Raw genomic sequence first — 137,155 nt, 5'->3', positions numbered from 1 at the left:
TTCGCCTTTAGTATAATGTAATTGATTTGTTTAAAGAAAAGTCTAAGGGAAAATATAAGTTTTTCACATGAGTGTCATTTGATTATATTCTCTTTAGTTAATTTGTAGGTAACCTAAAATCACAACACATATTGTTAGAGTTTTCTTGCAAAATAGAGAGAAAGACAAACGTGAGCAAGTACCACAAAATTTTCCTTGCTTTTTCTTGCTTGCTTCACCATTAATGGAGAAATCTCACAAGCTAAGGAAATTCTACTTTAATGGAGAAATCAATGGAGGAGGGAAAACTTTCTAACTATTAAGGTTAACCATGCCATTTATTTATCCCTTTTTTCTTAGGTTTTTCGTTTAATTTCAAGGTGTGTATGCGGTGCTAGTGTCAATGGTTAATGGAAATGTTGAGGTCGGTGGCATGGGCGAAGCCAGGGGGGCTGGTGGAGGCCCGGCCCCCCCGTGGCCCAAGTGGTGATATATGTCGCAAATTTTAAGATGCGGTGCATTTAGTAATAGGTGCACCACGCCGATACTTTTGAACATTAGTAAAAAAAATCTGAACAACTGCATATTTTGAACATGGAGTAAAAATATCTGAACAACGCAAATTTTGAACATTTAGTTAAAAAAATATGACAATCGCAATGCATCACACCTATACTTTTGAACATGTAGTAAAAAAAAAATCCGAACAATCGCGAATTTGAACATTTAGTAAAAAAATCTGAACTATTTTGTAAAAAAAAAATCTGAACAATCGCAATGCACCAAGCCTATACTTCTGAACATTTAGTAAAAAAATATAAACAAAAACAAATTTTAAACATTTAGTAAAAAAAAATTAACAATCACAAATTTTGAATAATTGCAAGTCAGACAAATTTTGAAAGAAGTTTGTCTGATTCGTAATAATTCAATAGTTTTGTAACATAAACTGAACATTTGTTGTATACAAAATGAACATTTTTTTATAAAATATGAACATAAAAATTGCATGTTTATGTTCAGTTTTTGTGACGTGTTCATATTTTTTTTACTAAATGTTCATTTTTTTGTAAAATGTCCAAATTTTTTTTATTAAATGTTCAAAAGTATATACGTGGTGCACCTATTTCTAAGTGCACCTATTTCTAGGTGCACCATGGTGCACATAATACTAATTGGATATATGTAATGTTTAGTGTGCCCCCCCTAGAATAACTAATAAATAACTAATATTTGTGTTGCATATTATGATGTTAGTGATAGCCCAGTTGGTTTGTTGGAGTTTTTCATGGTAATTGTTGATAAAGAGGTCTTGGGTTCAATTCCCCACTTTGAGCGTTTTTTTAGTGAAGTCGAAGTTGGGGGGATGAAGGTGAGTGGGAGGACAAAAGATGTTGAAGAAGATGAAGGGTGGATAGGAGGAAGAAGATAAATAGCCTGGTCTTCTAACGTTGTTAACTGGACGTGACATACACACAATTGCACAAAAAGTAGAAATATCATTTTAAATTTAGCAATACAGTTTACAATGCAAAATATTTATAAAAGTGCCTATTGAGAAACGAAATTTGTTTCTCACAATGAAAAAATGGGCACGCTTCAAAATCTAATATACACGGTGTATATAAATAAAACAAACATTTAGAATAAAAAAAAAAATCAATCGGCACATCAACAAAAATAATTGTAACACCATATGCATGTGGCCACTTGTAAAAGAACAGACTAACCCTAACATTGGCCAAGTAACCCTTACCAATTGAGTAACCCATATAACACGAGCGAGATAACCCACTAACCTTGTGACATTGACCGTCCTCTATTACACTAACGAAGTAGCCCCACAATGGCCAAGCCACACTAAAATTGTTGGCAAAATTAATAAATGAGATTTGAGAATTTTACATGATACATAGGCTTAAAAAAAGCAATGAATAGTAAATTAGCATTTAAATTATGTGTAATTATATATGTAGCCCTTATGGCTATATATATAAACGTTAAATACTTCTAGAAATGGAATTAAGTTGTGAATTCATAACAAAATCATACGCAGATCGGTGTAATTAATGTTATTTTATCTTCAATATTTCCTCTATTAGCTTCTTATAAGGGCCTTGTTTATTATTTTCCTTAAATTATTTTTAAAATAAAAAAAAAAATCGTTTATTTCACATTAAGTTCATTTAAATTACACAATCTTTCATATGTTGCTGGCCACGCCGTGTGACCAACCACATTGTTTTTTTTAAAGAATGGTTGGAGTGACTTGGTCAGGTGTTACTCTCTCGGTAAGGTTCACTCACTCGGTCAGGGGTTTAATCACTCGATCAGTCGAGGGTTATTTTGTAATCCCCCGTATTTTTAAATATTTTATAAATGAAAATTTATTTTATTTATAATATTTATTTGTTATTTTTCATAATTTAATTTCAAAAGTTTCAAATTATTAATCTGGGTCGAAAATTATTTGAACAAATTATTCTATGCATCTTTATTCTACAATTTATGTCCAATCACACAAGCCTAACCCATTTGTTTACTTAATCGACCCATTATTTTTTATGAGGCCCAATCTTTCTTTTTACCCTACAATAATTCCTTCCTATAAATACCCCATGAATCTCCAAAAATTTCCCACACAAAAAGGTTAGTCTTATTTTCATCCTCCTTTGTTTCATTATTTTACTTAATGTTAATTTAATTGTTTTGGGTTTTGATTTTAGTATAAAGATTATATTTTTAGTATCAAATTATATTTTAATGGTATAAAGATTATAAATTTAAGATTATATTTATGTTATAAATTTCATATTTTATGAATTATAAACCTAGGGTTTCAATTTATTGAAAATCATGATTTTAGGGTTTTTATGAACAGTTGATTAGGGATTTTATAGTAATGATGTTTTGAAATTTTGGTGATTATAACTACTGATTAGTTTAACTTAATTCCATATTATTTTGAACACATAGATTCGTGTTTTAATTTTTAGATTGTCGTTCGTTAATATTAATCCCGATCAGATTCTGAACTCATCCGATTTTGATGAAAAAGTAGTGTTTTCCATGTGGAAACAACGTTTTAAGAAAGACTCACTACCTTTGGTAGTGAACACCACCCTCTCGTGGCCAAATTCAGCCTTTAACTATGATTTTCGGGCAGTTTTTTATTTTAACGAAGTTTTTTTTATACTTAAAATATTATCCTTGAGTTTGATTAATAAAATTAATTATGTTTAAAGTTAATTAAGCATAAATATATGTTTTTATTGAAGTTTTAAGTGTTGGAAATAGTTTCTAAGTACTACTTTTGATGTTTTATAAAGAGGGTTCAATCACCCATTAAAAAGGGAGATTTTTAGGGGTTTTTATATAATTTTCAGATTTTTATTAGACTTTGAACTTGCTGTAATTTCATGTATAAGAGTTTATTTTAAGGTTTTTGTGAATAAAATTTAAAGAACTATATATAAGCCTTTAATTTTAACTAAAGGGAAGGTTTTAAAGTGTTGTTTGATTTGGATTTTGAAGGTTTTAAAGTAAGTTAGTATTGCTGTTAATTTGATTGATTGGGAATTGATTGAGATGTTATTATTTGGCTTAGGAGAGGAGTTTATTGAAGGTGATTTCTAGTTAGTAAAGTGGCATACCAATTCGTTTGCTCAAGGAACGTACGAGTTACGAAACCTTTCTTTTAGGTGCATGTTTAAGGACGGATCGAGAACTTAGTATCATGTATAGGATTGACTGGGTTAAATTGTTTGGTTATACATTGTGAATTTCAAATTATGTGCACTATTTTATAATGCAAGTATTATTTGTGCTCTAATTATGCAAGGTGCGTTTAGAGGCAAAGGTATGTGATTGGTAAAAAGATTAATTTATTACTCATTCATGATTATGCAAACAGGATGAGTAAAGGAAGGATTTAAGTCTTATAAGACGAGGTTAAGGTTTTGGGGTGCCTTATGCACTCAAGGTGTTTATACACCGAGGTAGTAAAGGATTAAATAATAAGTGTTGTTTGTCACTAATAAATCAAGAATTGAAATTGGAAACTTGTCTTGTTTGATTAAATTGTGTTTAGAATGTTTGTATTGTTATGTATATGAGTCATCACCAAGTCTAAACCTGTAAATCACGTAAAGTGCAAGATGGATGAGCAATAAAACTCTGGATTGGTGCACTTCTGGAGTAATGACAATCAGGGGTTGGGGTACATGGGGTATTAGCCGTGTACTTTTCTCGAGGCCGTCTGATCTACGAGTCTCTTATTTCAAATATTTTTCAAAACTAGGAGTTAGGTGAGATCTCATACTAACTACGGTCACGGAGTCGCGCCCGTGGTCGTTGGATGTTTATTGATGTTTCCGAAAGGAGGCATGGGGTTTTTCTTTTATTGATGTTCCAAATGGAGCATGGGTTGGACAACCTTGTCTATTGCGTAATCCAATGAATAAAAATAATGATTTACCTATTATTAATTAATGGAGTCTTAGTAATATAAATAGTTGAGTCGTGTGTTGAGTCTATAATTTAATGATGCATGATGATTGATTATTAGTAGCATGTTATGGATTTCTTAATTTATTTTGCAGCTTGTATGTACTCAGCTTTGCTGATTGCGTGCTTTGTGTGTCTTTCTTTGGTCATGGCCTTGATGTGTCCGTTTTATATAGTATTTTACCCCCGTCCCTTGGTCATAATTAGTAGTGTTTTTGGCTCTTTAGAGCCACTTTTATTACTAATTGGTGTTTTCTAGTGTTTTCGTAGATTTGGTTGACTTTTGTAGGGATTTATGCTTTTGGAGTATTTTCCCGAGATATTTAGGAGCAATCACGAGCACTGGAGAAGCATGACCAGATTTTATAGCCCAGGGCCGGTTAGAGACATCGAACCGGTGATTAAGGGCTCGGTAGAGGTGATACCGGGGCGTTTGGACCGAGTATTCAAGACCCAAAGAGGAAACCCAAATTGGCCCGAAGAATTGGAGCCCAATCGAAGTCCAAATATTGGCCCAAATGATCCGCCCGACCAAAAAGGCTGGCGCCCGGAGGCGCGCCCGGCCGGGCGGGAGGAGCGCCCGGTGACGCGCCCGGCCGGGCGCGAGATTGTTATTAGAGGTGAAAAAAGGCGCGCCCGATCGGGCGGTGCCTCGCCCGATCGGGCGCGTGTTTATTTAGGAAACAATTAGAGTCGTTTTAATTTGTTTTAGTTTAGGATTTTTGTACGGAGTATAAATACTCCTCCGTAATACGATTTTAGGACGACTTCTTCTTCTCTTAATCCTTTCTCCTAGACTTTCTCTCTCTACTTAGTTTTCTCTCTCTAAACCTTTGTTCTTATTTCTTTGATTAATTCCAGATTTATTTTGGTGACGATTTCTCTTCCCTTAATCTTAGTTTTTTATTTTATTCCTTTGATCATGATTTATTTTATTGCTTTGCTTAGTCTATATCTAATTATGTGTGAGTAGTTTAATTTCTAGGGTTTATGGGGATCTAATAAATAATATGAAGGGGTAAATTTATTGTTGTTATTTATCAATGCTAGATTAATTTCCTATTGATTGATTTAATGCTCTGTGACTAGATTAGGCCTGTCTTTTATGCATGAGTTTGACAATATTGATTCAAGAATCGAGAGATGAGAATTAATGTTTAGGTCTAGTTTCAATAGGCAAGTTAATTTATAAATGGTTAAGTCAAGATTCGAGAGATGAGATTTAATACCGGTAATTTAATTGTGTGATTGTAATAAGTAGCGAGAGCCCTTTACAATCTGGTTAATTGATGCATTGATGATTGACTATTATTGATTGTTGGTATCGCATGATGATTTCTTATTGGATTGTTTTAATGTTTTACAATTGCGGCTTGTAAAAGTATAGCAATATTAAATTGATGAATCGAGCAGATGTTAATTTGATATTAAAGGCTATTTTCAATAGGAACTTAGATCTAGTAAATTGCGAGAGCCTGTTAGATCTATGTTGGTTAATAAATTGCGAGAGCCTGTTAATCATGTTATTTATGCAATGTCAATGATTGATTACCCTATTTTACCCCGGAGTATTATTTATTGGTGAACCTATGCCCTAGATCCTTTTATATATTATTTTCTCCCTTTTCTTACTCTTTTTAGTTTAGTTTCATATTCAACTTTTAATATTGGTTACTTAAATAATTTAGATTATAATATTTAATTAGGAATAAAAAGACTTGTTTCCCTGTGGAGATCGACCCTACTTCCCTATCTACTTTAGTTAGTGAATTAGGTAATTATTTTTGATTAGGGGATACGACTTTACCCTGTCAAAATTTGGCGCCGTTGCCGGGGAAACGGTTTTATTTTTATTTCTAATTATTATTAGAGTCTAGATTATTTTTAATTATTTTTTTTTATATTTTTTTTAATTTTTAATTTTTTTTTTATGAGTTGAAAATATCCATGCTTATGTCACTACAAGAATTATATGATTTTTATGCAGCACCTAATTACTGTAGTTGTCAACGTCTTTGTCATGAAAATCCTGAATGCCCTTATAGTGAGTTTTTTGTGCGTGCTCCGGATGATTTTAGAGTCTTTCCATATACATATGATCATATTCTGAAACGATTAGTTGCTAATGAAAGTTATTGGAAGGCTCTTGATGAAAAAGTCTATGGACGCTATAATAATATGAATGTTATTGAGGATGAAGAACCATCGGTTATAGAATTTGTGGTTGAAAAATCATTGGTTGACGAATCGGTGATTGAAAAATCATTAGTTGTAGAAACGGTGGTTGATAATTCCTTTGTTGATGATGAGGTTATTTGTGAGGGTAAAATTTTAAAGTCATTATTGGATGATAAAGACAATGACTACCTCCATGTTCGTTCTATTAATTCTAAATTTTTAGCGGAGGAAGTAGAAGGTTGTGGTATATTTTCATCTCCCTCTTTTCATTTTTCTTTCTACCTTGAGTTCTCTTTATGTACTCCTAACTTTTTCTTTATAGGGATAAATGTGCTTGCTATTAAGCCCTATATAGTGCTTAATGAAATGTTTGCAGGAGCGTTTGATAAGTTACTCAAGGCATTGAATTCTTCCGATTGAGAGAAGGAGTATGGTCGAGCGGGACCTTGATAAACTAGCGCTTTGCGGGAGGCAACCCGTATTTTGTTGTTTTTTATTTAGTTTTTTTTTATTTATTTATTTGTTTGTGTGTTTTCTTTTTGTTTTGTTTTAGAGAGGTAGAGGAGAGTATATCTTATATTTGTGGGAGTGTGATTTTGTGCACAGATACTAGAAAAGTTGAGAAAAGATCGAAGGGCTAAAGGAATCCCAGGGCAATTAGCAGCAGCAAGCTACCCCGTCAAATCAATAGCACGGGCCCGATCGGGCAGAGCTCGCCCGATCGGGCGCGCGTACGCGTCAGCAAACTACGTCAACTTCGACAGGCCATAACTTTTGCGTTTCTTATCCGATTTTTGCGTGTGACCTGTCGTTGGAAAGCTCTTCAAGTCTAGTTTCCAATGCAATTGGAATCACTGTATTATCATTTATACATCAAAAGTTATGATCAGAATAGTGCACCTGACTCAAATTTGAACTTTTTCCCACTAACACTTTGTTTCTTTCTTGCCCAATTTTGTTCCAAAGAGATGCATTGCAATCCTCGAGGCTTTGGTGACATTGATGTGGTGATGATGAAGAGTAGTCACCTTGACTACTAGCTTTCCTTTAAGACAATGAGGACATTGTCTGATTTAGCTTGGGGGGAGGTTCTCGTGTTCGTATGGTACATCTTTCACTCTCTCTTTTCTCTTTTTATTTTTATTTTTCTTAGTATAGATTTTATTACTTTCTTAGGTTAGTTTTGTTCCAATGAATTGTAAATCATGCTTCCCTGTGCCCCTTACTTGAGAAAATTGTTTTGATTCTTGGTATTTGATGATGAGCATTGTGGATTAGTTGATCATGATTTGATGTTTGATTGTCTTGAAACCTTTACATGCGTCAATTTTGTCCAACTATTTGTGAATATAGTGCTTGACTAGTTGATTTGGTTAGGAAATGTGTGATAGTTCCATAGTTCCTGGTATGTCAATGAATTTGAGTATTGGTTTGCAACTATTAGTAATATTTATATGATTCATTATTATGCACATTGTGGAGGACGAAGGCATTTGTTCTTTTAGGTAACCTTCAGATATTGTAGATACATTTGTTCCCTTCTTGCTACCCATGTTGTTGCCTTGACTTTTTATTGTTTATTAGCCACATTACAAGCCTATTTTGCCCCATTGGTTACTAGTCCCAAGCTTGGCTTGGGGGAGCTATTAGTGAGTGAGGTGAGGGAGTTTTTAGTGTACTTATTATTTGCACAATTTGGGTGGGATTTTGAGAAGTAGTTTTGTTGATTGTTCATGTTTATTTTTTATGAGTTTGAGAGTTATATTTTCTTGGAAAAAATAAAGCATGAGATTATGAAAAAAAACAGAGAAGTTCAAAGAAAAAAATGTAAAAAAATAAGTGAACTTCAATAGAAAAAAAAAGAAAAAAATGTTCAAATGTTCTAGTTGGAGGTTGATTCAAAAGAAAAAAAAAATTTGAGCTTCAATGAAAAACTCAAGTTTGGAAATAAAGTTTGATTATTCACCCCACTTCTTCATTATTATATTTTTATGAGTGAAATTGTAAGAGTTGGGTTTATTTATTATGATTGGAGTATATTTGGTTGATGTTAGAGTTGGTTATGTAGGAGATGTTGATCATTATCATGGGTTTTATTAGGATATGGCTCCTTTAAGCATAGCTTTTCTCTCACTTGTTCCCAAATGATTCCTACCCTTTACCCTAGCCTTACATTACAAGCTTTAAAGACCTTCCGACCTTTGTGCATATAATTGTATGAATGAGAAAGTGTTGTTTATCAATGCAAGTTATGATTTGGCATATTTCGAGTCGACTAGTAGGATTGAGCGTTCATTGTTTTTATACACACGAGAGTGTGAGTTGGGAGGGCATTGTTCACATTAAAGGGGTGGTTGGAGAGCGATCGAGTACATCTTTTACTCGCCACATAAATGAGAGTCGAGTGTGTGAGCACTAGTCTTGAATTCTATATGCTCTTGTGGTTTGCTCTGTTTGACAATTGTTAGGGAAGAAAGGTAATTGGATGGATTTGATTGGTTGACTCTGAAGCGTGTTTATTTGATTTACCTTGAATCGTTTGTGCTTAATTTTTACTTATTGGGGTGAAGCATATTTATTGATTCATTGATGAGATCTTTGCTTAGGGACAAGCAAAGGTTTGGCTTGGGGGAGTTTGATGTGTCCGTTTTATATAGTATTTTACCCCCGTCCCTTGGTCATAATTAGTAGTGTTTTTGGCTCTTTAGAGCCACTTTTATTACTAATTGGTGTTTTCTAGTGTTTTCGTAGATTTGGTTGACTTTTGTAGGGATTTATGCTTTTGGAGTATTTTCCCGAGATATTTAGGAGCAATCACGAGCACTGGAGAAGCATGACCAGATTTTATAGCCCAGGGCCGGTTAGAGACATCGAACCGGTGATTAAGGGCTCGGTAGAGGTGATACCGGGGCGTTTGGACCGAGTATTCAAGACCCAAAGAGGAAACCCAAATTGGCCCGAAGAATTGGAGCCCAATCGAAGTCCAAATATTGGCCCAAATGATCCGCCCGACCAAAAAGGCTGGCGCCCGGAGGCGCGCCCGGCCGGGCGCGAGATTGTTATTAGAGGTGAAAAAAGGCGCGCCCGATCGGGCGGTGCCTCGCCCGATCGGGCGCGTGTTTATTTAGGAAACAATTAGAGTCGTTTTAATTTGTTTTAGTTTAGGATTTTTGTACGGAGTATAAATACTCCTCCGTAATACGATTTTAGGACGACTTCTTCTTCTCTTAATCCTTTCTCCTAGACTTTCTCTCTCTACTTAGTTTTCTCTCTCTAAACCTTTGTTCTTATTTCTTTGATTAATTCCAGATTTATTTTGGTGACGATTTCTCTTCCCTTAATCTTAGTTTTTTATTTTATTCTTTTGATCATGATTTATTTTATTGCTTTGCTTAGTCTATATCTAATTATGTGTGAGTAGTTTAATTTCTAGGGTTTATGGGGATCTAATAAATAATATGAAGGGGTAAATTTATTGTTGTTATTTATCAATGCTAGATTAATTTCCTATTGATTGATTTAATGCTCTGTGACTAGATTAGGCCTGTCTTTTATGCATGAGTTTGACAATATTGATTCAAGAATCGAGAGATGAGAATTAATGTTTAGGTCTAGTTTCAATAGGCAAGTTAATTTATAAATGGTTAAGTCAAGATTCGAGAGATGAGATTTAATACCGGTAATTTAATTGTGTGATTGTAATAAGTAGCGAGAGCCCTTTACAATCTGGTTAATTGATGCATTGATGATTGACTATTATTGATTGTTGGTATCGCATGATGATTTCTTATTGGATTGTTTTAATGTTTTACAATTGCGGCTTGTAAAAGTATAGCAATATTAAATTGATGAATCGAGCAGATGTTAATTTGATATTAAAGGCTATTTTCAATAGGAACTTAGATCTAGTAAATTGCGAGAGCCTGTTAGATCTATGTTGGTTAATAAATTGCGAGAGCCTGTTAATCATGTTATTTATGCAATGTCAATGATTGATTACCCTATTTTACCCCGGAGTATTATTTATTGGTGAACCTATGCCCTAGATCCTTTTATATATTATTTTCTCCCTTTTCTTACTCTTTTTAGTTTAGTTTCATATTCAACTTTTAATATTGGTTACTTAAATAATTTAGATTATAATATTTAATTAGGAATAAAAAGACTTGTTTCCCTGTGGAGATCGACCCTACTTCCCTATCTACTTTAGTTAGTGAATTAGGTAATTATTTTTGATTAGGGGATACGACTTTACCCTGTCAGGCCTTCGCCTTTCAATGACCCTGTGACGATCCAATATTTACACTTGTAATATTGGGGAGCAGAATTAACACAGGTTCTTACACATGCAGCATTCATCAGGGTTGTGGGATCTTGAGTAGAGAGTTGGTTGTTTGCATTTTATTTCTTTTGCAAGTTTGAATTTATTTTAATTCGATTTTATTCGACACTATTTCTTTTGGGTTTGAATTTATTTGAACATTGAATTTAATCACTTACTACTTTTATTGGGTTTTGAATAAGGGCCTTAATGGTTCCAAGTTGTATGACTTAATTTGGTTTCATTCGTTGGTTTTGAAACTTATTTATAACTGATTTAGTTTTTCCGCTGCTATTTTCTAATAAAGTCTTAACGTTTGAACACGTGGCGGTAGCACGCAAGTAATTCTCTTGAATATTGTTCAGGGTCCTCACAGGTTTAAAGAGAGAATTATTGGGGTGTTACATATTTGGTGAGGGGTTACTCGGTCGGCCATAGGTTACTTGGTCAAGGGTTACTCAGTTGGTCAAAGCACCCGGTGGGGTTACTCGTGTGTTAGCTGGCCACACACAAAACACTTTGATTAAATTATTACTTCGTTTCTAAAAATTAATTTAATTTCAGCAAAAATGATTTTTCACTCTTTCTCTCTCTCTCTTTTTTTTTATTATTTTTTTTTATTTGCATCACTTGAGAATGAATAAAGTTTTAGGAGAATAATAATAATTATTTTTTGTATTCTACCCGGTTCACCCTTTGGGCTAATCCGGTTTCGGGCATTAGTTCTGGGTGGTTAGGTTCTAGTCCCCTCCCGATTGTTGTTGCGGGGGATTGAACACGAGTCATCTCTACCAAGTGTAGTTCTAATCACCACTACACCAACAATCAATTGGTGAATAATAAAATATTGTGAGTGAGTGAATAAATTATTATACTAAAAGTAAGATGGTGACCATGAAAAAATGTATGCAAGTGAAAATAGATACTGTATTTTTATTACTACCTCCGTTAACAGTTATCTGCACCATTTACCAAAAAAGGGTGCTACCTATTATTTGCAACAAAACTATTTCTTTCCTAATATAGTAACTTTTTTCTGGTAAAATGACCAAAATAACCTCATTTAAAATTTTTTAACCCATATTATCATACATAATTACAAATTATTATGACCCTAATCTAACTTAATCATCTAAGCTTTTTTCCCCCAAAAATCAGATTAATCCTAATTTCATCTCCCCACCATCTCTCTCTCCATCTTCATCTTCATTTCATCATCATCATCTCTAGTTCATCATCATCTCTCATCTTCTTCGACCTTCTGATCAGACCTTCATCTCTGATCTCTCATCTTCTTCCTTCTTTATCTCTCATCTTCTTCTCCATCGTCATCTCTCATCTCAATCCGTGTGTGGATGGTAGTGGTTTGTGGGTGGATGTTGGTGGTTTGTGGATGGGTACGGTAGATCTGGTGGTAGTTGTTGTTTGTGGGTGGTTTTTGTGGTTCGTGGGTGGGTTTCGGTGATTCTTGGGTAGAATCGGTGGTTTGTGGGTGGCGGTTTGGTGATTCTTGGGTGGATTTTGGTGGTTTGTGGGTCGATTTTGGTGGTTTGTGGGTGGGTTTCGGTGATTCTTGGGTGGATTTTGGTGGTTTGTGGGTGGATTTCGGTGGTTTGTGGGTGGGTTTCGGTGATTCGTGGGTGGATTTTGGTGGTTTAATTTGTGGGTGGCGTTTCGTCGGTTTTGGGTGGATTTGCTGGGTTTTGGCTAGGTTCGTTGGTGGTTTTCTTGGTTTTGGTTGGGTTCGTGGGCGGTTTATTGGGGTTTGTGGTCGGGTTTCGGTGGTTTTTGCTGGGCTTGTGGTCGGATGTCGGTGGTGGTTTTGGGTTCAAACTGTCGGTGGGTTTGGTTGTTCCGGTGGTTGTCGGTGGTTTTGGGTTTAGTGGTTCTAGGTGTCGGTGGTTATGGGTTTTTGTTTAATTTGTTTTTGTTTTGTTTTTTTTTTGTTTTTGTTTTGTTTTTTTTTTTTTAAGTAGGATTAATACTTAACCAAGTGCCCTTATTTTTCATTAATCATACTTTAAAAGTTTTGCCTAGGAGTCCGCGCAAAGGCCCTTTGTTGCAGATAACTGTTAACGGAGGTAGTATTTAAGTGGGGAACATGGAAGAGAGAGAAATGATAAAATAATTTAAATGGTGTTTAAAATATGAGATAAAAATGATACTCCTTCTGTTTCATTATGTTAGTCACTTAGGGCCTATTCACATTTACTAAACTGAGCTGAACTGAACTGATTGGAGCTGAATTGAACTGAACTGAGCTAAAATGAATATTTTATGAGAGAGGGAAATTGGGAACTAAATTAAACTGAAATAAACGGAAATTAAGTAAATGTGAACAGGTCCTTGGTACCATATACTATTTTAGGTGTTTCAAATTAATCTATCCATATTGAATAGATTCCATTTTAAACTTAGTTTTATATTGTAATACCCGGATATTTTACGATTTTATATAATATATTTTATAGAAAAAAATAAATAAAGTAATTTTTAAAACCTATTTTAAGTCTAGTAGGATTCTTTTATAACCCTAATTATATTAGGTATTATGTGCAACTTTTATTAAATCCTTGGAATTTCACTTCTTTTTCTTCAATTCGTTGCTTTTCTTTCCTGTGTGTTTTCTTCATCAAAACCAAATCACTTTGCTAGTCATGATAGCCCATTATGCGTATAATCCCTCATCATCATCATCATCATCTTGATCTTGATTTGTATTCTTTTGATAATCATATGTTAATCATCATATATACTCCTGTAACTCGCCTAAGACGCCAACCAACCATATTTTGTGATAGCTTTATGGCGTGAGCTCTGACTTATCTCTTGCTTGTTTCACGCATTATCAATATATAGTATCATTATTAGTAATAAGGTAATCACACTGACACACTCGGAGTCGTTTGATAGTATTTTGGCTGTGTTGCTTATTATGTGTAATCTCACGAAATTTTGGGATGCTTGTATTATATTTCGTATTATTATGTGTGATATGATTTATTATCTGTACTCTGTATTATTATTATGTGTAGATGTTATAATCGTAATTTGTGTGATCAAGTTTGTATATGTATATGATTGATTATTGGTATTATATGATTTGATTAGTGACAGGGTAAAGTCGTATCCCCTAATCAAAAGTAAATACCTAAATCCTCTAACTAAAGTAGATAGGGAAGTAGGGTCGATCTCCACAGGGAAACAAGTCTTTTTACTCCTAATTAATTATTATAATCTAAATTATCTAAGTAATCAATATTTATATTTGAGTATGAAACCAAACTACAAAGAATAGGAATAGGGAGAAAACAATATATAAAAGGATGTAGGGCATAGGTTCACCAATAAATAATACTCCAGGGTAAAACATAGTAATCAATCATTGACATTGCATAAATAACACGATTAACAGGCTCTCGCAATTTATTAATCAACATAGATCTAACAGGCTCTCGCAATTTACTAGATCTAAGTTCTTATTGAAAATAGCCTTTAATATCAAATTAACATCTGCTCGATTCATCAATTTAATATTGCTATACTTTTACAAGCCGCAATTGTAAAACGTTAAAACAATTCAATAAGAAATTATCATGCAATACCAATAATCAATAATAGTCAATCATCAATGCATCAATTAACCAGATTGTAAAGGGCTTTCGCTACGTATTACAATCACACAATTAATTTACCGGTATTAAATCTCATCTTTCGAATCTCGACCTAACCATTTATAAATTAACCTGCCTATTGAAACTAGACCTAAACATTAATTCTCATCTGTCGAATCTCGAATCAATATTGTCAAACTCATGCATAAAAGATCTGCGCAAATCTAGTCACAGAGCATTAAATCAATCAATAGGAAATTAATCTAGCATTGATAATCAACAACAATAAATTACCCCTTCATATTATTTATGGATCCCCATAAACCCTAGAAATAAAACTACTCACACATATTAAAAACTAAACAAATCAAAGCAATAGAATAAGTCATGATGAAAGGAAACAAGATTAAGAGAAGAGAAATCGTTACCAAACTAATCTGTATTAATGGAAATAATCAAGAACAAAAATTGAGAGAAGAGTTAAGATTGAGAGAAGAGTTTAGAGAGAGAAAAGATCCTAAGTAGAGAGAGAAAGTCTAAGAAAGAAGGTCCTCTAATAATTCCGTACAAAATCGTATTTAAAAGTTTCCTAAAACAAGAATTAAAACTAAACTAAATCAGGTCTTCCAGAAACGCGCGCCCGATCGGGCGAAGGGCCGCCCGATCGGGCGCGCCTTTTTCTTCGCGTTCTTCCCAAGCAGCATCGCCCGATCGTGCTAGATGCTTGCACGATCGGGCGCGCCTTAGCATGCAGCCCTATGGTTTGTCGCGCCCGATCGGGCTAGAGGTTGCCCGATCGGGTCTTTGCTCCTCTTGAGGCTTGGACTTCGATTGGGCTAGATTTCTCGGCCCAATCTAAGTTTCCTCTCGGGTCTCGAATACTTGGTCCAAACGCCTCGGGATCCCAATTACCGAGCCCTTAATCACCGGCTCTCACCGATCCTGGGCTCCAAAAGTGGTCGCGTCCTTCTAGCTTCCGTAGTTGCTCTAAAATATCCCGGGAAAATACTCCAAAAGCATAAATCCCTGCAAAAGTCAACCAAATCTACGAAAACACTAGAAAACACCAATTAGTAATAAAAGTGGCTCTAAAGAGCCAAAAACACTACTAATTATGACCAAGGGACGGGGGTAAAATACTATATAAAATAGACATATCAATTAGATATGAGAATCGTATTACTTTTATGATTGATTATTTCTAGGGTTTTAATGTTGTTGCTATAGGGAATATTGTTTTATCGAGGTTTAGGGTTATTAATGCAGAGTATTATTTTTGGGTTGAGAATTAATTAATTTTGGGTACTAGTATTAGTTCTATAAGAGTTGAGGTATTTGATGAGCCGAATATGTTGTCATATATGAATTGGGAACCTGTGCCAATATTGAGTTACTATTTATTATCATGTGAATGATTATTTGATCAATGTATGAGATCAAAAGGTTGAGAATTATTATTTTATTCTTGGTTTGAGTCTCGGCGTTATAGACCTTAGTCCTTGGCATGTTGGTAAGGAGATGGTAATCACGAGTTAAGAATGAGGTACAATCTTTATTATTTATTTTTCTATGGTTCCCTACAGTGGGAATTGGCCCGTATGTGGTCTGGTTCAAGGTGTTTTCTAGTTATTGGGAGTATTCAAGTTTTTATACTTGTTGGTTTGTTATTCGAATTACTCATGCCCAGGGCTAGGTATAGAACAAAGAGCATGGCACACTTATTGGTTACGAGTTAGTTGAGTAAAGGATTATTAATATTCGAGGTTGAGTTGATAAAGGTTGTTTTTCAGAGTACAATGTGTAATGTAGTTTCGAACTACATTGTTTAATTGATCTAGTAATGTTAATTATTATATTATACTCTATATTCTGATAAGTGGTGATTACTTAGCTTTTTACTGACGTGTGTGTGTGTTGTTTTGTTGTGCTATTTGTGTTTGTGGCCATGTCTTTTTCTTATGGTGGCCCTGCTACGATCTATTTTGGAATTTGTCCTTAATGGTGAGCAGACAAGATTATTTAAGCAGGTTGATCAAGTGATCGTAGCTAAAGGAGCTCAAGTGATCAATTAGTTTGTTATAACGAGTTTGTAAAGTTGTATAAATAGCTCACTTAGTTTATTGAGTTGTATAGCTGGGATTTTGTAAGCCTTAACACTTGATAAGTTGTTGAGTGTGGCGGTAATACCTCCGATTTAGTTGTATGCTTCCGCAAATATTATTTAAAGGTCGTTTATTTTCCTTAAATTCTTGTTTATTATTAATTAGTAAATCGGAGGTGTTACATATATCCTATTTTATACATATTAAATTCTAATTGGTTAAATTAAGGCTTGTTTGGCATCATTTTTAGTTTTTAGTTATCAGTTTTTTTAAAAAACAAAAAACCAAAAACAGGAAACAAGAAAAAGGTGTTTCTCCTTTCTGTTGTCAGTTTTCAAAACTAGCATGATTTTAATAAGTTTGACTATTTTTTTTATTCATTATAAGACGTATATCATATGGTTTTAAAAAACAAAAAACCAAAAAACAGAAAGCCAAAGTGATGCCAAACGAGCCCTTAATTAATTGTTGATTGATGTAATAGCTCTAAGTAAGGAAATCCCACCCTTGAATTTCAAAAAAAAAAAAAAAAATTTAAATAAAGCAAAATTAATTATGAATAATTTTTGTACTTTAATGTTAGATTTCAAGTATTATTTTTTTCTTATTTTATGTGATTGATTCTATATGGGACTATCATACTGAAACGAAAGGGAGTAAAATATAGTATTCCATAATAAAAAGTTATCAAATATAGAAGTGATGCATTTAAAACAAAGACACTGGGGGTCGTTTGGTTCAGACGGGGTAAACGGAATGAAATCAAGAAAGGGATTGAGGAGGAAAGGAAATGATACCCTTTGATGTAGTATGTTGTTTGGTTACATAAGTAATAAGTTGTCTTCCACCACTTCTGAAAAAACTTCCAGTCTTCTCCCTCATATTAATGGAGCACCATCCACACCTCCAGCCTTGATCCCTTCCCGGCCCTATTCTCACCGCCAATTGTTCACACCGCCACCTTCACGTCGCTGCCCCTCTAAGGCCCCATAACCGACATTTTCTCTCTCATCTTATTCTAGTACCTCCACCATGAAATATATATACTTGTAAAATTAAAGGTTTTGAAGGTCAAATATACCCTTAAAAACTCTAGATCTGGAGTTTTTATGGGTGTATTTGACCATCTAAAGCCATATTTGATGATATAACAAGGTAATTTTTTCACTTATAATTTTTTTTAATTTTAAAATTAGTAGTAATTGGGAGGTTGTATGTGGTTTTTCTGGTGGTGGTGGGGCTTCGGGGTGGTTGTGGTGGTTTTGATTAATGGTTATGGTTGTATCATGGTAATTTCAAAGTGGTTTCGTAGAGCGTTGGAATTGTAGGGGCGTTTGAAGGCGGGGTCGCCGGTGATGGTGACGACTACGGTGGGGTCGTCGGTGATGGTGACGGCTACGGTGGGGACAGTTGTGGCAGTGGGAGGTTTTCGGTAGACCAAGTCAGGTGATGGTGTATGTTTTAATGGTGGTCAAAGTTGGCTATGGTTGTTGGGTGTAGAGGATTTTGGGGTAATGGATGATTCCCTTGGGGGGGCTGGGGAATCATGATGGAAGGAAATTGGGTAATCAGAGGGGAAAGAGAATTATTAAATTAGACAAACAAACAACATTAAAGGGAATCATAGCTGTTGATTCCCATTCCGTTTCTTGAAACCCCCCAACCAAACACCCGAAAGTAATGCAAATAAAAAAAAGCGAAAGGAGTATTTAATGAGGTTGCCCAAGTTAATCTCCGTGATAAACAAATTTCATTTATAAATCGCGGGATACCTGAGTTAGCGGCTTTAAGGCAAAATCGCTAACTTGTAGCGATTTTACTCATTTTCAGCACTAAAATTACACTTTTGTCCCCGTGAGAAGCAAAATTTGTTTATCACCGAGATAAACTTATATTTCCTAGTACTAGTTGTGGCACCGCGCGCTTCGCGCGCGGTCCCCCAATGGTGGTGATAATTGTCCGTTAATTATGTATACAGTGGTATTATTACATGTTAATTATGTTTGTGAAATGTCTAAATTTTGTATGAATTTAGATTATTACAACCAATGTAATAGGGAAGCATTGAAACCTAGAAAAGAATAGGGGCTTCTCCAATTATTCTTTGAGAAGTGTTTAAACTATGTATGCATTTAAATTATTAAAAGTAATTTAAATTTACAATTTTTGCTAGATTTTCAATAATTTGTTGCATCGTTCAAATAACAATTCTTTAAAAAAATTTAGGTCTGATAACACTGAGTGATTTCATAAAAATCATCATATCAAAAACAAATAACTTATATCATCATATTAGAAAGAAGCTAAGTAACCTAAATAAAGCATGCTAAGTTTTGTTTTTTGCTAATACAAAATAAGATTTTCCTTAACACAATTCACTCTTTTATTAAATAAACTAATATTAATAATAAAGTCAATTCATGTTAGCTTCCTCCCTTATTCTTTGTCTTATAAATTTCTATCTCTTCTTCTCTCAGTGTTGTTGTATGTGTACCCTTTAGTTTAATTTTCTAAGTCAGTTACGCTATTTTTCTTAAGTTGTCTTTTTCTCCCTATTTCTAATTATCCGTCATCTCTCTCTCTCTCTCTCTCTCTCTCACACACACACACACACACACACACACACACATTTTACTAAGCTTTTTTCCTAAGCTAATTGTATTTTCCTAAACTAATTGCCCTAATTTTCTTAAGTGATGATCCTTCTCTTTCTATTTGTAGTTAATTGGCTTGAACATTTTTTTATGTGATATTTCTTAATTGTTATCTCATCCCTACACAGCTAATTGGTCCTATTTTCATAATTGATTTTTCATGAGTGACCACCCACTCCTTTTCTCTCTTAAGATAATTTCCATGATTTTCTTTAGTGATCTTTCTTGTGTTGTCTCATTTTCTCTCACACATTTTTGTAAGCCTTTTTCCTTAGCTAATTTCTCTAAATTTCTTAGGTGATATTTCTTAAGTGGTCTCTCTCACTCACTCTTTATTTACCTCCCTTTCCTAATCTAATTTCCCTAATTTCTCTCCTAAGCTAATTGCCTGATTTTCTTTGTTGGTATTTCTTGTTAAGTGACTTTTCTTAAGTGATCTTTGTTTTCTTTAGTGATCTTTCTTCTTGAGTGATTTTCTTTTTCTTGAGTGATTTTTATTATTATGTGATCTTTTTAAAGTGGTCTCTCTTTCTTTATATCATTTTAATAACTCTTTTTTCCGAAGTTAATTTTTCTTTTTTATCCTAAGTGATATTTTTTAAGTGGTCTCTCTCTTTTTGTTAAGTGATCTTTCTTAAGTTGTCTCTCTCAAATGATAGTGATCACTCTCCCTCTTAAGAGATCTTTTGTATGTGATCTCTCTCTCTCTCTCAAGTGATTTTCCTTCATAGATTAGCTTTAGAAAACGAAATTAGCCTAAATGCTCCAGCATTTTAGTAAGTCTTTTCCTAAGATAATTACTTTGAATTTCTTAAGTGATCTCTCTCTCTCTAGTAAGCATTTTCTTAAACTAATTGTGTTTTTGTAAGCTAATTGCCCCGATTTTTAAAATAATCTTTCTTAAGTGGTCTCTCTCTTTCTTTTCTAAGCTAATTGCCTTAATTTTTTTTAAAAATGTTATCTTTCTTAATCGATGTCTCTCTCTCTCTCTAAAGCCAATTGACCCGATTTTATAAAGTGGGCTCAGTCTTTTTTTTTCTTTTTTTTGGTCTCTTAAGCCATTTGTCATGTTTTTCTTAAGAGATATTTGGTGTGTGGTCTCTCTCTCTCTCTCTCTCTCTCTCTCTCTTAATAAGCCTTTTTCCTAGGTAAAAAGAGTTTTTCTTAAGCTATTGCCCTAACTTACTTCAATGATATCTCTTAAGTGGTCTGCTCTTCAAACCTAGCCACCATATTAAAACTTAGGGGCTGCCATCGATTTTATCGATGGTAAGCCCCAAATTCTTCTTTAATTTAATGTTTTTGGCCAATAAAGATCACCATCAGTATGGTGATTATAGTCAGTCCCTCCATGTAGGGTTTAGTATTTTTTGGTTATTTTGGTTTTAGTGTGTGCAGGGATACAAATTTAGAAGATTCGTCTTGTAAACTTGTGGAATTGCGCGTCTGTTGTTGGTATAGGGGTATAGATTTAGAAGATTCGTCTAGCAAATTTGCAGATCTTGATGATCAATCAAGTTATTTCTCTTTTGCGACTATAGATCAATGGAGCTTCGTCAAGAACGATGCAAAGACATCTAAAATTATCCAGGAGCAGTTCAGAAGCGATGCCATTAGTATAGGGGTATTTAATTCTTGTATTGAGAATTTAGATCTCTTAAGGGATGATTGTAAGTGCCGAATGACTATTATTATTTAATGAAATCACCTGTCCCTATTCCATTCAAAAAAAATATCTCTTAAGTGGTCTCTCTCTCTCTCCTACCTTGATTGCCCTAATTTTCTTAAGTGATCTGATCTTTATGGTCTCTTGATTTTCTTATGTGTTCTCTCTTTTTTTTTTTTTTTTTTTTTTTTTTTTTTTTTTTTTTTTTTTTAAGTGATCCTTCTTGTAAAGCGAAATTTCTTTACTTAAGTGATCTTTCTTCTTCAGTTATCGTTCTTAAATGATCTCTCTCTGGCATTTAGGGAGTATTAATAGTATTAATTTTTGTTTTGCAGATATTATAATTATATCCAAATTGCTTGTATGGTTTTGTTGATATTATAAAGTCAATTCATGTTAGCTTGCCCCTTATCATAAGGAAATTGTGTTTTCTTAAAAATTTTAGTTTAAACCTTTTCCTAAGCTATCTGTCATGATTTTCTTAAGTGTGTTTCTTCTCTTTATGGCTCTTTTGAGTTTCTTAAGTTAATTACCCTGATTTCTTAAGTAATCTTTATTAAGTAGTCTCTCTTTGTAGCATTTTTTTTTTTTTTTGTGGGTGTCTTTGTAGCATTTTAATAAGCTTTTTCCTAAGCTAATTTCATTTTCCTACTATGATTGCCTTAATTTTCTTAAATGGTGTCCCTCACACACACATTATTGACACATTTAATAATTCTTTATTTTAAACCGTTGCAATTTCCTAAGCTAATCACTCTGATTTTCTTAAGTGTTCTTTCTCTCCCTCTAAGCATTTTAATTATTATTTTCCTAAACTAATTGTTCTAATTTTCTTAAGTTATTTTTCTTAAGTCGTCTCTCTCTCCCCTAAGATAAATGTCTTCATTTTCTTATATGATCCCTCTCTCCCCACATCTCTAGTTCCTTAAAATATTGCAAATGTGTGACATATGTATCATCCAATATATCAGCACATTAACTACAACATAAGTACTAACCAACAAAAATATTCAATGTATTTTGTTGAGGTGACATTAATAGTATGGTGTAATAATTATAGTTGTTTAATAATAAGAAATCAGCTCCTGAAATTGAGCAAAACAATATGAAGAAAATAAAGATTTTTTATAGACTATTATACCAACCTTCAAAATCTAAACCCTCCAAATAAGTATGCAATAGAGTAGTATAGATTTTGATTCCCAAAATCTAGATTAGAATCCTAAAATAAATAATTTCACATCAAACAAATCCATCCATTTCAAATCTTGTCTTTACAAATCACTTCAATAGAGGCAATATATACAAATTATAATATTAGAGCCATAATAGTTTACTTAATACAAAAAGCTAAACTATATAAATAATACCTTAACATAGTTTATGTGTAAATATGCAAATTCATGAATCATTGATTCGTCAAACTAAAATTTGTTGAAAGCACACCCATCGAACTCTCACTTCATCAATCCATCACCATAACTTGAAAATTGGCAAATAAAAAGTAAACTGCAATAGAGCATTTTTCATATTAGTAACAATTAGAAATTGATGAATAAAATTTAATAGTCCTTAAACCAGTATAATGCATGTGCATACAAGATTACCTAGAATATTGCACAAGCACGAGCTGGGCTTGGAGGACCATCTTGTTGACTAACAAACATACTATTCATGTTTTTTTTAGTTAGAATAATACTCTCATCACTTCAAATTAAGGTGACAATTAGAGACAACTAATCACAGATGAGTGAAAATAATGATATGAAACAGTAGAAAACTACATCATAGAAAATAAGGTTCACACCTAGTCTTTCATTATAAGTTACAAACAAGTCTCGATGTCTTTTTTCAATCAGGTGTATGTCAAAGAAAAGTTATCCAAGAATCTAACTGATTTCCAGATAAAAATATAAGTTACGTAATAAATTAATCATTAGTTCATTTAGTTGCCTTTCTCATTTGGGAAATCCAGGCTTACAAAAACCCATTTGTTCTCACAAACTTGCAGCAAAGTAACCCCGTTGGGAAGATTAGCTATTTCTGGAATATAAGGGTAAACTTTGACGCGGTTGTAAAGCAAGAAACTGGTTGCTTCAGGATCATTATGCTTCTCTACATCCGAAGGTGTTTCAGCTCAAGCATTAGCCTTTTCACCAGACAAACAAAAATTTCCCTAGTTTTACCTAATAGCACAAATTATTTTTTTTAAGACTATGCAAATTACAGGGGTTAATTGGAGAAAATTACCATAATTTACAGAAAATACACACGACAAAACTATGTTCAGAATCCTAAGAATGGCCCCAATGCCAGTGCAAAGTGCTCTATTGATAGTTTGAGACATGCATTAATTAATTTCTTTTTTATTCTACATCTAATGCTATTGTTTCTGGACTAATTTCTTCACAAATATCTTGAAGTGAAAATATAAGGAGATAAAAACCTATATTTGAACCAGATACACTACATTGTATTTGTCTGATATAATAAAGATGTGTGTTTGCAAGCAACATATTATATACATTTAAATTGTACACATCTAATATTAACCGACCCTAGATTTTGGACTTGTTTCCTTGAGGAGCAACTTATAGGGAAATCATTATCAACTTTTTCAAAATACTTTCCATTTTTTCAGATGGAAAATGGTTTCTTCTCTTCTTACAAAAAGCATCATTATTTCAGCAAAAGCAGCAAATTTATACTACTTTAGTCTGTAGATAATTAACAAAATACCTCATAATCTCATGACTATTATTACGGTTTTACATAATCCCTAGCAAGTAGGCTTACATGACAAGGAAGTATCGGCAAATGTATTAAAACTCATAATAGTTATCATTGAAAACGATGACAAGGAAGGCAAAAGGTATCATTGAACACGATGTACGACGATATAGAGGAAAATGAACTCCACCACCTAAGAGAAGAGAAAAAGATGGCAATGAAGGGAAGAAATTTTTTGCAACTAACAGTTATCACACAGCACTAACAATCAAGAAAAATGTCTTTTCGTAGCGATTATTTCGTAACGATTGTACATTCGCTACAATATGCAAGTATGTTTGTGAAATAATTAAGAAAGTCGTATCATTTTACAATCGCCATGGTTTTTTCATATAAAATCGATACGGAAAACATAATAATACATATCCACACTATTTTTACACATTTATATGATTTTTAGAAATCGTATCATTTACAATCGTCACTAAATCCCAAAAATCGATACGAAAAGCCTTTTCAACACTATATATATAAATATTGTTTGACAAAGAATACATAAAATATGTCATAGCTTATTGGTGAAACATTTACTACAAGAGTTTGAGGTTGCATGTTCGAATCTTATAAAGATCATATGGATGCTTTTTTTTTTTTTTTTTTTTTTTTTTTTGAAGAAAATGAGTTCAACATTTATAGCGATTGTAATCGCTACAATAATCACTACGATTGGATGTAGTATTTCGTATCGATTATTGAGGCCAACCCCAGCGATATTGAAAACCACTACTAAAGGCTAAGGCAACGGGGGATATTGTATTGAATGACCATTTGTTGGGAAAGCTTTTTGTTGCAATTACAATCGATACTAAAGGTTAAAATAATCGCTACGAAAAGGTTATTTTCTTGTAGTGAATGTTCACGAAAAAAAAAAATCTTCTTTCAACTCAACAATATTGAATTTATTAAATTAGATGAGAGAAAAACTTAGGCAAAAAACTGAATCAGGAATTTTCCTGACAACAGAAAGGAAGCGGCTGCAAATATCATATCCAATTACCATACCCTTTAAATTCTTAGTAAAATGTGCAATTTTTAAATGAGAAAAATGACTGGCTAATAGTCGCACAAGCAATTTAGGGTGCTACAAGTTATTTTCTCCAAAGCAACCACAGTTTAGGGTGGAATAAGTTATCTTCTCTAAAACAATTAAAAGGGTCAGAACATAATTGTTCATGTAATAAGCTATCACCACTAAGATCGAACAAATCCAGAACAAAATACCAATTCAATTCCACCAATCAAAGGTAAAAAATACCAATAGTTTGTGAAAATAAGTACCTTCACAGTAGATACACCCAGCTTACTAACACCTTCACCAAAGACAGAGCCTTCAGCTGCAGAAAACAAAGAACACAATAATCAGAAGACATTTGGAAAAAAAGGGACAAACATGAGGTGGACAGCAATGAAAGTCAGCATACAATGGCAAGACCGTAAATAATTGAACAAAGCAAGGGTATATCGGACGTCACATTGTCATTCTGTTCACAACATAGACTTCTAAGTTTGAACAGAAGATGGCTATCAGCCTCCACAAGTCAACCGTCAACTAATACTTCAAGTTGAGTGTGAGCATTGAACTCCAATTTATCTCCAGGGAACAGGAAAGCTCTAATTCAGGTACTTGGGCAATATCAATTCTCCTCTAGCAAATTATATTACAGTCTGAAATCTAAGTAAGGAGCTCAAAGCCTCTAAGGTTACCTTTCCAACTGACATATCGAGACTGTAATCATCAGCTTAAGCCACTTTCACACGACTAAACCACAAAAAACTCCCCATTATGTTCTCTATAGAACTTAATTGTCTACTGCAAAGCCAAGTTCAGTTCAAAAGAATGTTCGGAACATTGCACACGCCACAGGGCTATACAAAATATGTAAGTGATCCTACATAAGCAATCAGATTGTACATCCAAAATTACAATTTATTAAGATCATTAAATTAACCTTCTACAAATTAAAGTTTCTCCAATGCTAGCACTCCTCATTTTCCTACCTAACAAAGACATGAGTAACTATACTAACTACAATATTCACTTTGTTTCAATAAACGCCACACTACAAACAAATGCACTCTTATTAAGCATAACATATTAGCTAAAACTCCTCAACTACGGACTGCATTCCTCAGCTTTTGCGGTTAAAGGTCACGAGTTCAAATAATCCCATTCCTCCTCAACTAATTAATAATTATAATTAAATTATAACTTTACAAACAAACAAGAAAATAATAATAATAATAAAAGGAAAAAATCAAATTAAAACAGATATCAAATGAAGTTCAAAATTAATATGCAAAGAGGGAAATACAATATACCAATTACAGCAAGGCAATTTCAAGAGCTTTCTCTTCTCAAAAAGTAACAAATGCGGTCTTTGAGTTAACTGATTCACTGCACCCAAAAATTAATGGAGTTAAACAAGAAATACCCATTATTTAATTAATTAATTGATAAATATCCAAATTTAGGAGAATAACAACAAACCGCTGGATCTCAATGTGTTGAATATCACCAGAAAATGAGAAGAAATTGTAAATTTCTCTCAGTTGCTAGATCTGACAAGTTTCCAACTTTAACTGTGGTAGTCTGACAAAAAAGAATAGCTTAATTTAATCAAAATAATTCAAATATAATACTAAATAAATGAAAGAATTAGCAAAATTAAAATGGGTTTTGTTTGAATTTTGTGATACCTGCATTATAAGCAAATAAAAGGGATTTGAGTCTGCAACACAGGTTTTTTATTGAATATTTTCTCTCCCTCCTGAATATTTGGGTTATTTGAGCATTCTTTGTGTTAGTCTTAAATTAGCCTCCTTATCTTGTTTTTGTGTGAGCTTGTTACTCTTCTTCTTCCTTTTTTTTTTATTTTTAAACTAAGGTTGTTACATCTATTAGCTCCCTTGTTTCTTTGTCCATAGTGGTGTAAATTTGCATTTTTGTTTTATTTTATTTATGCTGCCAAATTTGGGTTTAGTAGTTGTCGCAAGCCTTGTAGTATTATCAAGAATAAGTTTTAAAGGTGCCGATGCTAAATATGCGAACAAAAGCTGGACTACTGTTCTTTAGCAAGTTAACCTACGGCTCAGAATACTTTTATAATATCATATTGCATTCTTGAAGACAAAAAGAGGATTAACAATTTGCTTTCTCTATTTCATCCAAATTAAAATTTATTTCCACAAAATAGCACTTTCAATCTTTCATCATATATGTAAATAGCTTTACATTAACCTCGCAACTAACTACACAATGCTGAAAACAGAGGAACTAATTGTTTAAACTCCAAACTTAAGAAATTATGATCATACCTTTAAAGAGACAATCTTCTTCTCAAATTTGCTAATGACCTCACCAACCTACATATTATAAAAAGTGATTTTAGAATTGTCACAAACAATCTAACACTAAAATCTTCCTCAGTAAAAAGTCAATTCAGAATCACAACACAATTTGACAATAAAATCTTCCTCATACATAGTTATTTGTATTCAATTAGATCTTCCTCACACTTGATCATGTCAAACCAAAAATCAAACTCATACATGGTCTTCATTAATCATTACTCACTTAAATCCTCAAAAGACTTTTATGTGCATGAATCTTTAATGAGCCAATTACATAAACAATGATGAGAACAAAGGAGAATAAGTGGTTCCCCACAATTAATGGATTATTTCAGCTAATAGTTATTAATAATTCATCAATGTTCAAGCTAAAACAAATGAAAAGTCAAATTTTATATCCTCTGAAAGAATAAAGCATACATAAGAAAAGCTTTAGCTTTTTAAAAGTTTCCAATGTCATAATGAACCTATAAATAAACATGAGATGTCTACTATACTAACCCCATTTTATGCACATAACTGCAGAAAGTGACACAATTTGATCTTTTGTTAGGTAAAAAGCCAATAACCAAGAAGAATTGAAATTAGCCAAAGATAAGTGATTAAAAAATCAACCAAGATTTAGACAATAATCCTTAGCTTTAAAACATAAAGCAAAACCCCAATAAATAAACAAATGCATGTATTCCAGCATAATGAAATTAGTCTTCCATATAATCCTTAATATAGGGAAACAAAAGCTGCAAGAAGAAATTTATAAAAGTTGAAATTAAGGTAGAGTGAGAATTTTGTCCAACAACAGAAAGGAAGCTACTGCAAATATCAGATTCAATTATCATACCCTCCAATTTTTTAGTAAAATGTGCAATTTAAAAAATGAGAAAAATGACTGAATAACAATCGCATGAGCAGTTTAGGGTGCTACAAGTTATCTTCTCTAAAGCAGCCACAGTTTAAGGTGATATAATTTATAATATTATTAAGTTGTTACAGTACTTGTTAATATGTTTGATTAATAGAGTATATAGCTGGTTGATTCTTAATTGTTTGAATTAGTTTTAATTTTTTCAATTTGAATGGATCAATTAATTGTTACATAGGTATGTTCCTCATCAAAGCTACCATGTGAAAAGGTTGTCGTTACATCAAGACCAATCTTGTAATGCTAATTATGACACAAGAATCATCTACATCATTCGATTATGATAATCTAAGGGCTTAAATTGGTTCTTTGAACCCATTTTAGGCTCCCCCTACCCAACCTCTCTTTCTCTCTTTGAACGAGAGCTAACAAAATCTAATATTATATACTTCAACATAATGTTTTGTATGCACTTAATATTTTGAAGTTCAAATATACTGCTCACATAACAAACACACTTGAACATCCACCAAGAAAGAAAAGTAATAACATACGCAAAAAGTCTTCATGATAGCACCTATATTGGCACTTGGAAACAAGCAAAAGAAAGAGCATGATAGCAGAGCAGCAATAAGCTCCTGCACAAAAACGAAATAGAAACTTGTTGTTAAAAGAACTCTTCACATTACAAATTATGACATGCAAGAGTGAAAACAAAACAGTACTCTTACAAGTGCTAATGCAAACAATAATCTACAAACTATAAATCTATAATATTATACATATAGAAAATAGCAATCCAATTCCACCAATCAAAGGTAAATATTACCAATAGTTTTTCAAAAGTAAAAAATAAGTACCTTCACAATAAATACACCCATCTCACTAACACCATCAACAAAGACAAAACATTTAGCTGAACGCAACAAACAACACAATAATCAGAAGAAATTTGAAAATTAATTTTCAATAACACAAATGTAGACGCTTGTAGGACAACCAACACAATTTAGGATTAGGATTTCATGTCTCCAAACACATTCGAATAACGGAACAATAAAAATTTCAAAATAGCTCAAAGATCGAACTATCTGAACCAAACGTAAGAACCAACACCTAAAAAATCAAAGACCAGAAATAAAATTTTAATTCTAAGCTTAAACCAAAGAATCCAAGAGAATTCCAACCCTTCTCTACCTCTACATAGTACGAAACAAAGTACACATTAGCTCAAACCCAAAAATTAAACAAATCTACACGAATTATATATTAGCTCAACCCAAAAAAGTAAACAAATCTACTTATCTACAACCAGTACTCATCAAATGAAGCTCAGGAAACAAGAAAGAGATATTACCAATGCCAAGAATAATGTAGAAGAATACAAGTATCATAAATATAATTCCTACTTTGCTAGTGGGTAAAATCATCAAAGGAGACCCAAAAACCACAAAATAATCTAAGGAGACCTAAAAACCACACTTAATTCTTGTCACCTTAGAAAATATCAAAATTACAGCATCAAAATTGACCTTTAAAATTTCTATTCTAAAAACTTTACTAATTGTAGCCATAGTTCAATAATCTAGCATTAAACAACCAAAAGTTGACTTAACTCACAATTAACTTAACGATAAACCCAATAGAGAAAATGATATTCGATGGTATTAAAAAAAAAAGTAGCAGCATACCTCAAAAGCTGCTTCAATATAATGGTCGAAAGAAAGCTTCAAGCTAATGGAGAATTAATTCTCTGCCTTCTTCACCTCATTGACAAAAAATTAGGATTCTATCAACACCAAAATTAATTTCACAACAAAACAAAGAAAAATCCATCTTTATTATATCGAAAATTCCAGAAAAGAGGAAATTCACAACAAGATAAGCAAAAGATCAAACCTTTCTCCCAAAAAAAACAATAAACCCTAACATAATCGCAATCAAAATTAACTCTTCTTTCCAAAAATTCAAATAATTTATTTTAAAAAAAAAAAAAAAGAAAAATTAGGGCTAAGTACCTGCATATTATACAGATTATAATCGATCACCATCATTTTCCCTTACATCAACCCGTAACTTCATCAACTAACACGTGTGAACCACCATATCCAACCGAGACCGAGATCTTCGTCCACCTTCAACCTGCTTTAACTCTCAAAGAAGCATAAAACCCAATTTCTGAATTCTTTCATAAACCCAAAGTAAATGATAGGAGGAGAACTCAGAGATTGAAGAAGAAAAGAAAATAGAGGAGGAGAGAGAAAGAGAGAGAGCCAAATGGGTGATGGGAAGGAAAATGGGGAAAGCAAGAACAGCAAAAGACATCGGATGGCAGAGTTGTAAAACAAACCCCAGATGGAGGGTAAAATCGTCCGCGCACTGTCCTACTGTTCATAAGGAACAGTGCCGGTGCTCTTCTCTCTTTTTAAAGAGTGTAGATTTAATAGGTGTGTAACAAATTAAACTCTCCCAAATTGTTTGTTCAACTCCATTTGCATGTACCCGGTGTACAGTATTTTTACTGTACATCGGGTTTTTCTCACGTGCAACTTCTTTATTGTTTTTTTTTTTTTTTTTTTAAAATAGCTTAATTTAAAATCACGGAATTTTATCCCTAAATAAAAAAAACGCAGAACAATGGAGGAGAGAGAAAGTGAGAAAACGCAGAACAATGGAGGAGAGAGAAAGTGAGAAATCGCAAAAATTGCAAAAAACGATCATCAATCGAGGAGAAAAAAGGTTAGAAAACGCAAAAATTGCAGAAATCGATCATCAATAAAGGAGAAAAAAGGTGAGAAAACGCACAAATAGAAGAATTCGATCATCAATCGAGGAGAAAAAAGGTGAGAAAACTTACAAATTGCAGAAATCGATCATCAATGGAGAATTCGACTTTCGATACAACAAAATGCAGCAATCTGATTCACGAATTGCTACAAAAACAGAGGCAAGTTGAGACTGAATTTGAAATCGATTTAAATCGATCGATTATAGAAGAAGAAGAAACTTATTGTTTTGGAGATGAATTCGTACCAATATTCAACCATCCAGACAATGCAGAAGCAATTGATAATGCAGAAGACGCAATACACAATGCTGAAAATCAAGTGGTTCCTGATAAATCAATCACAAATTTTTAAAAAAAGCGGGTGTTCAATAATGATATTGAATGGCGGATTTAATGGACAAAAAAACTGTCCTGGCACGTGATTTCCAAAATTAAAGAAAAAGAACTTTCTCTCTCATTCACTCATTTATGCTTTCTCTCTCCTCGTTTTTCTCTCTCTAAAAACCAGTTAACTGCGATTTCTCTCTCCTCCATTGTTGCTTTTCGAGCTTTTTCGAGCTTTTTCTCACTTTTCTTTCACTTGTGAAGTTGTTTATCGCTTAATTGTGGTTAGTTTACTTATTTTTTTGAGATTTTTGTTAGTTTAAATTGTTTTGGTTCTTCGATTTTTAGGTTTTTTGATTTTGATTTTGTTTTCGTTTTTTGTACTGTTAGTTTCAGCAATGGTGAAGAAGAAGATTACAAAGAAGGCTGTAGATGCTGAAGAAGGTGTGTTTATTTAATTTTTCATCATTTTTTCGAATTTTCAATTGAATTTTCGCTTATATATGTCGAATTAGTAGTGCATGTTATTTTTTATTGTTTTCTGTTGATTTATTATGCATATTATGATAATTGAATTTCAATTTTGAAGTTATTATGTTTAATTTTGCTTTATTTTATTGTTCATTGTGATAATTGGTTCAAAATTTGATATATATGTGTTGTGGTGTTGTTACATGTTAAACAAATTTTGCATGTTTGTTTTCAGAAGTTTTATTCATTATTCTTCAAATTTTGATGTTAGGTTTTAGTTAGATTATGAAAAAAGTATGCATATCTGCATTGTGTTTGTGTATATGTGTTTGAGTACCAGTAATATGTGCATTGTGCATTGTGTGTGAGTAATATATACATATGTTATTTATATGCATGCCAAAGGTTATTTTATGCTTTGAAAAGGGTCACTTTATGCTGTGAAAAGGGTCACTTTATTCTGTCAAAAGGGTCACGTTTGTATTTAAAAGGGTTACTTGTTGTAGTTTAAAGGGTGACTTTATGCAGTGAAAAGGGTCACTTTATATAGTTAAAAGGGTCACTTTATGCTTGTTAAAGGGTTACTTTTTTATTTAAAAGGGTTACTTGTTGTATTTTAAGGGTGACTTTATGCAGTAAAAAGGGTCACTTTATTCTTTTAAAAGGGTCACTTTTTGCATTTAAAAGGATTTTTTTGCATATATTCTAAATTTTCCCCTGAGTAATTTGTGAATTTGTAATTTATGGTTATCCTCTGTATTAATTAGATATAGGTGGTTCAATAGGTGGATATCGTTATAAATCGCCTTCAAGGGGAAAAGGAATGGGTAAAGAGCCTGCTAAAAAGAACAAGACAGCTCCTGAGAAGGACAAAACAGAGTCTAAAACTGGGAAGTCTAACATTGTGAAGGCTAAAACTGTGAAGGCTAAAACTGTTCCTAAGAAGGCCAAAGCAGAGTCTCAGAAGGTTAAAGCATCTCCTAAGAAGTCTAAAATTGTATCTAAGAAGGCCAAAGCAGATGCTGAATTGCAAGTAGTTTCTGATTCTGATTCTGATACTGTTGTGTAAGTATAAATGTTTTTTGTTTTGTATTTTTTTAATCATATATATCATGATTCTGATTCTGATTCTGATATTGTTTTACTTATATTATTATTATTTAGGGAAAAAAGACCCTTGATTGCAAGGTGCAGACCACACACATTGGAATTAATGATGAGTACTTTTAGTCCTAATCAACAAAAAGCTGTTGAAGAAATAGGTTTTGGTGGTTTATTACATCTGAAATTGAAAACTTTGAATCGTCAAATGCTACATTGGCTGGTTGAACACTTTAATGGAGGTAGCTGCATGTTCACTATTGCTGCTGGTAAAGAGTTTGTAGTTACTAAAAATGATATATGTGATGTCTTTGGCTTGCCTATGAGTGAGATTGCTGTTCCTGAACTTCAGAAGAATCCTGAAGAAGGTAGTGTAGATAAACGTATCATTCAGTCATGGAGACATGATTATGGTCTTACTGAGAAGCAACCTCTACATTTGTCAAAAGTGGAGTCTAGGATGGTTGATTTGGATGATGGTGGTGAAGAATTCAAGAGATGTTTTGTGCTACATGCTATGTCTAGCTTCTTAGCTCCTACTACTAATAGGACTGTTTCATTGAAGTTGCTGAAGGCTGTGGAAAATGTTGATGAAATCAAAACATTTGATTGGTGTTCATATGTTTTGAAAAAATTAAAGAAGGCTGTTGTGAATTATAAGAATGATGAAAATGCTCAAAATGTAAGTGGTTGTTTGCTAGCTTTGCAAATTATGTATTTTCATCGATTAAATTTCCAAGGAGAAAAGGAAAGTAGTACCCTTCCTTTGATTCAACATTGGACTGATGCGAAGATTAAGAAGCGGATCAATTTGGAGATTAAAGCTGGTGATTTTGGGCAGGGACCATTAGATACCCTTACATATCCTGTTTCACAGCCTGAAGTTAGGGATCCTATAACTCCTGTTGTTAAGCAAACTTGTGGTCAAGGGGCTTCTACAAGTGGTAGAAGTGGCCGCATTCTTGCATTTGATCTTCCAGAAAGTGTGATGACTGATGATGAAATTAAAGAAATTTCAACTGATGTAAGTGCTCTTTTTTTTTTTTTTATTTAATTATTATCTCTTTATATGCACTAAAGTTACCCTTTTTGTGCACTAAAGTTACCCTTTTTGTGCACTAAAGTTACCCTAAATATTCAGTTATAAGGGTTACTTTATGCATTTTAAAGGGTAACTTTATGCATAATAAAGGGTAACTTTATGCATTTAAAAGGGTAACTTTATGCATATATCATGAATTTTCATTTGTTTTTTATTTTTATTTTTTACATTTGTATAGTTTCTTATTGGTTCATATGTTTGCAGGCTGTTCATGAAACATTTCTTTTGGTCAAAAGAAATATGGATGTATTATTGTTGGTTCAGTCACAGGGTTTTCAAACCTTGAGTGATATGATTGCTTCTCGTAGAACTGAATCATTATCCTCTGATGATCCTGTTGTATTTTCTCAAACACAACAGTTACTTTCTGATCCTCATTACCTGAAGCTTTTAGATGGTTTAATTGAGGAGTGTAACAAGATGAAGTCTATTCATGAAATGTTTCGTGATTTTTATGAACCTGAAGGTCATAACAATGATGATCCTAATAATGAATCTGCAGAAGATTTGAATTTGAATAGGTCTGAGGATGATGTCAATGGTAAAGGAAAAAGTGTTTTGATGAATAGGTCTGAGGATGATGCTGGGCCTTCTGTAGCAAATGCTTCTAGACGTATCGTCAGAGGCAATAAATCTTTTTGCTCACTCGACTGTGGGCCAGTAGGTGTGGATGTTCCTTTTCTTACTCTGTTTTTGAGGTCTAATGCTCGGATTTTCAAGAAATTGCCCAAGTTACATCAGGAAATTCTTGATTATTGTTTACTGAAGGATGATTCAATGATGAGGAAGTTAAATGTCATTTTTTATAATAATTATATTTTATATGTTTTTTTTCCTTTATTTTTTTGTTTAATGCTTATCTTATTTTTTATTGTTGCAGTGAGAATCTTGTTACTATTGGGATGAATTTTTTAATTCCAAGAGAAGACATGGTATCCCTGGTAGCTCCACTTAGAATTAGATGGTGCATCATTGATTGCTACTGTCTGTATTTGAACGAGAAGGCATGTTTTGATTCTGGTCCTCGAAAATTCTTCTTTGGTGTGAGGCAAAGTGTAAGTAATTTGATTTTTTTTTTTATATGCACTAAAGTTACCCTTTATGTGCACTAAAGTTACCCTTTATGTGCACTAAAGTTATTATCTTTTTATATAAACAAGTTCTCATACTTTTAATAGTTTGCATTCTTGCATGTTTGTGAAAACATTGGCAAAGGTGAAGTTTCACAAGCTGTTAATGATTTGCACGGTTTATGGGAAGGTTGGGTGAGCTATGAGAATCCTGAATGTGATATTATGGATGCTGAACTGGTATATTTCATGATAAATTACTGTCAAAACTTTAAAAAAGTTCTGTTTTGTGTTAATCTGTCTAAATCAGTGTTTTAATTTTTTCTGTTTCAGATATATTTTCCTGTTCTTATTGAGAATCACTACATTTTGTTTGTTATTGATCATACAAAAGAGGTGGTATATTATCTTGACAATATCATCTGGCGTGATGATGCTCTTGAATATACCAAAGAATTGTCTTCACACTTGGTATGTTTATGTTGATTTCATTGTTATGTTTCTGTTTACTTATTGTTTCCATTTAAATTTTTTTTTTCTTTTTTCTTGTTTTATTTTATTCTAAACTTTTATATTTTATGTCAGTGTGATCAAATGGGTGTTTTTCTCGGAAAAAGAAATCATCCAAAGAGTGTTCAGCTACCTTCTTATAGGTTTCAAATTGTTGAGTTGGAATGGAGAAAAGAAAAAGTTGACAATTTGGACTGTGGGGTGTTTGTTATGTATCACATGCTCCATTTTGTTGGCGAATCGTTCAAATTAAATGAACTCAAAACAGTAATTATTCATCTATTTTGTATGTAGTTTTTCCCTTTCTAATGCTTTTATTAATTACATATTGATAAGTATTTTTTTTTTCTGTTGTGAGATTATTGGGAGAAAATTTCTGCGAGGTGAGATTTGTACGACACTGGTGCTGTGTGATTTGAATGAATCTAGGAATGATGTGTTGTCAGAATTAGAGAAGTTCAATGAGAAGAAGAAAGATCCTGCTTATTGCCAAGAAATTGAAATGAGAAGAAAGGATGCAATTGCTGCAAAGAAGAAGAAAGATAATGAAGAAAGAATAATGGCAGCTGAAGTAGAAGCAAAGGCAGAGGCAGACGAAGAGAATCCCAAAGGAAAAAGGGCAAAAAAGAAGACAGACAAGTACACTCCTTCTAAAGGGTGAAATGACTGTTAGAAGCAAAGGTTGATTAGGTCTAGGAGCATTTTTTGAACAATGAAAAAACTTAATGTTTGTGCATATACATCAAGTTAAATGATGTAATTAAACTTAGTGGTTAGTTTTTTGTTCTTTTGGAATACTGATGTATGTGCATACATTAAGTAATTTGAAAGGTTCTTGTGTATGTTTTTTGGGGTCACTTTTGTGCATAAAAAGGGTTACTTTGTGGCATAAAAAGGGTTACTTTTTATATTTGATAAGGTATACTTTTTTGGGTAGATAGGGTAACTTTTATGCATGAAAAGGGTAACTTTTATTGACAAAAGGGGTAACTTTTATTACTTGAAAGGGTAACTATTAACAAAGATAAGGTTAATTTAGTGGATAGAAAGGATAAGGTATACTTTTTTTGGATAGATAGGGTAACTTTTATGCGTGAAAAGGGTAACTTTTATTGACAAAAGGGGTAACTTTTATTACCAGAAAGCGTAACTTTTAGTGGATATAAAGGATAACGTTTATGCATGAAAAGGGTTACTTTAATTCATGAAAAGGTTAACATAAGTTGATGTTTCCAAGAATTAAATATCTGCTAATAAAAGTGTCAATCACATTTTCATTAAACTTGTCATAGAGTAAAAAAACAAAAGAAAAATAGTTTAACAATACAAGGTATATTAATTTCAAAAAAAAAAATGTTCAAAAAAAGATCTTAAAAGAGTCGTAAGTTAGGTGTTTTTGATCCAAATTCTGAATTTGGAGGTGGCAGTGCTGGTTTTCTTTTTCTCTTTCTTTTTTCAAGTCCTCCTTTTGCTCTCTTGCTTCTTCCTTTTGTTACAGCCGTTTTAGGATCAAGTATTTGTGGTACACTTGTGCTTGTACTCGATGCTGAAGAAACGTCAGTATTGCTTTGAGTGCTGTCTGCCACATCAGGAATGTTAGAAGCAGCTTCTGTACTTTCTTTCTAAGAAGCAATAGCAAGTAAGTCTTCCACCATTTTAAGACTGTTTCTGAAGCTTAACAATACAAGGTATATTAATTTCGAAAAAAAAAATGTTCAAAAAAAGATCTTAAAAGAGTCGTAAGTTAGGTGTTTTTGATCCAAATTCTGAATTTGGAGGTGGCAATGCTGGTTTTCTTTTTCTCTTGCTTTTTTCAAGTCCTCCTTTTGCTCTCTTGCTTCTTCCTTTTGTTACAGCCGTTTTAGGATCAAGTATTTGTGGTACACTTGTGCTTGTACTCGATGCTGAAGAAACGTCAGTATTGCTTTGAGTGCTGTCTGCCACATCAGGAATGTTAGAAGCAACTTCTGCACTTTCTTTCTGAGCAGCAATAGCAAGTAAGTCTTCCACCATTTTAAGACTGTTTCTGAAGCTTTCTTCCATAAATGCTCTTGTGTCTTCATTTTCTTGACTTTTTAAGATTAGATTGTAGTATTTCCTCATCATTGTTTGCCTCCATGGAATATATCGCTGTTTAGGATCCTGATTCTTCAACCTATCCCATGTCTCTGTTTTTGCAAACTTAGTCCATCTTTTTGAAACATACTTATCTGGTATTCTTGTTACTGAATGCAAATGTAGAATTCTGATGCAATGATAACATAACCATCCAGATGCTTCAAAATTTTTGCAAGTGCACCATACAGTTTGGCTCTCATGTATATAGTTTACTTGATGTGCAGACCATGGCTTGTCTTCTAGTGTTACTTGATAAAGTAGGCATTCTTCATTACTGCCTAACATCTGAACAGTTGTTGCCATAGAGTATCCAAACTCCTCTTCAAAATCTCTAAAGAGTGATAAAGTGAAAACCTGTACATCAAAATCATGTAGGTTCATTTAAATTGCCATATATTAGGTGTAATTTATGTAGTTGTCAGTTAACTTTTTACCTGTGCAGCATGCTTTAGCATTCCAGAGAGAGGCAATGAAGTGAATGCTATTGACTTGCTACAGGTAAACTCATCATATTTCTCTGTGCTTCTCCAACGATTGGTTGTCTTCTTAAATATGGTATAAAATTCTGTCAAAGTAGTTGTTTTACTTGCTCTGAATCCTATAGCATGATTAGTGCTTTCACTCCTTTGTGACGATAAGATTCCTGCTGAAAAGAAATCTCTACTAAGGGCAGGACACCATTTGTCTTTCAACTCATACACTCTTTTGTACCAAGAGTGTTCTGTCAACTCATATTTCTGCAACATTGCCTGCCACTTTTCTTCGAATTCTTGTTCTGTCACACACATCTTTAAGCACTGGTTGAATGCAAATTTGAATTCTTTGTCTTTTTTAAGAGCTCCAAATCTGGTTATGGCATTTTGCTCCAAATGCCATATACAAAGTCTATGCCTTGTATTTGGAATCACCTGCATTGAAAATAAAGGGGTCACTTTATGCTGTTAAAAGGGTTACTTTATGCACTAAAAAGGATAACTTTATGCAGATAAAAGGGTAACTTTTATGTGAAAAGAAAAACTTTATTGTCAGATCTCAAATCTGTAAGATGTCAATATAAATCTTTTACCTCCAGAATTGCATTTGCCATTGCTTGGTCCTGGTCAGTGAATATTGAAGTTGGTTTTCTATCCTCCATAGCTTTGAAGAAGGTTTGTAATAACCACACAAATGAATCTGTTGTTTCATCCCCAATAAAAGCACATGCAAACATACAATTATGCCAGTGGTTATTTATGCCAACAAATGGAGCACATATAAGATTATATCTGTTGGTTCTGTATGTTGTATCAAAGACAAGAACATCTCCATATATCCTATAGTCTTCTAGCATCATTGAATCTCTCCAAAAGATATTGCAAATTCTTCCTTCTTTGTCAAACTTCACTCTAAAAAAGAAGTTTGGATCCTCTGATTGTTCTTGACTTAAAATGTTCACTAAAGTTTGAGCATCTCCAGCCTCAATTTGTTCCATTCTTAACCTTGAGCAGAAATTCAGGTGATCTACAACACTATGGCCTACATTCTGTTCTCCTCCAGCCTCTGTAGCCATGTAATAGTAAGTGTCCATTGTAGTTAAACCTGAAGATTTCATTGTTTTGATTGCTTCAGTTTTTTCCTTTGTCATTTTTCTTTCAGAACGATGCAAATAATGCCACTGTGGCTTTGTTAGCTCGTGGTTATGCTGAATAACATGAGACACCACCTCAAACTGTCCTTCTTTATTCACTTTTGCTCTTATGCATGCCTTGCAATTTGATCTTGTAATGGCTACTTGTCTTGGCTTTCTTGCTTTTACATTTACATCCTCTTCATCAACCATTTCAACTAACTTTGTTTTCTTCTGACCTGAATGTCTCTTTCCCTCAGCAGAACACACATAGTTTTTCTCAGTTACTATTTTTGTGTGTTGTTTGAATCTAGTTGTATGTTTTCTTATTGAAAATCCCAGTATAGCAGCATGTTTTTCATACAATTCCAAAATTTCTTCAAAAGTTTCTCTTACCACACCAACAAATGATCCTCTAAGATCTAAACCAGAAGCATCAATTGGATTTGTATCTGTTATTTAATACAAACAAATCAGATAATAACCACAGCCAGCATAAAAAAGGGTAACATTCGTGTGAAAATAGGGTAACTTTTAAGCATGAAAAGGGTAACATTTGGACATTCAAAGGGTTACTTTTTGCATACAATCTGAGTGTAACATTTGTGCATAAATAGGGTCACTTTTAAGCATGAAAAGGGTAACATTTAGGCAATCAAAGGGTTACTTTTTGCATGCAATCTCAAAAGTTCTGCATTCAATCTGAGGGTAACATTTAGGCATAAATAGGGTCACGTTTATGCATAAAAAGGGTAACAATTATGTATTCAAAGGGTTCTTTTTAGCATACAATCTCAAAAATTTATAGAAATTACCTTCAGTTGCATTTGTTTTGGTTGTTTGTTCTGAATTTGAATCAATTGATTTATCAGGAACCACTTGATTTTCAGCATTGTGTATTGCGTCTTCTGCATTATCAATTGCTTCTGCATTGTCTGGATGGTTGAATATTGGTACGAATTCATCTCCAAAACAATAAGTTTCTTCTTCTTCTATAATCGATCGATTTAAATCGATTTCAAATTCAGTCTCAACTTGCCTCTGTTTTTGTAGCAATTCGTGAATCAGATTGCTGCATTTTGTTGTATCGAAAGTCGAATTCTCCATTGATGATCGATTTCTGCAATTTGTAAGTTTTCTCACCTTTTTTCTCCTCGATTGATGATCGAATTCTTCTATTTGTGCGTTTTCTCACCTTTTTTCTCCTTTATTGATGATCGATTTCTGCAATTTTTGCGTTTTCTAACCTTTTTTCTCCTCGATTGATGATCGTTTTTTGCAATTTTTGCGATTTCTCACTTTCTCTCTCCTCCATTGTTCTGCGTTTTCTCACTTTCTCTCTCCTCCATTGTTCTGCGTTTTTTTTATTTAGGGATAAAATTCCGTGATTTTAAATTAAGCTATTTTAAAAAAAAAAAAAAAAAAACAATAAAGAAGTTGCACGTGAGAAAAACCCGATGTACAGTAAAAATACTGTACACCGGGTACATGCAAATGGAGTTGTAAATCAATTGATTCAAATTCAGAACAAACAACCAAAACAAATGCAACTGAAGGTAATTTCTATAAATTTTTGAGATTGTATGCTAAAAAGAACCCTTTGAATACATAATTGTTACCCTTTTTATGCATAAACGTGACCCTATTTATGCCTAAATGTTACCCTCAGATTGAATGCAGAACTTTTGAGATTGCATGCAAAAAGTAACCCTTTGATTGCCTAAATGTTACCCTTTTCATGCTTAAAAGTGACCCTATTTATGCACAAATGTTACACTCAGATTGTATGCAAAAAGTAACCCTTTGAATGTCCAAATGTTACCCTTTTCATGCTTAAAAGTTACCCTATTTTCACACGAATGTTACCCTTTTTTATGCTGGCTGTGGTTATTATCTGATTTGTTTGTATTAAATAACAGATACAAATCCAATTGATGCTTCTGGTTTAGATCTTAGAGGATCATTTGTTGGTGTGGTAAGAGAAACTTTTGAAGAAATTTTGGAATTGTATGAAAAACATGCTGCTATACTGGGATTTTCAATAAGAAAACATACAACTAGATTCAAACAACACACAAAAATAGTAACTGAGAAAAACTATGTGTGTTCTGCTGAGGGAAAGAGACATTCAGGTCAGAAGAAAACAAAGTTAGTTGAAATGGTTGATGAAGAGGATGTAAATGTAAAAGCAAGAAAGCCAAGACAAGTAGCCATTACAAGATCAAATTGCAAGGCATGCATAAGAGCAAAAGTGAATAAAGAAGGACAGTTTGAGGTGGTGTCTCATGTTATTCAGCATAACCACGAGCTAACAAAGCCACAGTGGCATTATTTGCATCGTTCTGAAAGAAAAATGACAAAGGAAAAAACTGAAGCAATCAAAACAATGAAATCTTCAGGTTTAACTACAATGGACACTTACTATTACATGGCTACAGAGGCTGGAGGAGAACAGAATGTAGGCCATAGTGTTGTAGATCACCTGAATTTCTGCTCAAGGTTAAGAATGGAACAAATTGAGGCTGGAGATGCTCAAACTTTAGTGAACATTTTAAGTCAAGAACAATCAGAGGATCCAAACTTCTTTTTTAGAGTGAAGTTTGACAAAGAAGGAAGAATTTGCAATATCTTTTGGAGAGATTCAATGATGCTAGAAGACTATAGGATATATGGAGATGTTCTTGTCTTTGATACAACATACAGAACCAACAGATATAATCTTATATGTGCTCCATTTGTTGGCATAAATAACCACTGGCATAATTGTATGTTTGCATGTGCTTTTATTGGGGATGAAACAACAGATTCATTTGTGTGGTTATTACAAACCTTCTTCAAAGCTATGGAGGATAGAAAACCAACTTCAATATTCACTGACCAGGACCAAGCAATGGCAAATGCAATTCTGGAGGTAAAAGATTTATATTGACATCTTACAGATTTGAGATCTGACAATAAAGTTTTTCTTTTCACATAAAAGTTACCCTTTTATCTGCATAAAGTTATCCTTTTTAGTGCATAAAGTAACCCTTTTAACAGCATAAAGTGACCCCTTTATTTTCAATGCAGGTGATTCCAAATACAAGGCATAGACTTTGTATATGGCATTTGGAGCAAAATGCCATAACCAGATTTGGAGCTCTTAAAAAAGACAAAGAATTCAAATTTGCATTCAACCAGTGCTTAAAGATGTGTGTGACAGAACAAGAATTCGAAGAAAAATGGCAGGCAATGTTGCAGAAATATGAGTTGACAGAACACTCTTGGTACAAAAGAGTGTATGAGTTGAAAGACAAATGGTGTCCTGCCCTTAGTAGAGATTTCTTTTCAGCAGGAATCTTATCGTCACAAAGGAGTGAAAGCACTAATCATGCTATAGGATTCAGAGCAAGTAAAACAACTACTTTGACAGAATTTTATACCATATTTAAGAAGACAACCAATCGTTGGAGAAGCACAGAGAAATATGATGAGTTTACCTGTAGCAAGTCAATAGCATTCACTTCATTGCCTCTCTCTGGAATGCTAAAGCATGCTGCACAGGTAAAAAGTTAACTGACAACTACATAAATTACACCTAATATATGGCAATTTAAATGAACCTACATGATTTTGATGTACAGGTTTTCACTTTATCACTCTTTAGAGATTTTGAAGAGGAGTTTGGATACTCTATGGCAACAACTGTTCAGATGTTAGGCAGTAATGAAGAATGCCTACTTTATCAAGTAACACTAGAAGACAAGCCATGGTCTGCACATCAAGTAAACTATATACATGAGAGCCAAACTGTATGGTGCACTTGCAAAAATTTTGAAGCATCTGGATGGTTATGTTATCATTGCATCAGAATTCTACATTTGCATTCAGTAACAAGAATACCAGATAAGTATGTTTCAAAAAGATGGACTAAGTTTGCAAAAACAGAGACATGGGATAGGTTGAAGAATCAGGATCCTAAACAGCGATATATTCCATGGAGGCAAACAATGATGAGGAAATACTACAATCTAATCTTAAAAAGTCAAGAAAATGAAGACACAAGAGCATTTATGGAAGAAAGCTTCAGAAACAGTCTTAAAATGGTGGAAGACTTACTTGCTATTGCTGCTCAGAAAGAAAGTGCAGAAGTTGCTTCTAACATTCCTGATGTGGCAGACAGCACTCAAAGCAATACTGACGTTTCTTCAGCATCGAGTACAAGCACAAGTGTACCACAAATACTTGATCCTAAAACGGCTGTAACAAAAGGAAGAAGCAAGAGAGCAAAAGGAGGACTTGAAAAAAGCAAGAGAAAAAGAAAACCAGCATTGCCACCTCCAAATTCAGAATTTGGATCAAAAACACCTAACTTACGACTCTTTTAAGATCTTTTTTTGAACATTTTTTTTTTCGAAATTAATATACCTTGTATTGTTAAGCTTCAGAAACAGTCTTAAAATGGTGGAAGACTTACTTGCTATTGCTGCTTAGAAAGAAAGTACAGAAGCTGCTTCTAACATTCCTGATGTGGCAGACAGCACTCAAAGCAATACTGACGTTTCTTCAGCATCGAGTACAAGCACAAGTGTACCACAAATACTTGATCCTAAAACGGCTGTAACAAAAGGAAGAAGCAAGAGAGCAAAAGGAGGACTTGAAAAAAGAAAGAGAAAAAGAAAACCAGCACTGCCACCTCCAAATTCAGAATTTGGATCAAAAACACCTAACTTACGACTCTTTTAAGATCTTTTTTTGAACATTTTTTTTTTTGAAATTAATATACCTTGTATTGTTAAACTATTTTTCTTTTGTTTTTTTACTCTATGACAAGTTTAATGAAAATGTGATTGACACTTTTATTAGCAGATATTTAATTCTTGGAAACATCAACTTATGTTAACCTTTTCATGAATTAAAGTAACCCTTTTCATGCATAAACGTTATCCTTTATATCCACTAAAAGTTACGCTTTCTGGTAATAAAAGTTACCCCTTTTGTCAATAAAAGTTACCCTTTTCACGCATAAAAGTTACCCTATCTATCCAAAAAAAGTATACCTTATCCTTTCTATCCACTAAATTAACCTTATCTTTGTTAATAGTTACCCTTTCAAGTAATAAAAGTTACCCCTTTTGTCAATAAAAGTTACCCTTTTCATGCATAAAAGTTACCCTATCTACCCAAAAAAGTATACCTTATCAAATATAAAAAGTAACCCTTTTTATGCCACAAAGTAACCCTTTTTATGCACAAAAGTGACCCCAAAAAACATACACAAGAACCTTTCAAATTACTTAATGTATGCACATACATCAGTATTCCAAAAGAACAAAAAACTAACCACTAAGTTTAATTACATCATTTAACTTGATGTATATGCACAAACATTAAGTTTTTTCATTGTTCAAAAAATGCTCCTAGACCTAATCAACCTTTGCTTCTAACAGTCATTTCACCCTTTAGAAGGAGTGTACTTGTCTGTCTTCTTTTTTGCCCTTTTTCCTTTGGGATTCTCTTCGTCTGCCTCTGCCTTTGCTTCTACTTCAGCTGCCATTATTCTTTCTTCATTATCTTTCTTCTTCTTTGCAGCAATTGCATCCTTTCTTCTCATTTCAATTTCTTGGCAATAAGCAGGATCTTTCTTCTTCTCATTGAACTTCTCTAATTCTGACAACACATCATTCCTAGATTCATTCAAATCACACAGCACCAGTGTCGTACAAATCTCACCTCGCAGAAATTTTCTCCCAATAATCTCACAACAGAAAAAAAAAAATACTTATCAATATGTAATTAATAAAAGCATTAGAAAGGGAAAAACTACATACAAAATAGATGAATAATTACTGTTTTGAGTTCATTTAATTTGAACGATTCGCCAACAAAATGGAGCATGTGATACATAACAAACACCCCACAGTCCAAATTGTCAACTTTTTCTTTTCTCCATTCCAACTCAACAATCTAAAAGCTTCAGGTAATGAGGATCAGAAAGTAACTGTTGTGTTTGAGAAAATACAACAGGATCATCAGAGGATAATGATTCAGTTCTACGAGAAGCAATCATATCACTCAAGGTTTGAAAACCCTGTGACTGAACCAACAATAATACATCCATATTTCTTTTGACCAAAAGAAATGTTTCATGAACAGCCTGCAAACATATGAACCAATAAGAAACTATACAAATGTAAAAAATAAAAATAAAAAACAAATGAAAATTCATGATATATGCATAAAGTTACCCTTTTAAATGCATAAAGTTACCCTTTATTATGCATAAAGTTACCCTTTAAAATGCATAAAGTAACCCTTATAACTGAATATTTAGGGTAACTTTAGTGCACAAAAAGGGTAACTTTAGTGCACAAAAAGGGTAACTTTAGTGCATATAAAGAGATAATAATTAAATAAAAAAAAAAAAAAAGAGCACTTACATCAGTTGAAATTTCTTTAATTTCATCATCAGTCATCACACTTTCTGGAAGATCAAATGCAAGAATGCGGCCACTTCTACCACTTGTAGAAGCCCCTTGACCACAAGTTTGCTTAACAACAGGAGTTATAGGATCCCTAACTTCAGGCTGTGAAACAGGATATGTAAGGGTATCTAATGGTCCCTGCCCAAAATCACCAGCTTTAATCTCCAAATTGATCCGCTTCTTAATCTTCGCATCAGTCCAATGTTGAATCAAAGGAAGGGTACTACTTTCCTTTTCTCCTTGGAAATTTAATCGATGAAAATACATAATTTGCAAAGCTAGCAAACAACCACTTACATTTTGAGCATTTTCATCATTCTTATAATTCACAACAGCCTTCTTTAATTTTTTCAAAACATATGAACACCAATCAAATGTTTTGATTTCATCAACATTTTCCACAGCCTTCAGCAACTTCAATGAAACAGTCCTATTAGTAGTAGGAGCTAAGAAGCTAGACATAGCATGTAGCACAAAACATCTCTTGAATTCTTCACCACCATCATCCAAATCAACCATCCTAGACTCCACTTTTGACAAATGTAGAGGTTGCTTCTCAGTAAGACCATAATCATGTCTCCATGACTGAATGATACGTTTATCTACACTACCTTCTTCAGGATTCTTCTGAAGTTCAGGAACAGCAATCTCACTCATAGGCAAGCCAAAGACATCACATATATCATTTTTAGTAACTACAAACTCTTTACCAGCAGCAATAGTGAACATGCAGCTACCTCCATTAAAGTGTTCAACCAGCCAATGTAGCATTTGACGATTCAAAGTTTTCAATTTCAGATGTAATAAACCACCAAAACCTATTTCTTCAACAGCTTTTTGTTGATTAGGACTAAAAGTACTCATCATTAATTCCAATGTGTGTGGTCTGCACCTTGCAATCAAGGGTCTTTTTTCCCTAAATAATAATAATATAAGTAAAACAATATCAGAATCAGAATCAGAATCATGATATATATGATTAAAAAAATACAAAACAAAAAACATTTATACTTACACAACAGTATCAGAATCAGAATCAGAAACTACTTGCAATTCAGCATCTGCTTTGGCCTTCTTAGATACAATTTTAGACTTCTTAGGAGATGCTTTAACCTTCTGAGACTCTGCTTTGGCCTTCTTAGGAACAGTTTTAGCCTTCACAGTTTTAGCCTTCACAATGTTAGACTTCCCAGTTTTAGACTCTGTTTTGTCCTTCTCAGGAGCTGTCTTGTTCTTTTTAGCAGGCTCTTTACCCATTCCTTTTCCCCTTGAAGGCGATTTATAACGATATCCACCTATTGAACCACCTATATCTAATTAATACAGAGGATAACCATAAATTACAAATTCACAAATTACTCAGGGGAAAATTTAGAATATATGCAAAAAAATCCTTTTAAATGCAAAAAGTGACCCTTTTAAAAGAATAAAGTGACCCTTTTTACTGCATAAAGTCACCCTTAAAATACAACAAGTAACCCTTTTAAATAAAAAAGTAACCCTTTAACAAGCATAAAGTGACCCTTTTAACTATATAAAGTGACCCTTTTCACTGCATAAAGTCACCCTTTAAACTACAACAAGTAACCCTTTTAAATACAAACGTGACCCTTTTGACAGAATAAAGTGACCCTTTTCACAGCATAAAGTGACCCTTTTCAAAGCATAAAATAACCTTTGGCATGCATATAAATAACATATGTATATATTACTCACACACAATGCACAATGCACATATTACTGGTACTCAAACACATATACACAAACACAATGCAGATATGCATACTTTTTTCATAATCTAACTAAAACCTAACATCAAAATTTGAAGAATAATGAATAAAACTTCTGAAAACAAACATGCAAAATTTGTTTAACATGTAACAACACCACAACACATATATATCAAATTTTGAACCAATTATCACAATGAACAATAAAATAAAGCAAAATTAAACATAATAACTTCAAAATTGAAATTCAATTATCATAATATGCATAATAAATCAACAGAAAACAATAAAAAATAACATGCACTACTAATTCGACATATATAAGCGAAAATTCAATTGAAAATTCGAAAAAATGATGAAAAATTAAATAAACACACCTTCTTCAGCATCTACAGCCTTCTTTGTAATCTTCTTCTTCACCATTGCTGAAACTAACAGTACAAAAAACGAAAACAAAATCAAAATCAAAAAACCTAAAAATCGAAGAACCAAAACAATTTAAACTAACAAAAATCTCAAAAAAATAAGTAAACTAACCACAATTAAGCGATAAACAACTTCACAAGTGAAAGAAAAGTGAGAAAAAGCTCGAAAAAGCTCGAAAAGCAACAATGGAGGAGAGAGAAATCGCAGTTAACTGGTTTTTAGAGAGAGAAAAACGAGGAGAGAGAAAGCATAAATGAGTGAATGAGAGAGAAAGTTCTTTTTCTTTAATTTTGGAAATCACGTGCCAGGACAGTTTTTTTGTCCATTAAATCCGCCATTCAATATCATTATTGAACACCCGCTTTTTTTAAAAATTTGTGTTGTTTGTTTCCCTCTTTCTAGTCTCTACTTCATAGTACTCCCACCATTCGGTTCTTGTGCAGCTCGCCACGACCGTCACCGTCCACCGCTACTACTTCCCGGTGAGCCACCTCAATTTCTTGTTTTTTTTTTTCTTACCACTTTAACACCTTTCCACCGCTATTACAAACTGAAATTGAGGGAGTTCTTCATCCTACACTAATTTACTTCGTATTTGGGACATTTTTTTAGCCCTTTAACACCCATTTCCCAAATTAATAGTATTGACACTTTGTGAATTTAATTACTATACCCTTGGTTTTGTATAGTGAAGTTTAATTTTTGTTGTTAGTTTCGTTAAGCATATGATATTTTTTGCATTATAGTTTTGAATGATATAATATTGTTTCAATTTTATTTGGCTAAGTTGTTTTAGTTATTGGATTGGAGGGAGAAATAAAAAAGTTGGGTTTATCCAAAGAATTGTATTAATTAATTATCTTAAGTGAGTTTTGAGTTGGGTTTGTTGTATATTTTAGAAAGACTATCTTGATAATTTCTTTGCAAACGGTGGATAATTTCATTTTGTGGCATTTACCCTCAAATGTTTATTATAAACTTTGGGTAATTAGATGCTTTTGTAGGTGAATTTTTGATATTTCGGGTTATTAGGAGGTTTTTCTTTGTTTTTAGAGTTGTGAGGATCAAGGTTACTTTGATGTCTATGATTTTCCAAATAAAACATGTTCAAGTTTTGTATCCCATGTGGAACTTGGATGGCCTATGTGCTGCGCATGAAGCAAACTAGTTTGTTTTTTACATGTTAACAACGATGATGATAATTTTGTTGTGAATACACTAGTTGAATCTTGAATGTGAATCTGAAGTACGTTTTTATGTCATGACTCACGCACACCTACTTTCTAGTGCTACTTTAATTAGTTGTAATTATATTTCGTATTTGGCATCAACCGTGGCGGAGTAGTAAGTTTTATATATGATCTATTGTGATTTGAAATGAAGTTGGACTATATAAGTCTATTGCCGTGTAACTGTGTGGATATTATTATGTAAGTTTTTGAGTTTGGATATTCGTGTTATTAGTCATCTTCTTGGTTGTGAATGGATAATATTTTTTTTTTAGTTGACACTATTTGACTTTTACACTATTCACAAACAATACTTTGACTAGTTTTTGTGAATTATAGCTACGATAAAATATAGTTATATGGAATCTTGTTTGAATCATCTCAATTTATATTTTATTAATATACACTTCTTATTATTTTACAATACCGATAATTAGAGATATTAATCGCTAAAATAGTGCGTTGGCAAGCGTGATAATAGAAAGGTCTCAACTTAAAAAAACGGAGGTATTATTTGGTAGAGATGTCTTGGTAGACCCCCTAGAAAGGTGTGACAAACTGCAAAGCCAAGTGGTTTATTTTGAGTAGTTTGCTTAGGAGACCTCTTAATGGTGATGAATGACATGTATATTGAATGGTGTTTGTGTAAAGTATACATGCTGAAAATTGTTTGTCTTAATTAAATATTATAACCTCCATAATGTAAAAATTTCAAAGGAAGAAGTTTTGAGGGCTCATCTTGAGAGTGAGGCCTGTGAGGGGCAGTGAAGTTTATTAGAAGGTAGCCCATGGGCATCACTTGTTGGTGGGCAATTAGTAGGATGGAACTAATCTATGGTATTATATTGATGTGAAAAAATAATCATACTGAGTCATGAGGATTTTTTATAACTTTATTGTAATTTTTTTTTTTTTTTTTTTTTTTGGAGAGGGGAGGGGAATAGGTTAAGCTGCACACTTGAGTCTGTATATCTATTAATTAATCTACAAATTGGTCATGGATTCTTACTTTCCATGTATGTGCTTGCTTAATGTTTTTTGTATGGAATGAATTGTGTACATGATGTGGTGGAAATTGCCAGATTTCTTCCGATTTGCTTGTAAGCAATGCTGTTCTTTTCTTAACGTTCCATACCTATTTTCTATGCTATGGGAAATCTTAGGCTAAGGTTATACGCCTAGATAGAAAACTAAGCTTTAGTTTTCTTATTTCGACTTTGATGGGATTATTTCTAAAGATTTTTCAAATATTGTCCTTAATTTGTATCTAAAAGTTTGACACGGAGTATGTTCTTTGAATTCTAAAATTTTAGTTATGTGTTCATGACCTTTCTTGTTGCAGGTTTTTTAAGAGTTGAGGGTTGCTGGAGAATTGGAGAACACTATTATCTATTGATAGGGATACTGGAATTTATCATGAGACAGAGTGCTTCTATAGAATGAATGTCAGCAACACCGTTGAGTACTGAAGTTAAGGATGGTGCCTGCAACTACTTCTCAGCACTCTACAGTCGAGATTTCTTGTTTACAAAGAGTGGATTTATGTCATAACAGAAAGGACGCTACTTCTAGTTTTGTACATTGTGCTAATGTGAAACCATGTCAGTCTGAATTAGCTTCTCTCTTAAAATATAGCCATGCATGTCAATTTTGGTTACAAAGTCCTAGATTTTGTTCTAGGCGAGATAACTTCCAGTTAAACTGCCGAGCTCAGCATGGTAATGTCTGCATAAATGATGTTGATGAGATTAGACAACAGAGACATACGCCTGGTGCACAGAAGAATGCTTCACAAATTAGTTTAAAGAAGCCTGTTTCATCATTAGAAGGACCCTTTGTTGAGAACAGTGAGCTTAAAAACAATCATATTCTTCAAAAATACTGCAGCTTTGGAAAGCTATTTGAAGCAACTAGGTTGGTAGAGGTCATGGCCCGTCAAAGTCAAATTCCTTACTTCCCTTCTTGTATTAATTTGATACGCGGTCTCATTAAACAAAACCAGGTTGAGAAAGCAGCAAAGGTCTTGCAAATTGTGGTAATGTCTGGTGGTGTTCCGGATGTTATCACATACAACATGTTGATTGGGGGATTGTGCAAGCGTGGGGAATTGAACTCTGCCATTGAGTACTTAGACGATATGAGCTTGAGTGGCTGCTTACCAGATGCAATCACGTATAACACAATCATCAGGAGTTTCTTTGATAGGGGCAAGTTTGATCAGGCTATTTCATTTTGGAAGGACCAACTTAGAAAGGGATGTCCTCCTTATACTATCACGTATACAATCTTGCTAGATTTGGTTATGCAACATTGTGGGTTAGTAAGAGCTCTTGGTGTGTTGAATGATTTTGCTGTTGAAGGCTGTTATCCTGATCTAGTTACCTACAATTCACTGATAAACTCCAGTAGTAAAAAAGGAAATTTCAAAGAAATGGCTTTGGTGATGCATAGTCTAGTTTCTCATGGTTTGGAGCCAAATTCTGTGACTTACAACACTATACTTCATGCTATATGTAGCCATGGTTATTGGGCTGAAGCGGATGACATTTTGTCAATCATGAATCAAACTTCTCATCGTCCAAGAGTTGTTACATATAATATCTTAATCAATGGTTTGTGTAAGCATGGGCTCCTGGATCGTGCCATAGATTTTCTTGATCAAATGGTTAGCAAAAACCTTTCCCCAGATATAATCACATACAATACCCTATTAGCAGCCATCTGCAAAGAAGGAATGTTGGATGAGGCTCTTTGCATTGTTAGGCTTTTAAGTGATAGAAATTGCTCTCCTGGCTTGATTACTTATAACATTGTCATGGATGGTTTGGCGAAGAAAGGTTCTATGGAGAAAGCAATGCAGGTGTACAATGAAATGATTGATAAGGGAATTGTTCCAGATGATATAACTCATCGTTGTTTAGGCTGGGGCTTTTGCCGGGCAGATAAACATGATGAGTGTATGGAGGTATTAAGGGAGATGAATAGAAGAAACCACAAGATTCAAAACAGGTTTTATAGGTTTATTATTCCGGAATTGTGCAGAAATAAGAAGCTGGATATTGCTATACAAGTTCTAGAAATCATGATCTCCAACCAGATCAAGCCAGATGAAACTGTTTACACCAATTTAATAAGAGGAGTAGCTGCTTATGGTGTGATTGAAGAAGCTCATGAACTGTCTTCTAAGCTAGTTGAATGGGGAATTCTAAGAGAAGGTGTTAAGCTGAATTGAAACGCAAATTTTGACTTCTTCAACATTCCGAGTATGACCCCTTCTGCATCATATTTTCTCTGCTTTAGCACAGTGTTATTTATTTATTTTTTTTAAGTAAAATTTTCTTATAACGTACTTTAATTCCTTCTTTTACCAAAAAAGATTATGAAACTGAATTTGAGCTTGATCAAGGCAAAAAGAAGCACATAAAGTTCATGCTGCCTATACTATCTAGAATTTTCTTTGCCCTGTGTAGGATTAGTTTTCATGGTTACTACCTTTTGCAATTTGGGATTTCCATGTAAAAACTTGCTGCTTTTATGAAGGCGCATGATATTTAACTATGTCTTACTTTATGATGTATGTAAGCATGAGTGTCTTTTCTTTAATTGGTTGATTCTTAGCTATGCTATGAGCCCATGATGCTGGTAACATCCCAAAGGGAGCACTGTCTGACGTATTGATAAACTAGACTGTCATATGTTGTGGAAGCAACTTCAAATTTATTTTTTGACAAAATGCACTTTCTTTCATGTCTCTTTAGAGCCACTTACTCCATGAAATAGAGCTTTATGCGAAAGACAGAGTGGAGAGAATGTTAAGAACTTTGACTTACAATGCTGTCTGCTTATGATTATCTGCTTTCAGCTTTCTGTTTTATCTGTTTCCCTTCTCCTTTCCTTAATCCTATGATGCATATGAGCATGGTTGTCTTTGCCTAATATTTTTTTTCTTGGCTATAATATGATGCCGGTAATGTGTGATATTATTTTTGGACTGGTATATGCTGTGAAATACATAGCTGTAGATACTTTTGGTTCATCACTGCATTTTCTGTCACTTTTTAGAGCCAGTCGCTCCATGTGATTAAACTTCTATGTAATGGAGAGGAACTTTGACTGACAATGTGGTCTACTCATGGCTGGCTTTCACTTATCTGTTTATCTGAATGCTTGTCATTTCATAATGTTGGACCTTAGAAATGTATAATGGTTTTTCAAAACTATATCAATCAATTCATTTCAGCTTTGCCTAATTTATTGAATTTGGTGTCAGTTGAGCATCTGTTATCTTACATCTCCTGGTTTGAGAACGAGTATAAAGCAATCTTGAATTTGTGCCATCAAAAGGATTCCAGGCCATCTTCACGCAGCTGATTTTTGTAAGTTGGGCTTGTCAATTTTATTTCTCACTCAACTTCCTTTCTGTTACAATATGCAAAACATTGATGTTTATCTGATAAATAATTGCTGCTAATGGGTTTATGGCTTATTTTACTGCAAAGTTTATTTCTTACTAGGTGCAAATCATATATTCTGCATATTCTGACATCATTCTGTAAATTATGTTTTAGAAGATGAGGCAAATAACTTGGAAGTTAAGTAGTTTTAAGTCGCTGATACAGTGCCACTATAATCTTTTTTCTGTCTGCCATGGAGATAGGAAAAAAAAAAAAAAAAGAGAGAAAAACAAGTGCTACTTGCATTCTAATTATGAAATTAGGATTAGGAATATCTACATGACTACTACTGACAATGTGATCTTTGTTAGGGATTTCTGGTACTCATTTACTTTTTTGCCTTGACCTGGTCCTTTAGTAGGTGGAACTCTTGACAGGGTACGTCTCCTTCCTTGTCACTAACAAATCTTAAACATGGGGCTGATAACAAGCTGAGATGAACTCGAATTTGGGTCAGCTTTACTTGGGTAGAAAGAGTAGTATATAAATGCTGTCCAAGTTTGAATTTTCTAGCTTGGAAACTCTAAGTTCTGCTTGGCCATTATATGGCCATTATACTTGGGTAGAAAGAGTAGTAATACTTTAAAGCTGTTAAATTACTTTTCCTATATATGTGCGCATACTTCAATATTGGACACACTATATTTAACAATTGAAAAATAATCAAATACAATTGTACTATTGTACATCTTGTATTGGAATTTAAATACTCGACCGTTTTTTTTTTTATTTTTAAATACTACCTTGAGTCCTTGACAATTAGCTTGAGCAAGAAATCATATAGAATTTGTATTGTCTATAATCTAGTGAGCAACTTAAGGCTACTTTAAAGTTGCTTCATTTCTATCTACATGATTAAGAAATCAAATACACATATACTTGTGACTTCAAATTTTTAAAAATAATTTACAGGGAAGTACATGTGGTAAAAGTAGAAAGTGAAATATTTACACTTTTGCTGAAATATTTCTGGTAAATGACAGCGTAATGACAAGCTTCTAGTTGCCATCATTAAACATGTATGGAATTTTGGGCTTTCAAGAAGAGCTGTTTATATACATTGGCTTATATAGTTAGACATATTGACATAATATCACATATCACTTTTGTTGTTGGAATACTTTCATATTCCAGAGGCTGCAAGTTCTTTCTGTGTAGAAAGAACTGGAAAGGCCTTACTCAAGCGTTTGAAAGATTCAGCGGAAACTGCATCCATTTCCATTAGGGTGTTTGCCAATTCCATAGCCTCGTCACGCCACCCTGCGAATCCTACCCCTTCAATCAATAAAATATAAGTTGTTTCATTTGGCTGACAACCCTTTTCAACCATCTGTCCCAACAATTCAACTGCATCTGTCAGCCTACGTTCTTTGCAAAGGCCAAGTAGGACCATATTGTAGCTAATAACTGTTGGTTTTGTGCCAAAGTTCTCCATGTCCCTTAGTAATTTCATAGCCTCATCAACCATCCCATCCCTGCAAAGACAGGATAGAAGGGCATTGTAAGTAATCTCATCAGGATCAACCCCATTCTTAAACATATCTTCTACCACTTTCATAGCCCTTGTTCGATCCCCGACATTCCATAATGCACTTATCAAACAGTTGTAGGAGCTTGCGTCTGGATCACAACCCACCTCACCAAGCTTATCAAAAATCTCCAGAGCTAGATCAGCCTTCCCATTCTTGCACAGAGCTGCCAAAACAGTGTTATAATTGACAATATCAGGCAAGCAGCCATTAGAAATCATGAGATCTAAAACGCCAATCGCCAAATCCAATTTCCCCTCTTTACAAAATGTTGAAATAAGAGGATCATAGCTATAGTTATCAGGTTTTAGGCCTTTTTCCATCATAACCTTCAGCATTGTTAGAGCCTCCTCCACCTTGCTCGCACGACATAATGCACCAATCAGTATGCTATAAGTGACAACATTAGGCTCAGATCCTCGAGACAGCATCTCTCTCACCAATTGCTCCCCTTGTTCCCATTTCCCTCGGTCTAGTAACGCCCGTAACAGGATGTTGTATGAGATTACATCTGGATGAGAACCTTGGGAGGGTAAGTTCCGAATAAAAGCAAATGCTTGATCCACTGACCCTTCTTTGCACATCCCTCTAATCATGGTGTTGTAGACATACACGTCGGGCACGAGCCCTCTTGCTAGCATATCATCGAATACCTTCATTGCTTCATCAGTCCCACCTTCATTAAGAGTAGCTTCTATCAATATAGTGTAGGTAACAACAGTTGGTTGACAATCATCTTTCAATAACTTTTCCAAGACTCTCGAGGCCAAATCAAGCTTCCCCCTGCTACAAAGACTACCTATCATGATATTGTAAGTGACTATATCAGGTGAATATCCTTTAGCCTTCATTCTATTAAGCAGGTTATTAGCATCTTCAATCCTATTTACCTTGCAGAAACCACTGATCATAGCATTATATGCAAATAAATCCGGCTCGCCTTTCGATTCCAATATATTCATCACCTCTATTGCTTTATCAACCTCTTTGCTGTTGAAAAACCCTTTAATGAGCTTTGTACTGAGGACTAAATCAGGCTGATAACCCCTGCTCACCATGCTCTGAAGAAAATAGAAAGCCTCATTATAGTTTCCTGCTTTATATGACTTCTTGATTGATTTTAGCAACTGTGTCTCTTTGAGATCAAATGGTTGCGAAAATGTCGGTCGAGTTTCGACAGAATATGCTCGAATTTTTGGTATATTTCTGTAGTAAACCTCATTTGGAATGCTCTTTTTGCAGGTAATTGGACAATTATGATGATATGAATGCAACGAAGGTACTCTGAGCTCTGTAATATAGGGAAGGCAATTAGGGAATAGTTCAGTTGTGTATATTGTCATCTGGTTTTTTTTTTTTTTTGGGTTGTGCCTCAAAATTTTGTTTTAACATTCATAGTTTCTGCATATTTCAAAAGACAGAAAGAAAGATGATTCTTGCAAAAATCTGTTCTCTATCTTTCTTTCTTTTTTTTAATGTTTGTTTTTAATTTTTTTTTTTTAAATTTTTTTTGGGTAATAATAATCAGAAATTTAGAATGAAGAGGTCCTATTGGCTGTGGGAATTTAGAAGGTTGGACAGTGAGATAAGGGTATGCACGTGTATGTCTAAAAGCCTAACACTTGGCTTAGTTGGTAGTTTGGGATTATGTGTCAGAGTATGTACCCCATGCACAATTTTGAGGATGGATGTCCACTAGGAATGCAAATATCTCTCTTTTGTGCTCCCTCTAGTCCTGTGTTTTTTTAGCGTCTAGCGTATAAATTTGACTTTAGCACTATTTATATACATAATTTTGATCAATATTTATGTTCTATAGTCTATATGCAAGATTAAATATATTCGTGCAAGTATTTGTTAAAATAGTCTCAATGTATATATACTACTCTGTATTGTTGTTTCCAAATATCAACTTTATTTAATTTACACCTATTGCTAATTATAAAAATATCAACTTGACTTGATACATTTTCTTTATAGAAAAATGTGTGAAAAAATTATCTAATAAAATCCTCTTTTGGTTAGTAAAAAAAAAAAAAAAAAAAAAAAAAAAAAAAAAAAAGTTGTTTAAACATATCATATGTGAATAATGTGATTCCGGTGGTTGGCCAAACTTGCCAACATTGAATCCCATGGAAGTGACTTAATGAGACCTAATTTTTTTTTTTTTTTTTTTTTTTTCACGTTTTCTATTGCCTCCCTCCATCCTTCTTTTATTTTGATTTATTTCTTTGGTGAAGAGTGACGGAATTGACCCAATTTTAGGAGATTTTAGTATTGATTCTCATCACCCATCTTAGCTTTATGCCTCTCTAAAAAAATAATAATAAAAAAAATACGATAGATCTTGTTGGTATTGGTGTTACATTGTTACTCACTCTTCAAGGCTTAATCCTCTCAAGATAAAATCGACTTCATGCTATTAAATTTTCTGGGTATAATGAGATATTGTTATACACACTCGAGTGCGCGGATGCATGGTGAACCCAAAGACATTTTTTGTTCTGTCTTGATAATTGACTAATTGTTGCTCAAATAATTATTTTCACAGTATCATCTTGCTAGGTGTTTTGTTCGACATTGAGTATAATGAATTTGTGAGATTTTTATCATACTAGGGTTTCTGAATTCCTATCCCTTATTTCTCCCTTGAGACTGGTAAACCCGGTCAAAATTGATCCTAGATATACAAACAATAAAAACTGAATCGGGTATCTATTTTTTCCGGATAAAATATCTAGTTTTTCGAATATTTTGGGTATCCGAACATTGTAAAAGGTACTCCGTATTACTTTTTTCGTTTTTCTTAAGTGTTATCCTTTGAACAACATATAGTTTTAGGCAAATTAATCAACTTGAATATAAAAAAAAAAAAAAAATTGTAAGGGGAATAGGTAGGATATTAATTAGAAAATTATAAAAGAACACAGTATGGTTAATTTTTTATTATAAAGTAAGGAATGTGAGAGGGAAAGAAATGATTAAAAAAAAGTAATGGTGGGTTTGAGAAGGGACCATAAGAAGAGATAGGTATATTATTTAAATGAAGTAGCCAAAAAAAGAAAGCGTATAATACTCGACACCACAAAAGGAGAGTGTAACACTTTTAAAAAATGAAGGGAATAGTTTAAATTGTCCTTGAATATTTGTGACAGACATGACAATGCACAAATTTGACTAAAATTGGTATGATGTATGATTAGTCATTCGTGTTTTATAGGTTAACATGAAACATGACATAACCTAGTAGTTAAGACTTAGATGTTAAACTTGAATTGAGATCAATAGGGGGTTTAGACAGGAAGAAAAAAAATTCATTAATAAAAAATAGCCAAATGACACTTACTAACAAATTTCTAAGAAATCTAAACTTCCAAAATAATAAGTATATAACCTATATAACACCTAAGAACTAATTTCATTACATATTCAATCAACAATCATATTAGGGTTCGTTTGGCATCGTTGTAGTTTTATTGTTTTTTTTTTTTTTTTTTTTGTTTAAAAAAAAAAAATCATATGATGCATGTCATATAATGAATTAAAAAGTAGTCAAACCTATTAATATCATAATAATTTTAAAAACTGACAACAGAAAAGTGGAAACACCTTTTTCTTGTTTTTTTTTGGTTTTTGTTTTTTTTTTTCAAAAAAAAAAAAAAAAAAAAAAAAAAAAAAAAAAAAAAAAAAAATCATATGAAACAACACAATATGTGAGTTAGTACCCTAATTCAGCTTAAAATCCACTAATGCATTGTCATTGGGTGAGAATACTCATGTGGTCCGATCCTCTAGATACTTACGGAGATTATGAAACCCTAGATCTTCAAATCTCGTTAGAAGAACAAACAATGAAATTAAACACAATAATAGAATAATTATTATATAATAGATGAGATCTATTTATTGAAAGCAATTATATTTTTTTGGGGTTACCACCATTAAGAATACCAGTGGAACGAAGTCCCTAAAAGGAATCACAACTAAGACTAGGAAGAAAAGAGATGAAAAAGGAGAGAAAAAGGAGAAGAATGAAGGAAAACCTTCAAAATATAATAGAAAAAACCTAGCTATGGAGGCTAGAAAAACCATAAAATGGATAAACCCTCGAGGGACCAGAAAAACCCGGCCTCTCAAGGAAAAAAACTAGAGAAAACCCAATTTGTTTCATCGTTTCGAGATCACAACCGTTTTAAAATTTTGTACAATCCAAGTTTTTGAATATATAAAAATTTACATCAAACGAAAGATTCATTGAATGAGAACTTTTACCCAACACATAAACTTACTTAGTAATGCGTTTTAATAGAGAAAATACAAGTTTATCACTTTGATAAACAAGCCAAGTTTATCAAATGACATTTATGTAATGGCCTTGATATTTGTGCTTATATAATAAAATATTCATTGTAGTGCTTTTGTATAATTGTCGAGAAACTAGCTTAACGTTGATATTTCATAGACTTGAAACTCACAAATATTCAACTATTCAAGAATAAGGTAATTAAGACTAACATTAATAGATAATACTCACAAGCAATCAATAAACATCTATCCTTTGGGGTTGACCGACCATACCTTTTATTTCTCCATTTTTCTTAGGGTTTTCGTTTGATTCGCAATGGTGATGTTGAGGCTGGCAAAATCTCCATTGAAATAACTTGAAGAAGTAGATGAAAATGATGAAGGTTGGTGGGGAAGAAGATAAAGTCTCCATTGAAGTGCAGGGGCTTGGAAAAAAAAAAGAAATGAAGGTAATGAAGACACAAAAAAGCAGTTAGCTAACTGTGAGAAGTAAATTACACAAACACCCTTCACTATATATCATCCTTTACCCCTTCACAAATTCAATTGCTTATCAAGATGAGAAACCTAGCAGCTTAATTTTATTATATATTTTAATTTCAAGTTCCTATCTAGCATTATTTGAATAAAGTGGAGAAAACATAAACTTGATCGAGAGTTTGATTATGTTATTAGCTCTATGTCCATGATGCAGGCGATATATTTTAAAAAGTAGATGAAGCAAATAATAATATATTTACATTAATTTTAAATGCTATAAATAATTAGGGGTAAATATAAGGTATAGGTTCAATGATATCAATTAGTATAAGAAAATATAAACGCAATGAATATTAATTAATATTGCCAAAGAACGACATTTGTTATCATATATACAAATAAGTGTTTTAATTAGAAGTTTATTTGCACAAACAAAATATACCTTAGGTCTCAAACTTTATCCTATAAAATAAAAGTATTGATTAATTTGGATTTTATACAATTAATACGTCATAGAATCTTTAAAATTGTACGTAGTGCATAAAATTCTTAAGTTCGTTTATTCTAAACAATTAAAGAAAGAAAGAAACAGTTTTAAATTTAACACTTTTATATTTATATATCAAACTAGTTTTTGGGTCTATATTACGTGTCGAGTTATTAATTGTGATGCATAATATTCGTGATTTAATCTCACTTTTAATAATTTTAGGTCTTTATTTTGTTTTGCAATAATTTAATTAATATGCTATGGATAAATAATTAATCTTCCAATAATTAACCTTGAGATTTAGATCGAGTATGTTCAACTCTTGTATAAACCGTACATCTATAGATTTGAAATACATGCTAATATGGACTAATAAGTAATAACCAACAACAAAATTTTGGAGAGTGACATATGGTGTTTGGAAAGCTTTTTAATATACGTTATAGATGATTAGAGGCACTTTAGACATTTTATGCAGGTGCCATTTTTTCACCCCTTGACTAATTAAATAAAGATAGATTTTAAATTTTAATCATACAAAATTAATATAAAAAGAGTGTAAAAAACAATTTCATTTTATTTACTTTGTATATTCAACCTTAATCCTTATCTCTCATATGTAATGCCTCGTAATGAATTGTTAATTAGCTAACACGTGTTCTACTTTCTTTATCAATTACACCAGTACATGCCTTCACCGACCAAAAAAAATGCTTAATTAGCAAATAAAACATCACCAAAATTTTCACAATTCTTAATATAAAACAATAAAAAAAAATCATTTCCTAAAAGGGTGGTGGTGACGAAGAGAGAAATGATAAGTTAGAACACAAAACAAAAGGAAAAAAAAAACACAATCAACAAAATCAAAATTCAAATCCAAATAATAATTATGAATAATTAATTTGCAAAAAGAAAAAAAAAATTCACATATCTCCTTCCCATTTCTCTCTTTTGTCGTGGTTTCTTTTTTGTTAGTTTATCTTCCTCCCTCTCACCAAACTCATTTTCAAAAGATATAATTATTGAGTCTTTATTCCAATTCAGTTTTGGATTTTTGGGTTTCCTTAAATTGATAGTTTTTTTTTGGGCAATATGAATTTTACAAAGCTAAGGGTGCTTGGATATTTTCTTTATTTCCATGAGAATTTCTGTTGTGATTTGAGTGAAAATTTTATTTGTCATGTGAGTTTTTGATTATCAAATTGCATAATTTTTTTGAAAGGTAGTTGGGTTGGCCATAATTTGATGAAATTTTTTGTAGTTTAATATTATTAGCAATGGAGCTAATAAAAATGAAGAGATTTTTATTTGATTGGTTTCGGTGGATTTTAGTATTTTGTTCCACCAAAAGGGATGGTAGTTGAAATTTGAGGAAAACAAGGTTTGATTTTGAGGTTTTGTGGTTGTTTGATTAAGCTCAAATATATTTCTTGGGTTACTTAGTTGTCCATTATACGATGGATCTTATGGTTGGTGGAAAGTTTAAATTGGGGCGTAAGATTGGGAGTGGTTCTTTTGGTGAGCTACATTTGGGTATGTTCTTAATTGAATTTTAGCTTTTGTTGAATTGTGTGTATGTTTTTTATGTCATGGTAATTATTTTGTATGCTATTGTTTCTTTGATTAAATTAGGGACCAATATAACGAATGGAGAGGAAGTTGCTGTCAAGTTGGTATGTGTTCTTTAATAACTATATGTTTTTTCATGTAAATTTATATTAGGGTGATATAACTGGTTACTCTTAGGCTTTATTTTTATCAATTTCTTGTTAGAATTATAATGCTTCGTGTTCATAATAGATATAGATAAACTGATAGAACATATGATTAGGAGACATTAGTCATATATAAGAGTGTGTTTGTTGTTCTAGTTTTACAAAAAGCAGCATTATCTTCTACGAGGGAAAGTCAAATAAGGGCAAGCTTGGCACACGTCTTTTCACTCGTAGAAGAAAGTTATGCCCAGCATGACACACATCTTTCCACTCCCCCATTCTCTATCTCTCTCTTTCTCTCCTTGGACTAACATCTTAACTCATTTTTTTTTAACATCATTTTTTTAATTTTGATTCTTTATAAGCTCAAAGTCAATGTTTGGTATAAGTTTATCTCCATTTACTTATAAGTAAGATTATAAAGAATTTTGCATAGGTGTGCACTAATTTTTTAAATTGGAATTTTTATTTAACTACTGTCTAAATTATTCTCATTTATTTTTAATTTTTTTGAAACAAATGCTCATTGAATTTGGAAACAATAATCTTATGATTTTGTTTTTTAACTTTATGCATAATACACACTTTGGTTTTTTGCATCATTCATTTACTTCACTTTGACCATATTAGTGATTTATACGACAATTTTTTTTAAAAAAAGTTCTGGTGGCATTTTATTAGATTTTACATATAGTTTAAAAATATCATAATTTTCTCTTAATTGATTGAGTTGATAAGTGACTTTATTGTGATTATGAATTTTAGGAATCTATAAAAACAAAGCATCCACAACTTCAATATGAGTCAAAATTGTACATGCTTCTTCAAGGAGGGAGTAAGTTCTTTTTGTGTTTATCTAGTTTATTATTTCATATGTTAAATCACTAGTCTCAAGTATCTTATCTTATGTGTATCTGATTAATACATTAATTTATTTTATTAAATGAAGCTGGTGTTCCTCATTTAAAGTGGTATGGGGTTGAGGGTGACTACAATGTCATGGTGATTGACCTTCTTGGGCCTAGCCTTGAAGATCTCTTTAATTACTGCACTCGGAAGTTCTCTTTGAAAACAGTTTTGATGCTTGCAGATCAACTAGTATGTGCATGCCTTATGACTATAAATTAGCTTGATGTTATTGTTCCCAACATTATGTTCTTATTTTCTGTTGTGTAAGGATCTTGTCCATTTTTTTTTTTTTTTTTTTGTAGATTAGCAGAGTCGAATTTATGCATTCTAGAGGCTTTCTTCACCGTGATATAAAACCTGACAACTTTTTAATGGGCTTGGGACGCAAAGCAAACCAGGTGCCTATATATATTTCCATGTATTTTTATAATTCTTTATCAATATCTAAATTTTATAATTCGATACCTCCTAATTTTATCAAAAGATATCTATAAGTATTTTTGACATTTTTTATGAAGATGAGTCTTTTACTTGCTTTTTATGTTATATTTGTTTTCACAAGTTGTTGGTGCCTTCATCGTAAGAAATTGTGTGTGTGTGTAAGTTAGTTAATAGTTGTATGATTTATATTACACACTTTGGTTTTTTGCATTATTCATTTACTCCACTTTGACCATTTTAGTGATTTATATTACACAATATCAGGCTATTAGTTAACTGTTGTGTATATTCTTTGTCATATATATGCTATTCTTGTACAATATCTAGAGTTAAAAAGACGATCAGAGGAAGAAGTGAAACTGATTATTTCAATTTCAAGAAATTAAGTTAGAGGGGATATAAAAGAAATAATTTTAAGGAAATTTTGAGTTTTGCTACCACCAAAACTCCATGTTTTAACTTTTGTCACCTATATAAAATTTTATTTTATTTTGCTACCTTTAAAAATAAGAAAAATATAGTTTTTGCTACCACTTAACGGAATCCGTTAGAGTTCCGTTAGGGTGGACCCATTTTTCATTAAATAATGATTTATTTATTAAAAAGAAAAAGAAAAAACTTTTTAAAAAATTAAAAAAAAATCCCAGCCATTGCATCACACTGTTAGCCACCCCTCCCCACTCCCCGCGCCGGCGGCCCACCCATCCCCTTTCCTACTCTCGTCCGTCCTTAAAACCAACCCTTTAAACCACCACAACCGCCTACTAGAGGTGGTTATTGGACAAGGTAGCCCAATGATAATAGGGCCAGGTGGTTTTAGTGGACATGACTATTAATGGACAGGACCCTTATTGGGTAGGGTCAACATAGGGCCAACATGTTTTTCCACTTTAGTTGATAAAGAAAATACATAATGTAAAAATAATTATATGGATTAATTTGTATTCATATGTATTTAATAATGACTTTGTCCAATATTTATTTTAATTGCTATTTTGTAAGCCGCCCATTAGCGACCCGCGACCCGCATTGGCCCGACCCTATAAAATGTGACCCTCTTTGACCCTGACCCGCACCGACCCTGACCCGACCCGCCCAATAACCAGGTCTACCGCCTACTATACGCCGTACCCACAACCACCACTTCATCGCCCCGTTCAGGCCACCTTTTTCCACCATCGTGCTGCCCGTGTAGACCATTAGTGAAATAGAGGAACAAGTGGAGATAAAAAAGAGAAGATAAAGAAATACCCATACTCCAACGACCACCGTCAACCAAGCAAATATTGATAAATTGAGATCCAAAACCGAGACTATGAAGGTTGAATTTGGTTTTGTTTGTTTTAGATCTGGATTCGGGGGCCAAATTCGACCACTATAGCCTCGGTCTTGGATTTTTGTTAAACTTTGTACTTCAATGGTGGTGGCAATGGCACAGAGGTGAAGAGAGAGTGTGTGAAGAAGAATGATGTTGTAGCTTCTTTTGGTGGGTGTTGCAGCAGCAACAGCAGCATATAACAACGTAGAGTTGGGAATTTTGTGGGATTAATTGAAGCAAAGATGAATTTGGGGTTTTAATGGCATCACCAAATGAAGTTGTAAGTGGGTCGTAACCATTGTTGGGGAGTTAAAGAGGAGAGAGAAAATTGGGTTGAGGGTATGAATAGGGTTTCGACCACCTTAGGGGCAACGTGGATGGGGGAAATGGAGGGGGGTTGGGTGGCCAACGCCGGGAATCGTTTGGGCGCCAAAAGCCAGCACGGAGAGGGGGGAGGGGTGGCTGGAAGTTGGTTGGGCCCCATTAACGGAAATAGTGTCCAATTGTGTTAAGTGGTAGCAAACCTATATTTTTTTGCTTTTAGGTGGTAGTAAAATAGAATAAAATTTTAGATAGGTAGCAAAAGTCAAAGTGGTGTATTTTAGTGGTAGCAAAAGTCAAACTTTCCTAATTTTAATACGAAGTATAAATATTTTATGAGAATTAGAAGAAAAAAAATAAAGGGCAGTGTGACATGTGGAATTATTGGTTTGAATCCTAAATTATATATACTAAGTGTAGATATTTATGAAAGATGTTATTAAGAGAATTGAAGATGAAGTCTCTACATAAAAAGACAATGATATCAATAATTTATTGATCTTATGTAGAGTTTTTTGAGATGCAATGATGCGTAGGCTCATACTAAACAACAATATACTTGTAGAGACTGTCAGAAATCCACCATTCAAAAGGTCTATCAAGGATTGAATAATTACGGAATTATACTTATTCGGTTTATATAAGAAAGGATAACAATCTTGTTTTAATAGTCCCATGGAATTGCTAAACAAAGAATGTAAGAGCTTCTTTAAGATAAAGTGGAATGATAAATTGATAATTAAAATATTTGATTCTCTACATGGAAGACAAGTATGAGGCAAATTAAGGAAGGTGGAGGGATGGGTAAGGGGATAACCGGAGAAGAGTAACTCTAACTCGATGATAATCTTAGTGTTGTGGAGCTTCATGCTGCTCATCCACCTTTATCATCTCAGAAGACTTTTAGAATTCAATCTTATTAACAACCACTTTTATCATCTTTGTAATTTACATTAAAGGTAAAAGGTAAAAGGTTATTTTCTTATTAATAATTTATTTATTTTTAGAGACATAAGTACATGCTTCTATTACTCAAATGAAATCAACATTACAATAACAACTATTTAATTGCTAAAGTTTGGGTCATTATTAATTAGGGAATAAGTTACATAATCTTTTTTAAAATAAATAATAACACTACACTTTATAACAAAAAAACCAAAAAAAAGGGGAAATTCTCAATGGTACTCACTAGTTTTTTATTTTTCTCAACGGTGAATAGCAGAAAATTTAATTATCTTTAGTACTCATGTAATATTGTAATATTAGTTAATATCAGCAATAGCATTAATGATATATTTTGGTTAAAATAGTTAACTAAGGTTAGTTTTATTATTATTTTTTAAAAATTAAACAATTTAAAAATAATTACAAAGAAACCCCAGCAAAAAAAACCACCACCCACATTTTCCCTTGCCACCCCCTACCCTCCATCCCCGATCTCCTGCTCCCGGCCGGCGCCGACAACTTTCGCCCAGACTCTCTCCGACGACGCGCTGTGCTGAACCCCCCCCCCCCCCTTCGCCGCGATTCCCTAAACCACCCAATCCCCAGTCGCATCTCCCTTCTCCCTGCTAAATCTAAACTAATACTCTTCACTCTTTCTCTCTCTCTCTCTCTCTCTTACTTTCTCTGAAACCAAAAATGGGAGTAGAAAGTTCATCCTCTATCTCCTTCTTCAAATTCCAGCGAAAATGCCTTCTAATTTCTTCATTTAAATATTTGGAAAGGAGAGAGAAAGTTAGGGTTATGGCTAGATAAAGTGAAGAAGTGGGAGCTCCGATTGGAGTTTTGGGGAAGGGAGATGCGATACTTCGATTGGGGGATGGTGGGTTAAGTGCGGCGCCGGGTGGGGGGGGGGGGTGGGCGCGCCGGCGTCGCCGGGGGAAAGAGAGGGTTGCGTGGAGGGCGGGGGTGGCTGGGCGCCTGGGCTGGTGGAATGAGGTGGTTTTTCTTTCTTTAATTATTTTTTATATATTTAATTTTTAAAAAATAATAATAAAACTAACCTTAGTAAATTTATCATTAATGTTATTGCTGATAGTAACTAATATTACATGAGTACCAAAGATAATTAAAAATTTTGCTGTTTACCGTTGAGAAAAATAAAAAACTTGTGAGTACCATTGACAATTTCAAAAAAATAAAATAAAAATTACCATAGGGTTGGGGATGGAACTAGTGATACATTGCAGATTATGGACCCTTCTCATTGTCTAGCTCCTCTTGATCTAATGTGTGGCACACAATAATTTTTTTTTTATAATGGTCAGAGCATTAGGTATTTTGTGACTCATGCGAGTAATACAAGAGGACATGTGAGGGTTACTTGACAACCTACATAGCAATGGGAGCCAAGGTTTTAGAAGCACAATTTATTGTCAATGGATTATGACTTAAAGTGGAACATGGATTTTGATGGGTTGCCGTTAAAGTGATTATGGAAAGTTTTATGAACTTAACTCATCGTAATAGGAGGGTTAGAATGAGCAGTTTATGCATTATAATATCTTTCATGCATGTTTGAAAGATAATCTATGGTATCAAAGGATGGTTATTCTTACTTATGTTGCATAATGACTTTAATTTATTTTAGGATTTTTTTCTTTCAAAACAATCTAAACAGAGGTTTTTGTTTATTCAAAATCACCCTTAACCAACAAGTTTTAAAAAATCCACTTATAACTCAATGAATTCATTTCCATAAAAACCCTTATATTGATATTTTATAATTAACCACTAATATAATAACATTATAATATTAAGCCCATCATTTTGAAACTAATCTAGCTTGATTAATAAAACAAAGTTATATAATCCCCTAACCCTCCATCCATCAATTTCCCAAACCCCATTTCCTTTGTTTTTCTCTCATTAATCACCATCACTTTACCACAACTAAAACCTCAAATGAAAATAATACATCAACTTCTTTTACTTCATATATTATATATATGATCTATTACTTTATTCACTTTTCTTCATACCTCCAATCATTTTTTTCATACATTCTTAGAAACAAGAGCTTACTATATGTCAAACTTTTGAAAATAGAGAGAATACTGCATTTTTTAAACTTTATTTTCTCTAGAAAATACAAAATGTCTTATTCAATAATATAGTTTTGTCTCTCCATAATATGTCATTATGCTTTCAAAATGCGTCATAAATAGATCTTATTTTAAAATACTTTCACAATGATGATAATAGATCAACCAAACTTCTTTGAATTCTATGTAGAAACTTATACCCCTAAGTATGTTGGATTACTTATTTGCCCTAATTAATATTAATTTTTTTTTTTTTTTTAATTCTCAAGAATAGTGTGCGGACATTAGGGGTGATCACGGATTAGATTATGATCCGAAATCCAATTTCGGATCGGATATCCATATCCGAAAACTACTATATTTGATATTCGTATCCGATCCAAAAACTTCTAGATCCAAAATTTTTAGATTGGATACCTCGGATATCCAATATCCGACTCTTTTAATAATTTTTTCAAAAAGAAATTTTAATAATTTTGTTCAAATTCTATTCTAATGGCAAATTTTAACTTTTTAATAATAAATTGATACATACGAAGTACTGAACTTAAGTAAAAGCAAATTAATTCTACAACAATTCTAAAAAAAAAAAAATTAATTTATTGTTAACTACTTGAACGTGAAGAATATCAAATAGATTAAATTTTACACAAACCAATTGCAAGACAAAAAATTTACACAAACCTTCAAACTAATTGTCACAAATTACAAAATACAAAACAGAGAAATTATAAGTATAATAGATTTTAGGGTTAGCTGCTTTGGGTATTTAGGAGTATATGAATGAAAGAAATTAAAAAAATAAGTATAATAAAGTAGAGTTGGTTTCAAAAAAAAAAAAAAAGAAGTAAAGTCTCTTCACCTCCTGACCACCGTAATAAACTACAGTGTGTGTTTTTTTTTTTTTTTCGGATATCGGATCATATCCGATATCCAATATCTGAATTGTAACACCCCCGATTTACTAATTAATAATAAATAAAAATTAAAGGAAAAATAAACAACCTTTAAATATAATAGCGGAAGCATACACCTAAATCGGAGGTATTACCGCCACACTCGACAACTTGTCAAGTGTTAAGGATTACAAAATTCCAACTGTACAACTTAATAAATCTAGGTGAGCTATTTATACAAACTTGTTATAACAATTTAATCGAAACACTTGAGCTCCTTTAGCTACGATCACTTGCATGCTTAGCCTGCTTAGAAAATCTTGACTGTTACCATTAAGGACAAATTCCAAAATAGATCAACACAGGGCCACCATATATAAGAAAAAGACATGGCCACAAACACAAATAGCACAACAAAACAACACACGCGTCGGTAAAAAAGCTGAGTAATCACTAGGTATCGGAATACAAAGAAAAATAGAATAATTAATATTACTAGCTCATCAATTAATCATTGTAGTTCAATACTACATTACACATTGTACTCTAAAAATAACCTTTTCCTTACTCAACCTTGAATATTAATACAATCCTTTACTCAATTAACTCATAACCAATAAGTGTGCCATGCTCTTTGTTCTATACCTAGCCTTGGACATGAGTAATTCGAATAAATAAACCAACAAGAATAAAAACTTGAATACTCCCAATAACCAGAAAAACACCTTGAAGCAGACCACATCATATGAGCCAAATCCTATTGTAGGGGACCATAGAAAAATATAAATAAAGATTGTAGCTCATTCTTAACTCATGATTATCATCTCCTTACCAACATGCCAAGGATTAAGGTCTGCAACACCGAGCCTCAAACCAAGAACAAAATAATAATGTTTATCCTTTTGATCTCATACTTTGATCAACTAATCATTCACAAATTAATAGATAGTATATCTCAACTCTTATAGGACAATAAAACTAATACCCAAATATAATTAAATCTCAACCCAAAATTATACTCTACATTGATAACCCTAAAACCTCAAGAACAACACTTCCTATCGCAACAACATGAAAAACCTAGATATAATTGTATAATTAATTATATACAACAAAAATAATATGATATTCAAATCAAATCAATTCATACAATATCATAATAAATACTCAAATATACAAAGAGTATCAATAATAAATCATATCACACATGATAATACAAAATATATTACAAACATCTCCAAAATAAGATTCGTGTGATTATATATAATAAACAATACAATCAAATTATAATCAAACAACTCTAAATGATTGATAGTGTGATTATTACCTTCGTAAGAAACTATAAATAGCACAAAATTTCATCAACAAGCAATGTGATTCCATCGCTCGATTATGGATTTGGGGAGCAATTAAAGAAAACTCGCACAACAACCCTTAAAATAGGAAACTACAAGACTGACATGAGCACCATCAAATATATATTCACGTAAAAAGCTAAGGTTGCATCTTTATAAATTTCTACACAAAATTTAGGTACAAAGTATAATTTTACTTTTAGGGTTAGTTTGTATAGACTCATAAAATAAAATAGAGTAGAATCTTATTTAAATTAAAATAGGGTTTTAAAACTTTCCGAACTCTAAAATAAACATATGAGAATAGGAAAGTTATACAATAAATAAAAATAAACTAATTTTTTATAAACTATATTATATAAAATCATAAAAATATTCTGGTATTACAATCTACCATCCTTAAAACAAGTTTTGTCCCATAACTTAAAATAGAAAAATTTAGGGTATTACAATCTACCCTCCTTAAAGCAAGTTTCGTCCCCGAAACTTAAAGTACAAAAATAAATTACTTGAATCTTTATAAAATATATATATAGAGTACTAAAATATAGGGGTATTACATGAATTTTTTTTGGATATCTGTAATTCAATATTTCGATATCCCATCCGATATTCGAATTATCCGGATCGGATATTTGATTCGAAATTCGAATCAGATATCAATAATTTTCAGATAAGATGCGAATCAGATCATCGGATTTTCGGATCTTCAGATAGTTTTGCTTAACTCTAACGGGCATTTTGACCCCTAAAAATATTTATTTACATATTTTCCCTTATTAATGTTGCCAACTACTAAATTTGTGACCCAATGTCAGATTGAAAAAGCTCCCTTGACATGGCGAGCTATGGCGTGTGCATTGCGTGCGTTAGTTGCTCTAGTAAATAATTCTTCCTTTGTTCGATTAATATAACAACAAGGATGAAATTACACATCCCAAAACATATTTTATAAGTTAAATATCTATAATTATTTAAGAGAAAAAAAGTTGATATTGTGAAGGTATTTTTTAGGCGAATCTAACAAAACTTCACATGTAGAGATGACAATGGGTCAAATCTAGACTAGGTTCAAAGATCCAGATCCGACCCGGATCTGTCGGGTCTGAAAAATAGAGATCCATAGCCATGTCCGACGGAGTTCACCGGATTCGGGTCCAAAACGGGTGCTAACACATTTTGCCTAATATTTTGCTACAAACATAATGTTCGAATTAAAAAAAAAATCATCTTTAGCTTCTATCGAGGATGATTAAATTCAATATTTTAATATATGAAGTAATTGTACAAGTGATCCAAAATAGCTAAGAATGTCAAGTATAATTTACATTCGTAGGAAACAAAACAAAACTCAAGAATAATGCAGAATTCAGTTACCATACGTTAAAAAAATAAATAAAAAAAACCAGGAAAGCAAAAGCCAAGTCCTACCCAGCCAAACAAAAAATCACTTATATATGAATTTACATAATTACATACTCATATACATAGGGGTTAGAGGTTCAGTCGCGCTCGATGGCCTTGAAAATGAAAGTTTTCTCGAGCTCTAGTAGCTCCTCGGTAGTTCGGTCGCCGATTTGAATGGAGGTTCACTTGCCGACTTGAATGGAGGATCCTTGCTGCCATGAATTAGGGGTAGAGAGAGAAATTTAGGGTTTAGTTTAGGAGAGAGAGGGAGAATTTGAGAAATACTGAGTGTCTTTGAGAGTAGTTTGGGTTGCGTGTTGGGCCTTAAATTATAAACGGATCCACGGATCCGGGTAGGTATATGGTTAGACCCAGATTTAAATCCGTTTTTTCAAAGGACTCGGATCTATCGGGTCTAAATTTTGCAGACCCATATCCGTGAAAATGGTCGTGGATCCACGGATCCGGGTCGGGTCCAGATTTATTGTCATCCCTACTCACATGAGTACATGAATGTATTTTACTTAGCATATGAATAATAATATGTGGTCAAGAATGACGGAAGTATAATTTTGCGAGATTGAAACTTTCTTTCATTTATTTGTTAAAAGTCTAACATAAACATAAATCTAATAGCATGCGAAGTATATTCTAAATATCCAAATTTTATTTACATGCCTTCATATGTGGGCTGCTTATTTTTTCATTTTACGAGAAATGACACTTGGCAAAAATTTGATCCCTAAGTGTCGTTTTCTTGTGTGGTCAGGTATAAAACTCAACTTTATAATTGTTGATAATATAATTTGTGGACATACTTAATCATTTTCAACAACCCACAAGTATATATAATTTGTATAGCCTTGTATACTATTTCACCATTAATAATTAATTATAAAGTTGTAATGTTTATTAGGCTATATATGCCTTGGTTATTGGAGCATTCTGATTGTTAAAGATGCAATTGTTCGTTATAACTTAATTTTTTTTTGTGTACTGTAGGTGTACATCATTGACTATGGCCTTGCTAAGAAGTACAAAGATCTCCAAACTCATAAGCACATACCTTACCGGTATGACATGACATATTTCTTTTGCTATATGTGTGCTCAATCAACTTATAAAAAAAATTCACCGGTTTTGTTATGTAATACATTTTTCTATAGGATATTATTGTTATGTCATAATCCCTCAACTCTATCTTTATTTACGTAACACATTTTTCTTTTAAAGTCGTCCCTATATACTCGATATGATATTCTATATTTTCATAAATGACATGAGCCCATTATCGATATATAATAATGGAAACAAAACTCACTACCCATTGATTACAATAAACCTAAACCCAGGCCACATGCCTCTACTAACTACTCTATTTGATTTTAAATGTTATTCTCACTAGACAGTATCTACAACTTAAGAGAATGTTCTAAATTTTTCCAATACTTTAGAAAAAAATGTTCAAGTGGGGTCTTTTTTACTCCTCTCAATAATACTATTTAAAATAGCAAACTTTTATAATTTATTTATTAACATGGAAGGGGAAGAATCGACAAAGAATGACGAACATAAAACCGCAATGTTGTGTAGCTACCGCTTTAAAAGAAGTGAGTGATCCCTCTCAAGGATCACGAACGTTTAAGAAGAAGCAAGTGAGTCATTTCCTTCATTGTTAAAAGACTAAGCTAGTAATTTGTTTTGTCTCAATAAGCCGAGGAGGTTTTATTTGTTGTTCGTCTTTTCATTGGATTGCACGAAACTTTGTTTGTCTCTGCCTCTACTCATTTCCCACTCCCAAAAAGTCAAGGAAAGAGAGCATGGTGATGAGATTGTCATTGGGGATCAGAAATTTGCTCCAAATCCATTTATGATCCCAAGTTTCAAGACACAAAAACTCCCACGCCTTTCTTGATTGGAAAAAACCTAACCGGTGATTTTGGACAGGTAGGTGTGGTCTATCCATTTGTTACTCTTTTTGAGGACAAGCCAATGGACCCTTCTCTGATTAGGACCATTGTAGGGAATAATTTCAAGCCTTTAAAATCCCACTAGCTTGAACCCCACTGTGATCATATACTAAAGTACGGTGGCGTCCAAAAGGGAAGAAGATAGAGCAAAAGAGTCGCCAACAAGTTTTTAAGGAACTTGTAAACCGTTCACGAGGTGAAGGTTACACCCCTTAACGATCCAAGAGATCGTCAACTCCATAAGGTCATGAACCAAATAAGGGTTCGGGGATGATGGTACAAATCCAACCTAAAAGAGATTGAACCTGCCCTAATAATAGGCCTCTACTTTATTCTGCTCGTATTCATGTGCGCTTTCTGACTAACATGCAATCAATAGGTTAACCCTAAACCTGTTTAATCTATGTTGGTTGAATTTAATGCACAAACAAATCTATTATTGGCGATCACTTGAATTTATAATCATATTTACCCTAACAAGATTATTAATTATCTTATAAAGCGTGGTTGCAAGTACCAATTCCCTTTAACATTCAATAAAAGGTGATCAAGCAATAACAATAAATATAATGTATCAAGCAACATAATAAATAATCAACATTATTAATAACAATAGTATCAATAATCATAATCAATAATAATGTTAAAGCATAGCAAGATCCTAGGCATGATACTAACAAGATTAATAACAAACCCTAGCATGTCACTAAGCAATAAAAATCAAATCTTTAACCCTAACATGATACTAACATCATAAATATTAGGAAGAATATAGGAAACATCGTACTTTTAATCATACTTGATATTAAATTTACCCTAAACATGATACTAGGAATTAAAATAACAATCTAAGCATGATTTCTACATCATAATATCAATTAAACCATTAAAGTACTTACTTGGATGCCTTGTACCTCTTTCTAATAACAAAATACACACGTTAGTAACTTCAAGGAAAAATAATAATCAAAGCAATTAAATTAAATAATTGAAAGAGAGATTTTGGACCAAACCCTCAGAAATTAAAACCTTTCACGTCTAGGGCGAAGGCAACTTCGAATATGGCTAGGTATATCAAGATCTTGCGAATGCGGAATTTTGTATGAGAAAGCAAGAAAGAATATAAGAAAAGAATTCTAATGATGAATGAAAGAGATGAATGAAAAAGATGAATGAAAAAGATTGATGAATAATTTGTGAATAAAGAGAGTTGATGATCGATGATGCTTGTTAATGAATGAAGAAGAGAATTGATGATTCTTGGTGAATGAAAACGGAGTTTTTGATACGATATTTATAGAGAAAATCACCCAAAAAAAGATAATTTAACAAAACAGAGTCTGAAGATCGCAAAACAGCATTGGCGCCAGCCTTGGCTAATTGGCGCCAGGACCAGTGGCTAGCGCCAGGCGCCAATGGCTAGCGCCTGGCGCCAATCCTGGTTCCAGGCGCCAAGGCCTGGGGTTGGACGCCAAACTGACTTTTAACGCGTTTTCGAAAATCTGATAAATTTCCCGTACTGGAAGATAAAATAATATAATTCCAAACGAAAATGCTATTTGATCTGATTAAAACTCTGAAGAGTCCTAATTGAATTAGGAATGACAAGACCTTCTAGAATGTTCTAGAATACTAAAACCATTCCTAATTACATTAGGAATGATAAATTATATTAGGCCCTCCCCTAGATCATAGGGCCGTACTTAAAGGTCAAACCGGGCCCAGTTTAGTAAATTGGCCATAACTTCCTCAATATTCATCGGAATTGGGCTTATAATATATCGTTGGAAAGGTCTTTGCAAGCCCCATCCAACTACACCACTATTGGACCCTTATCATGGACCAAACTAAACTGGAATGGACGTTTTCTTAAAATAAAGTTTTCAAAAACAGGGAGAAGAGAAAAAGAAATAAAACTTTCCGCAACACTAAACCTTTCGACACTTTCATTTCATTCGATTATGATTCGACATGAAAGACACTCATCACCGGGTTTGGTTTTGGGGAGACACAAATGGGTCTCTACAACCATAAAATAGCTGAAATACTTTATAGGCGTCCCTGTTACCTTGCCTTGGAATAGAATCAAAGACATAAAGAGCATAGGGTGAGTGGAATATGTAGCATAGGCGGTGGTCAACTTATCTTCCGATAGTTGAAGGGAAGCTCGTTAGGTGAAAAAAGAGCAAGTAAACTTCCCTCATTCCCGAGTCTCATTAGCACAAAAGTGCCAGTTATTGGTGTCATACGCCTTCCGAATGTCTAATTTCAACCCAACGAATGTTACACTGCATCAGGCCCATCTCTCATCTTTCAGGCTGGTTGAATGGATCATAGAAGGCCTAAGATGTACTTCCATTCCTTAGTTAGAAAAGATCTTGGCTTGCTTCCTTGTTCTTGGATACTGCTTAGTTAACTATTACGAATGTCAAGATAAGGGGAAATTCCATTTAAAATGGGAGTAGCGAAACTCATCTTCATTCCTATTACTGAGATCGAGCTATGAAAGACCTTCAAGGAACAAGACTACAATATTTTTTTGGGCACCAACCTTTTCACAGGGTGCAAGGATAATAAGTTGTCTATCCCGAGAAGATAAGCCTAGCCTCGCGTCCGGCTACGTAAGGTAGTGTACAAAGGCGCAAAGGCCTTAGAGAAGGAAGCGTTGATGTTGGTATTTTTGCGGCCCAGCCTTATTCCACCCCCTTAAAAAAAATTGCTGGCAGAATGAACTACATGAATTGGTAGCCGACACTTAACCTTCCGCTTTACGTAGTATTTCAGAGTACGAGAGAGAACATATGCTAATCTTACTATGCTTATATTTTTACTACTAGTTATTCCATATGCCTTCGACCAATCAATCACTCCCTTAGGAGCCCATACCTAAGAAGAGTCAGCCTGTTAGAGTTTGCCTATACATGATTTCCCATAGTCACCCACAAATAGTACTAATGGCCCATACATGTTTCCCATAGTATCAATGTTCCAAGAATGGATGTCCCTGATATTAAGACCTCCTTCATTCTATCTTCTTATTCTTCATTGGACGGTTTGGATGGACTTCGCCGTTCTTTCCCAACTAAAATAGAAAAGGCTGTATCACATCGAGATGTCAATTTGTTTTCTGCCCTCAATGAGATGGGGAATTTTGAACTTCTTATTTATTAATATTTTTAAGCACTTTATCTTTCTAAATTGAGGCCGGCTCGCGTCGTTCCAACAACCGACGGGGAGCACCTCAGTATACGATCGTTCATAGTATCTGGGAGTCTTATTACATCTAAGGCTGACTAAAATCTACCAAACCAGGGTTCATCTCGTGTAGTGATTGTGGAATCGTACAAGGATATTGAATAGGCAGATGGTTAATGTATCAAATTCAACCTTATCTTTCGTAGCATGCATTCCCATTCGTGTCACAGTATCCATTCACCAGAAAAGGAAGAGTCATTTCACTTAGCTAGTACAATTATAGATTTAGATCTCTATCATCCTCAAAAGCAGCAAGAAAGCATCCATCAATTCTCGCCAATCAACCCTATATATCAGTCTTAGGTATCAGGCTTCTTATCGTCTGTATTACTATTCTCTTCTAATGTATTGTTTGTTTCGTTGCTTTCTTCTTCGCTATCTAGCATCGTTCTTTCTTTAGTTGGCACTACATCCTTACTTATTTAATTAATCTTCCAGTGAAAGTAGCCTTTCAATCCTATCCTTCCTCTAGCAAAATCTCATCTATGGGTTTGACTCTCTAAATTCGCTCTCGTGTGAGGTTATCATAACTTTTATCTATCTGCGGTCTTGAAAATCCTGATAGAGGCAAAATTCGGGGTCACTAGAGTTACTTGCGTTGGGTGTCCCGATTGAAAGAAAAGAGGTGATAACTCGCCAAGGCAGAAATGAAAAGAGTAGTGCCATTCAAAGCGGAATTGTTTTGAGATGGTACGAATGGGGTGGATGTCACCTGCTCTACAATCTTCCTTCTAATGAAAAACAAGACTAACCACAATATACTGAATAATGAGACTAAAGCACTACCATTACCACCTAGCGTAAAAGTTAACATAAAGAAGGGATGTAATACAATTTGAATAATGAGCAATATTAGCTGTTACATGTTTTTTTTCCCTAATGCTTCGCACCAGTGGTATCATATTTCAAAATAGCGGGCATTAAGCCGCCTTCTATCTTATTCTTCCAAAGGCTAGTTAACCAGAAAATTCGGAAATGAAAGAAGTCTACCGGAAGTCGTTGTTTTACCGGTTTGTTTGCACCCGATAATTAATTCTCGCTGACCATTAGAAATATTTATGGTTTAAAAGTGGGAAAGAACTCAAAGCATTATAGGGAGCATAATAAGCAAACCCTCATTGACATGCTTTCTTAGCCACGTAATTAAAGAAAATAATTGGTAGAGACTGTAAAATGAGTTGTTTTATGTAAAATAAAGTCAGTAAAGCTAGTTAAGTTATTAAATTAGAGGATGTCGTTGTGAGTGTGTGTAAAGTTAGTGGATCATAACGAGTAAGGTAAATATAATTTAATAATGGTTGTATCTTTTCATTGATGGCAATGTGTCTAATATTTTGAAACATCCAAACATGAAAAGTATGTCAATTATTCTGAAAAAAAATGTACTCCTCTTCCAACTATATATCACACAATAAAAAAAATAGATCAAATAAATTGCCTAGAAACTTGTGTCGGTTAAAGTTTGTCAAGTACATAGAAACAATGTAGAAAGTAGTTTCATCATTTTACTCTTTCCTCAAATCAAAGCTATATTCGAATAACAAGCCAATTTTTTTTTTTTTTTTTTTTTTTTAAGTTGCATATGGTTTGTCTGTATTAGTGCTCTTAATTCATATGAAATGTCATCTTTTAAAGCTTTTACTCATCTTGACCTCTCTATAGGGAAAACAAAAATCTCACAGGCACTGCTCGATATGCCAGTGTGAACACTCACCTTGGCGTAGGTAATTTTGCGAATTATTTCAATTATTTTTACCTTTTTTAATCAGAGATTTCTTATTAAAAATCTTAATATTTTTGTGTGGTTTATGCATAGAACAAAGTCGAAGGGATGATCTGGAGTCCCTTGGTTATGTACTTATGTATTTTCTGAGAGGAAGGTTGGAAATTTCATACTTTGGTCTTGCACCATTTTTTATTTCTTATTTTGTTGTTATACTTTTGAGTTAATATTTTTGGGTTGGTCTACCTTAAATTTTTCCATTTTTCGTTTTTTCTTTGTAGCCTTCCTTGGCAAGGACTAAAAGCAGGGACTAAGAAGCAAAAGTATGATAGAATTAGTGAGAAGAAGATGTTGACTCCTATAGAGGTTAATTTTGTTTACCTTGAAATAAACTTGAATACATATATGAGCTCATATCCATTGTACTTCTAATCATTCTATTTGGTGACATGAATCACACTTCATCTCTTGGACAAGTATAATGTTTAGTGCATTGTAAGTATGAATTGAATCAAATAAAACCTTCTTGATTGTTTAACTTGGTTATAATATGTGCATATAATTATCTCGATCTTTATCTATTCACAGGTTGTATGTTGTGTTAAATTTTAGCCGTCCTATTATTTTACCAGCAATAATATCAAAATTTCCAGGTTAAATTATATATTTGTACTTTATTAAAAAATAATCAATGTTGATAACTATGAATCCAATATTTAAATGTGCTTAAGAGCAGTATGCTGGATGAAAATATATAGGATTTTACGCCTTTGAAGTTAAGGTGTGATTAATACTCTTTGGCACTTAGTATTAGAAGAACAAGTCTTGATAGGATATACCCTTGCTTGAGATATGTTCTTTAGATATGACACATAATGTCAAAAAAAAGTGAGGCATAAATAATATTTACTATCTAAATATTGTGCTTTGAGTGAGACATATGTTGTTTTAGATGCGCTCAAAGGCTTCCTTGAAATGTTCCATCCTTAATGTAAGTTTTGAAGAGACTATTTTCATAGCTAACCACATTCTTGTCATTATCTTCCTTTACGACTATATATTATTGTATTAATTCTTACGAGGATGTCGTTTGAAGTCAACATCTAGGAGACTATTAAGGGTGTTTGGTCACCTTGAATTCTCAAGCCAACCATTAAGCATGAGTGCTACCTTAAAGTACTATTTGTTGATTTTTTTTTATCTTTTATGATGATATATATTATAACTTATCTCCTAAGAGATCATGGTGGATGGTCATTTAATTCTCTTAAGCCAGCAACCTTAAAGTTGGATTAAGATTCACCAATTAGCTTTTTCTAAGAAAAATATTATTGACGCACCATCCTCTCCACAAAAGGAAATGTTAATGTTAAGAGTTTTACATTAAGAATTTGCTTAAATTTTGATCTATTTGAATTTTCTAAAAAAATGAAAAACGATTTCAAAATTATCCAACTAGATAAAAGGCGAGAGAAAAATGAAAAACCATTTCAAACTTATCCAACTAGATAAAAGGTGAGATAAGAATCTCGCATGTGTAAGCCTTTTTACCGATCGAGTTTTATTATCTTTCAATGCTTTTGTCATCGGGCAAAAGGCAAAGAGGATTAGATTTTAAGTAAATAGGGTTATTACATGTGCAAAAATAACCTATTGTGAGCTTGACGACTTGTATTTAACTTCTTCAGGTGTTTTAAAATACTATTTTGGATTAACTTATTCTTCTTGTTCCAAACATTACATCTAAATTTTTTTCCTTATTTATGTTTATCTTTTATTTAGTGAGTTGCTGATATGAATTTCTAAATATAATCAAGAACAAAAGAAATATATGAAGCAATCCTTAAGTATACAACATACTATAGGTTCCCTTCAATAGTTCACGAGATAAACTTTTGAGCCTTAGATCGCTAGTTATATATTTGACATTGTGTTTATTTTGTTTAGTTGTATCTACGCCTCAAAGTCATATAGTCGTAATATATTTTGTTTCTTGGATATATGTTTATCTAAGTGTAGTTATTTTGTTTGTTAATTCTTAGATCAACACTTTGGGAATATTAAGTTATCAAAGTGCACCTTTTGCTAAGTTGGCAGTTAGATGGATATTTAGGTATCATTTTGTTATGTTCTTTTTACTTTTTTGGTTGAAATGTATTTAAATATCCACAAAATTTTTAAAAATGTTGATTCTTGCTTGTAAACTAATAAAGCTTGTAGCATACCTTCTCTTGAAATGAAACTGAATGCTCCCATAAAAAGTAGTTGTGGATTTAATAATGTTTAATTTGTAAATAAGTGCTTTGTTATTTTTTTATTGTAATTTAAATTTTTGTTTGAGAATATTATTTTTATGGTCATTAAGGATATAACTTAATAAATTCCAATTAGTAAAGGCTACTCCTATAGTTCATTATCTGATGTTACACAACAAAGTATTGACATTTTTTATTTGTATACACTTTTAGGTTCTTTGCAAGTCATATCCATCAGAGTTCACATCATACTTCCATTATTGTCGATCTTTGCGATTTGAAGATAAGCCTGATTATTCATACTTAAAGAGGCTATTTCGAGACTTGTTTATTGGAGAAGGTGCCCTTGAATACTTGTTTATATATATGTAATGTTTTCCATAAGGATATCTAATACGAAGTAGTATTTGCTAATTGTCTTTGACATGGCTTACATGTAGGCTATCAATTTGACTATGTTTTTGATTGGACAATATTGAAATACCCTCAGCTTGGTGCTAGTTCGAGATCAAAGGTTAGATGTGGTGTATGTCTCTTAATTATATAGTCAATACCTTAACCATTTTCTTATTTCTAAGCCTACTAAAATAATTGCGGACATTTTTAGGTACCTGCTGGAAAGACGGGTGGGCATAGTGGAGTTGGGCCATCTACTGAGAGAGCCAATAAACATTCAGGTCTAACAATGTTTTTGGAAACCTTAATTTGTTGAATTCTTAACATATCCTCCTTTACTTTATTCTAGTTATTTTGACAGTGATATGTTCATAGGGAAAGAGGTTCGTGAAAAGTACACTAAGGATGTTGAACCTTTCTCAAGGAGAAATTCATCAGGTGGGTATGGCGAGTCATCAAATCAAAAATCGTCAGAGTTGGTGACATCCTCAAAAGATATGGTATGTCCTCCGATCCTTTACTTTAGTCTAATTCTCTTTTTCATCTTTCCTTTTCATTTCTTTTTATATCTCGTAACTACAAGGCTAAAACATTGCTCTAGGTTGCATTGCGCTATACTTTTGTCATTTAATTAAATTAGTGATTTTTTTTTTTTTGCAGGCTAATTCTGTTAGAGGCAACAATACATCGACTCGGCATAGCAACACATCAAGGAGGGTTGTTGCTTCTACCAACAAGGCTTGCTCTTCTAATGGAACTAGCGAGCGGTCAAGTCGCTTAGTCTCAAGAAGTGGGCGCCTATCCACCAGTCAAAGATTGAAATTTGGGTCTGAACCTAGTAGATTAGGAACCCCTTCTCGTCCCCAAAATTCAAATAAAGGAGGTCTTGATGATGCTGTTAAAAGCTTTGATTTCCTCTCAATCGGCAGGGAAAAGATCCGAAAATGACTACTTCTCATTTTATGACAGGCTGAAAGCTAACTCTAAAGATTTTGGTTTCCAAACTAAATTCTTGGATTAAAATCTCATTATTTTCTGTGGAATTTGAATTTGATATGTTGATGTGAGTCTAAGTTTTCAACAAGGATTCAATGAGTTATTGATTACTTCAAAAGTTGGAGGGGCAATATAACGTGGGCTCCATGTTGTGCCATGTAGTAATTTGTGCTCTGCTAAGCTTTGGTTGCAGCTTTGACTTCATTTTCCCCATTTTCCTTACTAAGGTTGTTGTCACTTCTTTGTATCCTATTATGTAATTGTAAATTCTATCAAATGATTGTCTTTTTATTAATTACTAATTCGTATAAAATATCATATTAAGAAAAAAAGTAGGTGGTAATACTTCTTCCATATTTTATTCAACGAGTTTCTATCGTAAAGTCTTCTTTTTATAGCAAATGTCAATTCCTGGTATGGTGTTTGCACTTTGTTCAAATCTCTTTATATTAGGTCTTTTTTTACTTTATCTTAATCCCACACCTTCCTATTACGTTTTAAAACATACTTGGAAAAATTGCTCGGAATGATCCGACCTCTGTCTTATCCGCCTTAAATAATTCAACCTTTAGATTATTTTTTAATGATTCGACCTTCATACCCAATTTGCTTTAAATGGTCCTAATTAACCAATCATCCAACTTGTTATTACAAGTTACTAGACATGTGTCAGCCTATGATTAGTCAACAATTTTCTCATATTTGTTTGTTTAGTTCTGTGTTTATGCCTAGGGGTTCTAGATCAGGTTACATTCCATTCGATCCTGAAATCGAATGATCTTTTCATAGACTAAAGAATTTTTACAGGCATATACGAGACACTTCTAGAGGTAATCCACCTTCGGAACTTCCATCTGATTCTAGCGATTCGGAAGCTTTTTCAGAACCTGAATCAGAGATGATGGCACCACCACCTCTCCACCTCGCAAGCTCAGCGATTATTCGCTGCCATCGCTGACAAATTTTCCACACCTTACTCCTACTCCGGCCTTTGATGGAGTGCAATTTGAGATCAAGCCCCAATTTATCACGATGATAGAGAGGAAGCAATACAGTGGAGTTAAGGGTGAAGATCCTGATCTTCACATTGCAGATTTCTGCCAATATTGCAATACCATTAGGCAAGCTGAGGTCACGCAAGACCAAATCAGGGAGATTCTTTTTCCCTTTTCTTTATGTGGAAAGGCTAAATTATGGTTTAATGGTTTGAATAGAACTGCACTTGGTATTACTGACTAGGAAACTCTTGCTTTAAATTTTTATAATAAATATTACCCTACAGAGAGAACAGCTTTACTAAGGAGTGCTATTTAAAATTTTGTCCAAGAGCCAGATGAAACTCTATATGAGGATTGGGAAAGGTTTAAGGATCTATAGAGAGAATGTCCCCACCATAATCTAGCACAATGGTAGTTGATCCAAGCCTTTTACAATGGACTTGGAAACTCATCTAGATCAATTCTAGATTCTGCAGCTAGTGGGAGATTCATGAACCTGTAGGGAATATTTCAAGCATTACCCCAAACTTGAACCCCACTGTGATCATACAATTAAGCATAATAGCGTCCAAAGGGAAGGACGCTCGAGCAAAAGAGTCGCCAACAAGTTTTAGGAGCTTGTAAACCGTAATCCAGGAGATCGTTAACTCCAATAGGTCTGGAACCATGACTGGAAGTTCGGGGATGAAGGTACAAATCCAACCTAAAAGAGATTGAACTTGCCCTAATAATAGGCCTCTACTTTATTCTTCTCGTATTCATGTGCGCTTTCTGACTAACATGCAATCAATAGGTTTATCCTTAACCTGTTTAATCTATGTTGGTTGAATATTAATTCACAAACAAAACTATTATTGACGATCACTTGAATTATAATCATATTAACCCTAAACAAGATTATTAATTATCTTATTAAACGTGATTACAAGTACAAATTCCCTTTAAACATGCAATAAAAGGTGTGATCATGCAATAACAATAAATATAATCAAGCAACATAATCATAATCATAATCATAATAATCATAACAATCATCATAATCATTATAACAATCATAAGTATAATTATAATCAATCATGTTAAAGCATAATAATAGCAAGATCCTAGGCATGATACTAACAAGATTAATAACAAACCCTAGCATGTCACTAAACAATAAAAATCAAAGCTTTAGCCCTAACATGATACTAACATGAAAATTAGGAAAGAAAGTATGAAGCACCGCAGGAATCACAATTGTCATGTTTGATATTATAACCTTTTCCCTAGATATGATACTAGGAAGATCAAAACACCCTAACATGACACTAGGAATCATAATAACAATCTAGACATGATTTCTATATCATAATAACAATGCAAATAATTAAAGCACTTACTTGGATGCCTCGTATCTCTTTCTAATAACAAAATACACGCGTTAGTAACTTCAAAGAAAATATAAATTAAAACAATTAAATTAAATAATTGAAAGAGAGATTTGTGACCAAACCCTTAGAAATCAAACCTTTCACGTCTAGGGCGAAGTCAACTTCGAACTTTGCTAGGTGTGTCTAGATCTTGTGAATGCGGAATTTTGTATGCAAAAGGCTTGTTTAGAAAGAGAGAGAGAGAGAGAGAGTAATCAAGAGATTCTTGATGAGAGTTGGTGAGAATTAGATGGAGAGGAATTGATGATGTGAATAATTGATAATTATTTATGATTGTTAATTGATTGTTGATGGAAATTGATGATTAAAAACGAAGGTCTAGGGACGCTATTTATAATGAAAATCAGCTGGATATGATAAAAAACGAATCAGAGTTTCGAAAAGAATAAAACACGACTGCAGCGTCAAACACGCGTCTGTCGCCAGATGCTGCAATCAGCTTTTCCATGCGTTTTCTTATTTTGATAAAATTTAAACGTACGAGAGGGTAAAACTATAATTTCCTTAAAAACACTTCTTTTATTCTAATTAAAACTCTAAAAAGTCAATTAAAGTCAATTTATCAATGCTAATCAAATTAGGAATGAAAAGAACTTTCTAGAAGATTCTAGAAGACTATAATCAATCCTAATCACATTAGAAATGATAAATCATAATAGGCCCTCCTCTAAATCATTGGGCCGCACATAAATACCAAACCGAGCCTAGTTTAGTAATTTGACCATAACTTCCTCATTATTCATCGGAATTGGGCTTATAATATATCGTTGGAAAGCTCTTTTCGAACCCGACCCAACTATACTATTATTGGACCCTTTCCATGTACCAAACCAAACTGGATTGACTGTTTTCTTAAAATAGGTTTTCAAAAACATATCGAAAGAAAAGAAATAAAACTAACCGCAACACTAGACTTTCCACACTTTCACTTCATTCGATTATGATTCGATGTGAAAGGTACTCATCACTGGGTTTGGTTTTGGGGAGACACAAATGGGTGTCTACAGAACCTTAATGTTGAAAATGATGGTGAAGTTATCGAAGACATGACAATTCATAATTCCCAATATGGGAATCCGAGAGGGTTTGCTAACAAAGAAAAACATAATGTTGATTTTGTATCCTTTTTGTAGGCTCATTTAACATCTATTTTCCAAAAACTAGATAATCTTACTGCTATTCCTAACTATGTAGCTAATGTTTCTGTTGTTGCTAATAATGAATCTTTTTGTGAAAATTGTGGAATTGTAGGACATTGGGAGCAAGATTGTAGGAGTCCCATGGAGCAAGTTAATGCCTTCCAAACCTATAGGCAAAATAACCCATACTTCAACATTTATAATCCTGGCCTCTGGAACCACCCATATCTTTCCTACTGGAGTGCCAATGTACAAAACCCCCCATCTCCACAACAAAAACAACAACAACCACCACCACAACAAAAATATTACTATCCTAATTCTGGCCAGAAAAACCAATCACAACCCTCCTCATCTTCTGACCCTGCTATGTCAGAAATTAGAGTAATGCTATCAAGCATGCAAAAGCACATGGAGAGTAGGGATGCACAAATTGATTCGATTATAGCTCATAATAAAATCATGGACAATCAAATTGTGCAGATTTCATCTACCCTTCAAACCCGTCAGCAGGGAGCTCTACCATCGCAACCAATTCATCCTACAGATCATGCTAATGCAATTACTCTAAGGAGTGGTTCACACTATGATGGGCCTCCTATGCCCAATGATGATGAACCTATTGCTAATCCATATTCTATTGTACCAAATGCTAATCTTACTAACACTATAGGGCTACAAAAGGAAATTAACCCTTCTAACGTTTCTTTGCAGGGTAAATCTCAGGACAAGGGTGGAGATGTGCAGATCCCAGTTATCAAACATCTATTCCCCAATAGACATTTGAAGAGTAAGTTTGATAAGTAATTCGGTAAGTTTTTGGAGGTTGTGAAAAATTTGCAGGTAACAATTCCTGTCACCGATTTAATCACTCAGGTTCCTACATATGATAAATTTATGAAAGATATTTTGACTAGGAAAAGGGCCTTTGATGAGGTAGAAACTGTAGCTTTTACAAAGGAATGTAGTGCTTTACAAAATAAATCCCCTCCTAAATTAAAGGATCCTGGTTGTTTTCTATCCCTTGTCATATTGGTAATGTCTTCATATATAAAGCATTATGTGATTTGGGTGTTGGTATTAGTGTTATGCCATCGTCTGTGTGTGCTAAACTTAATTTGGGTGATTTTTTATCCCTATAGCTTTTGTTGTTTTAGACATGGTTGGGGATACACAAATCCCCATTATATTAGGTAGGTGTAGGGAATATTTCAAGCATTACACCTAGCTTGAACCCCACTGTGATCATACACTAAAGTACGGTGGCGTCCAAAGGGAAAGAAGATAGAGCAAAAGAGTCGCCAACAAGTTTTAGGAACTTATAAACCGTTCATAGGGTGAAGGTTACACCCCTTAACGATCCATGATATCGTCAACTCCAATAGGTCTGAAACCATGACTTGTAGTTCGGGGATGAAGATACAAATCCAACCTAAAAGAGATTGAACCTGCCATAATAATAGACCTCTACTTTATTCTGATCGTATTCATGTGCGCTTTCCGACTAACATGCAATCAATAGGTTTAGCCCTAAACCTGTTTAATCTATGTTGGTTGAATATTAATGCACAAGTAAAACTATTATTGGCGATCACTTGAATTATAATCATATTATTAACCCTAAACAAGATTATTAATTATCCTATTAAGCGTGATTACAAGTACACTTTCCCTTTAAACATGCATAAAGGCGTGATCAAGCAATAACAATAAAAATATATCAAGCAACATAATCATAATAATAAATAAATAATTATAATCATCAAAATAATAATCATAATTAAAATAATCATGTTAAAGCATAATAATAATAGCAAGATCCTAGGCATGATACTAACAAGATTAATAACAAACCCTAGCATGTCACTAAGCAATAAAAATCAAATATATAGCCCTAACATGATACTAACATGAATATTAGGAAAAGAATAGGAAGCATCGCAAGAAACACAATTGTCATATTTGATAATATAAATTATAATTGTTACCCTAGACATGATATTAGGAAGATCAAAACGCCCTAACATAACATTAGGAATCATAATAAAGATCTAAGCATGATTTATACATAATAACGTTAATAAAAACCATTAAAGTACTTACTTGGATGCCTTGTATCTCTTTCTAATAACAAAATACACACGTTAGTAACTTCAAGGAAAACAATAAAATCAAACAATTAAATTAAATAATTGAAAGAGAGATTTGGGATCAAACCCTCAGAAATTAAAACCTTTCACGTCTAGGGCGAAGACAACTTCGAATATGGCTAGGTGTTTCTAAGTCTTACGAATGCAGAATTTTGTATTTGAGAAAAGCTAGTTTAGAAGAGAGAGAGAAAGTAATCAAGAGATTCTTAATGAGAGTTGGTGATTATTGATGAGAATTGATGAATGAAAACGGAGTTTTTAGGAAGCTATTTATAGAGAAAATCAGCCAAAAAGATAACAAAACAAATCAGAGTCCTGACGCGGATAAATACTGATTAGCGGCGACGCTGACAATTAGCGCCAGACGCTAACATTAGCGCCAGGCGCTAATGTCTGGCGTTAGGCGCTAATCCCGTTTTTGACGCGTTTTCTAAAATCAGATAGAATTTAACCGTACAGGAGGATAAAATCGTATTTTCCTCAAAATCATTCTTTTATTCTGATTAAAACTCTAAAAAGTCAATAAAAGTCAATTTATCAAATCTAATTGAATTAGGAATGAAAAGAACCTTCTAGAAGAATCTAGAAGACTAAAACCATTCCTAATTGCATTAGGAATGATAAATCTATATTAGGCCCTCCTCTAGATCATTGGGCCGCATATGAGGCTCAAACCGGGCCCAGTTCAGTAATTTGGCCATAACTTCCTCTATATTCATCGGAATTGGGCTTATAATATATCGTTGGAAAACTCTTTTAAAGCCCTATCCAACTACACTACTATTGGACCCATATCATGGACCAACCAAACTGGATTGGCTGTTTTCTTAAAATAGGTTTTCAAAAACAGAGAGAAGAGAAAAGAAATTAAAACTATCCGCAACACTAAACTTTCCACACTTTCACTTCATTCGATTATGATTTGACGTGAAAGGTACTCATCATCGGGTTTGGTTTTGGGGAGACACAAATGGGTGTCTACAGTAGGCCTAGTCTCCATACTGCAGGAGCCATTATTGATGTTAAAAATGGAAAACTAACCCTTTCTGTTGGAGATGATAATATCACTTTTAATTTAGGGAAGGTTTTAAAAGGACATATGCTAGAAGAAAACTGTTGTTTAATTGATGCAATAGATATAATGGATGATATTTGTGAAGAAAGCTTACCATAGGTTCTTGCAAGGGATCCCTTAGAGGAAGTTGTTTGTGGAGATTTATCTGCGGGTGATGCAAGCATTTGGAGTACTGAGGTGGATGCTATTGAAAAATCTATTTCAATAGAAGAGCTTGATCCTAAAGAGATCATGAAGGTAGTATACTTCAGGAATGAAAACCTGCAGAGGTTAAGAAACCTGAACTAAAATCTCTCCCTTCTCATTTGAAATATGTTTTTCTTGATGAGCAAAAACTATACCCTGTGATCATTAGTACTGCACTTGATGACCCACAAACTTCCCAACTTCCAGAGGTTCTTCGAACTCACAAAAGGGCAATTGGGTACAGTATTGATGATCTCATAGGTATTAGCCCTGATTTTTGTATGCACAAGATATATTTAGAGGACAACTACAAGCCATGTATTCAACCCCAGAGGAGGTTGAATCCTAATATGCAAGAAGTAGTTAAGAAAGAGGTGATGAAATTACTTGATGAAGGTATAATCTATCCTATTTCTGACTCAAAGTAATAGGTAAGTCCTGTTCAAGTGGTTCCTAAAAAGGGTGAGATGACTGTGATTAAAAATGATAAAAATGAATTGATTCCCACTAGAACTGTTACAGGGTGGCGTATGTGCATTGATTATTGTAGATTAAATATCTCCACTAAAAAGGATTACTTTCCTCTCCCTTTTATTGATCTAATGCTTGAGAGGTTGGCTAATCATAAGCTCTTTTGTTATTTGGATGAGTATTCGGGATTTTTCCAAATTCCAATTCACCTTGAAGATAAAGAAAAGACTACTATTACATGTCCTTATGGTACTTTTGCATATCGTAGAATGCCTTTTGGTTTGTGTAATGCCCCTGCTACCTTTTAACGTTGCATGATGAGTATTTTTTCAGATTCCATAGAGTCTATCATGGAAGTATTTATGGATGGTTTTAGAGTGTATGGGTCTTCATTTGATGCATGCCTTATAAATCTCGCTAAAATTTTGAAAAGATGTGAAGAATGCAAATTAGTCTTTAATTGGGAGAAGTGTCACTTTATGGTGACAGAGGGAGTAGTCCTTGGTCATATTGTATCTGATAAGGGTTTACAGGTAAATAAGGCTAAGATTTCTGTGATTGAGCAATTGCCTCCTTCAGTCAATGTTAAGGGGGTTAGAAGTTTCTTAGGTCATGTGGGGTTTTATCGTCGCTTTATCAAAGATTTTTCTAAAATAGCTAAACCACTAACTCAGCTTTTATTCAAGGATGCCCCATTTGATTTTACTAACGAGTGTCTTGAGGCTTTTCACAAGTTAAAGCAAGCATTTATATTGACGCCCATCATATGTGCACCCGATTGGAATCTTCCTTTCGAGATCATGTGTGATGCAAGTGATTTCGCATTAGGTGTCGTGCTAGGACAAAGAAAGAACAAAGTTTTGCATGCTATTTATTATGCAAGTAAAACTTTGGATGAAGCCCAAGTCAACTATGCCACTACGGAGAAGGAGTTTCTTGCTGTTATTTATGCTTTAGAAAAATTTAGATCATATCTAGTTGGCTCTAAGTCATTGTTTTTACTGACCATGCAACTTTGAAGTATTTATTAGCCAAATCAGAATCAAAGGCTAGGCTCTTTCATTGGGTTCTCTTGCTCCAAGATTTTAATGTGGAGATTAAGGATAAGAAAGGTTCAGAGAACGTTGTGGCAGACCACTTGTCACGTATCAGGTATGATGATGGTAAGAATTCTCTCCCTATAGATGATTCTTTCCCTAATGACCACTTGTATGCAGTTGTAGAGCAACACCCTTGGTATGCAGATTATGCAAATTATTTGGTGGGTGGTACTCTACCCCCTGACTTGTCCTATCAATAGAAAAAGAAGTTCCTTTATGATGTTAAACATTGTTTTTGGGATGATCCTTTTTTGTTTCGTGAGTGTGCAGATAGATTATTTCGCAAGTGTGTTCCCGAATGGGAAGTTCATGGTGTTCTTACTAGTTGTCACAACTCTCCCTATGGAGGACATCATGGTCCCACCAAAATGGTGGCTAAGATTAATGAGTCGGGTTTTTATTGGCCCACTGTGTTTAAGGATACTAACACTTTTGTGCAGGCTTGTGACTCTTGCTAGAGGACTAGCAATATTTCGCGGCGTCATGAGATGCCTCAAACTGGAATATTAGAAGTCAAAATTTTGATGTTTGGGGTGTTGATTACGTGGGACCTTTTCCCTTTTCAAGAGGGAATCGCTATATAGTTGTTGCCGTTGATTATGTATCCAAATGGATTGAGGCCATCGCTACTCCTACCAATGATGCCAAGGTGGTCCATAGGCTTTTCAAGAAAACCATCTTTCTAAGATTTGGAGTGCCTAGAGCTATAATCAGTGATGGAGGATCTCACTTTCATGAGCGGAAGTTGGACACTCTCCTCAAAAAGTATGGTGTATATCATAGGACAGGTTTAGCCTATCATCCCCAAACGAGTGGCCAAGTTGAAGTTTCTAACCGTGAGATTAAGGCTATTCTAGAGAAGGTAGTAGCAAAATCAAGGAAAGATTGGAGTGATAAGTTGGATGACACCCTTTGGGCGTACAAAACTGCATTTAAGACCCGATTGGTACTACTCCCTATAGGCTTGTGTATGGTAAAACATGTCACCTCCCATTGGAATAGGAATACAAGGCATATTGGGCTATTAAGGAGCTCAATTTGGATGCTAAGCTAGCGGGAGAAAAGAGGCTTCTTAAACTTAATCAACTAGATGAGTTTAGGTTGACGGCCTATGATAGTGCACGTGTCTACAAGGAGAAGACCAAGAGATGGCACGACAAGATTATCCTTTCGAGAGAATTCAAAGGAGGGTGATAAGGTGTTGTTGTTCAACTCTAGACTTAAACTTTTCCCAGGAAAGCTAAAGTCAAGGTGATCGGGTCCTTCATTGTTAAAAGGGCAAATAGATTTGGTTCTGTGGAATTGATCGATGGGCATAGTAACGAGTTCAAGGTAAATGGTCAAAGACTTAAGCAATACCGTGAAGGAGCTACGATTGGTGCAGTTGAACTACTTCACCTAATCGATTTCACTTCATCCTGAGTAACATGTGGTAAGAGGGTCGTGCGGGACCTAGATAAATCAGCGCTTTGCGGGAGGCAACCCGTATTCTCTTACTTTTTAGTTTAGTCTTCTTTCTTTTTCTTAGTGTGAGGAGAAAGGAGGGAATTTAATGAGTTTTATGAGATTTTGTACAAGTTTGATGGGAAAAAGTTAGTCAAATTTGGAGACAAGAAAAGAAGAAAAAAAATCGGACTCAAGTGCTTTAGCGCAAGAGAGTTCTAAAAGGAAGAAATTCGCCTGACCGGGCGCGAGAGCTAAAGAGGAAAATTCAACAATTCTCGCCCGACCGAGCAGAACAGTTGACAAGTACGAAACTTTCACTCGCCCGACCGGGCACGAGAGTAAAGGAAAAATCAAAGGAGGTGCTGGCGCCCGACTAGGGGCGAGAAGGGTAATTCAACTTAATTAGATTGCCCAATCGGGCAATGTGGCGCCCGACCAGGCGCGAGATTCCCCAATCCGGACCTCACCCTTTCTTTTCCTTCTTCTTTCTTCTTCCCCCTTCTTTCTTTCCTCCTTCTTTCTTTCCTCCTTATTCTTCTTTCCACCATTCTTTCTCTCTCAAAAACCTTAAATTCTCTACCTTCTCTCTAAGATCTTCTCTCCAATTCTTACCCAAATTCAAAAAATTTCACATATTTCTTCTCCTATGTTCATCCTCTACATTCCTACACCAATTTTACCCAATTGCAAACAATTTTTTTCCAAACCCATGTTCTCAAATGGCTTCAAAGAGGGAAAGAACGCTAATTGGGCGGAGTTCTAGTTCAAACCAAGAGTATAATCCGGATTTGCAACTTCCACAGTGGCCAACCATCCGAATCACAACCCCAACACAATGGGGAGCAGCTCGAAAATCTCTATGACCGTGAGGTAATCCTTTCTCGGTAGTTACACCGCCCTACTCTTGACTCCCTAGGATTGTTTGATTATGTTATAAGATTCATGAACGATATAGGAATGAGAAAATTTGTTGACATGCATTATCCTACGTATCGTGAATTGACTTGTGAATTTCTTTCCTCTTTGAATGTTGTAAATAGCAAAAATGGGCCAAATTTGCATTTTAGGTTGAACAATAGGAATATTAGTTTAACTTATGTTTAATTTTGTAAATTTTTTTATTTAGAATCCGAACTCCCCATTGGCATGAACACTATAAAATGGAGGATATTTATCATGTTTTAACCTGTTTACCCGCCCCAAACTCTCAACATGATAGTGGTCGACCTATTCATCACCCTGTTCCTAAAATTTTCCAAAGATTTTCGGGTGTTTGTTTTCTAGGTAGGAATGAGCCACACAATGCACAAACTAACGAGCTAGCTGTTATTGGACATTATGTGTTTGGTTATGGTAAATTGAACATGGGTAGGTACATCATCCACCATTTGAGTAGGCATGCCACGGCTAGTACCACTGCTAGTACCCCTGTCCGGTTAGAAGGCCTAATTACTAGGATAGCGGTTAAGATGGTTGGTTTTAGTGAGACTAGGGCCCACAGTCTCACTAACTGTGGGGGGGATACCTACATGACCACTAGGCATCTAGAGGACTTAGGTTGGGTACGGATGGATGGCCAAACCCCCCTTTTGTGTGTTAGGGTAAGAACGGAGCAACCATTGCCTATTTTTCCCCTCCCTAATGTAACATCCTAGAAATTCCTTTCTTTTAAAATACCTGTTTTTCCCTGTTTAAAACTTTAAATAGGAATATCTAAGACATTACCGCCATCGTGAAAACGGCTAAGGCAACTATCAAAGACACACGGCGGAAGACTAATTTCAAAACCATTCAAAACAAGTCAACTTAAAAAGTTAATCAACGAAAGTAAAGTTAACGAAGTAAAATATAATCAACCTACAACTTGAAACCATTGTAAGCCTTTATTAAAACAAAACCAAACTCAAAACCTTTTTGTTAGTCACGCATAATAATAATGTCATAAATAAAGCAATAAACACATCATATACTTATGGAAACTAGCATGATTCGCTCTTCACTCATGCCCATTCATGAATATGCTTCATCACCTGAAAAGCTTCTCTCTACTTGTTTCCACTACTCTCCATTAAAAATGGGTCATCATAGGACCAAGATAAAGACAAGGCCAACAAACACACAATCAGCAAAGCTGAGTACATAAGCGTAATTAACACACTAGCATACAATTCCCTATCAACACACAACTTACCTTGTTGCACCTATTTTTCAAGCATACAAGAATCAATAAAAGTTCTCACTAGACACTACATAATTTATTTAATGTTGACTACGCATCGAATGGGTTTCCTCCTAACCTCCCCCAAATAAATTGAGGTTACTGACACGGGAGCTAACCGTGCCAGACTGCCAGCATCAATAGCCACTCATAGATGGCGGAATTATTGCGCATAATAATAATAATAAAAGTAATGTACAGCGTCTTGTACTCTAGTAGAAGTTATGGTTAAATATAAAATTAAACCCCATAACTCCCCCCATATGTTCATACTCAAGGTATATACGTTCCAAGAGTTTTGGTGCATAATCTCTTTCACTTTACGTTATTTACAGATTATTAAACTTGGTGACGACTCTCTAACCATAATCATTCAATCAATCAAATATACCAATTTAATTCTTGAATAATTAGTGACCACATAATATTTAATGTTGAATCATTTTTAATTCTACCTCGGTGCCAATGACACCTTAAACGCATAAAGCGTCACAAATCCTATCCCTCGGTGTTAAAAACACCTTAAGTGCACTAAGGCACCAACATACAATTTATTCCTCGTGTACATAGACACTTATATAGCTCTTTCCTCATGCTTATAACATCAATAAAAATTATAAGAATCATAATAAAATTCCTTTTCAATATTTTAAACCAAATTAAACATTTGGTTTAATTAAACATGCTCTCTAACATGCCACAAATAAATACATGATTCATAAAAAATACTCCAACCTATAATTTTCCAACCAATAATCTATCACAAATAAATCATGCCTCATTATTCAAATCACCAACAACAACCAATTCATAATTTTCTTTCCAAATCTAGCATGATACTACTTGTAATCAATTTAGCACATTTAGCATGCTACTAAATCAATAAAATTATGCTAAGTACGCGAACGTACCTTGTATACGATATTAAAATCTCCACGACTAATAGAAATCGCTCACTTCAAAGTCTCCTACAATTTAAAACAATAGAAGAGTATTAAAATCCTCTCTACATAAATTTCCAGCAATATATACTACTATAAAACCCCTCATAATTTAATTAAAATAAGCTGAAATTATATTTAAAACATCATACTTTAATCCCAATTAATGGGTAATTAAAATTCCTTAAAGAAACTTAATTTTTAATGCTCTATCAAAAATTCTAGCACTATATTTTAATGAAAACTTGCTGTAATTAAGCCTTAAAACACTTTAATTAAATGTTTAACCCAATATACATCATAACCCTTCAATAATTTATAAATCAAGAACCTAGGGTTTAAAAAATTGGGGCATTTTAATTAAAAACATAATCTGAAAATTAATTAACATAATACTCATAATCAAACATCAAAATCAAATCCCAAAATTCATAATTAACAATTAGATCTAGGATTAATTTGGTTTTTAAAATAAAGTTTTAATTTTTTTCCCGAATGAAAGGGCAGCCGACAGCCACCAGGCCAGGCTGCTGCCGGCAGTTGGCTCTGCCGGCTGCTGGTGGTGGCCAGCCGGTGGTGAGGGAAAGACGAAAAAAAAGGGAAAGGGAAAAGAAAAAGAAAAATAAAAAGAAAGGGGAGAGAAGTTTACCTTAGGTTTTTCTCCACTCTGGACAAAGTTTGATTTGCCTCGTGTGTTGAATATTTATACCCCTTCTCTAGAAACCCTTCTCCCTAACTTTCCTCTTTTAATTTTCCTAATCCCTTTCCTAATAAAACTTTACTAAAATAAACTTTCCTTAAATTAAACCCCAACTTAATTAAATAAACTTTCCTTTTATAAATATTTCGAAACTTATTTAAAATAAATAATTAAAATACTTTAAATAAAACAATTCAATTTAATTAAATACTTCTCAAAATACTTATTTTAATTAAAATACGTATAAAAATACGAGGTATTACACCTAACCCCGAGTTGACCGCCTTTCCCCCCGGGCAAGAGTCTCATACATATGCTGCTTTAGTTGCCTATATGCCCAAGGGCGAGCACCTCCACCACCTCCACCTGAGTCTATGGTAGCACCTTCCTTACCTCATATGCCTCCACCTCCCCCTAGGCAAGACACAAAGACCGTATGGGATCTCTAGAGCATAGGGCAGACCTTAGGCCGTATTGAGGGGAACTATGGGGAGATTAGGTAGATGGTTGGTTCGATAGACCAACGTTTGGGCTACATTGAGAGGAACCAGGGTAGGGCTTTATACCCTATGTTTGATGATTATGCTCGTCGGGGTGCTATTCCCGACAATGCTCTCTACCCTGGCTGGTTTCAGACACCACCCCAGGGATACATTGTGTAATCCCCCATATTTTCAACCTAATTAAAGTCTATTTATTTATTTATTTATTTATTATTTATACAAATATTTTTATTTTTATTTTATAATATGAATTATTTTGATGAAAAAACAATAAGATTTGCAAGCTAAAACTATTAAGTGTTTAATTTAAATAAAAATCCCTTTTAAGTTTACTAGCCCACTACTAAAATCTTACTCAAGCCCAAACCAATCCTACTCCTACTTGGATTAGTAAGGTTAAGCCCATACCCTTACAAAAACATAAAACCCTTAAACCCACCTTATTTCTCCTCACTTATTCCTCCTCTTTCACGTACACAAAAAGAAACAAAAAAAAAATTCACTCTGCTTGCTGCTGCTGCCGCCGAGAGCAGCCCTGTCGTGCCGCCCTACCCTACTCCGGCGACCACCATGGCTCACCCACGACCACCAGTTCGCCCCCTTCTATCTCCTTCTTCCTTCTTCTTTTGTCAATTTAATTCAAGTTTCTATCTTTATTAAATTTTTGTTCTTAAATTGTTGTTATTGTGATTTGATTTTGCATATAATTTATAATAGATTATAAATTTCTAAATTTTGCTATGTTTAATTTAAGGAAATTTTAGATTTTAACACCATATAAAAACCCGAAAATGGTTTTTAACACCTCCATAAAAAAAAAAATTGATTTTAACACCACACAAACTAACAAAAAATGGGTATTACCACCACTTTACGGATTCCTAAACGGAATCAGTTAAGTGCCACGTGTCGCTTTCTTATTGGCCAAAAAAATTAAAAAAAAAAAATAAAAGACCTAAAACTACCCAGCCACCCCAGCCCCGCTGCCGCGCCACCACCACCTAACCACCCACCCACCCCTGCCCTCCCAAAAACTACCACCAGCGACGCCTTCGCTCACCCAACCTAGCTGAAACCTCCCCCTCCTTTTCCCGCAACCGCTTCGCCCCCAAAAACCACCTAACCCAAAACCCTCCTTCCCTAATACGGTCACGATTCCGACCAAAAATGGTCGAAATCGGCCGATTAAGGCAACTCAACCCCAAAACAGGCCGATTTCGTCCAATTGTGGCCGGAATAGCGACCGTATTGGGGAAGGAGATTTTGGGTTTGATCGTTTTTGGGGGCGAAGTCATTGCGCGAAAAGGAGGGGGAGGGTTCATCTAGGTTAGGGGTGTGAAGGCGTCACGGCCGGTGGTGGTTTCGGGGAGGGAAGGGGTAGGTTTGTGGTTGGCGGTGGTGGCGCGGTGGTGGGGGTGGGGTGGCTGGGGTAGTTTTAGGGTTTTTTAATTTTTTTTTTTAATTTTTTTTAAATTTTTTTTAAACAACTAAAACGGTGACACGTGTCACTGAGGACCCCACTTAACGGAATTTTTGGACGGAATCCGTAAAGTGGTGGTAATACCAATTTTTTGTTAGTTTGTATGGTGTTAAAACCAATTTTTTTTATGGAGGTGTTAAAAATCATTTTCGGGTTTTTGTGTGGTGTTAAAATCTAAAATTTCCTTAATTTAATGACAAAAATTTCAGATTTGGTTTAATCAAGAATTAAGAGTTTAAATGTTGATTTTTTTTATGGTTTTAGGGTTTGAAACGTGTTGATTAAGTTACCTAATCACACTATGTCTAAATTATGTTTATGCATAATTATTTTGATTATATATAAAATTTCAGATTTATTAAAGTTTAAATTTTAAGTTTAAATTGTACTAATTTCATATCTTTATGTTCCCAATCTCATAAAAAAATGATTATGGGTATTTTATGATTATAAAGCTTTGAACTTTAAAGTCTAATCTTAAGATTAAATTTTCGGATTTTATATTTATTATTTTAGAGCCTCTAATTACATTGAATTGGTGTATTTTTGGGTTTAAATCTTACTAACTTAATCTATAATGTAGATAGTTTCAAATATTACTATAATTCAAAGATTTTATGCATAAAGTTAATTTTCAGATTTTTTTATAAAGGTCTAAACTTGCTGTAATTTCATGTATAAGGGTGTATTTTAAGGTTTTTATGAAGGAAACTTAAAGAACTATATATAATTTAAGCTTTTGATTTTAATAAAAGGGAAGGTTTTAAAGTGTTGTTTAATTGGATATTGAAGGTTTAAAAGTAAGTTAGTATTGCTGTAAATTTGGTTGTTTGGGTATTGATTGAAATTTTATTGTTTGGTTTAGGAGAGGACTTTATAAAAGGTGATTTCAAGTTGGTTAAGTGGCCAACCAATTGGTTTATTCAAGGTACGTACAAGTTACGAAACCTTGCTTGTAGGTGCATGTTTAAGGACGGATCGAGAACTGAGTATCATGTTTAGGATTGACTGGGTTAAATTGTCTGGTTATACATTGTGAATTTCAAATGATGTTCACTAGTTTATAATGCAAGTTTTATTTGTGCTCTAATTATGCAAGGTGCGCTTAAAGACAAAGGTATGTGATTGGTGTAAAGATTAAATTATTACTCATTCATGATTATGCAAACAGGATGAGTAAAGGAGAAATTCAAGTCTTGTAAGACGAGGTTAAGGTTTTGGGGTGCCTTATGCACTCAAGGTGTTTATACACCGAGGTAGTAAAGGAATAATTAATAAATGTTGTTTGTCACTAATAAATCAAGAATTTAAATTGAGAATTTGCCATGTTTGATTGAATTGTGTTTGGAATGGTTGTATTGTAATGTATACGAGTCTTCACCAAGTCTAGACCTGTAAATCACGTAAAGTGCAAGATGGATGAGCAATAAAACTCTGGAATGGTGCACATCTGGAGTAATGACAGTCAGGGGTTGGGGTACATGGGGTATTAGCCGTGTACTTTTATCGAGGCCGTCTGATCTACGAGTCTCCTATTTCAAATATTATTTTTCTAAAACTAGGAGTTAGGTGAGATCTCATACTAACTACGGTCACAGAGTCGCGCCCGTGGTCGTTGGATGTTTATTGATGTTTCCAAAAGGAGGCATGGGGTTTTCTTTATTGATGTTCCAAATGGAGCATGGGTTGGACAACCTTGTCTATTGCTTAATCCAATGAATAAATTGAAATGAGTTAGCTACTATTAACTAGTGAAGTCTTAATAAAATTGATAGTTGAGTCGTGTGTTGAGTCTATAATTTAATGATGCATGATGATTGGTTATTAGTAGCATGTTAGGGATTTCTTACTTTGTTTCGCAGCTTGTATGTACTCAGCTTTGCTGATTGCGTGCTTTTGTATGTGTTTTTTTCTTTGGTCATGGCCTTCGCCTTTTAATGACCCTGGGACGATCCAATTTTTACACTTGTAATATTGGGGAGCAGTTTAACCACAGGTTCTTACACATGCAACATTCACATGCAGCATTCACATCAGGGTTGTGGGATTTTGAGTGGAGAGTTGGGTATTGTTCGCAGTTTATTTCTTTTCGCAAGTTTGAATCTATTTAAACTCTGGTTTTATTTATTTACTACTTTTGTTGGGTTTTGAATAAGGGCCTTAATGGTTCCAGCTTGTATCACTTAAGTTGGTTTTATTTGTTGGTTTTGAAACTTATTTATAACTGATTTAGTTTTTCCGCTACTAATATTTGATATAGCCTTAACGTTTGAACATGTGGCGGTAGCACGCTAGTAATTCTCTTGGATTTTGTTCAGGATATTTACAGGTTTTAAGAGAGAATTATTGGGGTGTTACAAAGTGGTATCTGGGAGCTTAGGTTCGATTTAACTACCACTAAAGTCACTTTAAAGTTTTTAGGTGCCTAACGTTTTAAATCTTATGATTTTGGATTTTATGACGTGTTTAATGTCAAACTTTAATTTCAAAATGTATTTTATTTTAATTAAAATAATTCGGCATTTTAAATAAAATATATGTATTTATACAAATTACTATGTTAATAATTATTTTTGAAATTAATTGAATTTGCGTACTTATTTTATTCTTTGAACTTGAGTACTTATTTTATTTTATGTGTGAGGTTTGGGTAGTCTTAAGGAGGTCATATGGGATAGATGATTTTCTTTCTATGTGCATTGTAATTTAATTATTTGGTGCTATTTATTTTTGAATGTAGTGATTATGCAAGTTATATTTAATTGTATATGTTTTATATAATCGTGCAAATTGGGTGTTGTGATCACCTAATATCATGTGTAAGGATTAAAGAATACAATATAAATTAATTTGTGATGATTTGTGCAATGTAATATGTACATATGAATGATCATTATATGAAGAATGTAATTATGTGACTATTTGTTTATGCTTATTTAATGATCTAATTTATTTGGTGCTTTGGGTCATTGGTAAGGTCTATTTTTTTTTTTATTATTTGATATCTCCTTCAATTTTTGCAACCAATGAATTTTATTTGAGAAACCTTATGATCAAATTAGAATATACTTGGAGAATTGATGAAATATTTGGTGATGATAAACTACGCGAGAGGAGTGTATGAATTTTGCTTTGGTCAAGAAGCCATACTTTAAGGAGAGTGGAGACCCTGCTTTTCTGTAGATCTAGGTAGTGAAAGATGAGTTTTTGTTGCTTTGAATTGCCATGAGAATTTGAGGAGCATAAATTTGGTGGAAAGAGAATAGAGATACGATTCGTGAGACAGTTGCCTTTCGTTGGGAGAATTTGAAAACCAATTTGGAGTGAAGTCTTATCAATCAATTTTGTGAAAGAAAAATTTTGAGGAGTCCATGGATTTATAAATTTGGAAATATGAATCAGGTCTTTTGGGTTAATTAATGTTTTAACAATCATTATGGATTTAATAAATCGAGTATTTCATGGTACAGTCATTCGATAAATTTATGATTTTATATCTTGCTATACTTGAGGAGTTAGTATGATCATAGTGGACATTTGAGGATTCTGTTGACAACTTTTAGGGACGACCTGTAATATGCTAAGTTTTCGAAGTGTGAGTTTTATTAATGACTGAAAGTTACATTTTGGGACAAAAATTCAAGTGGTGAGTAAGTGGCCTACACCTAACAATGTGACCGATATAAGGAGTTTATTGGGATTAGATGTTTAAGGAGGTTTGTGAAGGACTTTTGAGGATTGCTGTATATACCTTGATGAAAGAAAGTTAGTTTGAATGGGATGAGAAGTGTAAAAAAGCTTTTTAACTCTTAAAGAACATTTAACCATTGCACTTGAAGTTTATACTTATATTTTCAAAAATGAGTTGAGTTGTGTGTTGCAACAAAATGGGAAAATGATAATGCTTCTTGCCAAGACAAATCTTATGAGACCAATTACCCTACCATGATCTTGAGATTGCGTATATATTGTTTACATTGGAGATTCATTTGAAATACAGTGTCACCTGTAAAATTTTTACAGATCTTAATAGCCTTCGGTTGTTAATTAGCTAAGGAGAGTTAAAGGGATTATTGAGTGCCTATGAATTGAACTATTCAAATATGAGGAAATTATAGAAAAGCAAGTTGTGGATAAATCATTGCAGAAAGAAGAAATGAAAAAGAAGTGCCTAATGATGTTATTGAGGTGAGTTACGTGGGCGTAACTCTTTTCTTTAAGGGGGGTAGAATGCGATGCCTCAATTATGCTATTTATTGCTTGAGTTTGCATAATTTTGCTTATTATTATACATTGTTATTGTGTTTACATGTAATTTAAGAATGTAAACTTTGGCCAAGTATGAGTTCATTGAGTATAAAGTTCAGTTTGTTAAGTGTGTATATGTTGAGGATCAAGCAATTTACAGCAATACAGAACACAAAAATTTGAATAATTTTGGAGAAATTATGGCTTTTGGGTTAAGTTTCGAGGGCGAAACTTCTTTTAAGAGGGGTAGATTGTAATCCCCCATATTTTCAACCTAATTAAAGTCTATTTATTTATTATTTATACAAATATTTTTATTTTTATTTTATAATATGAATTATTTTGATGAAAAAACAATAAGATTTGCAAGCTAAAACTATTAAGTGTTTAATTTAAATCATAATCCCTTTTAAGTTTACTAGCCCACTACTAAAATCTTACTCAAGCCCAAACCAATCCTACTCCTACTTGGATTAGTAAGGTTAAGCCCATACCCTTACAAAAACATAAAACCCTTAAACCCACCTTATTTCTCCTCACTTATTCCTCCTCTTTCACGTACACAAAAAGAAACAAAAAAAACAAAAAAAAAATCACTCTGCTTGCTGCTGCTGCTGCCGCCGCCGAGAGCAGCCCTGCCGTGCCGCCCTACCCTACTCCGGCGACCACCATGGCTCACCCACGACCACCAGTTCGCCCCCTTCTATCTCCTTCTTCCTTCTTCTTTTTCTTTTGTCAATTTAATTCAAGTTTCTATCTTTATTAAATTTTGTTCTTAAATTGTTGTTATTGTGATTTGATTATGCATATAATTTATAATAGATTATAAATTTCTAAATTTTGCTATGTTTAATTTAATGACAAAAATTTCAGATTTGGTTTAATCAAGAATTAAGAGTTTAAATGTTGATTTTTTATGGTTTTAGGGTTTGAAACGTGTTGATTAAGTTACCTAATCACACTATGTCTAAATTATGTTTATGCATAATTATTTTGATTATATATAAAATTTCAGATTTATTAAAGTTTAAAATTTATGTTTAAATTGTACTAATTTCATATCTTTATGTTCCCAATCTCATAAAAAAATGATTATGGGTATTTTATGATTATAAAGTTTTGAACTTTAAAGTCTAATCTTAAGATTAAATTATCGGATTTTATATTTATTATTTTAGAGCCTCTAATTACATTGAATTAGTGTATTTTTGGGTTTAAAGCTTACTAACTTAATCTATAATGTAGATAGTTTCAAATATTACTATAATTCCAAGATTTTACGCATAAAGTTAATTTTCAGATTTTTTTTTTATAAAGGTCTAAACTTGCTGTAATTTCATGTATAAGGGTGTATTTTATGGTTATTATGAAGGAAACTTAAAGAACTATATATAAGCTTTTGATTTTAATAAAAGGGAAGGTTTTAAAGTGTTGTTTAATTGGATTTTGAAGGTTTAAAAGTAAGTTAGTATTGCTGTAAATTTGGTTGTTTGGGTATTGATTGAAATTTTATTGTTTGGTTTAGGAGAGGACTTTATAAAAGGTGATTTCAAGGTGGTTAAGTGGCCAACCAATTGGTTTATTCAAGGTACGTACAAGTTACGAAATCTTGCTTGTAGGTGCATGTTTAAGGACGGATCGAGAACTTAGTATCATGTATAAGATTGACTGGGTTAAATTGTCTGGTTATACATTGTGAATTTCAAATGATGTGCACTAGTTTATAATGCAAGTATTATTTATGCTCTAATTATGCAAGGTGCGCTTAAAGGCAAAGGTATGTGATTGGTGTAAGGATTAAATTATTACTCATTCATGATTATGCAAATAGGATGAGTAAAGGAGAAATTCAAGTCTTGTAAGACGAGGTTAAGGTTTTGGGGTGCCTTATGCGCTCAAGGTGTTTATACACCGAGGTAGTAAAAGAATAATTAATGAATGTTGTTTGTCACTAATAAATCAAGAATTTAAATTGAGAATTTACCATGTTTGATTGAATTGTGTTTGGAATGGTTGTATTGTAATGTATACGAGTCGTCACCAAGTCTAAACCTGTAAATCACGTAAAGTGCAAGAGGGATGAGCAATAAAACTCTGGAATGGTGCACATCTGGAGTAATGACAATCAGGGGTTGGGGTACATGGGGTATTAGCCGTGTACTTTTATCGAGGCCGTCTGATCTACGAGTCTCCTATTTCAAATATTATTTTTCTAAAACTAGGAGTTAGGTGAGATCTCATACTAACTACAGTCACGGAGTCGCGCCCGTGGTCGTTGGATGTTTATTGATGTTTCCGAAAGGAGACATGGGGTTTTCTTTATTGATGTTCCAAATGGAGCATGGGTTGGACAACCTTGTCTATTGCTTAATCCAATGAATTAATTGAAATGAGTTAGCTACTATTAACTAGTGAAGTCTTAATAAAATTGATAGTTGAGTCGTGTGTTGAGTCTATAATTTAATGATGCATGATGATTGGTTATTAGTATCATGTTAGGGATTTCTTACTTTGTTTCGCAGCTTGTATGTACTAAGCTTTGCTGATTGCGTGCTTTTGTGTGTGTTTTTTTCTTTGGTCATGGCCTTCGCCTTTTAATGACCCCGTGACTATCCAATTTTTACACTTGTAATATTGGGGAGCAGTTTAACCACAGGTTCTTACACATGCAGCATTCACATCAAGGTTGTGGGATTTTGAGTGGAGAGTTGGGTATTGTTCGCAGTTTATTTCTTTTCGCAAGTTTGAATCTATTTAAACTCTGGTTTTATTTATTTACTACTTTTGTTGGGTTTTGAATAAGGGCCTTAATGGTTCCAGCTTGTATCACTTAAGTTGGTTTTAGTTGTTGGTTTTGAAACTTATTTATAACTGATTTAGTTTTTCCGCTGCTAATATTTGATATAGCCTTAACGTTTGAACACGTGGCGGTAGCACGCCAGTAATTCTCTTGGATTTTGTTCAGGATATTTACAGGTTTTAAGAGAGAATTATTGGGGTGTTACACATTGATCCCTCCTCCCATGGTATTTACACAGACTACTCGGCCTTTCATGGATATGGCCAGGACATTCCTTTTGGGGGGCCTCCGGGGGGAACTTATGACCTTAATTATTTTGGTGGTAGTTCTTCTGGTGGTACAGGTGCTAGCAGCGGTAGTTTTACCTTCAGGGATGATGAGGTGGATGATTAGCCATGCTGGGCTAGTTCCCGAGCCAATGAAGACATTGTCTGATCTTGGCTTGGTGGAGATTTTTGGATGTTGGTATCTTTCTTCTTCTCTTTCTCTTATTTTTGGTGTGTTTTAGTATATATTTATTGCTTTTTATTGTAGTTTTATTGCTTTGATAAAATGAAAAAAATACAAAAAATTGAAAAAAAAAAACAAAAATACGTTCCAATGAGTTGTAAATCATGCTTCCCTGTGCCCTATACTTGAAAATTATTTTGATTCTTGGTATATGATGATGAGAATTGTGGATAGATTGGCCATGATTTGATATTTGATTGCTTGGATGCCTTAACATGCGTCAATTTTGTCCAACTACTTGTGAATATAGTGCTTGACTAGTTGATTTGGTAAGGAATGTGTGTTAGTTCCTGGTATGTCAATGAATTTGAGTATTGGTTTGCAACTTTGAGAAATGTTTGTATGACTCAATATTATGCACATTGAGGAGGACAAAGGCGTTTGTTCTTTTAGGTGACCTTCAAATGATTTTAGAACATTTGTTCCCTTCTTGCTACCCATGTTGTTGCCTCGACTTTTTGTTGTTTGTTAGCCACATTACAAACCGATTTTCCCCATTGGTTACTAGTCCCAAGCTTGGCTTGGCTTGGGGGAGCTATTAGTGAGTGAGGTGAGGGAGTTTTGTGGTGTGCTTATTATTTGCACAATTTGGGTGGATATGATGAGTTGTTTTTGTTCTTGATTGTGTTTCATTTTTGATGATCTTGAAAGTTAAATTTTCTTGGAAAAATAAAGTGTGATGATATGAAAAAAAAAAAAAAAAGTTCAAAGGAAAAAAATAGAAAAAAAAAAAGAGCAAAAAGAGAAAAATTGTTATATGTTCTAAATGGAGGTTGATCAAAAGAAAGGAAAAAAAAAGTAAAAGTTGAGTTTCAATGGAAAATAAAGTTTGTTTTCACTCAAGTTTTACATTGTTATATTTTTATGAGTGATTAATTGTATGTGTTGGGAATTATTGTTTTGAATGGAGTTATATTTGGTGAATTTTTGGTGGAGTTGAGTATGTTGGAGTTGGTTGGTCATTACTTGTTTTTGACCTTGGGTTTTATTAGGATTTGGCTCCCTTAAGCATGGCTTTACTCTCACATTTTTCCAAATTTATCCTACCTTTTACCCTAGCCTTACATTACAAGCTATAAAGACCTTCCGACCTTTGTGCATAGAGTTGTGTGAATGTGAAATTAGTTGTTTATCAATGCGAAAAATGACTTGACATATTCCGAGTCGACTATTAGGTTGAGTGTATGTTTTCTTAAACACACGAGAGTGTGAGTTGGGAGGGCATTGTTCACATAAAGGGGTTGGGATGGAGAGCGATCGAGTACATCTTTTACTCGCCACATAAATGAGACTTGAGTGTGTGAGCACTAGTCTTGAATTCTATATGCTCTTGTGGTTTGCTCTATTTGACAATTGTTAGGGAGGATGAGTAATTGGATGGATGAGATTGGTTGATGTTGATGCATGCTTGTTAGATTTGCCTTGAATTGGTTGCTCTTGATTTTGATTATTTAGGGTGAGGCATGTTTTATATATTCATTGATGAGCTCTTTGCTTAGGGACAAACAAAGGTTTGGCTTGGGGGAGTTTGATATGTCTATTTTATATAGTGTTTTATCCCCATCTCTTGGTCATAATTGGTAGTGTTTTTGTCTCTTTAGAGTCACTTTTATTACTATTTGGTGTTTTCTAGTGTTTTCGTAGTTTTGGTTGAGTTTTGTAGGGAATTGCACTTTGGAGCATTTTCCCGGGATTTTATGAAGCAACTACGAGCATTGGAGGAGCATGACCACCTTTCGTAACCCAAGGCCAATAGAGTCATCGAACCGGTGATTAAGAGCTCGACGCATGGGATACCGAGGCATTTGGACCAAATATTAAAGCCCTAAAGAGGAAATCTGAATTGGGCCGAAGAATCGGAGCCCAATGGAAATCCAATCCCACGCCCAAGAGCCTTACCCGATCAGGCTGCCCTTGCCCTAAGGCGTGCCCGAATCAGGCGAGGCGGAAGAAGAAAAGAAGCTTCGCTCGAGCTCAAGCCCGGTCGAGCGCGAGAGATGCTCTACGAAAGAAAAAGGCGCGCCTGTAGGGAATATTTCAAGCATTACCCCTAGATTGAACCCCACTGTGATCATACACTAAAGTACGGTGGCATCCAAAGGGAAAGAAGATAGAGCAAAAGAATCGCCAACAAGTTTTAGGAACTTGTAAACCGTTCACAGGGTGAAGGTTACACCCCTTAACGATCCAAGAGATCGTCAAATCCAATAGGTCTGGAACCATGACTAGTAGTTCGGGGATGAAGGTACAAATCCAACCTAAAAGAGATTGAACCTTCCCTAATAATAAGCCTCTACTTTATTCTGATCGTATTCATGTGCACTTTCTGACTAATATGCAATCAATAGGATTACCCTAAACCTGTTTATCTATGTTGGTTGAATATTAATGCACAAACAAAACTATTATTGGCGATCACTTGAATTATAATCAAATTAACCCTAAACAAGATTATTAATTATCTTATTAAGGGTGATTACAAGTACCAATTCCCTTTAAACATGCATAAAAGGTGCGATCAAGCAATAACAATAATAATCAAGCAACATAATAAATGATCACAATAATAATCATAATCATAATAATAATCATTATCATTATCATAATCATAATCATGTTCATGTTAAAAGCATAATAATAGCAAGATCCTAGGAATGATACTTTTAAGGTTAATAACAAACCCTAGCATGTCACTAAACATCAAAGATCATATATTTAGCCCTAACATGATACTATTAGGAAAGACAATAAAATGCATCATAGAAATCATAATTGACATTATATTCTTTACCCTAAACATGATACTAGGAACTTATTGTTGTCAACCTAAACACGATCTCTATATCATAATATCAATAAAACAATTAAAGCACTTACTTGGATGCCTCGTATCTCTTTCTAATTGCAAAATACACACGTTAGTAACTTCAAGGAAAATATAAAACAAACAATTAAATTAAATAATTGAAATAAATATTACGGACCAAACCCTCAGAAATATCAAACCTTTCACGTCTAGGGTAAAGGCAACTTCGAACTTGGCTAGGTGTTTCTAGATCTTGTGAATGCGGAATTTTGTATGCAAAAGGGTTGGTTTAGAAAGAGAGAGCGAGAGAGTAATCAAGAATTTCTTGATGAGAGTTGGTGATTGAAAAAGGGGAGATATGACCTCTATTTATAGAGAAAAAAGAGGGTCGAAAAATAAGAAGAGAATCCGAATTCGAATAGAAATAAAACTCGATGGACATCAGTTTTTGCAATTTTGTTTTTATCATATCTTTTGATCAAGAAGTCCAAATAAGTTGTATAATATGTCGTTGGAAAGCTATTGAAGTCTAATTTCCAACCCAATTAGAATCAGATTAAAATAGTTTGTAGATAAAAAAAAATATGTCCAATATAGTGGGACGGTGTCAGTTTTGGATAGAGTTTTGTATCTCATTCATATCTTTTTCGTTATAGCTCGGATTTAATATTATAATATATCATTGGAAAGATAATTTCAAGATATATCCAACCATATAAGATTTGGATAAATATTATGAAGCACAAAAATAAAATCTGACTGACTTTGAACATCTTTAAATTCGAATAGAATTAGGATTTAAGAAAAAAGAAAGTTTTAAAAAAGGAAAGTTTTTATTTAACTAAAATTCTTTAATCTTACCTTTTCAAAAAGGATAATTAAGATCTTTTAGAAACTTATAGAAGCTTCTAATTAATCCTAATTAGTTTAGGAATAGGATTAAACCTTTGGACCCTCCACATGATCATTGGGCCGTAGGTAAGATCCGGTTCGAGCCCAGTTTAGTATTTTGGCCATAACATCCTCATTATTCATCGAAATTGGGCTTATAATATATCGTTGGAAAGGTATTTTCAAGCCCCATCCAACTACACCATTATTGGATATATATCATGGACCAAACTAAACTGAAATGCACGTTTTTCAAAAATAGGGTAAGAAAATAAACATTTTCAAAAACAGAAAGAAAATATATTTTAATTAAAACATCCTCATCATTAGACTTTTCACACTTTTGCTTTGTTCGGTAATCAAATGACATGAAAGGTATTTATCACTGGGTTTGGTTTTGGGGAGATACAAATAGGTGTCTACAGTGGTCGGGCGCTGCCTCGCCTGACCAGGCGCGTGTTTATGGAAGAAGATTAGGCGTTGTTTTAGTTCGTTCAAGTTTAGGAATTTCTAGTTTAATATAAATACGTTTTTATTAAGCAAGTTTAGGACCTCTTCTCATAGCTTTCTCTCTTTACTTAGCTTTTAGATTAGAATTCTCTCATTGTTTTTCTCTCTCTACAACTCTACAACTTTGTTCTTTATTCAGTCCATTATTTCCGTTAACTTTGGTAACGATTTCTTCTTTGTTATTTTCAGTAATTAATTTCTTTATTTCATCATGCCTTGTTTTTTTTTTTTTTTTTTTTTTTTTTTTTTTTTTTTTTGGTCATTCATCATGCCTTGTTTAATTGCTTTGATTAGTTTAGATTTAATTATGTGTGAGTAGTTTTCTTTCTAGGGTTTATGGGGATCCATAAATAATATGAAGGGGCCACGGTAATTTATTGTGGTTGATTGTCAATGCTTGATTAATTTCTTATTGATTGATTTAATGCTATGCAATTAGATTAGGCCTGGTTTAATTGTATGAGTTTTGGAATATTGATTTGAGATTCGAGAGATGAGAATTGATGTTTAGGCTTAGTTTCAATAGGCGGACTAATTTATAAATGTTTAAGTCGAGATTCGAGAGATGAGATTTAATACCAGTAAATTAACTCTGTGATTGTAATAAGTAGCGAAAACCCTTTATGATCTGATTAATTGATGCATTCATGATTGATTATTGTGTTTTACCCTGGAATATTATTTATTGGTGAACATATTCCCTAGGCTTTTATTAATTGATTTCTCCTTGCTTTTATCACCCTTAGTTTAATTTCATTATATCTATAATTTAGTTACGTTATAATTTAGATTATTTTAATTAATTAGGAATAGGAAGACTTGTTTCCTAGTGGTTCGACCCTTCTTCCCTATCTGCATAGTTAGAGGAATTTAGGAATTATTTTTTATTAGGTGATACGACTATATCCTGTCAGTGTTCATCGTGCTCATCAAATTGCTCGAGAACTTGCTGCTCATTTAATTTGCTTTAGTAATAATATGTAGTCTGTTTTATCCTTTGTCAAAAAAATGGCAATTGTGGCATTACCAGTCAGTAAATAACAACAAAGTGGAAACGGTAGGCAAAACTATTTCTTCAGTAAAAATTTGTCGACAATAAAACACTCGGTAATTTTTATTTACCTATGAAATCTTTACTAGTTGTCTTATTGACCGATAATAATTGGTAAATTAATGAGTTTTCAGGCTTTACCGATGGATTTTTGTGATCAGTAAAATATTGTTTTTCTTGTTTGGCAATTAAATTATTTAAACAATTAATTCCTATAACAATCAATCATAATTAAATGTTCTAAAAAGTTTAAAAATCAATCATAATTAAATACTCGTACTTGGTAGTAGCTGATCAAACAAAGAAATTCAAGTAAACCAATCAATGACTCATTATAAAATGCCAATATGTTTATAGCAAAACTACCTATAATGCAATCAGTTACGATTACTCTTGCGCCTTTAGACTTTCCTCCATAGGCGAGTGCCTTTCCCGCACCTCCAGCTCCAACGACAACCATGACTTTATCGACCAATGGTGATTCCAGCGCTGAGATTCCATCACTTATGCCTAAGACATACAAATTTCAAATAATACAATATAATTCATGATATTGCAACTAAAAAGATACACCCTCCGCGTTCTAATAAGTGATACAATTTGATCCACACATAGTTTTAGGCAATTTAATTCACTTAAATAAAATAAGAGGTAAGTAAGGTTGTTGGAGTACTAAAAAATTGTAAAAGAAAGATAGAGATGTTTTAATAGTTTATTGAAAAGTAATAATAAATATGAGAGAAACAAAGATAGTGATGTTAATAGTTTATTGAAAAGTAATGAATATGAGCTAAAGAAACAAATATACTACCTTTGTTAACATTTATTTGCAACTCCACCCAAAACTGATCCTGAATCGGATTAGCCCAAAAGGGTGGACCGGGTGGAACACCAAAAAACAAAAACATATATACTTCGCAGTATTTGTTTAATTAACAAACAAACCTCGTAATCCTTCTTCAATAGCTGCAATGGCTCCCATGCAATCAATGTTATAGCCTATTAGTTTCCCATCAGATGGTCTTCTAATCATGCAACTTATGGCACCAATTTCCTACAAAATTAATTATGTATATAAGTTTATAGTATAATGTGATATAAATTGACAAGGGTTTTTGGAACACGGAATTGAGGAATTTGATATGATGAATTCTAAAGTGCTAATGAAAGAGTAAGAGAATTATATGCACCTTTGCAATTGGATCCACCTCGTCACAACATTTAAGTCCCGCGATCTTGTGAGGAATTGTGAAACTGCACACGAATGTCATGTGCTTTAATATACTAAGAATGAGTTCTATTTTCTTAACTAGCTAGTAATTAGACAACTAAAGATACACTTATAATTATGATTGTTATAATACATCGCAATAGTACTAACTTAGGGTTTGTTCGACAAAAGTATTTGTAGTTGTTGGCTACTGGCTTTTGAGAAGTTGTTAGCTAAAGAGGTAGATGTGAGCTGTCAATAGTCTAAAAGCTAACAGCTACCTCAAAAGCTACCGTCGAAAAGACCCTTAATAGTCCAATATATGTACCTGTATCCAACGAAGTCAGGAGATGAATATGTCTCTATAAAGTTAGAAACACTATCCACCAACAAAGGCAAATAAACGCCATTGAAACCAACATACTTGAATGCTGCGTTGTATAGATGAGGACTCTTGCTGTGAGATATAGGATTTCCTAACACACCAAGAACTTTGGTATCAGCCCCTATTTGCCTGAAATTGTACAAGTCCAAGAGATCTTTTATAGTGGATTGTCCTAGGCCTGGAACTGATTCTCTACACTCAAGGGTTGCATATGTAAGGAATCCTCCAAATTTCGCGCTAAGTATCCTTGACATTAGTCTTTTCTCACCCATAACAACTCCGATCATTGGAACCTGAGAATGTAACACAAGCATTTAGCTAATCAATAAGGGCTAGTTCGTTATCACTTTTTTTTTTTTTTTTTTTTTTGTTTCCAGATTTCACCACAAAAAGTATTTTTCATTACTTAATCGTCAATTTTCAAAATTAACATATTATTATTGTGGGAATAAATTACTTATCTTTAGTTCATGATTCTATTTAAATTATATTATTTTCGAATTTATAAAATCAAGAACTGAAAACTAACAATAATGTCAAACGAGCCTTAACTTTTAATTTCCACCTGATTTTGATTTGGTCATTTGTAATAGTTAATTGAAAATTATTACAATTTATACTAAATATAACATGTGTATTACCCGTTGAAAAATGATTTTAAGAGCATCAACACTCGTGGTATAATTTTATACCACGGTGCAAATATTCATTCAAATAAAAGTTGCAAATTTTTACTACCTTGGTGGCATAAAACTACACCATCAAATGGTATATATCATCCCATGGTAAAATTTTGCTTCGTTCCACGTGAAACATGAACCAACCAGGTCACGCCATGTGGCCTGGTTATCATACATCTTTTATTTATTTTTTTTTTCAATTGCATTTTAAGAAAAATTATAAAGTCAAAAATTATGAAAAAATTACCATTGTTCATAATTTTTCAAGACATACACATAGACACCCATATTGATATAATTTTATATATTTTTGAAATCCACTTTTTTCTACCTAAATTGCTTATTTATTTAATTAACTTTATAAATAGTAATTAGTTATTTTCAATATAAAACAAAATATAATTATAATTTAATTAAGTGTATAATTCATACATATAGGAGAGAGAAAGTGTGTTGGTAAACTTTTTTTTTATACCATGGGTGGGGTGATTTTTGGAGAAAGTATATTGTATTGTGGTATACATGATGATGGTGTAATGCAATTTGTTTTCATACGTGAAAGATAACACGACGTTTGAATTGTTGCACGAACCAAAGAATAAGTAAGCAATTGCATAATACGTGCATTGTCTGTAATATCTACAGCAGTAGTTGCAATTTTTACTATATCAGCTCCAACAGCTTGTATACTTGCCAAAAGTCCTCCTAATTCGTCGAGTGACGGGGTGTTTACGAAGTTATGAGAAGAAACTATGATGGTGGTCTTAGTAAGCTCCTTTTCATCATCGTCAATGGACTTGAAAAACTCATCTGCAACCTACAAGAGCCAAATGACTAAACCTCAATATCTTGTTTAGCCAATGTATATGTCCTAATTTCTCATACATTGTATATGTCCACGTATTCAACAATTGGAAACGATTTAATTTTTTTTTTAAAATCATGTGCATTAACACAAGTACATCCTGCTACCATAGTACGGAGTATATAATGAGAGTTAGTAAAGGCGAAAAAGTACCTTAAACTCAACATCGATGTAATCAGCTCCTAGTTCCATTGCTATATGCAATGCACTTTGGCGCATACCTTCATCACCATCGTACTGACCTCCTTCCCATGTTGGTCTAGAAACCAATTCAATTAAACAACTATAATCATTTTTTTTTTAATTTTTAATTTGGTGTTTAGAGAGCCAATAGCGGAGGTGATGATCGATCACATAATCTTCGTTCTGAAATCGAGAAGAAAACTCTAACCACTTGATCTATCCTTCACTCTCAAACAACTATAATCATACGTGTGTATTATTCCCTCTTATTTTATTTGTTATCCCATTTTCCAATTACAAAGCTTTAAAAAGTCATTTTCATTTAATACTCCGTATTTTTTTCCTTCAAAAAAAAAAAAAAACTCCGTATTTCTTTTTAGGAAAAATTGATAGGAATAATCCCAACTTTGCTTGATTCACTCAAAATAATCCCAACTTTGGATTATTTTTTAATAATCTGAACTTTGGATTATTTTTTAATAATCCGAACTTTAATGTGAATTTTCTTCTAATAGTCCCAACTGGTTTTTTGACTTGTAATAGTAAATTAATTGACACATGTTAGAGTGTAATTGGCCAAAAAGATAAATAAATTAAATTAAAAACAATAAAAAAAATAATTAATTAAAAAATCCCACCACCGCACAACCACCGTCCTTGCCCCCACCCATGGTCCCCCGCCCAACTCTCCCGCTTTGGTACCTACTTCCCCATTGCTTTCAGATCCACAATTCTCCTCGTCGGCGCTTTCCCTTCCCTTACCCCTAAACCACCATAGCACAAACCCCTACTCAAAACTCAAATAGCCATTGATGATTTTGGTGAAGTTCTAGAAGATAAGTTTCAAGGGTATGGTTCTGATTTAGAGGAGGAAGATTGTTATTGGGCTTCTGAATATTGATGGTTAATGGGCTTCTTAATGTTGATGGTAATGGTGATGATATTGAGTATGATTTCGAGTTCGTTGATGATGATTTAGTGGGGATTTCGTGGGAGGAAAAGGGGATTTCGTGGTGGGTTGTGGTGGTTAAGTGGCGACGCAGACGATAGGGGAGGGAAGCGCCGGCGAGGGTAATCGGTGGGTCTTGGCTCGACGGGGGTGGGGGCGGACCGGCGGAGGGCTGGGCGGGGGCAGGGAGGTTTGCTGGTGGTGGTGGGTTTTTTTTTTCATTATTTATAAATAATTTTTATATTTACTTTTTTTTTTAAAGAAGAAAAAAAAATTTATAAATAATTTTTATATTTACTTAGTTAAGTGTAGTTTTTTTGTTAAAGACTTGATATCCAAACATAAAGACTTGTCAATATGCTACTGCAGCAGTTAAGTGTAGTTTAGTAACTAATAATTTATTTTAAGTGTTAATTAGTATTTCCTAAAAAAAAAAAGTGTTAATTAGTATTTTTGACCAATCATGTGGTGACATGTGTAAGTTAATTTTTTGTTAAAAAAAATTACCCATTCAACCGGTTATAGGTCACCTGGGACCATTAGAAGAAAATTCACATTAAAGTTTGGATTATTTAAAAATAATCAAAAGTTTGAATTATTTTGGGCGAATCGAACAAAGTTGGGATTACTCTTGTCAATTTATTTAAAAAAATCTTGATTAATTTTCCTCCATTTATCTGGGGAAGGTGCCAAAATTTATAATTTTTTTTTTCTATTTTTACTTTTAAACAATTTGTACTATAAGTACAATTTTTAATCATCATTATTCTCTCATCCAGCCGCTAGTCCACCAATTTTTTGTCTCTTTTAAAAAACTGGGACTATTTAACGTAAAATTAGAATCTTTAATTAAGTCAATGGTTGCTCCCTTCGTAAGATCTACTCTGTAATTTTATACACTATGTACCTTATTTTTTGCCCCATTTGACTGTGTACGGTATTTAAAACGCGCATTAAAACGTCTATGTTTTTATTTTCACACACATAAAAATTATAAAAACGTGATATAAATAAAATATACTATGAGACGATAACGGTAATTTATCTTTTATACATTAACGGTAATTTAAGGTCAAATTATTTTGACCCCAAAAATGACAATAGGGCACAAATAAAGAGATGGAGGGAGTATGAATCAACAAATAAGATCGAAGCCTCGAAGGGATATTTACTCATATATACACAATTAATTAACATCCAATCAATCTTCGCTAACAATTAGACTTGACTTTTTTTGGCCGGAAAATCAAAAAGTCAACGACGAAAAATGGTCAAAGGACCCTCCTCACAAATAAAACATAAAGACCTTTTGTGTCACTTTTTTTTTTAATAAAAGTGCTTTTGTCACAATAAGGCCTACTCACTTAAAAGTACCTTCTTTACAAATTTTCCATGTAATTATTATAATTTTTTTTTTTAGAGAGCCATAAAAATGGGTGATGAGCCAGGATCTCTTGGAATCAGGATGAAATCAAAGCTCTAACCAATTAAGCTATCCCTCACTCTCAAAGAGTATGTAGTTAACTAATTATGGATATTAAATTCAATGTAGTTGTTCTAATTTGTAAATTGTCAATTATATTTATCAAGTTTTAATTTAATTTTTTGGACAATTGTAAGTAGTTCATAGTGAAAAAGAGATGTCAGTATAAAAGAGGCAGAAAAAAAAACAACTACTTTAATCAACTTAATTAAGTACCTGAAAGTAACTATAGTGGGTAAACAAGTATGTTTTAGTAAAGCTTCAAGATCATGATGTAGATTGAAGTTGTTCAAACAATCTAACCGAAGTTCAACCAAGTCGACTCCTTGCTTCTTGGCTTCCCTTACTTGAACCAGCATTTCATCAACTGTTTTAGCCAAAATCGACGTACAAATCAACGTCGAGTTTCTCCTTACATTTTCTCCTACACCAACTTCCAAGGGAGTTTCCTAGAAAAACATATATACAAACAATGAATGTGTAAGTAAGTCTACTAAAATGGTGAAAAAAGAGCTAGAATACAACAATGTGTGTGTACACGCGCATGCTCTTAGCGAGGAGATACCAAGTTCCAGTAGCCGGAAGTAAGAATCATTGTAGTGCAAAAATGGAGGAGGATAGACAAAGAAGAGATGAGTTGATTAGAGGTTTGTTTAATGTGTACCAATTAATAACTTGGCAAAATTACTTAATTAATATAGTACTCCCTCTATCCATAATGTAGTGGAGAAAGTATTGCCCACTACCAGGTAGGGACTAGGAAAGTCCATACCACCGTTGAAAAAAAAATTTTCGCTAAGTGTTGGAAAAAAGTTATTTCCTATTTTAATACTGTTATTTTATGTTCTAGCCTGTGATTTGGTATCAGAGCCATAACGGTTAAAAGCTAAATTAAGTTATAAATAATTAAGTAAAACTGGAGAATACTAGGCCCTCTACAGAGTGTAAGAAACCTGATTTTAAGCATTATTATCATATTCCTGAAAATACTAATAATTTTGGCCCAGTCCTTAATTATATAGTAGATCAAATTGGCGAATTAAGATCAGAAGTTGATAACATACATGCTCGTTGTATTAATATCGAAAATAAGATATCAATAACCACAACCGATATTAATAAAAAAAGTAAGCGATCTAAACGAACAGGTTAAACAGGTTCAACTTGCTTTAACAAACGAAGTTAGGCATCAACTTGGAAAAGAAGTATCACCTAATAAAGATAAAATCGTCCCATATAAATATAAATATCCTTTTCAAAACCTAGATAAAAATAAAAAGTTTATTGTAACACTCCCTAAAAGACCAACTAGTAACCAAGAAAAGAATAGAGAAACTAAACATGAGCCCACATCTTCAGGATAAAACACTAAATGAATTACAGGGCCTATTCGACAAAGAAGAAGACCCTAATAAGCTTAACGAAATCATGAATTTAATTTCTAAAAAGGGGATTGCTTCTGATAATGAAATAGAGGAAAATAATTATGCTACTTTAGAGGAAGATTTATATCAACAAATGGGAATAGTGAAGTTAAATGATCTTGACTTTCTACCCATAGAAGTTGTTCAACGAAAGATCGAAAACAAACTAGGAAAAAGAGTAATGGATAATAATGATGTTGGAGAAGAAATTATTAATGTAAACAATGTTATCCAAAGACCTAGGTACCAAGGAGAAGGAAGTTGCACACGACCAAGATACATACCAGGGAAGACTACCCGGTTTAGTGTCAAGGTTATGCCTACTCATATACCTAAACAAGAAGAAGTGACTCTTGAACCCATTAGTCAAACTGGTTATAAACTTAAATTAAACGGTGTAAGAGATAGACAAGATGTTTTAGATCAATGGAAGAAGAGTATGAGTAGTGTACTTAATTTAAATACTGAATGGACTTCAGACAATTTCTTAAACTATATTGAACATAGTCTCTACGGCTGTGTAGAAGATTGGTACGATGGAATAGATGAAGAAGTAAAGACTGCATTAAGAGCTAGTGAATCACCTACAAGAATGTTTAGGCAGTTATGTCAATATATTGAGTTAGAGTTCATTGGTCCTAGAACCGATCCTAATGAGAAACGAATGGAATATCAAAGAAAGTTAAGTAATTTATCCATCTGTAATATGAAATATGTTGATGATTATATTATGGAATTTGAAACATATTATTATAAAATTGGTGAAAATGAAACAAATCTTGGAATGTTCTACGACAAATTACCCAGTCCTCTTAATGAAGAGATTAGTGAAAAATATCAAGAATGGAGAGAGAAATTTTTAGCTAGGGATGCCCTAGGTAATCGAATTGCTTTCCTTAGAAAGTGGATTGAAAAGAAGTGTAGAGAGGTTGCAGGAACTCAACAAATGAAGAGACAATTTCTCACTTGTTGGGATTTCCCAAATAACTATGGACGCGAAAGAAAAAACTATAATAAAAGAAAGAGTTATAAGAAAAATAAATTTGACCGATCCAGAGGAGAAACCTATAAGAAGAAGTATTATAAACATAAATATAGAAAGCCAAGTAGGTTTTTTAGAAAGGCAACATATTGTCCTGAGAAAAAGAAAACATGCAAGTGTTGGTCTTGTGGAGAATTAGGACATTATGCTAATGAATGTAAGAAAACTAATCATAAACTAATGGAAGCCTTAGGAAGTTGGGATTACATAGAAATACCAGAAGACGAGGCTTTAGAATTGGCTTTAAATAACAATAAAGGAATAGTAGAGATCGTAGAAGAGGAAAATGAGTATAATGAAGAACCTGAAGTTAATGATGAGTTTGAAGATGAAAATTATGAAGAAATAAATAACATGATGGAAGGGGAAGAATTAGAAAATTCAGAATCAGATGACAATGAGGAAGATAAAAGCAAAATGAAAATAGGTCAACTAAAAAGAGCTGAGTATTCATTTGAAGATAATGACCTAGATCAAGTAAACAAAGAAAGCTGGAATTTTCCCCAAATTACTAAAGATAAAATATTTAAAACTTCTTTCTTTAAAACTAGAACTAAATATGTATGTGAAGAAATGGAAGGAAGTATAGTAATCGAATATTGTGAACAAAAAGCAACCGAAATTAATATCATAAATTGGAAAAGTATTAAAAAACATAAAGAAAAGGGAAATTATAGCTATATTTGTATTGGTGCAGTACAAGTATACATAACTCCTTTGCAAGATTTTGGCAAGGATGTTAAATGCTTGAGTTTTATTTGTGATATTAGACATACAGAATTTTATGATCAAATAATTAGTGGTATCACATGTAACTTAAGTCAAGGAACGGTAAGCTATATATGTGAACCTAGATATTATGTGAGCTTAGAGGATTCCTTTGCGTCAAAGTTCTTAGCTATCAAGCTATTAAAAGAAGGAGTGAAAATGCATAAAGGAACACGACCCATACAATTAAGATGGAAGGTGGTTTATAAGTTGGTAAACACTATAGACTCATCTTTTAAGAAACAAATAGTCGATGCTCAAAAATATGAGCAAGGAGGAGGTCCTAAGAAGAAAATTACACCTATAAAGGTAAATCCTAATGAAATTGAAATTGAAAAAACTTGGGAAGAATTCTTTATGAACCCTGCAGTTAGTAATAAATCAAGTAAGATGTTAATTGATGAATCAGGACTACTTCATATTGGAATGAATACAAAGCCTAAATTACAGAGAACTCTGAGTTTTAGAACACCAAGTCTAAGTAGACAAAATTCAACAATAATAAAAATGAAAAAACAAGGTGATGAAAAGCTAGAAGAGGATGAAGAAGAAATATTAGTTCTACTAAAGAAAATAAATGAAAAATATGAAAGCAAAAAAGCCTTAAAACAACCGGCAAGGCATAGCATTGATATGGGATCATGTTCTAATTTCGAGTTAAATGAAGATCCAAATAATCCTATTGATAAAAGGAAGGTAATTGGATATAAAACCAAAACTGTAAGTGAACCAGTATATGAGGATGAAGTTAATATGCAAATGGAAGCTTGTAATGAAATATCCAGTACTATCCTAATAGCATTTATATTCCAATTGATATATGCATTGAGGATTACAATAAATATAGACTATGTGCATATATTGATAGTGGTTGTTCTACATGTTTTGGAAAGAAATCATTATTTCCAGAATTCTTGTGGAAAAAGGCCAAAAATCCTATGCAAGTTAGAATTGCTAATAATAGTGTCATGATGCATACAGAGATAATTGAAGATTAGAAATTGGAGGAGTTCAATGTGTTATTCCCATTTTATGGGCAACTAATCAACCTAGTCATGATATGATAATAGGAAATAATTTTCAAAGATTATACTCCCCATGCACTCAAACTATTGATCAAATAATCTTTACTATTAATGGTCATTCTGTTCCCATACAGAAAATAACAAAGGCATATACTCATCAGACAATGGAATTTACGCGCAGCCAGCGTGGTGATAGGGTTACTCCTACACAACGAGAGGTTGCACTTAGAATTTCTGAGTGTGATTCATCATTAATATATCAGATAAATAAGCAACAAGAAAAACTATGCGAAAAATTATATTCAACAAATCCTTTAGAACATTAGGAAAAGGATAAAGCATTTGCTAAGATAACTCTAACAAATCCCAATAATATTATTAGAGTGAGACAAATGGTTTATACCTACCAAGATATTCAGGAGTTTGATGAACAAATAAAAGAGTTGCTTAATAAAAAGCTAATTAGGAATAGAAAAAGTCCTCATAATAGTCCAGCATTCATGGTAAGAAATCATGCAGAAGAAAAAAGAGGTAAAGCTAGAATGGTTATTAATTATAAACAACTAAATGATAATACTGTTTTTGATGGCTATTATATTCCTAATAAAACTGTGTTATTTAATAGAATACAAGGAGCCACATGGTTTTCTAAAATGGATTGTAAGAGTGGCTACTGGCAAATTAAAATGGAAGAAGAAAGCATTCCTTTAACTGCATTTAGTGCCCCTCAAGGGCATTATGAATGGCTAGTAATGCCTTTTGGATTAAAAAATGCTCCACAAATATTTCAGAGAAGAATGGATAATATTTTTAGAGAACTTAATAATTGTTGTTTGGTCTATATAGATGATATTTTAATATTCTCAAAAGATTTAGAACAACATAAGAATGATCTTAAAGCAGTAACTCAAAAATGTGCAGAGCATGGTATAATCCTTGGAAAGGATAAATGTGTTTATGCTAAACAAGAAATTGAGTTTCTTGGATTAGAAATTAAAGCAGGACAAATAATATTGCAAAAACATATTTTAGAAAAGATTGAAAAATTTCCTGATAAAATTGAAGATAGAAAGCAACTAGAAAGGTTTTTAGGATGTTTAACCTATGCTTCTAATTTTATAGAAAATCTTGCTTTATTAAGGAAGCCATTACAGAAAAAACTCAAGAAAGAAATAACTTGGAACTGGAAGGAAAGTGATTCCAAAATTGTTCAAGATTTAAAAGCTATGTGTAAAAACCTTCCTGTACTAACACTACCTACTAGTGAAGATGATTTAATCCTTGAAACAGATGCTAGTAATGAGCAATGGAGTGCTGTGTTAAAAATAAAAGAAGGAGAAAGACTTTGCAGATATAGCAGTGGAAGTTTTAACAAAGCTGAGTTAAACTATCCTACAATGCAAAAGGAAATCCTTGCAGTTATTAGAGGGATCGAGAAGTTTTTAATCTTCTTAGCCCCTAAACAGTTCTTAATAAGAACAAATTGCAAAGGCATACTCGGTTTTGTTAAAAAGAATTTGTCTAATATGCAAGCGCAAGGGAGACTCCTGCGTTGGCAATTATGGCTTAACCAATTCTCTTTTACTGTTGAACATATACAGGGAACAAAGAATTCTTTGGCAGACAGCTTGACCAGAGAATTAGCTAATGTCGTCCAAGAAGCTGAAGACTACACAAAAACCTCCTGCATACCAACTTCAAAAGATGGATGTAGAGAGGAAAAATCTCATTGATGAGACCAAGAAGGCAATGGAGCGAGTTTCACCCTCCAGTTGGGCCTTAATGCAAGGCTTGATCATATCTGCAAAACAACGTTCGCGAGATGGTTTAATTAAGGGTTGCCATCGGGCAGTCCAAAGGATATTGATGTTCGAGATAACAATTATGTTATTTCAGCTCATTCGTGATGTACGAGATATAATATTAAACAAAATAAGAGATAATGATTTTAGGACATGGTACGAGTTGGTGGCTACAAGGTCCAGTAAATTCTTTGATCTTTGAGATCTATGGGGAGAAAGAGTAGAGTTTCCAAAAACTCTAAAGTTGCATCATTGCGAATCTACCCATATCCTCTTAATAAAAATGCTTCATTCATTAGTATACATTACAAGACTTGGGATTATGGAATGGTACATGATTTTTATGAATTCCCTACTCCTAATGACTCTTTCTTTCCAAGACTTACCAAGTTCCAACAGTACGCATTCAACAAGGTTCGAAAATATTGTGAAGACAAAAAAGACGAATTTCGGTTAAGCGTAAAGGTACAATGTGCTAACATCGAAGTTAAAGAAGGAAAAGTTAGTCCCCCGCATTACTTAATAGTATTTGGGGGAGTGAGGTATTGCAAAGATCCCATACTAATTCGTCAGAAGACGGTTAGAAATCCAACTGAAGCAAGAGCATTGGGATTTTTCTACATTTCACAATATCTTAACGATTTTATAAAAAGGAAAGAAATTCCTCTTGTCATATTTCGTGTTGGTAACACAACAATTGTGGCACCTAATGAGATGAAAGAATATTTAGTAGACGGCATAAACAATACCGAGTCAATCTACAAATATTTAGAAGATATCGAAAGAGGAAAATTTCTGTCATTTGAAGGCTATGAGTATCTGTTTGAAGCATTCATGAGTTGGGATGAAGAGTATGCAGCCAAGTGTGTCGCAGACCTTTGCAGAGAGAATCTTATTTACGAAGACAGTAAAGATAGTGAGGGAGGCCTACAAGAAATGATGATGGATAAAATTATGAATGCATGAGCCCACACCAGCAATAATTCAAGGCATCTTTACTGTAGCCACGTTTTATTAATTGTTTCTGTCTTAAAGTATCTTTGTAAAAAAAGCAATGGTGTAGAATTGCTTGCTGAGTCAGGATAAGGATCCTATGTAAATTTGCTTCCCTATATAAAGGGACTTAGGTCAAGAAGTGAAGGCAGAGTTGGAAGAGTTAGCTAGAGAATTGCTCTGAAAGCATTAGAGAGTCCTCTAGAGAAAAATACTCACCTTAAGAGACAGATTGGTTCTCCATCTCTCTTAAAGTAGAGAAAAACTCTAGTTCAGCTTATGTCTGTTTAAGCTTTCAGTTTGTGTGTTTGTTGTAATATATGGGTGTTGTAATCTTTTCAAATTAAATAAAAGTTTCGTTCAAGAAGGGAACGTTATCCTCTTGAACCTTATATATCAAATGAGTTATCTGTCTATTTAGTTCCATCATAAACACAATAAGGATTGTCTAATTAGAGATTACGGTCTAAGGTAGGAAACGAATTAGATCTGTGCTGAGCCTGATCTAAGGAAGACAGGGTTGGGGTTAGCTACCTTGATAAAGCCGGAAGCTCAGAATGCCAGAGGTTCCATTGTCAACTAAGTTCAGGTATTGGTCAAAACTCTCTAGTTAAATAACTATTATTGCGAAGCATGGTGGGCTTTTAAACTGTTAAAATAATTTATTTTGATGTATAAGTAGTAGAGTTGTGATAACTAGTACCGTTAAAAGTCATTTAAAGTAATTATCAGATCGGATTATAGTAAAAATCAGTGTATTATTAAAAGCTGTTATTTTAAATTAAGGTAATGTTATTAATTTATCAAATATTGTTATTAAGCCATTAAGTACTATTATTTATCTTAAATAAAAGATATCAAAAAAAAAAAAAATATTGACGTCACTTGGTATTGGGCGGGGTAGCCTATACCGGGTAGCGGTCCATCATCCCCCTAATGTAGTGTATGTATTTCATATAAGGTTGCCCAACATTGTTATGTTTGTTTCTAAAAAAATCTTTCTATTACACAATAATATCTTATAATTATATCGACCAATAACAACTTTTCTATTTTTTTCATATAATATATCACCCATAATTCCCCAAATTTGGTGCTACTTCTACTTTTAACTTAAATAAAGTATCTCTATATTCAAGTTTTTTCATTCAAGGGAGTAACCCCTTAGCCTTAAAAAGTGAACACAATTTTCTTCATCACATGTGGGTATGCTCATATAATTGGCTCAACACTCCCCCTCCACATGCGAGTCGTCCATAATATTGGCTCAAATCACAACACAACCCAACCTCAACTCTAATACCATGATAAACGGGCCTAGACCACATCCGCCACAAATCCACAATTGTCCACTTTATACGTTCAATAAGGTTCCACCTCAAAACCATATGAGAATGAGGGGAGTAGCCCGACCTTTAGCCTTATAAAGTGAAAAAACTTTTTTATTTCTTCAATTTGGAATACACTTCTCAACACTTTTATACTCACATGTGAGTTTGCTCGGTTGTTCACCCATTTTTTTTCCCTCTTAAACGTCAATTTACACACTCATCATTTCATTAAGTTTCTGTAAAAAAACAAATTAAATAAATTATACTGGTATTATTATATTATGAGACAGAGAAAGTACATCATTTGAAGCGTGGAGCATAACAAAAGGCAGCTGAGTATTGTTAATGCGCTGAATCAGTGGTACGTGATTGTGAGACGTTAAGCAAATTATTGAGCTTAGAGCCAACCACGGCCAAGCTAAGGGGAAAAATAGGTGTAGCCTGGACCAAATGTAGGACAAGTTCATAATTTTATTGTTGATTAATGTAAATTACAATTAGTGAAAAACGTGTTTGATAATTGTTTGCGTTTGCAGAAATCACTAGCTTTTTGCGCATTATTTTGTTTGCTTCTCAACTTGTCTTTACCTATGAACTAACTTTACTAACTTTACTTTGTTTCTATAGTACTATGTAATTAAAGGTAATGGATTGATGATAGGAAAAATACACTTTAATAATCCCAACTATTGGCGATTTATCTAGAATAATCCCAACTAAGGTTTATTTTCTAACAGTCCCAACTTTGCCTCTTATTTTCTTTCAGCGGTCCCATTGACCGGTAACCTGTTGAAAAGGTAATTTTTTTTTAATTTTTTTTATAAATACCACGTGTCAACACGTGATTAGTTTAAAATTTAAAAAATTAGAAAAAAAAATTAGAAAATTCATTAATAATCTAAAAAAAAAAACAAAAATTTAATAAAAATCAAAAAATAAAAAAAATTAAGAAAAATTCAAATATTAAAAAAAAATCAGAAAATAAAAATACAATCAGAAAATTCATTAAAAAAATCAGAAAATTGAAAAAAAAAAAATATTTTTTAAAAAATCAGAAAATAAAAAAAAATCAGAAAAGTAGAAAAAAAAATATCAAAAAAAATATCAGAAATTTTTTTTTTTTTTTTTTTTGTAATTTTCGGATTTTTTTAAATTTTTTTTTTGAATTTCTATTTTTTTTTTTAATTTTCTATTTTTAAAATATTTTATTTTATTTTATTTCAATTTTCTGATATTTTTTTTTTGTATTTTCTAATTTTGTTGATTTTTTTTATTTTGGACCAATCGTGTGTTGACATGTGGCATGTGACCTGTTGTAACAGGTTGTTGACCCGTAGTTGACCGGTTGGGACCGTTGGAAGAAAATAAGAGGCAAAGTTGGGACTGTTAGAAAATAATCCTTAGTTGGGATTATTCTAAGTAAATCGTCAATAGTTGGGATTATTAAAGTGTATTTTTCCTTGATGATAAGGTACTTGTGTTTTGTATCATTGGATGTGATGATGAGTTGATAACTGATGAGAAGTACAGTTTTTTGTCAAAATTTTTATAGTAAGATTGTGAGAAATAGAAATGGGCATTTCTATTAGATTCAGATCGTATTAGGTGAACTAAACATAGCCGTAGTCAAGTATGTCATGGAAGTGAATAGAGGGAGGGGCGGCCCATTTGATGAGATTGTCTTAATTAGATGCAGTTTATCGTGGTGGTTAACAAAAAGCAAGAAATTAAAGTTGTTTCCATCTGTAATCGTAATGCTTACAAGTTACAACTTCAATGACCAATTCTATTAATTAAATGTTGCTATAAACATTTGTTATTCTAAACACAAAATCTTATATGTGGTTGGCCACACAATGTGGCCATCAATTACGAGGATTACTTCGTTAGTGTTATAGGGGTTACTTGTTCAGTTTTACAAGGCTTATTTCGTCAGTATTATAAGGGTTACTTGGTCAGTATTAAAGGGGTTACCAGATGAGTGTTATAAGAGTTACTTTGTTATTTTACAAGACTACGCTTTGGTGCAATAATGTACGCCTACTTTCTTTCAACCTTTGTTTAAAAAAAAAAAAAAAAAAAACATGTTAGTCTACTCATCATATTTCATTTTAGATGACAGGTATTAGGGTCTATTCATATTTACTTATTTTCAGTTCAGCTCCAATCAGTTCAGTTCAGTTCACCTCTTAATTTCCCTCTCTCATAAAATATTCAGTTCAGCTCCAATCAGTTCAGTTTAGTTCAGTTCAGTTCAGTTCAGCTCAGTTCAGTAAATATGAACAGGCCCTTACTCTTTCCATCCCATAATATATTGTTTATTTCAATTTATGATCTTTAATAAAAAAAAATTGATATTATAAAACTGTATGTACATAGGTACATTAAGACATATCCATTGAAGATAAGTAATATCTACCATGAAACATAAATTTTTGTATGAAATCTAGTGAAGCAATGATATATGACATGGCTATGTTATATGTAACTTTTTATGAAGTATTAATAAAAATTTATGGTTCAAAATAAGATAAACAGGGATGTTAGATGTAGCCAGATTGTGATTATATATGGGAAGACCATGTTGTTAAAAAAAATTTAAAAAAAAATAAAAATTGAACGTACTCTTTATATCAACTTTAATTCAATGTCATTCTCAAGCTAATCAAATTTCCTTGAAAATTAAACAAATTACAAAGTGCTGATTTGTGATTTATAATTTGTGATTATAGATTGATTTAGTTAATGCAAGCAATAATGTATCTTCCCATATTATCTTCTTTTCCCACAAAACCATTCAACTATATATGTCTACTTTATTACGAAGTATTATGAATTTGCTTCATGGTGTTTGTGGTTAGATGATGGCGAAGGTGACAGTAGTCATGATAAAAGTCAATGGAGGATGGGTCCCAAACTCTCAATTCAGTTGTAGAAGTAGTTTTCGTAATTACAATGGTTTAATGACTATGTCCCTCGTACAGTGTAATTATTCTAACATTAATCACCCATATTAATTAATCAATTTTTTTGACAGCTATTCGTCTAACTAATACTATAACAAAACGTTGTTGACGTCATCAATTCATAAAATGTCTTATGTGTCAAGCTCTCAATAAAAATTTTCCCTCCAATAATTTTAGGCTATGTGATACTCCGTATGGTTATTTTATTTGACTATATTTTAACCTTATTTATACACTAAGATAAAAGTTACTCGTATATGTACACTAGCATGTTTTTATTTTTTTTTGACTGGTCGACTTGGTGTATTATTGTTCTTTGAAGTTATGATTGGGTGAATTTGTGAGAAATTAATTAAATTAGTGGCACTAAAAGCATTGTAAGTGAAAATAAACTTAATAAGGAGTACCAAATAGCTGTTTTACAGCTAGTTAAATCAGTTAACACAATCAAAGGGCATAGTATAAGAAAAATTCAAAAGGAACAAATCAAATTGAAAATATGTCAATCGTCATTAGTTGAACTTTTTTTTTTTTTTTCGAGAGCTCGTCATTAGTTGAACTTTGCTCTTAAATAAAAGAACTAACCTTTTGAAGGCAAAAGAGAACAATTTATGTGAAGCAAAACTCCATGAGAATAGAGAGACGACAGGTTACCATAACTTACTCAACTACGCTAAAAGTTGTAGTTTAAATAATCACTACTTTGAAATTTTGCAGTTTGAGTACCCAAAATTGCTTTATGCTAAATACAAGTACAAAGTATATACTTTTATTTTTTTAGTTTATTTTTATACTTGCAACACATGTTCTTGACTCGTCATTTAACAGCGCAATTAAGAAAAGCAAACAAACGAATTAAGCCATAAAAATTTGAATTCTAAGAACTATCAGAGGTAAAGTTATTTCAAATAATTTGTCTATTTATCTAGTCTAATATATTTCTTAAAGTATATGTCAAAGTGGTTGCAAGAATAAAAATGGAGAAGTATTATAATTTAATCAACATATAATACTCTGTAATATACATGTTGTCAACAACACAATAGTATATCTTCCTCAGATAATCAATTTTTCCATAGAATCCAAAATCAATCAACAACTTTAGGGTTCATCCTCAAATTAGATCAAAACCCACCAAAAACATCATTTGGGGCTTGATTATTATCAATTAGTTGTAGTTCAAAGCCTCATTAATTTTCAGTCTCCTAGCTTAACCTAAACAATATTTGTTAACTAGCAACCTTCACCTAAATCCTGATCAAATTTTTTCGAACCTTCAATACCAACCGGCATGTCAATGAAACCCGTTTGGCTCTTCGACATAAAGTCTTGGAACCTCCTGAACTGGTTTCCCCTGCACAAGTGCGGCTTGGCAAAAGATCATTAAATCCAGGATCCTTCACAACTTCAGTAAGATTCACAGCCTACATTATAAATCCAGTACCCACATCAAGTAGCAGAAAATCATAATAATAAACGCCAGTGCTTTTGCTGCAATCTAAAATTTTGATTTAATTAGAATTCGACAAACTTACCCCATCAAAAGGTTGAATCGCATTATCTTCAATGCCATGCAAGTAATCTGGAAGCCAGATTTTATTGATCTCATAAGTCATTTCATGAAAATTGGAATCAAAAGAGAGAATATTTTATGATAGTGAAAGGCTCTATAAATAGATTTATCAAGTACCCGAGTATGCAAGGTCCTTAAATATCAATAGACTCCGAGGCATCAGCAAAAGAGAAAAGCTACTGTGGTTGTTCAATGGTACTGTGGATTGTTTAAAATTTTGTGGAATAGCTTCAGATTCAGCTGTACCACCGCATTCAGATAATTTTAGATGAGGAGTGAAATTCATTACCACAGGTGACTCGAGAGACAAGATTGATGCAGCTGGAAAGTAAGCTGGTCCATCTTGATGAGGCTGCATGATAGTGAAAAATTAAGTCCATCTAAACTACTAATGCTTACGTAGTGCATTTTTAGGCTTTCCTATGACTGAGAAAATAACATATCAAAGCATTTAAAAAAAAAATGGTGTAAACAAAAAACGATACACTTTCTAAAGTGACACTAAAGGTTTATCAGGGGATTACATTAAGAGTCATTATGCTTAGTTTGTGGCTAACCCATTATTATTTCTGCAATTACTAACCTACCCCATGTATACCCGCTCCAAATCTCAAACTACCACCTACACAGGTTCACTGCCCTCTGATTGGCTCTGAAAGCCAGCCCACCACCGGACCCACTACCCCAGTTCAACCACCAATTATGTTCTTTAACCCAGTGGAATTTCAAGTGTGTTTTGTTTTGTTGCAAGTATTCAGGAGGCAGTCGTTGATATAGGAGTAGGCAGCCAACTTCCATTTACATCAGCGGCAGTGGTGGTGGATAAGGTGAAGAGAAGTGGGTGGATGGAGATGATGAAGGTTAGTAATTAGGTAGAGGTCTAGAGGGTAGGTTAGTAAAATGAATAAATGTGGGTTAGCCATCTAAAAGAGCAATTAGGGCATGTAATGGAATATGATTAGCTAAGGGTTCACTTTAGAAACTAAAAGTTTTTTGTTTCCACCATATGGAATTTTCAAAACTACGAGGCCACCTTGTAGAATTTCCCTAGTATCTTTAAGACATAAAATCAACAGCATAAACAACTTCTTTATTTTTAAAGTTTTAAGAATAGGGTAGGCTATCAGGCAACAAAATATAGACAATTAGACACTCCCCTATTTTCTCTTCCTGATTAAAAAATAAATATAAATAAAGAAAGAGGGAAAAAGGAAAGGGAACAGTTCAAGAAAAGCAAGTTTCACAGAGTTGACAATGTCAAAAATTATAGAAGGTAGTAAGATGAGATGAAACAGCGAAAATCGGCAAAAGAAAATATAGACTCAGGTTCGAACCATTATGCCTTGATCAGGCTGGTATTCATTGATGAGAACATGATTAGGGGCAGCAGGGAAAATTCCAAGCTCTACATGTATCCTTTGTGTTATCTTGGTCAGCCAAGGAGGCACTGTAAAAGTATACGAGGAGCAGTCAAATTTTATAAGGCCTAAGAAAATTTCAAAAATTTGAATTTATACTACTAGAGGCTGGAGCAAGAGAAAGCAAGATAAATCTCAGACATTAAATAATATCTCAGCTTTATCCATAATTAGAATTTGCTATTTATCTTAAAAATCATACTTTGGGACTCGCATGTCACAAGGATAAGCGACCACCACTTGCAAAAATTCATGCATTTTGTTTTAAAAACAAAATAATGAATCTTAACTTAATAACTAGGTGAAAAAAAAAAAAAAATACAAAAAAATAAATCTTAACTCAATAACTAGGTGCAAGAGTTCATTTTATCTTTAGCAGCTTAAAAAGGTCCAAAAGATGAATATGGGCCAGGAGTTGGACCTTGATAGAATATGAATTGCAAAGTTAAATGGTTCCAAACCCAAAAGTGAAATGCATATAACTTACAGTCTTGACTAATAAGGCCCTTCTCATGAACTACACCCCCTGTAGAAGAAGATCAACAAAACATATTTAGCAACCATATAATGTTGTGCAAGAGGCAAGTGTGCGTCATATGTGCAAGATGCTATCTTTCAGTACCCCAATTCTGTAACCTCCGATTTTTAAGTGTTTTCCACTTTGAAATAGGTGCTTGATAGATCTATGAACACAAGGAGATGGAAAAAGTTAGATGTGTACTCGATGTTAACCAAACATTATATTAAAAAGTAACAAAGAAAATGGAAATATTACATGATTTAAAAGCTGTGTTTGTTCAGAATCATTAATAAATTCAGGGATGTATATAACTGTGGGCACAGAGCCAACAACAAAGCCATGCAACTTCTCATCCATTTCCATTGCTGCTCATCCAGAAAAACACAAATACAATCAGTCTAAACAAAAGAAAATAACACAAAATAACATGAATATCTACAACGAAAACCAACAAGCCAAAGTTACTCTTGCAATCTTCTTTATCACACTAATCGGCTGCCTACCTAATGCGTATCCCCCGGCCCATTCTCCACCCCCCTTCCCTTTTCTGCTGGTGGCTAATCCGAAGAGGGTGTTGTACACTTGTACTAGTATTTATCTCGGGGGTAGGGAGTACTTGATGTTCATAGTGTGGCAAAATACATAAGCAGCCAAAAAATAATGTAGGGATAAGAGATGAGCTGCAATTTTACAGATTTTACGACACTACAATCAAGTAAAAGAAGCTCCTACAATAATTCTTTGAGCATGTCTAACAGGCTCAACTCATTGTCACATGAATATACCAACTTAATGTCTTATAAGCTCATGTTATTCTATCAGTCAAAAAATAAACACCCAATGTAAAGCTTGAATTACCAACACCGACCACAGCACTCTCTATACAAAAATACAAGAACATACTGATTGTGGGTTCTTCAATTACTTTAATTTAAACAAGTAACCTATCATTACAATCACTCATGTTCAATTCTGACCGAAGAGGATTCAAAAAACTGTTCATTGTTATTTATCAATGATCCCATGATAAATTACCAGTATTTTGAAGATGACCCAGCAGCCAAAATCACAAATTTACCATGAACAGCACATAAAAAAGCCATTAAAAGAAATAAAAGATTAAAAATTTACAAAACTTTCAGTCAAGCAATTCATCAAACAGGTGGTATGTCAGAGTATAAAGAGTTTTAGTAATACCAAACTCAGCAAAATTTTCGAAATTGTGGGAGTTTGCCACAGAATTAGAAGGGGTACCATACAAATGGTGTTTGAATTCGCACAATTGTTGCAGATTTATTTGTTTAATTCAAGATTATTGGTACAATTTTTTTTGGAGAAAAAAAAAATTCAAGTATAGGAAGAGTTTTGGAACTCACCAAATCTCCAGGCTATCGAAGTAAGCAACGATGAATCTCCGTCAGCAATCGCACCGGAAAAAGTAAGAGGGTGTACAAGAAAATTGCCAAGTAAGCAGTAAGCAGAAAGCAGAGTACTTGGGAAAATCCAGTCTATCTAATTTGAAAATTGGGTTTTTATTTTTATTTTTATTTTTTTATTTACTAGTTGTTGGTGCACGCGCCCCCCAATGCTATGATATGGATAATGGTGCATATTTTTGCGTGTTGTTATCTTTAGAATCGTCAAGTTGTAGATTAATTGCATAATAACTATATTGTATGCCTTAATTATGTAGGAGTATATAATGTAGATTAGTGATGTATATTGGGTTTTGTATCAAGGCAAGTTATTAAGTGACGCATATATATGTGATGTCAAAAAAAAAAATCATTGATTTATAAACAATCTCGTAGCAAATGAATCAAAGTGTGCCCGTCAAAAAAAAAAGAATCTAAGTGTGAGATGAACATAGAAAATTAAACAATGTTACATATATATGAACATCATTATTGGTGCAAAGGTAAATATTAATGTTAGTAAACATGTATAATATTTTATTTTATTTATCCTTTCCATTCATATAACTTTCCTGAGATACTTGATGACATTATATTACACAATATTGAAGTTCAGTAAAAGCTTAATGAAAATCTAAGTCAGAGTTTGACTTAAACAGTACATATAAGACAGCTTAGGATGGATGTAAGGCCAGTTATAAGATAATAGGACTTTCACTCTTAAGAAATATGATACCATTTTTCCAACTTATCCTGCATTCGCAAGTAGTTGTAGGAATTCATTTGTTATTCTGTTGTAAACATTGCCGTAGTCGAAATACAGTGTTTCAACCTGAGCGCCCCACATCTTGTGGTACCATAGAAAAGTTGAATTTGTTTATGCTTATTGACATGAAAAAAGACTTTCCTAGCTAGCATACTCTTTTTTGGCTCGCCTTCTCTCTCATGAGAGTCTTGACCCTTCTTTTTCCTGGCTCCTTCTCTCTCTCTCACACACTCTCTCTCTCTCTCTCTCTTTCCCAAAACTTTTTCTCTCTTCCTCCCTCTATCTCATCCTCTCCTTCTCCCTTTTTCTTCCTCTCACTATCTCTTCCCCTTATCCCATTCCTCTCCCCTCTTGTCCCTCCATCCTCCATCTCTTTTAAAGCTAGCTATTTCTATGATTGTACAAACAAAACAAAACAAAACAAAAAAACACTTACTGGTGAATCTAGCACGATTTTCATAGAATGATTTTATTTTGGCTCCTTATATCTCCATTTGGTACTTTTTTCTTAAAATTAGAGATGAAAATATTCAAAAATATTTACAAAAGACTTCACCCCTATTATTGAATCTAAGGTCATCCTTACCCATTTGAATATCATGGTGATAGACTATAGACAAACAATAGTGAAAATAAATTTAACACTTGCTCCATCCTCTCCTTTTGTTTTTCTTCATTTTTACACTCTTAGTCTTGCAACTTATAATGATCATTAACTAATTGCTTTTTAACACTTGCTTACATTATCACCCCTTCTAAAATGTTTATCTCTTTCGATATCCTTTATTGAAGTCCCTCAACCTTTTTCTTTCATTTTCATACTCCTAATTTCTATCCATTTCCCTGCTTCGTAACCTTTTTCACTATTAAACATTAAAAATGATCTTTTGAAGGGCTTCAAACCTCTTCCTTCCTCTATTGTCGCAAAATCTCTCAATCTCTTTCTCTCCCCTCTCTATATTTATGTAATTCTCCTCACGCCCTCTATAAGTAATTAGTGAATTACATATTTGCCCGCACCTCTATTTCATGACCCAACTATTCTTGATTTTCCTCATCATCATTTATTTCGTTTGCTTCCATGGCTCCCTCTCATCATTCATTCCTGATTTACTAATTTTTCCTTCCCGCGGCCCTCACCTCCTTTTTTCCTTCCCTCTTTTTCTTTCCCCTCCCTTTCTCTACTATTGTTATCCAAACATAGTGTAAGAATGGTCTTTTGAAGTGCTTCCAACCTCTTCCTTCCTCTATTGTATCGAAATTTCTTTCTCTAAGTCTCTCTCTGTTTATCTCTCTCTTTAATTTATTCGTCCTTCCTTCCTTATCCATAGGTTACACTTGCTCCCCTCTCACTCATTTCTTTCTTTATTAGCCCAAAACCTATGCGCGAATAAAGAGAAATTGAGGGAAAGAAAGAGTAGCATGAGGGAAGCATTATCAATCAGAAGGATTTATTTTCCTTCATTCCCCTTTTAATAAACCAAAATCTATCTATTATAGGAGAGATTTGGAACGAAATAAAAGGTCACCTTCTCCCTCCTCTTGTTTCGGGGGTTTTTGTCCCTTGGGAGAGTTACAACACTGAGACTGAATTCAGCAAAGGACGTATGTACCTGCAAAGCAAACGGACCGCCGGATGTTCGGTGGTCCGCCTCCGAAGATTAAGTTAATAAGCGTTCGGTAATAAAACGTGCGGAAGTAAAGTTTATCTGCTCGGATTCCAAGCTCAGGTAAAGTGTTGTGTGTTCCTTGAAAACGACAGCTCTGTGGTAAGTGACGTGTTGTCTCGTATTGCGTGTATATTCTCTGTCTCGTCATAAATGTAAGAATGTCCCTATTTATAGGGTCCTTTTGGAAAGTGTGCCCTTCCTAGGATCTGGTGACCTAGGAATTAGGTCACGCCGTTTTGCGGCGCCTCGGGATTTGGGCCTTTGAAGGCTGCCATCCCAGGGGCAATGCCTGAGTGACACGTGTCACTGAGCCCAAAAGGCCTTTGGGCATCTTTTGGGTGACACGTGTCGCCATCTGAATAGTCCATGCTGGATCATCAGTCTGCGTAGGACAGAAGAGTGTCCACCTTCCGCGTGTCATCATTCCATAAGTCCAAATGGCACCTCTTTGGAGGACACGTGACGCTTTCTGATTGGGTCACCTGGCCGGGTATAAAATACCCAAATCATTTGCCCCTCACAGGGGTCACGTGCATTGCATGTGACACCTGTGACAGGTGTCAGTATCCGAGTGGTCGGATTCAAAAAGTTACTGTTGGAGGGAAAATTTTTAGGGTTTTACCCCCCTATAAATAGTGAGGTTTGACCCCCCCCCCTTGGATTCACACCTTTGCGAATCTTTGGAGAATCTTGGACTTTTTTACTTAAAGAATCTCAAAATTCCCTAAGCGTTTTAACTTTTCAAGCATCCGACACTCGGCCAATTGTCCGACCGTTCTTCAGTCAACCAAGCGTCTTTTACCCTTCTTCTAAAGGTAACGCCTATTTTTTCTTTTACTCTTCATTTTTTCTTTGTTTTCGAAAAAATGGTTCCCCAATCGCATGCGGCACGGCATAGGATAGTGATCAGCCGGTCACCGGGGACGGCTGAATCTAGAACTAGCAGTGCCGAATGCTTGGCCAAAGACCCTGCTTTGCGAACTTCTCCGAATCCGACCGTTTCCGTGTCTGTGCAGGACACTATGGCCAGAACCAAAAGAACAGCAAGACAATGTAGCTCCGATGGAATTTTCTACCATTTGGATGGGTCGACTGTTTATTCAGACGGCTCAATAAGGGTGTCTCGAAGTGAGGTGTCGGAGCATCCTGACAGCCCTTCTTATCTTCCTCCAACCCCCACCTATTACCATTCGCCCACATCTAGTGGAACTCCCAGTGATGGAATCCTGGGGGAGGCGGATGAAGAATATCAACCCGGGCCTTCTGGACAGGCGCCGGAAGAGAGTCTGGGGGAGGACCCCGCTGGCACCAGTCGGCGGTCCCCTAGCTCTGATGAGAGCTCTGATGACGAGTCGGCCTCGTCATCTTCTTCAGAGAACGCCTCCATAACTTCAGAGGAGGCAAGAACGAAAATAGATTCTGCCAGGGAGTCCCTGGCAGTGGATAAGGGGGAAAGCTGGGCCGAGCCGAGCGCTTCCAGGCGCTTGGAGAGAGCCCCCTACTATCATCATGTTCCGCCCAGCAGGCGGAGCTCCATGGCATCCGGCCTTGCCAATTTTAGGCGCAAGGTCGTTCTAGGCTATGGCTATACTTTGTCAGTCCCTAACGAGGGTGACACCATTACCTGGCCGAGCCTGGCCAGCTATCAGGACAGAGCATTCGGCTGCTATAAAGCGACCTTCCAAGCTGGCCTCCGCTTCCCTCTTCATCCGGCCGTGGAGAGGATCTTGGATGGATACCAACTGGGTATCTGGCAACTTGTACCCAACTCCTGGATTAATATTCTGGGGTACGTTGCCGCCTG

General features: G+C 33.6%; 8 protein-coding genes, 2 long non-coding RNA genes and 1 other non-coding gene across 14 annotated transcripts; 3 read left to right on the top strand and 8 right to left on the bottom strand.

The window, feature by feature from the left end:
* Positions 1-22,255: 22,255 nt before the first annotated feature.
* Positions 22,256-30,333, bottom strand: LOC145626741 (uncharacterized). Of its 3 annotated transcripts, none has more exons than XR_014111065.1 (8): positions 30,042-30,333; positions 29,715-29,789; positions 28,578-28,661; positions 27,126-27,173; positions 26,299-26,400; positions 26,130-26,205; positions 25,089-25,144; positions 22,256-22,529 (listed from the first exon to the last, which is right to left on the bottom strand). It is a non-coding gene; the product is annotated as an uncharacterized LOC145626741 (long non-coding RNA). The 3 variants fall into 3 exon arrangements; XR_014111064.1 differs by having other exon boundaries at positions 29,715-29,783; XR_014111066.1 differs by having other exon boundaries at positions 29,715-29,780.
* A 981-nt stretch (positions 30,334-31,314) lies between these two features.
* On the top strand, positions 31,315-36,233 carry LOC145627699 (uncharacterized). Its single transcript, XM_081680053.1, has 9 exons — positions 31,315-31,579; positions 32,374-32,671; positions 32,771-33,731; positions 34,014-34,597; positions 34,690-34,864; positions 34,988-35,119; positions 35,213-35,350; positions 35,465-35,656; positions 35,748-36,233. The coding sequence occupies exons 1-9, from the start codon at positions 31,534-31,536 to the stop codon at positions 36,048-36,050; spliced, it is 2,829 nt and encodes a 942-aa protein (XP_081536179.1). The 5' UTR covers positions 31,315-31,533; the 3' UTR covers positions 36,051-36,233.
* Positions 36,234-37,595: 1,362 nt separating this feature from the next.
* On the bottom strand, positions 37,596-38,421 carry LOC145627698 (protein FAR1-RELATED SEQUENCE 5-like). Its single transcript, XM_081680052.1, has 3 exons — positions 37,942-38,421; positions 37,656-37,861; positions 37,596-37,614 (listed from the first exon to the last, which is right to left on the bottom strand). The coding sequence occupies exons 1-3, from the start codon at positions 38,419-38,421 to the stop codon at positions 37,596-37,598; spliced, it is 705 nt and encodes a 234-aa protein (XP_081536178.1).
* A 5,943-nt stretch (positions 38,422-44,364) lies between these two features.
* LOC145626740 (uncharacterized) lies at positions 44,365-47,945 on the bottom strand. Of its 2 annotated transcripts, none has more exons than XM_081679212.1 (5): positions 47,685-47,945; positions 46,593-46,890; positions 45,533-46,493; positions 44,943-45,249; positions 44,365-44,850 (listed from the first exon to the last, which is right to left on the bottom strand). In XM_081679212.1, the coding sequence occupies exons 1-4, from the start codon at positions 47,728-47,730 to the stop codon at positions 45,052-45,054; spliced, it is 1,503 nt and encodes a 500-aa protein (XP_081535338.1). In that variant the 5' UTR covers positions 47,731-47,945; the 3' UTR covers positions 44,365-44,850; positions 44,943-45,051. The 2 variants fall into 2 exon arrangements, with proteins under 2 accessions (XP_081535338.1, XP_081535339.1); XM_081679213.1 differs by having other exon boundaries at positions 46,593-46,872; positions 47,685-47,943.
* Positions 47,946-48,113: 168 nt separating this feature from the next.
* Positions 48,114-56,748, top strand: LOC145628951 (uncharacterized). Its single transcript, XM_081681395.1, has 4 exons — positions 48,114-48,215; positions 50,305-52,225; positions 53,233-53,338; positions 56,188-56,748. The coding sequence occupies exon 2, from the start codon at positions 50,440-50,442 to the stop codon at positions 52,192-52,194; it is 1,755 nt and encodes a 584-aa protein (XP_081537521.1). The 5' UTR covers positions 48,114-48,215; positions 50,305-50,439; the 3' UTR covers positions 52,195-52,225; positions 53,233-53,338; positions 56,188-56,748.
* LOC145628952 (uncharacterized) lies at positions 54,296-56,288 on the bottom strand. The gene has a single exon (XM_081681396.1). It carries the CDS (start codon positions 56,286-56,288, stop codon positions 54,540-54,542), a length of 1,749 nt encoding a protein of 582 aa, XP_081537522.1. The 3' UTR covers positions 54,296-54,539.
* A 4,843-nt stretch (positions 56,749-61,591) lies between the features above and the next one.
* On the top strand, positions 61,592-82,533 carry LOC145626739 (casein kinase 1-like protein 10). Its single transcript, XM_081679211.1, has 13 exons — positions 61,592-61,756; positions 61,856-61,896; positions 62,704-62,773; positions 62,888-63,036; positions 63,150-63,245; positions 72,638-72,708; positions 78,523-78,584; positions 78,677-78,740; positions 78,865-78,949; positions 81,052-81,178; positions 81,279-81,357; positions 81,560-81,734; positions 81,895-82,533. The coding sequence occupies exons 1-13, from the start codon at positions 61,681-61,683 to the stop codon at positions 82,180-82,182; spliced, it is 1,383 nt and encodes a 460-aa protein (XP_081535337.1). The 5' UTR covers positions 61,592-61,680; the 3' UTR covers positions 82,183-82,533.
* LOC145626738 (uncharacterized) lies at positions 63,798-64,963 on the bottom strand. Its single transcript, XR_014111063.1, has 2 exons — positions 64,404-64,963; positions 63,798-64,049 (listed from the first exon to the last, which is right to left on the bottom strand). It is a non-coding gene; the product is annotated as an uncharacterized LOC145626738 (long non-coding RNA).
* Positions 82,534-83,523: 990 nt separating the features above from the next.
* On the bottom strand, positions 83,524-83,630 carry LOC145629787 (small nucleolar RNA R71). The gene has a single exon (XR_014111928.1). It is a non-coding gene; the product is annotated as a small nucleolar RNA R71 (small nucleolar RNA).
* A 27,509-nt stretch (positions 83,631-111,139) lies between these two features.
* Positions 111,140-117,233, bottom strand: LOC145627697 (bifunctional 3-dehydroquinate dehydratase/shikimate dehydrogenase, chloroplastic-like). Its single transcript, XM_081680050.1, has 8 exons — positions 117,204-117,233; positions 116,855-117,087; positions 114,177-114,282; positions 113,751-113,975; positions 112,422-112,771; positions 112,074-112,137; positions 111,829-111,937; positions 111,140-111,393 (listed from the first exon to the last, which is right to left on the bottom strand). The coding sequence occupies exons 1-8, from the start codon at positions 117,231-117,233 to the stop codon at positions 111,140-111,142; spliced, it is 1,371 nt and encodes a 456-aa protein (XP_081536176.1).
* An 11,742-nt stretch (positions 117,234-128,975) lies between these two features.
* Positions 128,976-132,990, bottom strand: LOC145628950 (alkylated DNA repair protein ALKBH6 homolog). Its single transcript, XM_081681393.1, has 8 exons — positions 132,877-132,990; positions 131,756-131,865; positions 131,603-131,663; positions 131,468-131,506; positions 130,897-131,009; positions 129,680-129,914; positions 129,525-129,571; positions 128,976-129,413 (listed from the first exon to the last, which is right to left on the bottom strand). Exons 2-8 carry the CDS (start codon positions 131,861-131,863, stop codon positions 129,237-129,239), a joined length of 780 nt encoding a protein of 259 aa, XP_081537519.1. The 5' UTR covers positions 131,864-131,865; positions 132,877-132,990; the 3' UTR covers positions 128,976-129,236.
* Between the last annotated feature and the right edge of the window lie 4,165 nt (positions 132,991-137,155).

The sequence above is a fragment of the Chenopodium album genome, chromosome 4 (assembly GCF_948465745.1).
Source record: "Chenopodium album chromosome 4, dcCheAlbu1.1, whole genome shotgun sequence".
Classification (NCBI taxonomy): Eukaryota; Viridiplantae; Streptophyta; class Magnoliopsida; order Caryophyllales; family Amaranthaceae; genus Chenopodium; species Chenopodium album.
This window is presented reverse-complemented; position numbering and strand designations above follow the sequence as displayed.

What these genes read in the sequence shown, in the direction of transcription:
- LOC145627699 (XM_081680053.1), top strand. Translation starts at nt 31,534, where the DNA reads ATGGTGAAGAAGAAGATTACAAAGAAGGCTGTAGATGCTGAAGAAG. An exon ending in TCTGATTCTGATACTGTTGT is followed by an intron (nt 32,672 to 32,770) that starts GTAAGTATAAAT and finishes ATTATTATTTAG; the next exon opens with GGAAAAAAGACCCTTGATTG. An exon ending in TCTTTGGTGTGAGGCAAAGT is followed by an intron (nt 34,865 to 34,987) that starts GTAAGTAATTTG and finishes TACTTTTAATAG; the next exon opens with TTTGCATTCTTGCATGTTTG.
- LOC145627698 (XM_081680052.1), bottom strand. Translation starts at nt 38,421, where the DNA reads ATGCAGGTGATTCCAAATACAAGGCATAGACTTTGTATATGGCATTTG. An exon ending in TGCTAAAGCATGCTGCACAG is followed by an intron (nt 37,862 to 37,941) that starts GTAAAAAGTTAA and finishes TTTGATGTACAG; the next exon opens with GTTTTCACTTTATCACTCTT.
- LOC145626740 (XM_081679212.1), bottom strand. Translation starts at nt 47,730, where the DNA reads ATGGTGAAGAAGAAGATTACAAAGAAGGCTGTAGATGCTGAAGAAG. An exon ending in TCTGATTCTGATACTGTTGT is followed by an intron (nt 46,494 to 46,592) that starts GTAAGTATAAAT and finishes ATTATTATTTAG; the next exon opens with GGAAAAAAGACCCTTGATTG. An exon ending in TTAAAGAAATTTCAACTGAT is followed by an intron (nt 45,250 to 45,532) that starts GTAAGTGCTCTT and finishes ATATGTTTGCAG; the next exon opens with GCTGTTCATGAAACATTTCT.
- LOC145628951 (XM_081681395.1), top strand. Translation starts at nt 50,440, where the DNA reads ATGGTGCCTGCAACTACTTCTCAGCACTCTACAGTCGAGATTTCTTGT.
- LOC145628952 (XM_081681396.1), bottom strand. Translation starts at nt 56,288, where the DNA reads ATGACAATATACACAACTGAACTATTCCCTAATTGCCTTCCCTATATT.
- LOC145626739 (XM_081679211.1), top strand. Translation starts at nt 61,681, where the DNA reads ATGGATCTTATGGTTGGTGGAAAGTTTAAATTGGGGCGTAAGATTGGG. An exon ending in TTTTGGTGAGCTACATTTGG is followed by an intron (nt 61,757 to 61,855) that starts GTATGTTCTTAA and finishes TGATTAAATTAG; the next exon opens with GGACCAATATAACGAATGGA. An exon ending in CATAAGCACATACCTTACCG is followed by an intron (nt 72,709 to 78,522) that starts GTATGACATGAC and finishes ACCTCTCTATAG; the next exon opens with GGAAAACAAAAATCTCACAG.
- LOC145627697 (XM_081680050.1), bottom strand. Translation starts at nt 117,233, where the DNA reads ATGATTCTTACTTCCGGCTACTGGAACTTG. An exon ending in CTTCCGGCTACTGGAACTTG is followed by an intron (nt 117,088 to 117,203) that starts GTATCTCCTCGC and finishes ATGTTTTTCTAG; the next exon opens with GAAACTCCCTTGGAAGTTGG. An exon ending in TATTGAAGAAGGATTACGAG is followed by an intron (nt 111,394 to 111,828) that starts GTTTGTTTGTTA and finishes TGTATGTCTTAG; the next exon opens with GCATAAGTGATGGAATCTCA.
- LOC145628950 (XM_081681393.1), bottom strand. Translation starts at nt 131,863, where the DNA reads ATGGAAATGGATGAGAAGTTGCATGGCTTTGTTGTTGGCTCTGTGCCC. An exon ending in AAACACAGCTTTTAAATCAT is followed by an intron (nt 131,664 to 131,755) that starts GTAATATTTCCA and finishes TTGTGTTCATAG; the next exon opens with ATCTATCAAGCACCTATTTC. An exon ending in TCGGAGGTTACAGAATTGGG is followed by an intron (nt 131,507 to 131,602) that starts GTACTGAAAGAT and finishes CTTCTTCTACAG; the next exon opens with GGGGTGTAGTTCATGAGAAG.